This window comes from Chrysemys picta, chromosome 20, assembly GCF_011386835.1.
Source record: "Chrysemys picta bellii isolate R12L10 chromosome 20, ASM1138683v2, whole genome shotgun sequence".
NCBI lineage: Eukaryota > Metazoa > Chordata > Testudines > Emydidae > Chrysemys > Chrysemys picta.
The window spans coordinates 8363543-8507721 of record NC_088810.1 but is presented as its reverse complement, the minus strand read 5'-3'; the positions used below and the strand labels follow the sequence as shown (position 1 = coordinate 8507721).

At 49.6% G+C, this 144179-nt stretch overlaps 2 protein-coding genes and 1 pseudogene across 2 annotated transcripts in view; 2 read left to right on the top strand and 1 right to left on the bottom strand.

The window, feature by feature from the left end:
- The window catches only part of LOC101938932 (FXYD domain-containing ion transport regulator 5-like), a 226057-nt gene extending 211729 nt beyond the window's left edge, over positions 1 to 14328 (top strand). Inside the window, exon 7 of the mRNA XM_065574537.1 lies at positions 13934 to 14328. Within this exon, the coding sequence (XP_065430609.1) occupies positions 13934 to 14166 (233 nt within the window). The 3' untranslated portion in view covers positions 14167 to 14328. The remainder of the gene's footprint in view (positions 1 to 13933) is intronic.
- Positions 14329 to 23676: 9348 nt separating this feature from the next.
- Positions 23677 to 122085, top strand: LOC101941189 (IgGFc-binding protein-like). The gene is given in 34 exon segments (XM_065574663.1): positions 23677 to 23813; positions 25057 to 25110; positions 36860 to 38083; positions 38372 to 38712; positions 39519 to 40092; positions 42034 to 42632; positions 46700 to 47267; positions 48011 to 48600; positions 49114 to 49687; positions 49957 to 50156; positions 50562 to 50703; positions 51337 to 51668; positions 52685 to 53258; positions 54440 to 55038; positions 56530 to 57094; positions 57845 to 58440; positions 58615 to 59185; positions 60897 to 61096; positions 61909 to 62289; positions 63518 to 63804; positions 67019 to 67089; positions 90049 to 91317; positions 91758 to 91768; positions 92345 to 92560; positions 94400 to 94973; positions 97793 to 99061; positions 101178 to 101776; positions 105937 to 106501; positions 108464 to 109059; positions 109272 to 109842; positions 110355 to 110554; positions 113967 to 114347; positions 116960 to 117246; positions 121304 to 122085. Coding segments are annotated over 33 exon segments (15600 nt in total). The 5' UTR covers positions 23677 to 23813; positions 25057 to 25058; the 3' UTR covers positions 121326 to 122085.
- Positions 122086 to 131613: 9528 nt separating this feature from the next.
- Positions 131614 to 134312, bottom strand: LOC135976665 (membrane-spanning 4-domains subfamily A member 4A-like; annotated as a pseudogene).
- Positions 134313 to 144179: the final 9867 nt, after the last annotated feature.

Below are 144179 nucleotides of genomic sequence, written 5' to 3'. Positions count from 1 at the left end.
TATTCAAGGTGTGGGTGTAACATGGAATTACACAGTGGCATTATGATATTTACTGTCTAAGGCTAGGTCTACACTACGGGGGGGGGGGGGGGGGGGTTGACCTAAGATACGCAACTTCAGCTACGTGAATAGCGTAGCTGAAGTGGCGTATTTTAGTTCGACTTACCTAGCTGTGAGGACGGTGGCGAGTCGACCGCTGCCACGCTGCCATCGACTCTGCTTCCGCCTCTTGCCGCGGTGGATTTCCGGAGTCGACGGAAGAGCCATTGGGGATCGATTTTATCGCGTCTTCACTAGACGTGATAAGTCGATCCCCAATAGATCGATTGCTACTCGCCGATTCAGCGGGTAGTGAAGACATGCCCTTATTATCTATCCCTTTCCTAATGGTGTTAGGATATAGATATTCAGGCCTGTCTGTAAAGGCCTATACTTTAAGAATTTACGTGTATTCTTATTACTTAGCTAGTTATAGAGGTATAAAAGAAAGAATCAAAATCACTGTCTATGAAAGGGCCTTCTCGTACTGTGACAGTCTGAGGCTCTGTTCTTAGGCTAAGGCCTGGTCCCCACTTAGTCCGGACTTCGGACTAAGGTACGCAAATTCAGCTACGTTAATAACGTAGCTGAATTCGAAGTACCTTAGTCCGGACTTACCGCGGTCCAGACGCGGCAGGAAGTCTCCCCCCGTCGACGCCGCGTACTCCTCTCGGCGAGCTGGAGTACCGGCGCCGACTGTGAGCACTTCCGGGATCGATCCGGGATCGATTTATCGCGTCTTAACCAGACGCGATAAATCGATCACAGAACATCGATGGCGTGCCGCCGGACCAGCCGGAAAGTGAAGACTAGGCCTAAGTAAGGCCTTTGGCTAAGCAGCAAAGGCAGCCATAAATCCTCACATTCCAAACTAGTCTCATGGAAACAAGGTGCTATTGGGCTGTTAGGAATACAATCCTGTCCTGGTATTCCTGTCACCTCCAGAGAAAGGGAAGAGCATAGAAGATGTAAAAGGAAACTTAGTGTGATAGCATCCTGTCTGGCAAGAACTCACTTATCAATAGCTGGGATGTGAAATCCTTGCTTCTGTATTGTTTTGTATGTTTATTTGCATGGTCTCTGTCTGGTTCTGTGATTGTTTCTGTCTGCTGTATAATTAATTTTGTTGGGTGTAAACCAATTACGGTGGTGGGATATAATTGGTTAAATAACCGTGTTACAATGTGTCGGAATTGGTTAGTTAAATTTCAGTAAAATGTTTGGTTAAGGTATAGCTAAGCAGAACTCAAGTTTTACTATATAGTCTGCAGTCAATCAGGAAGGGAGGGGAAAATGGGAACAGGGAATGGGGGTGGGGAAATTGGAATCATGTTTTGCTAAGGGGGGAAGGGGAAGAGGGAATGGGAACAGGGATGGCTCTGTGGTGTCAGAGCTGGGAAGGGGGACACTGAGGAAGGAAACTGGAATCATGCTTGCTGGAAGTTCACCCCAATAAACATCGAATTGTTTGCGCCTTTGGACTTCGGGTATTGTTGCTCTCTGTTCATGCGAGAAGGACCAGGGAAGTGAGAGGGTGAAGGAATAAGCCCCCTAACAAATGGTTCCTAACATGCTGTTAGCTTTTTTGACTGCTGCTGCATGTGAGCAGATATTTTCAGAGAACAAACCACAATGACTCCAAGATCTTTTTCCTGAGTGGTATCAGCTAATTTAGAACCCATCATTTTGTACGTATAGTTGGGATTACATTGTCTAAAGTGCATTACTTAGCAGTCATCAACATTGAATTTCATCAGCCATTTTACTGCCCACTCACCCAGTTTTGTGAGATTCCTTTGTAACTCCTTGCAGTCAGCTTTGGACTTAACTGAATATGGGGATGTCTGGCTAGATAGAGACGGTGTATAGGAATGGCTGGATAGAGGGCTGTATAAGGATGGATGGGTGTACTGACCAGACACTAAGGCCTTGGCTACACTGGCAATTCACAGCGCTGCACTTGCTGCGCTCAGGGGTGTGAAAAAACACCCCCCCTGAGCGCAGCAAGTGCAGCGCTGTAAAGCGCCAGTGTAATCAGCGCCTGCAGCACTGCACGCTCTCTCGCAGTGCTGCAAGCTATTCCCCTCGGAGAGGTGGAGTACTTGCAGTGCTGCGAGAGAGCTCTCGCAGCGCTGGTGGCGCGACTACACTCGCGCTTCACAGCGCTGTGAATCCACGAGTGTAGCCAAGGCCTAAATGTCCTTGGGTGGGACAGGAGTGTAGGAGTGTAGCCAAGTCCTAAAAGTTACCGTGGGTGGGACAGGGATGTGGCGCAGAAAGTGCAGGCTGTCGCCCAGCCCTGAAGAGGTGGCTCCCGCAGCAGCATGCATGCACTGGCTTGGGCGGCCCTTTTGAGGAGCACGGTTTGCAAGGCTGTGACAGAGGACAGAGAGCGGGAGCCCATGCCGAGCAGGGTACGGGATTCCCAGTGAGTATGGAACATTCCCTGGGAGGGAAGGAACTCGGGCGCACCCCGCCAGCCAACGCTTCCCCCGGCCATGCTCTCAGGCAGCTCCAGGGGTGGGGAGGGCTCGAGCGGGCAGGGAAGGGGGTTGCTGGAAGGCAGTGCAGAGGGAGGCGGGAGGCTGCCATGCAGGAGGGCCACATCCTAGCTCCATAGGCGCAGTTTGACTTCTATATATGCGGGGGGGGAGGAAGAAAGCTCCAGTCAGGCCAACAGGGCTGCATATGGGGGGGGCTGCCTGGCTGCTCCTGTGCGTCCTCAGTGCTCTTTTAACCTGCATTATGAGGCAGCCTGCTGGAGCTGGGGCTTGCAAGTCCCTTGGGGCTGCTCATGCTGGAGTTGAGGGGAGAGAGCAGCAAGTGATGGGGGCGGGAGAGGAGCGAGCAGGGGTGGGGCCTCAAGGGAAGAGGTGGAGCAGGGGCAGAGCCTAGGGGAAGAGGCAGAGCACGGGCGGGGCCTGGGGAAAGACCTGGGCAAGAAGTGGGGCCTGAGGGGAAGATGTGGGGCAGGGGGGGTCCGGTTTTCAGAAATTAGAAAATTGACAACCCTATTACAGGATGGCAACACCCAGAACAGCAGCTGCCACCCACCCTTCCTTGTGCAGGGAATGCATTGCATAGCACCCCCTAAGTGAATCACCCACCCAGTTGCTGGAGCAGAGCGCCCCTGAGCGAGATGTTGCACAGCCAGGCAACATACCAGTGGAGTGATAAACATGCTTCTTATGGCACAAGATGCCATTTGGCTGGGCAAACATTTCCTGTGAACAGGGGAACACCCTGCTCAAACAGTAGCTGATCAGATAAGCAGGTCACGCTGTGTGATGGTCCAACTTCCTGGGAATTGACTTGGTGATCTCAGGAGGGAAAAGCATGACCTGCGCCAGCTTGAGTTCCAGAGTCAGAGTTCAGTAGTGGCTGGCTGTAACAGCCTCATAGCCTCTAGAGCGTGGCATAGAGTGAGGCCTGTAGCACATACTCATCAATGGGTTAGAGATGCACCATAGGGGGTGAGTGGGAGATCCAGCTGGGGTTACCTGTTAGGGGGCTTATTCCTTCACCCACTCACTTCCCTGGTCCTTCTCGCATGAACAGAGAGCAACAATACCCGAAGTCCGAAGGCGCAAACAATTCGATGTTTATTGGGGTGAACTTCCAGCAAGTATGATTCCAGTTTCCTTCCTCAGTGTCCCCCTTCCCAGCTCTGACACCACAGAGCCTTGCCTATGTCCCTGTACCTGTTCCCATTCCCCCCCTTAGCAAAACATGATCCCAATTCCCTCACCCCCAGTCCCTGTTCCCATTCCTCCCCCCACCCACTTCCGGATTGACTGCAGACTATATTAGGGTTACCATATTTCAGCAAGCAAAAAAGAGGATGGGAGGAGCCCTGCCCTAGACCCGCCCCCGTCCTGCCCTAGCCCCCGCCCCTGCCCCTCCCACTTTCCGCCCCTCTCAGAGCCCCCAACCCTCCTCCCGCTCCTTATCCCCTGACTGCCCCCTTCTGGGACCCCTGCCCCTAACTGCCCCCCAGGACTCCACCCCCTACCTAAGCCTCCCTGCCTCTTGTCCCCTGACTGCCCCCTCCTGAGACCCTCCCCCCATCCTAACTGGCCCCCTAGGACCCTACCCCCTACCTGTACCCTGACTGCCCCAACCCTTATCCACACCCCCACCCCCAGACAGACCCCTGAGACTCCCATGCCCCATCCAACGACTCCCCATCCCCTGACAGCCCCCCCCAGAACTCCCGACCCATCTAAACCCCTCTGCTCCCTGTCTCCTGACTGCTCCGATCCCTCTCCCCACCCCTGCCTCCTGACAGCCCCCCCCAGAACTCTCAACGCCCTCCCCCCCGCTCCTTGTCCCCTAACTGCCCCCTCCTGGGACCCCTGCTCCTAACTGCCCTCCAGAACCCCACCCCCTACCTAAGCCTCCCTGTTCCTTGTCCCCTAACTGCCCCCTCCTAAGACCCCCCCCCCACCCTAACTGCCCCCCAGGACCCTACCTCCTACCTGTACCCTGACTGCCCAAAACCTTATCCACACCCCCCCCCAGAAAGCCCCCCCCCAGAACTCCCGGACCCCCCCCATCTCTTGACTGCCCCTTCCAAAATCTCCCTGCCCCTTCTCCGACCCCCTGGCCCCCTTGTTGTTGGCCTTCGCCTAACGTCTCTTTGAGCCATTCGTCCCGGCAGGCTGGCTGGCAGGGGAGGAGGAGCGGGGGAAGGAGCTTCAGACTGCCGGTGCGAACTGCCGGAGGCGATCTGCGAATGCAGGGAGGGAGGGAGTGATTTCTGCTGCAGGGGAGAGGAGGAGGGGCTCTCTCTGGCTGTCAGAGCCCCATGTAAGTGACACCATCCAGCCGGCTGCCCTGTTAGCCACGCGTGCTCTTCCTGGGGCGGGGGGGAAGTCCGGACATTTACAAATTCCCCCCGGATGCTATTTTTAGCTCGAAAAGCCGGACATGTCCGGGGGAATCCGGACGAATGGTAACCCTAGACCATATAGTAAAACTTGAGTTCTGCTTAGCTATACCTTAACCAATCATTTTACTGAAATTTAACTAACCAATCCTAACATACTGTAACATGGTTATTTAACCAATTATATCCCACCACCTTAATTGGTTTACACCCAACAAAATTAATTATACAGCAGACAGAAACAATCACAGAACCAGACAGAGATTATATAGACAAACAATAGGGAAGTGCAACAGAGGGTCCTGTGGCACCTTTAAGACTAACAGAAGTATTGGGAGCATAAGCTTTCGTGGGTAAGAACCTCACTTCTTCAGATGCAAGAATAGGGAAGTGAAGACTACAGTGATAGAACAATACAGAAATGAGGATTTCACATCCCAGCTATTGATAAGTGAGTTTTTGCCAGACAGGATGTATCACATTAAGTTTCCTTTTACATCTTCTAGGCTGTTCCCTTTTTCTGGAGGTGACAGGAATATCAGGACAGGATTGTATTCCTAACAGCCCAATAGCACCTTGTTTCCATGAGACTAGTTTGGAAGGTGAGGATGTGACCGTTCACTTCTCAGCTTATGGCTGCCTTTGCTGCTTAGCCGAAGGCCTTACTTAGCCTAAGAACAGAGCCTCAGACTGTCACAGTACGAGAAGGCCCTTTCACAGACAGACAGTGATTTTGATTCTTTCTTTTATACCTCTATAACTAGCTAAGTGATAAGAATACACCTAAATTCTTAAAGTATAGGCCTTTGCAGACAGGCCTGAATATCTATATCCTAACACGCCACCCCCTTTTTTTTTTCAGGATCCTCCTGCCCTGGTATCCCTGGAAAAGCACAGGACATATGGCGACAGGGTTAAGATTTTAATGTGTCCAGTTGCTGGCAGTTGCAACAAGCTGCCCCTACAGGTTTTGCATGCTTTTGTGCACATCATAAATCCATTGAATGTCCACAGAGAAATGGGTTATTGTCCAAACCAATTTAAGCACTTGGTATGGAATCAGGCAGTATGCCCCGGTTTGAATATTCACAGCAATAAGATTTACAGATCCATTTGTGCACCAAAGTCCAGAGAGCAGCGTGTAGATGGGTGTAGTTTGGTTAGGGGCTGGTGTAATTGTGTCCCCAGTAATATGTACATTTCCAGCAAAACACCTTATACACAGTGCACCCAATTGTCCCCCCCTTGCCATAGGCCATTGATCCTGCTCCTCCATCGTCATAGGAGACGGGCACATCCAAACATCTTCTTTGAGTTATACCATTTTACACACCCCTCCATTGATTCCCAGTGAGCTCCTCCCCTTCTCATTATTTCGATAGGGCTTGTGGGGCCCACCTTAGTTGCCGTTCTATTTCCAGGTACCATGGTAGCTATTACACAGGTGCTGGCCTCCTAGTTGAGCATTTTGCATTTCCATACACATTTCCCACCCCGGTCAGCCTTTTGAAGCCATCCCCCACCCACGTCATGCTAGCAACAAGACAAACACCACAGACAAACAACGCAAAACATAGATCCATGGTATTCTGAGTTATTCTTCCGCTGGTGCCAGCATACTTGTAGAGTGTCTGAAAAACAAAAGAAACAATTTCCACCCCCTCTGGTGGGGACAGATTATTGCTTAATAATTATACCAATTCCTTTTACAAATGTCCTTGCTAATTGCAGAAAAAACAGAAGAATTACCTCCAGGCTGTCCTTATTTTGTTCTATAGTCAGGCTAGTGAATTACCCCACTCACTGGTCAGTTATGAAATTTATGAGGTGGTGTGCCTCGGTTTCCCCTCTTGTACAACAGACCAGGTTTTCAATAGTTTTTCTGCTGTACCAAGCTTTAAGTTTATTCTCAGGTAATAGTTGAGAGACAGCTTCAGATTTTTGCTTTGTACACCCCCCTCCCCCCTTAGGGTTAATCTGTCCCCTCATTTTCAGACTTGACTTGTTTTTTCACCTCCCTTTTCTGGAGGGCCATAATCTGAGTCTTCTAGTAGCTTGTTTGCTGATCAGATGTATTCATTATTTGCATGTTCTTTGTGCTGCTACTTATGGGTAGTTTCCTCCTTCCCCCATCAGCTAGGTAATTTGCATTCACCCAGAGGCTTTCTTGGCTTGCCTCTGGATCCAACACTTTCAGCAGCTCAGAGACTGTCTTAAAAGGAACACATTCCACTTCCACCAGAGATCTCATTAATTTTCACTTTCATCTCCTGCTCCAAAACACACAAATCTGAAAAGGAAAGCACAATCTACTATGGCTCCTTTTGGAGCCCTAATAGGATTTTAATTAAGTACCATGTTTTGTTTGCATTTCTTTTACCCCTTTTCCAATATACACTGCACACATCCTAGGAAATAGTTTAACCTCCATAACATTATATTAGCCATATTAATTCTACACAAGGTGTAACTGCTTCCCCGTGCCCACAGAGTTTTCATGCACCCCCACCAAAGCGACAGTCCCATCCCCCAGAGCCACCCCAAGGCTCAGTGTTCCCATCATTGCTCCCCTTTTCCTTTTCTTTTTCCTGTGCACACACACAACTATTTTTTGCCTAACATTTCTTGCACTGTGATTACTCTTTTTTACACAACTGTACCCCGATTACACTCCCATCTTGTACAACCAGAGACAGCCAGGGGCAGTCAAGTGAAGTTCCAATAGAAACCCCTGACATTTCTTTAGTGATTTTGATCACATTACCCAATAGTTAAATCATTTTGATCAGATTATTCCTCCGCCTGCTGCCTGCAGCAGTCCCCTATAGACCATTTCTGTGGGAAAAGGGCCCATTTTCCCTCAGAATAGCTGTAAAGGCTTCTGGGGACAGAAGCCTAGTGGTGGTAGTAGCCACTCTTCCTGACCCCCGGTATAATTTAATTACCAAGCTTCCATCCAATGTGACTGCACAGAGTTGCACATACAGTTACATTTATATAACTGGGTTTTATTATCAAACCAAAAACTTGCTTCTTGTAACACCACAACTGCCACCTTTAACATCTTCACAACTGTTACCTGTACCATTTTCACAACTCCCAAATGTTTACTTTCCTCCAAACCCTGTATTATTAATTTTTGCAAAAGGTATTTGTAACTTTTCACTTACTTCTTTAAATCACTTACTCCTACAGTTAGTTTTTTTAAGGTAGTGCACTTTGTCTCTAACAACTCAGCCACCAAGTACAATTATTGCCACAAAGCTGCCTTAACCTGTGCTGTTTTTACCTTGAGACTGTTTAAAAGGCAGTAAAACATTTGTCTCCATGGTTGCCCATGGATCTGTTACCCCAAAAATTCCAGTGGAATACAGCAGACCTCCGTCATACTTTGTTCCAAACAAAACAAAACAGAACATCAAAAACATTTCACATAAGTATCCAAAGTCCCCTCCATTAAAACTTCAGAAAAACAAAAGTGTGGAAAGGCCGGGGGAGAGGAGGGGGAAGAGGTGGAAAGAAACCAATTAACCCTGTCAGGTCAGTTTAAAGTACAGGCTACCAGCAGCAAATTAAGTAAACGGAGAGAAAGAAGAAGGAAAAGAAGAAAAGGATATAGTTCGCTCTGAACCAAGAGTAGGCTCTCTAGGTTGAAACAGTTGGGAACCCTTACCCCCAGGTTCTCATCCTGGCCCCAGGCCAAGTCCCAGCTCCTGTCTTTAAAGGTGGTCTGTTAACTCTGCTTCTGACTCTAAACCCTGTTGTGCCAAATTATCTTTAACCACCCCTAACTACTTTACAACCCTTCAGCAGCCCTTGCTGAAACAGCACCAAACTTGAAAGGTTACTGGCAGCTTCCCATAATGCTGCCCTTACTTCAAACCTCTCACAAGTGGACTGAAGTGCCTCCTTTCCCTGGAAGGCCCAATGAGCAGGGACCTTCTTCCACTACCCATAGACCAAAGGAGGGTGGGCTCCTCAGCCACCCCCCATCCCTCTGGGTCCCCGAACACTTCCTCCATTTCCTTTTTAATCTCATCCCAGGCTGACCCCTGCACCTTGTAAGAGCCGTGGTTCTTCCTTATCCCTTTATCCTAAAAATCCTTTACCCTGGCTTGCCAGAACCCGCAACTACCATCGCAAGAGTTCGCTATACCCCCTCCAAGCAGCTGCGTGGACTGTTGGGGAGGGGGACTTACAGGCTGCCACTCACCTATCCAATGTGATGCATCCAAGTCAACAGCACCAAGATGTTAGGGGACTTATTCCTTCCCATTCCCTGTTCCATTCCCTGGGTTACCCCTCCCCTTCTCCCTAGAACTGACCAACCACTCTGGAGCACCCAGGATCTGTGAGATTCCACCAGTTTGCTCTGGGACAGAAGAAACTGGGAGACAGCATGGATAGGGGAAGGATTGTCCAGTGGTTAAGGCAGTGGCTAAAGTTAGTGGAGACCCTGGTTCAGTTCCCTGCTTTGTCATAGACTTCCTGCATGATTTAGGCAAGTCACTTAGCCTTGTTGCACCTCAGTTTCCCCCTCGTCATCTCATCCAGTCCCCTGCACTGAGGCAGGATTAAGTACTACCCGGACCATCCCTGACAGATGTGTCTAACCTGCTCTTATGAACCTCCAATGATGGAGATTCCACAAACTCTAGGTCATTTGTTCTGGTGGGGATAATAGGGCACTGCCCTGTCTCACAGGTTGTTGTGAGGATAAACACATCAATGATTGTGAAGCGCTTTGAAATTTACTGACAAACCACATTATATGAGAAATAGGCATTACTATTGGAGTGTCTGTCCAAAAACTCCTCCAACAGCAGCAGAGACACCACTCCACAGGGAACTTTGTAATGTTTTTACTCTCTTTTTCTCTGGCCATTCCCCTCCCTGATTTACTGACTGCAAGAAAGACAAGGTGGGTGCGGTGATATCTTTTATTGGACCAACTTCTGTTGGTGGAAGGGACAAGCTTCTGAGTTTCACAGAGTTCTCCTTCAGTAAATACATTTATTGACTGTGGCAGAAGGCAATTTCCTGTAATATCCTGGGCAAACCTAACTGAAGTAATTTTATGTATAATTGTGAACATAAGAACATAAGAGTGGCCATACTGGGTCAAACCAAAGGTCCATCTAGCCCAGTATCCTGTCTTCCAACAGTGGCCAATGCCAGGTGTCCCAGAGGGAATGAACAGAACAGGTAATCATCAAGTGATCCATCCCCTGTCGCTTCTGGCAAACAGAGGCTAGGGACACCATCCTTGCCCATCCTGGCTAATAGTTTTGATGGACCTATCCTCCATGAATTTATCTAGTTCTTTTTTGAACCCTGTTATAGTCTTGGCCTTCACAACATCCTCTGTCAAAGAGTTCCACGGACTGACTGTGCATTGTTCTTGTGTTATGAGAAGGAGTAAACAACACTTCCTTATTTACTTTCTCCACACCTGTCTTGATTTTATAGATCTTATAGACCTCAGTCAGCTCCTTGAGTATTCTAGGATGCATTTCATCAGGCCCTGGTGACTTGAAGAAATCTAATTTGTCCAAGTAATTTTTAACTTGTTCTTTCCCTATTTTAGCTTCTTCTGATCCAACCTCATTTTCACTGGCATTCACTATGTTAAACATATCCAGCTCTCAGTCTGACAACAAAGGGTGGTAATGTATCTATTTCTCCCTGTATTCTGTGTAGTGCTGTACTAATCTCTGATTGATAATCTTGGATTAAATAATTTCAATTGAGCCTGTTATTTTGACAATCTTGAGTTATTAGTAAATGATTTAAAGAAGTAAGTGAAAAGTTACAAATACCTTTTGCAAAAATTAATAATACAGGGTTTGGAGGACAGTAAACATTTGGGAGTTGTGAAAATGGTACAGGTAACAGTGGTGAAGATGTTAAAGGTGGCAGTTGTGGTGTTACAAAAAGCAAGTTTTTGGTTTGATAATAAAACCCAGTTATATAAATGTAACTGTATGTGCAACTCTGTGTATAAGGAAAGCTTTCTAATCCTTCAGTCATCCTTGTGGCTCTTCTCTGAACCCTCCTCTCCAATTCCATCCTAGACCAGCTCCAATCTGGCATCCATCCTTTCCACTCCACTGAAACCCCTCCTGCCAAAGTCTCTCTCAACTTCCTTTTTTTTTTAAAAAAGGGAATTTCTAACCCTCCAGATTGCAGGAAAGCATGAAAACATGGAGGTGGCAAAACATGACTCAAGTGTAGCCTAAAAGTTCAAATACCAGGAGGTAATTGAAAAGGTCCTGAAATGTATTATTATTTTAAAAAAATCTTGATTGGGAAGACAAGGTTAGAATTTAAAATGCTCTTGACAAACTGGAGATATGGTCTGAAATAAATAGTCTGAAATTCAGTGAGCACAAATGCAAAGTACTACATTTAGGAAAGAATATTTAATTGCACGAATACAAAATGGAAAATTACTGCCTAGAAAGGAGTACTGCCAAAAGCAATCTGGGGGTTATAGTGGATCACAAATTAAATATGACTGAATAAAGTGACGCTGTTCCAAATAAAGTGAACATCATTCTGGGTTGTATTAGCAGGAGTATCAAACTAAATGATCTAAGGGTCCCTTCTAACTTTAGAATCTATGGATACATATTTGTTCTTGTGGGACAGCTGTAGCATAAGAACATAAGAACATAAGAAAGGCCGTACTGGGTCAGACCAAAGATCCATCTAGCCCAGTATCCTGTCTACCGACAGTGGCCAATGCCAGGTGCCCCAGAGGGAGTGAACCTAACAGGCAACGATCAAGTGATCTCTCTCCTGCCATCCATCTCCATCCTCTGACAGACAGAGGCTAGGGACACCATTCCTTACCCGTCCTGGCTAATAGCCATTAATGGACTTAACCACCATGAATTTATCCAGTTCTCTTTTAAACTCTGTTATAGTCCTAGCCTTCACAACCTTCTCAGGTAAGGAGTTCCACAAGTTGACTGTGCGCTGTGTGAAGAAGAACTTCCTTTTATTTGTTTTAAACCTGCTGCCTATTAATTTAATTTGATGACCCCTAGTTCTTGTATTATGGGAATAAGTAAATAATTTTTCCTTATCCACTTTCTCCACATCACTCATGATTTTATATACCTCTATCATATCCCCCCTTAGTCTCCTCTTTTCCAAGCTGAAGAGTCCTAGCCTCTTTAATCTCTCCTCATATGGGACCCGTTCCAAACCCTTAATCATTTTAGTTGCCCTTTTCTGAACCTTTTCTAATGCCAGTATATCTTTTTTGAGATGAGGAGACCACATCTGTACGCAGTATTCGAGATGAGGGCGTACCATCGATTTATATAAGGGCAATAATATATTCTCAGTCTTATTCTCTATCCCCTTTTTAATGATTCCTAACATCCTGTTTGCTTTTTTGACCGCCTCGGCACACTGCGTGGACATTTTCAGAGAACTATCCACGATGACTCCAAGATCTTTTTCCTGACTTGTTGTAGCTAAATTAGCCCCCATCATATTGTATGTATAGTTGGGGTTATTTTTTCCAATGTGCATTACTTTACATTTATCCACATTCAATTTCATTTGCCATTTTGTTGCCCAATCACTTAGTTTTGTGAGATCTTTTTGAAGTTCTTCACAGTCTGCTTTGGTCTTAACTATCTTTAGCAGTTTAGTATCATCTGCAAACTTTGCCACCTCACTGTTTACCCCTTTCTCCAGATCATTTATGAATAAGTTGAATAGGATCGGTCCGAGGACTGACCCTTGGGGAACACCACTAGTTACCCCTCTCCATTCTGAGAATTTACCATTTATTCCTACCCTTTGTTCCCTCTCTTTTAACCAGTTCTCAATCCATGAAAGGACCTTCCCTTTTATCCCATGGCAGCTTAATTTACGTAAGAGCCTTTGGTGAGGGACCTTGTCAAAGGCTTTCTGGAAATCTAAGTATTCTATGTCCACTGGATCCCCTTTGTCCACATGTTTGTTGACCCCTTCAAAGAATTCTAATAGATTAGTAAGGCACGATTTCCCTTTACAGAAACCATGTTGACTATTGCTCAACAGTTTATGTTTTTCTATGTGTCGGACAATTTTATTTTAACTATTGTTTCGACTGATTTGCCCGGTACAGACGTTAGACTTACCGGTCTGTAATTGCCGGGATCACCTCTAGAGCCCTTTTTAAATATTGGCGTTACATTAGCTAACTTCCAGTCATTGGGTACAGAAGCCAATTTAAAGACAGGTTACAAACCTTAGTTAACAGTTCCGCAACTTCACATTTGAGTTCTTTCAGAACTCTTGGGTGAATGCCATCTGGTTCCGGTGACTTGTTAATGTTAAGTTTATCAATTAATTCCAAAACCTCCTCTCGTGACACTTCAATCTGTGACAGTTCCTCAGATTTGTCACCTACAAAAGCCAGCTCAGGTTTGGGAATCTCCCTAACATCCTCAGCCGTGAAGACTGAAGCAAAGAATCCATTTAGTTTCTCCGCAATGACTTTATCATCTTTAAGCGCTCCTTTTGTATCTCGATCATCAAGGGGCCCCACTGGTTGTTTAGCAGGCTTCCTGCTTCTGATGTACTTAAAAAACATTTTGTTATTATCTTTGGAGTTTTTGGCTAGCCGTTCTTCAAACTCCTCTTTGGCTTTTCTTATTACATTCTTGCACTTAATTTGGCAGCGTTTATGCTCCTTTCTATTTGCCTCACTAGGATTTGACTTTCACTTTTTAAAGGAAGTCTTTTTATCTCTCACTGCTTCTTTTACATGGTTGTTAAGCCACGGTGGCTCTCTTTTAGTTCTTTTACTGTGTTTCTTAATTTGGGGTATACATTGAAGGTGGGCCTCTATTATGGTGTCTTTAAAAAGTGCCCATGCAGCTTGCAGGGATTTCACTTTAGTCACTGTGCCTTTTAACTTCTGTTTAACTAACCCCCTCATTTTTGCATAGTTCCCCCTTTTGAAATTAAATGCCACAGTGCTGGGCTGTTGAGTTGGTCTTCCCACCACAGGGATGTTGAACGCTATTGTATTATGGTCACTATTTCCAAGCGGTCCTGCTACAGTTACCTCTTGGATCAGCTCCTGCGCTCCACTCAGGACTAAATCTAGAGTTGCCTCTCCCCTTGTGGGTTCCCGTACCAGCTGCTCCATGAAGCAGTCATTTAAAGTATCGAGAAATTTTATCTCTGCATTTCATCCTGAAGTGAAATGTTCCCAGTCAATATGGGGATAATTGAAATCCCCCACTATTATTGAGTTCTTAATTTTGATAGCCTCTCTAATTTCCCTTAGCATTTCATCATCACTATCACCGTCCTGGTCAGGTGGTCGATAATAGATCCCTAATGTTATATTCTTATTAGAGCATGAAATTTCTATCCATAGAGATTCTATGGAACATGCGGATTTACTTAAGATTTTTACTTCATTTGATTGTACATTTTCTTTCACATATAGTGCCACTCCCCCCCCTCCCCCGCACAACCTGTTCTGTCCTTCCGATATATTTTGTACCCCGGAATGATTGTGTCCCATTGATTGCTCTCAGTCCACCAGGTTTCTGTGATGCCTATTATATCAATATCCTCCTTTATCAGAAGGCACTCTAGTTCACCCATCTTATTATTTAGACTTCTAGCATTTGTGTACAAGCACTTTAAAAACTTGTCACTGTTTATTTGTCTGCCCTTTTCTGATGTATCAGATTCTTTTTTATGTGAATGTTTATCATCTGATCTGGCCCCTACTTTATCCTCTTCCATCCTCTGCTCCTGACTATAACCTGTAGATTCTCTATCATTAGACTCTCCCCTAAGAGAAGTCTCTGTCCGAGCCACACGCTCCTCTGCAGCAGTCGGCTTTCCCCCATCTCCTAGTTTAAAAACTGCTCTACAACCTTTTTAATGTTTAGTGCCAGCAGTCTGGTTCCACTTTGGTTTAGCTTTGCCTGGTCATATTCCTCTCCAACAAGCACAAAAAAATGGATTATCTCGTCCATGGACCTAATGTAATACCACGCCGGAAACCTGCTGTCAGCGCTGGGGAAAAGGTAGCAGTTGACAGGAAGAAATGTGTCTGCAAAGACGGTGGTGGGCATTTAAATGGGCCAGAACCCCTCTTTGTGTGAATTGGCAGTCATTCCATCAGAGTTGATAGAGCCGGATTCCCAGGTGGTGTGAGTGGGCCATTGCTCAGCAGGAATCAATGGGTCCAGACCCCAGCTGGTGTCAATCGCCCATAGCTCCAGTGTTATCAATGGGCCCAGATCCCAGCTGGGGTCAATCGGCCGTAGCTCCAGTGTTATCAATGGGCCCAGATCCCAGCTGGGGTCAATCGGCCGTAGCTCCAGTGTTATCAATGGGTCCAGATCCCAGCTGGTGTCAATCGGCTGTAGCTCCAGTGTTATTAATGGGCCCAGATCCCAGCTGGTGTCAATCGCCCGTAGCTCCAGTGTTATCAATGGGCCCAGATCCCAGCTGGGGTCAATCGGCCGTAGCTCTCCTGGAGTCAATGGGCCCAGATCCGCAGCAGATTTCTTTGGGTCAGTGAAATTGTGCTACTTTACACCACCTAAGGGGCTGGCCTGGGAATGATACACATTCAGTTATCCAAACAGCCCATAGAACCTTCTTATCATGGAGAAAGTGGCCTGATAAGCATGATATTTATGGGACCCCACCCCACATCTAGATTTGCCCATGAAGAGCAAATAATTCCAGGAAGGGGAGGAGAACCTAGTCAAACAGAAAGCAGATACTCTTTTGGATAATACTCAGTTCACCCAGAGATCAAACATACCCAACAGAATGTGTGTATGGACTGCTGCCATCTACCAGGGTGGAGTGGAAATACATATTACTCCTGGCCACATGCCATCAAACACTATGGCCATTGCAGGGTATTGAACCTGGGTCCCTAAGTCCTGAAGGCACAGCTAGGGCCAGGAGGTGTAATAGGTTAGCTTGGTTACTCATTAGCAGTGTCTTGTAATTACTGGGAAAGGGGGAGAGGAATAGCTCAGTGGTTTGAGCATTGGCCTGCTAAACCCACGGTTGTGAGTTTATTCCTTGAGGGGCCCATTTAGGGATCTGGGGCAAAAATCTGTCTGGGAATTGGTCCTGCTTTGAGCAGGGGGTTGGACTAGATGACCACCTGAGGTCTCTTCCAACCCTAATCCTCTATGACTTGGGATGCTTACAATCTAGGCCATTTACCTTAGCATTCATAATAAATTCTTCACTCCCCTCCCATGGCTCAGTTCTAATATAATTCACAACAATTTTCTCCTGTTTTACTGCTGCCTCTGGAGTGATGGTAGTGGCATTCGCTCTGGCAGGTGCGTGTGTGGATAGTAGGGTTACCTTAAGTTTGGGACAATTTGGTTTTATATGGCTGGGAGCTCCCCCCCACCCCAGGAATGGCAAACTACCTTCTCTGTTGGTAGGGGGGTTTAAACCCTGTATTCCTTTGGTATTTTTTTAAATCAAAGTTGGGGTTAGGTTTATCTCTAATCCTCTCTTCCCTCAACCTGGGTGAAATGAGGATTTGTGCCCCCAGTTGGGCCCTTGAGTCAACAGATTCACCTACAGTTTCTGCAGCCTCTAAAACTGTGGATGTGTTTTGTTGCAGATGGCTGCCTTTACCTCATCAGTAACTGCCCATTATGATTTATCCTGGGCCATCAGATCCAAGAGTTTTCTATAATCACCCCCAGTCCCCCACTCCCATTATCCATTTTCTCCTAAAATTACACATTTTAAGCACATATTCAACATGAGTGACATTGTCAAATATTCTGAGGTTTCTACACTTCCATTGATAGGTCTCAGAGGTAATCTTAAACCTTTTCAGTACACCTGCTCTAAATTTCATATACACCTCAGCATCACCCGCCTTTATATCATTAAAAACTTGTCTGGCTTTTCCAGTTAATCTGGTTAAGAGGCAAGACATCAGTTTATCCGCTGGGATAGTGTCCACCTCACATACTCTTTCAGAGGTGGACAGGATCTCCTCTAAGTGGTTGGTCTCTTTATAAACTGGGCAGACTTTCTCCCACTTCCTTGGCTGGGGAAGCTCCATTTGCTGCTCCAGTATTCTGATCTGCAATGTTTCAGCTTCCATCTACCTCCTGTGTGCCCTCCACCCACCTCCTGTGTGCCCTCCACCCAGCTTCTTTGCTGGTCTTGACTGCAGACTGGGCTGCCTCAGTCTCCCTGATCCACAATTCAGCTATCAGTCTCCAGTGCTGGCGTTCTTCCTGGGCTCTCAGGTGCTGCAATTGGGCCAGTTCCACTCTGGTGTTCTCCCCTGCAGTGGCTAGGGCAACCGGTTCCTTGGATGCCTGGTCAAAACTGATGAGCCGAGCTCTCTGCTTCTGATCTGGGGTTTTCCTTTTAAAGGATATTCCCCTCTCCAAACATAAATCTTCAAGGTCTTTTCTCCCAAGATCATCATCTGACTGTGGTTCACTCACTGGGTCTATTCTTTAACCTTTAACCTCCACATCAAGTTTAAACTTTAACAGCCCTGGGGTTAGGATGTATAAACTCCACAGAGATGTGGTATGTGAATCCTATCAACTGTGTCAGTGTCAAGCTGCCTGCAGTGACTTAAGAGCATGAGCACCAACCTCAGGGCAGACTGCTGGGAAGCACGGCACAAACCCCAAATTGGCTGAGTTCCATTCTTAGATTTCACCAACCAATTATCTAGTGCAGAGGTTCCCAAACTTATTTGGCCTACCGCCCCCTTTTCAGAAAAAAAATTACTCAGCGCCCCCCTAGAAATCTACCTTCTTTAAGCGAACAAACAGAAAGAGGCAGTGACAAATTTGCATTCTTTTATGTATCTATATTTCTACCTACGTCTTACAATATAGTAAAGAAAGATGTGTTGTTAGAATATCGCCCACGACATCAGGTATACAGTGGTTTTTGCGTAAGACGGCAAAAGACAACCAAACTAAAATACTAATGAAACTAATAAACTGGGTTTTGTTCTTTGCTCAGCGTTAGATATATGTATTTGATATTAAATTGTCAAATATCAAACTAAATTTATCAAGAAATAATTAATTTAAAAAATAATCAATATGCAATTAAAAATCAGTTATAGTTTTAATTTAGTTTGCCCTTATTTAAATAATTGTTCCTTATTAACACACGCCTTATTTACCAATTAACACAGATGATTCAATAGATATAAATAAGACACAAGCCTGCTACGATTTTATTATTAGTAAGCACTAGAGACACAGAAACGTACGGTAGATATGTAAGAAAATGTATAAAAATACTCACGTGTAAATTGCTGTTTTATTGAAACAACAATAATACAATTTGCTTTGTATGTGATCCATAATCTGTAAAGATCAAAGGTATCGAATTATGAATAAAAAATTTTAAATACTTATTGCACTATTGTTAACTGCTTTTTACACAATTCAGAAACAATCTAAATTAGATTTCATACGTCGCCTATTTATAGTATCGTATTGTAAACAAGTCATTACATGCACATATTCCTGCCGATGCATGCTGGACTTCCCGACAATGCGCGACATGCTCGCCTGCCAACACGTGCTTGTTAATTATAACCTGATCGGTTATAATTTGTGAATTTATTTGGAAAATAAAGTAATCACTACAACTTTAACTCTATGTTACACAACAGATGAAACATGTACGAACGGTTTTTCAAAATTTTCTTATATTCTCTTCTTTCTTTATGCTTCCACCACCCCCTTATTTTTATTCAATGCCCCCCAATTGCACCTGAGGCTACTACTGCCCCCCTGGATCGTTCCAGCGCCCCCCAGGGAGCAGTATCGCCCACTTTGGGAACCTCTGATCTAGTGTAAACTCCTCAGGCACTATACCAGCCTAACCATAGTGTCACAGAGTCCCCCTATTTCGCCCCCCTTTGTGATAGACAGGGCCGGCTCCAGGCACCAGGCAACCAAGCGCGGGGGGGGGGCGCTCCGGCGGCGCGGGGCGCTCAGGGGGGGGGGCTTCCGGCAGCGCGGCGCTTGGCGGGGGGGGATCGGTGGGGCGGCGCATTTTTTTTGCTGCTTAAAAAGGTTAGAGCCGGCCCTGGTGATAGATGGTCTCTTCCACCAAGAATCACAGCAATATTCACGTTACTGCCACTCCCAAAGGACCAGTCTGTTAGGGGGCTTATTCCTTTACCCTCTCACTTCCCTGCTCCTTTTTTGCATGAACAGAGAGCAACGATACCCGAAGTCCAAAGGCACAAACAATTTGATGTTTATTGGGGTAAACTTTCAGCAAACATGATTCCAGTTTCCTTCCTCAGTGTCCCCCTTCCCAGCTCTAACACCACAGAGCCATCCCTTTTTCCATTCCCTGTTCCCATTCCCCCCTTAGCAAAACATGATTCCAATTCCCCCACCCCCATTCCCTGTTCCCATTCCCCCCCACCACTTCCTGATTGACTGCAGACTATATAGTAAAACTTGAGTTCTGCTTAGCTATACCTTAACCAATTATTTTACTGAAGTTTAACTAACCAATTCTAACATACCGTAACATGGTTATTTAACCAATTATATTCCACCACCTTAATTGGTTTACACCCAACAAAATTAACTATACAGCAGACAGAAACAATCACAGAACCAGACAGAGATTATACAGACAAACAATAGGGAAGTGAAGACTACAGTGATAAAACAATACAGAAATGAGGATTTCACATCCCAGCTATTGATAAGTGAGTTCTTGCCAGACAGGATATATCACACTAAGTTTCCTTTTACATCTTCTAGGCTCTTCCCTTTCTCTGGCGGTGACAGGAATACCAGGACAGGATTGTATTCCTAACAGCCCAATAGCACCTTGTTTCCATGAGACTAGTTTGGAAGGTGAGGATGTGACCGTTCACTTCTCAACTTATGGCTGCCTCTGCTGCTTAGCCGAAGGCCTTACTTAGCCTAAGAACCAGGCCTCAGACTGTCCCTTACACATACAAAGAGTAATTTTAATTCTCTCTTTTATACCTCTATAACTAGCTAAGTGATAAGAATACACGTAAATTCTTAAAGTATAGGCCTTTGCAAACAGGCCTAAATAGCTATATCCTAACACAGTCATTTACCCCAGGTTAATCACACCTCAGATCTCACACCAAAGATAATGCTTGTAGATAATCCTATAATAAACGACCTATAGGTTTATTAAAAAGGAAAAGGAAAGAAGAGAGTTATTTAAAGAATTAAAGCAGGTAAACATACCTATGCAAATGAGTTACAATCCTAAATTTCCAAAGGAAATAGAAGCTTCTATAATAAGCAAGCTCTGTATATCCTTTAGGGCTATCCCAGGCTAAGCACTGGGGATCGCTTGCTTATGTCTAGGAAAACTTGCTCTCCAGAATACAAGCAGGCAGCAATTTACAAGCATTCAAAAAGTCTAAACATTAAGCACATTTTTATAACTCCAATACCTCTTTTAACAATACCCACGCGCAGGTGAGCCAGACTGATTCCAGCCATGTATTTGGCAGTGTTCAAGTGAGGCATGGGGACCTTGGCATAAGCACCTGATCTGCCAGCGCCACAGTGGTTAGTGGATGGATCATAAACCTCCAAGAGCAATCAGCTGGGGTAAGACGTGCTGGAGTGGACACAAACTGTGATTGTCGTCTATCTGACTGATCACAGCCTGGCTTTAGGGTGCACTGAGCTGCAGGGATCATGGGAGGGATGCTCTCCCTACAGAGTAGGTGCTGACCCCAATGCCGCAGCATGGCGCCAGGGGTGCTGCGCTGCAGGAATTAGGTTGGTGGCTTAGTAGGGGGTGCATTCCCCTCGTAATCCGTGCTGACTCTATTTCTCCTTTGCTGAAGGAAGTGGGTTGGCGGATTAGTAGGGTGCACATTCCTTTCAAAATCGATGCTGATTTTAATGCCCCAGCTTGGGACTAGGACAGGGATCGGCAACCTTTGGCATGCTGCCCGCCAGGGAAAGCCACTGGTGGGCTAGGATGGTTTGTTTACCTGCAGTGTCCGCAGGTTCGGCCAATCGCAGCTCCCACTGGCCGCGGTTTGCCGTCCCAGGCCAATGGGGGGCTGCGGGAAGTGACTCGGGCCGAGGGATGTGCTGGCCGCCCCTTCCCGCAGCTCCCATTGGCCTGGGATGGCAAACCACGGCCAGTGGGAGCTGCGATCGGCCGAACCTGCGGACGCTGCAGGTAAATAAAACCATCCCGGCCTGCCAGCGGCTTTCCCTGATGGGCAGCGTGCCAAAGGTTGCCCATCCCTGGGTTATGGGGTGCTGTGCTGCAGGAAGCAAGGTGGGGAGACTCAGCAGGGGGCATGTTCCCCTCCTAGCCTGTGCTCATTCCCATGTCCGAGCAGTGTGTGTGTCATCACTAACACAAGCTCTCAGCTGACTCATGATTTCTGAGGAAATCACACATTCCTGTTATCTAGTAACCACAGCCCAGCCGACTGATTAATATTTCCCTCTTGTTTGCCCAGCTAGAAGGAAGTAACCTACACGAAGGGCTTTCCAAGTAGTATGCTCCATCCCTCAGACCCTTTGCATGTGCCAAGCTGGCCCACACCCTAATGTGTTTATGGCCCCAATTCCCCAGATAGCAACTGCTTCAGATTGCTTGGCCTACCTGGGCTTTTACTGCCTTAAGTGCTGGGCTGGCTCACAGGCTCTGTAAACACAGCATCAGTACACAGAGATACTCTTGTTCTTATCTGAAGAGAGATGCCATATAACCCTTATAAAAAGTAAAAAAATGGGCCTGGTTCTGATCAGGCCTAGGTGTACATCAGGAGTAACTTTGCTGGGGTCACTGGGGCCAATTCCCCCCTCGCTCACATCGGTGTAAATCATGAGTAACTCCACTGGGTCAATGGCACCATTCCCCCTCATTCCCCCTGGTGTAAATCAGGAGTAACTCCACTTGAATCAATGGGGCCGATTCCCCTCTTGCTCACCCTGGTGTAAATCAGTAGTAGCTCCATTGGAATCAATGGGGCCGATTCCCCTCTCACTCACTGTGGTGTAAATCAGGAGTAACTCCATTAATAGAAAAATTGAATAAATTTGCAGAATAAACACTTTGTCAGATCAGTATTGACATGGGCATAGATAGATAGATAGATAGATCTAGTTCTCACTCAGTCCCCCTTCCCCTTGAGGAAAATACCATATGGTTTAGGTCACAGGAAATAAGAATTACAAAAGAAATCACTTATTGTGATCCTGCGATGCAGAAACAGGGCGATCTCGAATAGGAGCAGAGAGGTTATTTTACCTCTGTATTTGGCACTGGTGCGACTGCTGTTGGGATAGTGTGTACAGTTCTGGTGCCCTCAATTCCAGAAGGATCTTGATAAATTGGAGAAGATTCTGAGAAGAGCCGCGAGAATGACTGAAGGATTAGAAAACCTGCCTTATAGTGATAGATCCAAGGAGCTCACTCTATTTAGCTTAACACAGAGAAGGTTATGGGGTGACTTGATTATAGTCTATAAGTACCTACAAGGGGAAAAATATTTAATAATGAGCTCTTTCATGTAGCAGAGAAAGGTCTAACATGATCCAATCGCTGGAAGTTGAAGCTCAACATCGCATGCATTCAAATGGGTTGAACAGCACATCCAAGGCTACAGGTGCCTCCTAGAGGTCTTCAGAAGGCTGCACTGTTTACTTCTTGTGATGAAGGGCCAGATACCTCAACTCATGCTGGAGGATCACCATTAGCTTTAGCAGTGTAGAGCTTGTGACACACAGCGGGGCAGCTGTGATTCTTTTCAGTACAGATAGATCGGAGTGTGTGGGGATAGACAGATAAATATAGATCAGCACTATAGGCTTGTATAATCATAGAAGTGTAGGACTGGAAGGGGCCTCAGTAGATCATCTAGTCCAGTCCTTTGCACTCAAGGCAGGACTACAATAATAGTAATAACTAGACCATTCCTGACAGATGTTTGTTTAACCTGCTCTTAAAAACCTACCATGATGGAGATTCCACAGCCTCCCTAGGCAATTTGTTCCAGTGCTTAACCACCATGACAGTTAGGAAGTTTTTCCTAATGTCCAACCTAAACCTCCCTTGCTGCAATTTGAGCCCATTGCTTCTTGTCCTATCCTCAGCGGTTAAGGAGAACAATTTTCTTCCCTTCTCCTTGTAACAACCTCTTATGTACTACATCATGTCCCCTCTTCTCCAGACTAAACAAACCCAATTTTTTCAATCTTTCCTCTTAAGTCATGTTTTCTAGACCTTTAAACATTTTGGTTGCTGTCCTCTGGACCTTCTCTAGTTTGTCCACATCTTTCCTGAAATGTACCCAGAACTGGACACAATACTCCAGCTGAGGCCTTATCAGTGCAAGAATTACTGCTTATGTCTTATAGAATCATAGAATATCAGGGTTGGAAGGGACCTCAGGAGGTCATCTAGTCCAACCCCCTACCCAATCCCCAGACAGATTTTTGTCCCAGATCCCTAAATGGCTCCCTCAAGGATTAAACTCACAACCCTGGGTTTAGCAGGCCAATGCTCAAACCACTGAGCTATCCCTCCCCTCTAGCTTACAATACTCCTGCTAATACATCCCCAAATGATGTTTGCTTTTTTTTTCTGCGCAACACTGTTACACTATTGACTCATATTTAATATATAATTAAATTAAATTGAATAAGGAATATATAATCATATATAATGTGTGAATAAATTTCTTTCATTCAGCAAGCTGTGATCTAATTTGGCACTTACTGCTTGCCCCCCCCGGATGGGTGTCACCGTAGAACACTGGCTGCTTCCCAAAGGTGTTCCCTGCTATATAACACCTGTGTGTACAGGCACTGGGCTAGCCAAGTGCATGGGGCAGGTGAGTACAATCTTCTCCTTTCCCTGTTGAGGCAAAACTGCTTAGATCACAGAGTGATAGGAGCACTACAAATACCATAGGTAGATAGCTCCGGTGGGGATGGATAGATAGGTAGATAGGGGTGTGTAGATGGGGATGGATAGTGTGTTTGGGGATAGCTAGCTAGAGGGTGTCAAGTATCAGGGGGTAGCCGTGTTAGTCTGTATCTACAAAAACAACAAGGAGTCTGTTGGCACCTTAAAGACTAACAGATTTATTTGGGCATAAGCTTTCGTGGGTAAAAACCTCACTTCTTCAGATGCATCTGTAGAAGTGAGGTTTTTACCCACAAAAGCTTATGCCCAAATAAATCTGTTAGTCTTTAAGGTGCCACCAGACTCCTTGTTGTTTTAGCTAGAGGGGTGTGAATAGGGATAGATAGATAGATAGATAGATTAGATTAGATAGAGGGGTGTGTATGGGGATAGATAGATGGATGTGTATGAAAATAGATAGATGGAGAGATGTGACTCGGGATAGATCGAGGGGTGTATTTGGGGATAGAAAGATACACATTATTTACAGGGTTGTTGTAGGCATGTTGCTCCCAGGATATTATGGAGACAAGGTGGGTGAGGAAATATCTTTTATTGGACCAACTTCTGTTGGTGGAAGGGACAAGCTTTGGAGCTGCGCAGAGCTCTTCTTCAGGTCTGTGCAGTTTGAAATCTTGACTCACCCACAGAAGTTGGTCAAGTAAAGGATATTACCTCACCCAGCATGTTTCTCTCAGACAGATAAATAGATACCTGCCATATGTGGTACTCTGCTTTATGTGATTTTGGACGCAATACATCTAATGCTGCTTTGTTTCAAATTCTTCTCTTGTATTTATTCAGGAAGGGTTTGGGGTTTAGAGCAGGAAGAGCTGGGAGTCAGGATGCCTGGGTTCTGTCCCTAGCTCTAGGAGGGGAGTGGGGACTAGTGGTGAGAGCAGGAGGGGGCAGGGAGTCAGGAGTCCTGGGTTCTATCCCCAGCTGTGTCACTAACTCTGCAACTTTGTTCATGTCACTTCAACTCTCTGTGCCTAACATTCCTCATGGAGAGAATCATATTTACCTACCTTCCAGGTCGGCCATTCTGTCCCCATTTCCCAGCTGAGGGAGGGGATACATTTGGCATCTGATCCCCCTTAGTGTCCTCAGACATTGATGGCCCTGCCTTCTTTCTGCATTAATCTGACACATTTCCCCTTGTTTTCCAGCAATGGCAATGAAGGGGACGCTGCTGCTCTGTGCCTGGCTGGTACTTCTGTGCGGTGAGTAAGGATCAAAATATCAGGGCAAAGTTTTCAACCCTGGGTGTCTGAAGTTATGCACGTAGGGGTGGGATACTTAAGCTGGTTAAGCTGGGGGGGGCTGGTGCTCCTTAATCACTTAGACACTGTTGAACATTCCGCCCTAAGTGCCTAAATATGGATCTAAGGCGAGAGCTACTTGGTAATTTCTCCAGTGAACGTTTTCTGTCGAAAATTGTGGCTTTGTGGAACATTCTGCGTAATTTCAATTTAATTGTTTCAGAAAAATAATTGAAGCAAAGCAGCGAGTTAATTAGTTTTCAGAGAGAGCAGGAGAAATGTCTGCGTGGGATTGTAGGATGGGTTGTAGGGCCTAGCAGCCTGGGGCTAACTTCCGGTTTCTGTCTTACGTTCCCAAGGCTCATGTTCAGGGTTTCAGCCAGCCGCCATCAGTGGTCAGGAAGGGAATCCCTCCACATCCCCACCTCCTGCTACTATGTATTCTGGGAGGGTTTTTTAATTTTGTTCCTCTGAAGCATCCGGGACGGCCACAACTGGAGATGGGACATTGGCCGGGGTGAGCCGGGGCTCTGAGGTGGCACCGAGTATTCTCTCTCTCAGGGGGTTGATGGCTGGTTCTTGCTCATATGGCTCAAGGTCGAACTGATCACCATCGATGGGGTAGGAAGGAATTTTCTCCCAGATCAGATTGGCAGGGACGTTGGAGGGTTTCTGCCTTCCTCTGCAGTGGGTGGTGCAGGTCACTTGCTGGGATTATCTGGGTATATTTAAATTAGGGCTAACAAATGATTAAAAAAATTAATTGCAATTAATCACGTTTAAATAAATTAAATGCGATTAATCGCAGTTTTAATCACACTGTTAAACAATAATAGAATACCAATTGAAATTTATTATAAATATTTTGGGATATTTTTCTACATTTTCAAATATATTGATTTCAATTACAGCACAGAATACAAGTGTACAATGCTCACTTTATATTATTATTTTTAATTACAAATATTTACAATGTAAAAAGATAAACAAAAGAAATAGTATTTTTCAATTCACCTCACACAACTACTGTAGTGCGATCGCTTTATTGTGAAAGTGCAATTTACAAATGTAGATTTTTGTTGTTGCATAACTGCACTCAAAAACAAAACAATGTAAAACTTTAAGGCCTACAGATCCACTCAGTCTTACGTCTTGCTCAGCCAATCGCTAAGACAAACAAGTGTGTTTACATTTACGGCAGATTCAACAGTATGATTAAAACTGTGATTAATTGTGATTAATTTTTTAAATTGTGATTAATTTTTTTGAGGTATTGCGTGAGTTAACTACGATTAACTGACAAACCTAATTTAATGTAATCATTTCCCTCAGGCACTGGAGGTCCTCAGTCCCTCCTCTCATCTGCCTTGGCACGTAATAGTTTATTTTCCTGTGGGTTGTAGTACTTTGGTCTCATTTCAGTTGATGAGTTTAGTGTGCAGGTTCTTGGTGGTTTTTGTGGCCTCTGATGTACAGGAGGCCAGCTAGGTAGTTTGGTGCTCCCTTCTGGCCCTAAATTCTATGACTCTATTTCATAGATTCTAGGATTCACAGATTCTAGGACTGGAAGGGACCTCGAGAGGTCATCGAGTCCAGTCCCCAGCATGATTTAAACGATGTCAGAATGGAACATTTGCATGTTTTCAGAATGAAATGTTTTTGATTTTTCATTTCAAAACAGCTTTTCACCTTGAAATGTATTTTCTTGTCTATTATACTTTTTCACAAAATAAAAGCATTCAAAATCAAAATAAAGCATTTCAATTTTATCAAAATGTTTCGATTGACTCAAGATAAAATATCATTTTTGGGGAAAAAAATCAATGTTTCTTTCTGATTTGGGACAAAAAGAAATCTTGAAATCTCAGAATTTCCCATGGAATGAAATTTCCAAGTTTGGACCAGTTCTATTGAAGGGTCTAACTTTAGGCATGCAGATTTTACATTTTTGTCTCAACTCCTGATAAATTATTGCTGCTATTCATTAGGTGTATTACAGTAGAACCTAGGAGCCCAATCATGGATCAGGACCCCTCTGTGCTAGGCACTGTACATTATTATTGCTATATACTAGGTCTATTATGGCAGCATCTCAACACCCCAGTCATAGACCAGGACCCCAATGTGCCAGGTGCTGTACATTATTTTTGCTGTTTATTAGGTGTACTACAGTTGCAGTTAAAGCTTTTAAAACACAAATTATCAACATCCCATGTCAAAATATACAAAATAAATAGCCTGAAATCTAACTCTAATAAGTTCTCAAGCAGCATTTTTCTTACGTTGTCTATCCGTGCATTTTAGTTACTATCATGGATTTTTTTTTCAGTGTTTGCATGTATGATGACATTTATCAATAAAAATATAATCCTCCCAAGCCTAACAATAGACTGGTTTTAACACACTGGTAGCCTAACTATTTCCATGTGTCTTGAACCCTGGGGCTTCTTATTTGAACATATTCTTGTTGAACTCAAGAGCTCACTGTTAGGAGCCTCTGGGTTTGGGATAGATAGTTAAAGTATGGGCATGTAGTACTCAATCATTCGGCACATGGACAGCATTGTGAGATAGACAGCCCTATAACTGCTATATAGAGGATTGAACCACTGGTCTTTAGAAGTGAGTGGAGATACAGCTATAGCTTGCACTGAAGCTCCTTAGCTCAGAGATCCCCCTAGACCACACTCACCAGTGGGTTACATAGGCCTAAGGCCTGTGCTGTGACTGACCCTGAGGTAACTGTGCCGTGTGTGTGTGTGTGGCCTTCCCACTATTTTGGTATCATGTGTAAACAATTTGTCTAGAATGATAGGGCCAGGTATCCTGCGTAAGGTTCTGCCCCTGGGAGAAAGTGCCAAACGGCAGAAGTGTGAGGAATCGTGGTTCTGTACCAGTGTGCAGAATTGGCTGGTACATGGTGGGGAAGGGGAAATTGATTATTTTCCCCTCTCCATGGGAAAAAATGACTCCCATTAGAGTGGCTAAACATCATGGCTAATTGAGGTCTCATGAGTAAGGCTAAGGTTTTGTCATGGATATTTTTAGTAAAACTCACGGCGAGCTCATGGGCAATAATGAAAAATTCATGGAAGCCCATGGCGACTGGGAGCTGAGGGGGTCCGCCTGCCTCCACAGATGGAAGGGCACCCTGCAACTCCCTGCTGGCACTGGCGGAAGTCACGGACGTCTTTGGAAGTCATGGATGCCGTGACTTCTGTGACCTCTGTGACTAAATCGCAACCTTACTCATGAAAGAGTGTAGACTCAGCAAGTTAACCTACAGTTATTTATATTAAAGAATAGAAGGGGAAACACAACTTCTGAGACCACTGCTTCTTCTTATCCTCTTAGCGCTGGGATGGTGGAGAGTGAAATGGGTTAAGGGGTGACTTGATCACAGTCTACAAGAGGAGTGGCCAAATCGCGGTGCACGAGTCATATGCAGCTCTTTTACAGTTAAAGTGATTCTCCATCACTGGCAATTTTTAAATCAAGATCAGATGTCTGCTCTAGGTCAAAGAGGAATTATTGTGGGGAAGTGCTATGGCCTCTCTTATGCAAGAGGCCAGATTAGATGATCTCAGTGGTCCCTTCTGGCCTTAGAAATAATGAATATGAAAGTCAAAACAAAATAAATCAAAAAGATAAAGTCAAAATGAAATATTTTTACCATATTGAAATGACATAGTTCCACATTATCAAATCAAAACATTTCAAAATAGTCCCAAACTGAATTGTTTTGGAATTTCCATTTCACTGGAAATTAATTGGAATTAATTCCCCTCACCTCCCCACTCCACCCAAAAGGTCAGAATTTCCTGCAGAACAGAAATCCTGTTTTCGGATCAGCTGTATTGTCTGCAGTCAGGAGGACCTGTGACATCTTCAGTAACTCCAATCCCCAAAGTTCAAAAATCACGAGTCAGACTCTGACCTCACAAATGATGATATTAGCCCCAAAATCTTAGTGGGCATAATTGGGAAGGTGAATGGAAGGTTAAGCTGTAAATAGGGGCTTCTCAAACAGTATGCTGGAGTCAGGATGTCTGTGTTAGCTAAAATAATCAGTGACACCCTGATGCTAGGAACTATGGACAAAGTAAATCTGGAATGTGAAGACCAGGATCCATGTGAACAGCACATGGACAGAGCACGCTGTCAGGGATTGGTTCCTGCAAAGTAACCGAGCCAGTCCAAACGTGTGTGGTGCAATGGATAGCAAATGCAATGTCATATGTACATGTATATAAAGGAAGAGGTTTGCTGTGTAACTTTGGTTCTTCTTCAGGTAGTGACCCCTATGAGTGCTCCACTGTAGGTGCAGTGGTGCCTCCTGTGCCTAGGATCGGAGAGTAGCAGTGTCCGTGGGGCCACACATGCACTCCGCGCTGTGAGCAGTGTCTATGTAGCGTTGTGCACTCCAACCACCCTCAGTTCCTTCTCAACCACCTTTGGTCTGGGACTGAGTCCTGGGCAGAAATAAAAGTAGAATCGCAATCTGTGTTCTATAAACTAGACAGGATTTAAATCAAGCAGTGTCTCACCCTGATGGTGTAGTTCCGTCATACACAAGCTGGGATTCTCCTTTCCAGTCTGGCACCACCTCCCCAGTTCAGTCTTTGTTCTCCAGATGTGTTTCCAGGGGTTGAGTTGTGATGGGAGTGAGGACAAATGATGATGTCACTTCCCCTCTTTTATAGGTTCTTCCAGCTTGCTGGAAAGATCTTTTGCTATGACATGAGTCAAGCAGTGTACTTTGTCTATGTGCTCCTTCTGAGAAGTCTTCATTGTATATAGATCCTGTGATAGTCCTTGTTAGTGTGGATTCCCCTTAATGGGCCATCAGTGCTGTCTGGCTTCTCCATTGTACCTGAAAGGCTGGCTGTGGGTGTTTCCAACTTCAGAACATATTTCAGTAACACACACACACAGCAAAACTTCGTAACTTCACATACCATGAGAGCATGTACAATCCAACAGGATATTAATGTTCAATAGATCAAGACTTTTAGAATGATGCCTCACAAGGCATACTTTGTACAAAACATATCATAATCATATCACTAGCGTAAATATGGGGGTACCAGGGTATTGCTTTGAGGTACAGAGTGTCACATTTTCCCAAACTAACCATGGAGCAGAGGCAGACACAAAGATGATCTCCATCTTCATCAGTCTCCAGACTGCCTGATATGGAACAAGAAATGCTAGTGGAACAGGAGGAAGAAACTGAGGAAGAGGTGACAGCACCAACCCACTTCTCCTCATCTTCCCCTGATGAGGCCATCATGCCACCAGCTCCAACATCTGCAGACATTTTCAAGAACTGTTCGATAGGATAGTGGAGGAAGTCAGAGAGCAACAACACAAGTTGCCTGATATCCTGCAAGCCTCTACATCTGCCAAAATAGCACTGTCGGTCAATGAGACCTTGTTTGAGCCCATCAAGGTAATCTGGCAGACCATAGGCTCAATATCATCCACCTGCAAGCAAGCGAACAAGAAATACTATGTCCCCACTAAAGACATGGCGCTTCTTTTCTCCCATCCTACTCCAGACTCCCTGGTGGTCAATGTGGTACAAGAGAAGAGGTGGCAACACCACTCTATAATATCCCCTTATGACAGGGACTGGAAAAGGCTCGACCTCTTAGGTTGGAAAGCCTACTCGCCAGCTATACTCCAGTTCCACATTGATAATTATGAGGCACTCCTGGCAAAATACAATCATATAAACTATTTGAAATGCCAAGACTTTTGTCAACACCCCCCAGAGGACAAAAGGGAACAGTTCCAGGCACTGATCACGGAGGGAGAACTCCTAGTCCGTACAGCACTGCAAGCCTCTTTGGACTCCACAGACACGGCTGTCCACTCAAGCATGGGGGGGAGGGGGGGCGGGGGTGTGGCTCCTCTCCCCTCTGTCAGAGGCCGTTCAACTGTGGGAGTTCTATATAGCCCATTCCATTCACCTGGTGGCATCCTTCCTCCCCGGGGTCCAGAACATGCTGGTGGACCGCCTCAGCAGGTTCTTCTGCTTGCATGAGTGGCCGCTCCGGACGGATGTCATCCACCTCATCTTCCAAAGGTGTGGGATTCCCCAGGTCAACCTCTTCACCTCCCGCAGCAACCGGAAATGCCCGGTGTTCTGCTCCTTCCAAGGTTGCTGCCGGGGCCCCCTCTCAGATGGGTTCCTGCTCCCATGGACGGTTCACCTGTTTTACGCCTTCCCTCCATTTCCCCTTGTGCACAAGGTCCTGCTCAAGATACGCAGGGACAGGGCGCGCGTGACTCTGGAGGCTCTGGCGTGGTCCAGGCAGCATTGGTACACCACGCTGTTGGAACTGTCCGTGGACGCTCCTGTCCTGTTGCCTCTTCTTCCTGACCTGCTCACTCAGGATCACAGTTGCCTCTGTCATCCCGACCTGCAGTCTCTCCACCTCATGGCATGGATGCTGCATGGCTGAACCCTTCAGAGCGTCTGTGTTTGGAATCCATACAACAAGTGCTGCTGGGCAGCAGGAAGCCCTCCACTCGAGCCACATATCTGGCGAAGTGGAAGTGGTTTTCGTGTTGGTGCGGCCAGTGCCGCACACCCTCTCTCCGGGCACTGGTGCCTCTCATTTTGGAGTACCCCCTGGACCTGAAGCTGTAAGGCCTGGCGGCGTCCTCTGTGAAGGTTCACCTCGCGGCCATCTCAGCCTTTCACCTGGGCATGTCTGGCCGCTCTGTCTTTGCCAATCTGATGGTTGGTCATTTCCTCAAGGGCTTAGACCAGCTCTACCCTCAGGGCTGGCAGCTGGTCCCCATGTGGGACCTTAACCTGGTCCTTTCAAGACTCATGGGGCCTGTGACGGGGCAGCCACCCCACACTAACCCCAGCAGTGCCAGACAAGTAGCTCTGTCGGCAGAAGTTTCACCCCGCTCGTACTGGGCATGCTCCAAATGCTCAGGGAGTATAAAAAGAGGGAACTCAGTTCAGTCTGGGCGGGCGGCCACAGGAGAAGCACCTATAGGGAGAGCTCTGGTAGAGGACCAGCCCGCACTCTTGAAGCTACCGGGAACGGAGGCCTCTCCAGGCCGGTGCGAAGCCCCACTGCAGGAGGAACCACAGGAGGCAACCCACCCCGAGACTGGTGGAGAACCAGGGGACCCGTGGGAGACCTCAACGGCTGAGCTGGTAGGAAGCGACCCGGGGGGGAGTGACAGACTGGTATCTCGGCCCCGGTAAGCCTCAGCGTGTTTCGGTAGGACCCCACTGCTGAGTCAGTAACAAGGTCCTACTGTCCTGTCACGAGGGCTAATTCCCTGGACTCTGGCCACTAGGCCGTGCTGCCCTGTGATGAGGGCTAATTCCCTGGACTCTGGCCACTAGGCCGTGCTGCCCTGTGACGAGGGCTAATTCCCTGGATTCTGACCCCTAGGCCGTGCTGCCCTGTGATGAGGGCTAACTCTGTGGGCTCTGGCCACTAGGCCGTGCTGCCCTGTGACTCGGGGGTTAAACCCGCACATGGCCCCCGTTCGAGCCACTGGCCACATGCTTCCTCCTATATCTCTCTTGGAAGACGGCTTTCCTTGTCGCTATCATGTCGGCGAGGCATGTCTCCGAGCTGAGGGCCCTTACCTCAGAACCGCCTGACACGGTCTTCCATAAGTATAAGGTGCAGCTTCGACCTCACCCGGCCTTTCTTCTCAAGGTGGTGTCGGCCTTCCACACCAGCCGGGACATTTTCCTGCCAGTTTTTTACCCTAAACTGCATGCCGGTCCCTGGGAACAGTGGCTGCACTCCCTCCATGTCCGCAGGTCCCTTGCCTTCTACATCGAGAGCACAAAGCCGTTCAGGAAGTAGACCCAGCCTTTCGTTGCGGTGGCAGACCAGACGAAAGGCCTCCTGGTCTCCTCTCAATGGATCTCTTCATGGATTACGTCCTGCATCCGCCCTTGCTATGAGCTGGCCGGTGTACTGACCCCAGCTCTCACCGCTCACTCCACTAGTGCTCAGGCCTCGTCAGCGGCATTTCTGGCCCAGGTGCCGATCCCGGAGATCTGCAGAGCAGCGACTTGATCCTCAGTGCATACTTTCGCCTCACACTATGCCATTGTCTGGCACGCAGCGTTTGGTAGAGCGGTACTGCAGTCCACGTTACCAGAGCTCTTTAAATCCCCGCCACGGAAGCCGGTGCGGTCCAGCAGGGCGTACTGACTCTTGCCGGTACGCCGTACCGGACCGCACCGGCTTACTTTCACCTCTGCATCCCCTACAACTTGAGTCTGATCAACTCAGCATAGTTTTGCCAAATAAAGGAACCTGAATAATGAAATCCAGAATCAAACTGAGTGATTTGGATCCCAGAGAACTGGATGAAGTGTTCTCCCAGAACTGGACAAGGTGTTCTGGATAAGCCAAGTAGAAAAGGTCTTGGAGGGAATCCCAAGAATGAGATTTTTTAAAATGAAGATGATAGAGTGTGTTTTGGACTGTCTTTTCATTTTTGAACCCCCACCCTCCCTGTGTGTGTGCGAGACACTGACAATGCTGCTGGCTCTCACAGATGTACAATGACATACGGGGTTTTGACCCTGCTGCAGAACCTCTTGCTAAAGGACCCGATAAAAAGCAAAGTGCTCAGATCTGTATAAAGTGCCACCAGACTGTGCTGAGCTCACAGATTCTCCCTGACCCCTCAAAATGCCAATTAACTAATGCTGTACTCCTCCTCTAGCCCCACATCTGCCACCCCACATCCTGTTTTGACAATTTCACAACAAAAACAATCTGTTTCTTTCATTTCAAATGTTTCAGAGTAGCAGCCGTGTTAGTCTGTATCCGCAAAAAGAAGAACAGGAGGACTTGTGGCACCTTAGAGACTAACAAATTTATTAGAGCATAAGCTTTCGTGGACTACAGCCCACTTCTTCGGATGCATATATATTCTATATGCATCCGAAGAAGTGGGCTGTAGTCCACGAAAGCTTATGCTCTAATAAATTTGTTAGTCTCTAAGGTGCCACAAGTCCTCCTGTTCTTCTTTTTTCATTTCAAAGTGACTTTTTGTTTTGACCTGTAAATTTACTTATTCTAAAACTATGTGAAAAAAAGATCAAAATTGGAATGAAAAGTTTTGAAATGATCAGTTCAAAATGTTTCAGTTGATTCAAACTGAGAAAAATTTCAGAGTTTTGGTTTGCAAAAATTTTCAGCATTCCACATTTCATTCCAATTTGGAATGGGAAAAAAATTAGAAATATTGAAAATTCTCAATGGGAATATCATTTCCTATCCAGTCCTTATCATCAAAGTGCTTTATAAAGCGGGTCATTATCATGATTCCCATTTTACACTTGTGGAAATTAAGGCACAGAAAGGGGAAGTGCTTTGCCTACAGTCACCCAGCAAGCCAAGGTCAGACCTGTGAACAGAAACCATGTCTTATGAATCCCAGTGCCCAATTTTAGCCACAATACTACACTGCCCCTAAGCACCATTCAAAGTTGCACAGGTGTCTTCAGACAGTTAAATAGTCAAGCTGGCTTACAGTTTTTTAAATTAAAAGGATTCTTATTTAAAATGGCCTTTTTAAAATAACTTTTGCAAAACTGATGGGTTTCCCCACCTTGAAATTTTTTGTTTTTTTGAAAAATGTAAATAGAAACCATAAATAAAAATGTGGCCTGTTGGTTTTTCTATTTTTTTTTCTTTTTTAATTTTTTTTCATCTTCCTTTTTAGCCTTCTTGTGCTCAGTCATGTCTATGCAGGGCCGGCTCCAGGGTTTTTGCCGCCCCAAGCGGCAAAAAAAAAAAAAAAGCCGCGATCCCGATCTGCAGCGGCAATTCGGCGGGAGGTCCTTCACTCCGAGCGGGAGTGAGGGACTGTCCGCCGAATTGCCGCCGAATAGCTGGACGTGCCGCCCCTCTCCAGAGTGGCCGCCCCAAGCACCTGCTTGGCACCTGGTGCCTGGAGCCGGCCCTGTGTCTATGTTTGGTCTTCTTCTTCCTCTTCTTATCTATGGTAATTCATTCCTTTTTTATTTGGTTTTCTTCTTTGATTGAAATTCTTAATACTTTTTGTTCTTCTTTCTCAATTTTCTTCAAGTTGGATTTTTTCCATGCTCATTCTTCTTCCATCTTCTTTATTCTCAATCTTTTTCTTCAAGTTTGGATTTCTTCATGTTTCTTCTTCATACTGGTCCATCTTCTTCATGCTCAATCTTCTTCTGCTGTGTTCTTTTGTTCAATATTATTATTCAAGTCTGGATTTCTTCATGCTCATTCTTCTGTCTTCATGCTCAGTTTTCTTCACTTTGGGATTTCTTTGTGTTCATGTAACCCACACACCTCCTGGGTGTGGTGTTCTGTCCCATCTAGTGGCACCGAGACCACTTAGAGAGAGAGAAAATTAGTCTGCTCTACAGCCTTAGCTAACAGCCAGTTGGCTTTTAGCTCATGCTGTAGAGCAGTGGTCCCCAGCACGGTGCCCGCGGGTGCCATGGCGCCTGCCAGGGCATTTATGTATGCCTGCCTAGTGCCCAGCAGGGGAGAGAAGCCGCAGCCCCACACCTGCCAGGGACAGAGAACTCCGGGGCTGCAGGCTGCGGGCGCCGGTGTTCTCTGTCCCCAGCAGGCACGGGGCCCGCCTAGTGCCCGGCAGGAGAGAGAAGCTGCGCCCCATGCCTGCTGGGGACAGAGTACTCTGGGGCTGCGGGCGCCGGTGTTCTCTGCCCTTGCGGCTTCTCTCTGGCTTCTCTCTTCTCTCTGGATTCAAATATTATGTAATATTAAATATGATGTTTTTTGTATAATTTAATGTACAAATACAAAATAAGCCTTGAAAAATTGTTGGCACCCGTCACACTCTTCTGAAAACATGAATGTGCTACTGGCCACAAAAAGGTTGGGGACCACTGCTGTAGAGGCTCATGCCCTAACCTCCAAAGGTCCCCAGTTCGACCCCCGCCCACCAATGTCTGTCAGCATTGCACTCACTTTTCATCTTGTTCTAGCTTCTTCTTGCTCAACCTTTTCTCTCATTAATGCTCAGTCATTCTTCTCCATCACTTTTGAGTTTCTTCATGTTTGGGTCTCATCTTCTTGGTTTTCTGGTCTTCCTCACATTTGGTCTTCCTTGTGTTTGTTGGCACTTCTTTGTAGTCTTCTTCTTTGTGTTCATATTCAGTGGTTCTGGTTTTTCAAATTCAGGCATCTCTGCAATGGTTGATTTGCTTTCTTCGTTTTTCACATTTAACCTTCTTCATATTTTTCTTCTACCTTTATTAGATCCTTGTATTTGCTCTTCTTCATGATAGATCTTCTTTTCCATGGTTTCAGAGTAGCAGCATCTGAAGAAGTGGGCTGTAGCCCCTGAAAGCTTATGCTCTAATACATTTGTTAGTCTCTAAGGTGCCACAAGTACTCCTGTTCTTTTTGCTTCTTTTCCATGTTCTCCCTTTTCCAGGAGGAGAGTGATAGTCTAATGGTTAAAGCAGAAGCGTCTGGGAATCAGGACTTCTCATTTCTACTTTTAAATCTGGAAGGAAAGTGGGATTTAGGGTTGAACTAAGAGGACTCCAGAGTTCTATTCCCACTGACTAGTATCTCTTGCTTAGAGCAGTGAATCTGGAAGTTGGGACACTTGGGTTCTTTTCCCAGCTGTGATTTGGTGTGGAGTTTCTGATCTTCTTTCTTAACCCACAATCTGTTACTTTCAGGTCTTTGCAGAGCAAGTTTCCATGGGAAAGAATTCCTTACGGTCTTCATGCAAAACTATGTCCAAAATGTCAGAGCAGATTGCAAGCTGTTCATCACTGGTTACCATGCCTCCACTATGGTTACTGTGACGGTGAACAAGAGTACGTTCCGGAGAGTGACACTTGTTGGAGAAGGACAGACGGTGACCGTGCAGATCCCAGCCTCGGTAGAGATGTTTGGGAGCCAAATATTTGATAGCAGCATCCTGATTCAGGCTGACAAAGACATCTCTGTCCTGTCAGTTAACTCAAAACCCAATTCCATCGATACCACTGTAGTGTATCCCATTGAGAAGTTGGGTACTGTATATTACGTTGTAACTCCCCCTGGCAAACATGCAGGCAGCTACAAAGAGTTTGCTATCGTAGCAGGGCAAGTTCCCACTACAGTTGATATTTACTTGAAAGGGGGTGTAATGTTCAACCGGTGGATGTATGCTGCTGGGAGCAAACTCACTGTTACCCTCGCTCCCTACCAAGCCTTGCAACTGCAAAGCTCTGCGAATTTATCTGGCACCAAAATCGAGTCTCGGGAACATGTGGCCGTCTTGACTGGGCACAGCTGTGCTGAACAAAACACCTTTTGTGATCACGCTTTCGAGCAGCTCCTGCCCGTCTCCAGCTGGGGCAGCACATACATCGTCCCTCCTCTGTCCTTCCAGAACAAGTATGACATTGCGTACATCGTCGCCTCTCAAAACACGCGCATTGACTATCAGTCAGGGCCCACACGAGCTTCCCGCAACATATTGGCCGGCCAGGTTGTTGAATTTGAAGTCCAAGTCTCTCACCCACTTTACATCTCTGCTAGTGCCGGCATCCAGGTTCTTCTCTACTTCACTGGTTCTAAAAATGGGAAATCCACATATGACCCGTTCCTCATCAACATCCCACCCGTCACAAACTACTGCCAGTCCTACCACATTGATGGGGTGAAGGATTTTGAGAACTATGTGCTGATCATAGTCAAGAGCTCAGAGTCCAGCAGGATCATCTCTGATCAGAGAGCCATAGGAAATGTCCAGTGGAGGCAGATCCCTGGCACGGAGTATTCTTGGGGAGAGTACAACTTCGGCACAAATATTAGTACACTTTCCATACAGCACCCCACCTCTCCCTTTGGTCTGCTGAGCTTTGGAGGGAACAATCACGTTGGATATGGCTCAGCTGGCCTTTGTGCACGCAGTAAGTAATTTTTGTGTTTCTATAATTCCCAGGCAATAAGTAATTTTTGTGCTTGTTTAATATCCAGGCAACACTCCACCCCCCAAGAACTGCATAGGATGGGAAATGACAACAAATATACACAAAGAGGCTGTACACTGCTTGAGATCCAGTTCCTTTGTTACAAGGCCCCCTCACCCTGCACAGAGATACTTAGTGGCTGAAAAATGGAGTGCAAACAAACAAATCATCCTGCCAGTCCATGGCATACGTGAGTTCTTGTATAACTGGCTGGTTGAATCTTTCTAGGTAACCCGACCCTGTCCTGCAGCTCTGTTCAGTGCAGGAAGAAAGAGACGTGTCAGATTGTAGATGGCCGCCCGGAGTGTGTGGCTGAGTCAGAATCCACCTGCTGGGCTCAGGGAGACCCACATTATCACACCTTCGATGGGCGGAATTTCGACTTCATGGGCACCTGCACCTACACCATCGCCAAGACCTGTGGCTCAGACTCAACTCTCCCGTCGTTCAGTGTCAAGGCCAAGAACGACAACAGGGGCAACACGCGTGTTTCCTATGTTGGTTATGTGACGGTTGAAGTCTATAATGTCACTGTCTCAGTGGTCAGAGATGAGACTGGATTTGTGAGGGTAAGAGAGCAATGTGAATAGATACTGATACTTTGTTTTCTGCTTATGTTTTAAGGGTAGATTTGGTAATGCTAACATAAAATCGCATTTGCTAGAGGCAGCTGCTGGAAAGTTTTACTACAGAGATTCACACTTCTACTTTAGATCTGAACAACAACTCACTGCTATTCCAGCCTCCCTTCCCCTTCATCTATACTTCTCCTTCCTCACTTCCCCTTCATCTCTGCCAGTGCCCCTCAGTCCTGACCTACAGCCCCCCGCTACTCCGGCTCTGGGCTCTCCTCACACAAAGTGGTGCCAGTGTCTCTCAATCTCAATTCACAGTTCCCCAGAAACTCCAGCCCTGGGCTCCCCAAATACACACAGATCTGCTGGTGGTCATCAATCCAGCCCCCCCAGTCTCCTCCCCCCACACTATCCCAGCCCTAGGCTACCCCCACAGCCCCACATACATACAGCTTTACTATCCCAGCTCTGGGATCCCCTCCCTCTCACAATTCTGCTCATGTAACTCTCTACCTCTGACTTCAGCAGAGCGTGACATGCTACATGGTGGCTTTATATAGAAAAATCTGTGTCTGAGATTTCCAAGGATGACTTGGGTATGTAACTACATTGCAATTAATGGGAGTTGTGTGGCTAAATCCCCTAGCTAACCTTGCAAATCTCAACCTATTATTATTTATTATTTGTACTGCAGTGCCACATAGCAGCCTCAGTGCAGGGTCAGTAAGTCCTTCACTGTGCCAGATTCCTTTGGGTAATGCACCCAAAACAATGTCTGTTTCTTGTGGTTCCTTTCCCAGGTGAATGACCAGCGCTCCCGCCTCCCCATCTCCCTGCTCGAGGGGAAGCTGAAGGTGTATCAGAGTGGAGGTTCTGTGGTCATTGAGACTGACTTTTCCCTGAGGGTCTCCTATGACTGGAAGAGCTACCTGGTGGTGAAGATCTCCAGCAGCTTCTCGGAGAGCGTGTGCGGCCTGTGTGGCAACTACAACGGGAAACCTGGGGATGACTTTGCCACCCCCACGGGGGCACTAGCTGCCAGCCCCGTTGAGTTCGGGAAGAGCTGGAAGGTGGAGGATGGGGACAGGTTCTGCTGGGACGACTGCCACGGGGAATGCAAGAGCTGCTCCCCAGAGCTGGTCAGCAGGTTCAAAGCTGAGCCCTTCTGTGGCTGGATCACCAAAGAGGGGAGTGGCCCCTTCAGCCGGTGCCACGCCGTGATCGACCCCAAAATCTACCTGGACAACTGCGTCTATGACTTGTGCATGAATGATGGCCGCAAGGAGATGCTGTGCTGGGCGCTGACAACCTACGCTGATGCCTGCCGGAGAGAGGGGGTGGCCATCTCCGAGTGGAGGATATCCACAGGGTGCTGTGAGTATACCCAGGGTGACAAAGAGATGCTGGCTCATGACCTTCAGGCAACAGGTTTTAGTAGCAGAGTTTGAAGCCAATGGCAAAATGGGAACAGGTCCCCCAAGAGGTCTAAAGTGATTTGTAAAACTGAGTGTAAATATCATGGAGACGCTGAGATATCATGGATGTGGTAGGACTGCACAGATAGATGTTTAAGGGGCTTTGGAACATCACAATGAGAATTGATCTCTCTGTATGAAACCTCAGTGGTCCCCAGTTGGCTTCTTTTGAATCTCTGTCTTCTTTTAATACTTGTGCTGTTTGTTAGGTACCTATAAACTATTTCCCTGGTGGAAATCGGCATCATTTCTTTGATTTCAGCAGAGGTTCTGGCCTCACTCTTGGCTGTTGGGGGAATTTGAAAAATGGCCAATGCAAATAATGTAAAGAAGCGGGGACTGAATAAGAAGGAAACAGTCAAAGGTGTGCCTGTGCGTAGCTTGGCTAACTGATGGCTCAGGCCAGGCCTATGCCTGAAACATTTGCCAGTATAATAATGGCAGTTACGACTGTGATTCTTTGTAACATTTTTATACTGGCAAAAAAACCTAGCGTAGACGCAATTACACTGGCAAACATAGGACTGGAAGGGACCTCTCGGATCATCGCGTTCAGTCCTTCCTATTGCAGCCATCCCATCATACAATCCCGTTCATAATTTTATCAAGCTCCATCTTCAAATTAGGTAGGTCCTTTACCCAACTGCTCCTATTGCAAATCTGTTCCAGAACTTCACTCTGCTCTGATGGTAAGAAACCTTCTCATTTCAAGTGTAAACTCTCATGGCCAGTTTAGCCTCCTTTGTTCTTGTGCCAATGTTGTCCTTTCGTTAAAATACCTTTTCTCCCTCGATGTATTTATGGAGAGCAATCACATCATAGGCACCGACTTCCTGAGTTCCCTGAGGGTTCTTGACCCCCCTCTCCACCCCAGGCCCTGCCCCCACTCCACCCCTTCCCCCAAACCTCCACCCTGCCCTGCCTCTTTCTGCCCCTGTTTCTCCCCCTCCTCCATAGCACCTCCTGCATGCCGCTGAAGAGCTGATCACCGGCGGGCGGGAGGGACTGGGTGGAGGGGGAGGAGCTGATCGATGGGGCTGCCAGTGGGTGCTGAGCACCCACTATTTTTTTCCCCTGGATGCTCCAGCCCTGGAGCACCCATGGAGTCAGCACCTACTCCTCTCCTTTGCTAGGTTAAATAAGCGAAGCTCTTTTAGTCTACTCTCTCAAAATAGGCCCTCCCTTCCCCATATCATCCGACTAGCCCTTCACTACACCTACCCTAGTCTGATTTGATTTTCTTCAACACGGGTGACCACAGCTGGACACAGGACCCAGCAAAGACCTTTTGCCATTATAGCTTAATTCATTTGGGGAAATGGTATGAGCTATAGCAGCATAAAAACTCTTTTGCTGGTATAAGCAGTATCCCGCCTAGGGGAGTTTGCTGGTCTAGGTACACTAGCATACCCTTTCTCATGTAGACTAGGCATAAGCACTGGATGAGACAACCCTCTCAGAGGATCTGAAGAGTGAGGAAGTGGGTAGGGGAAATGTTCAAGGTACTCCCAGTGGGTATATCTAACAGTAATGGGACAAGACGGAGCAAAGGGGAAATGATGAAGTCTATCAGCCTACAGAATTATCTTCTCCAGTGGATGGGTGGGAGCCCCATTACTTCAGTCTTTTAAAGGTAAACTGGACAAAGCCATGGACTGAAGGTGATGGGGGCTGTAACATCTCTAGGTCTATGGGTCAGAGCTCACTGTAGGTTCAGGAGTATCATTAGGGGCTGCTATGATGCAGAATTTCCAGCTGGGCTCCTCAGACCTGTGCCAAACTGTTTAATGCTACAGGGAGCAATATTCCCAGTGACCTCAGTGTCCTGTTCTTTTGACAGCTCTGCCCTGCCCAGAGAACAGCCAGTATAAGGCTTGCGGCTCTCCATGTCCTGCCACCTGCAATGACCAAGTGGCCCCTAACAACTGCTCTTCGCCCTGCGTGGAGACCTGCCAGTGCAATGAGGGCTTCGTGCTGGATGCTGGAAAATGCATCCCCAAGGCTGGATGTGGGTGCGAGTTCCAGGGGCGTCTGTATGCTCCCAGAGAGCAATTCTGGGGGGACAACACCTGCACCAGACGGTGCCTCTGTGACCCCCAAACCAGGCAAGTGAGCTGCCAGGCCACGGGGTGCAGGACTGGGGAGCAGTGCCGGGTGGAGAATGGCATCCAGAACTGCTACCCCATCAGCTACGGAACCTGCTCAGCTTCGGGGGATCCTCACTACATCAGCTTTGACGGGAAGAAGTTTGACTTCCAGGGCACCTGCCTGTATCAGTTCGCCGGGATGTGCATCAAAAGCCAGGACCTGGTGGATTTCCAGGTCCTAGTTCAGAACGACTATCGGGGCAGCCAAGTTGTGTCCTTCACCAAAGTTGTGCAGGTCAAAGTCTATGAGGTCGACATTGTGATCAGCAGGGAAAACCCTGGCAGAGTCATGGTGAGTTTATCAAACCTTTCTGCCCTTTCCTGGTCAGTCGTCAGACCTGTCTTCCTTTGCCATGTTTAGCCACCGAAACTTTTTCTTTCTTTCCTGTGGTCAGTCATCCTTCTTTTCTTCTTTCCTGAGTTCGCTCATTTTACCTTTTCTTTTACCCAGGACACTGTGATTAGATGTTTAATTCAACCACATTTTTAACACACACTGAAATTGCCAATGTATGTTTTGGACTTGAGGTGGCTAACGGTTTTCATATCAAAACGTTTTTGGTAAAAAGTGCAGGTTTGGCGAAACGAAAACACTTTGTGAGCTTGTGTCAGTTTCACCAAATTGTTTCAATTGGAAAGAACCCTAAAAAAAAAATCCAAACCAATCAAATGTTCCATTTTGACATTTTAAAACATAAATTCAGTTCAAAATGACTTTTAATTTCAAATTTTCCTTTATGATAGTTTTAGAAATAAAATTAAACACAAGACCTGTTTGAAATTCAACCAAAACATTTTGTTTTGGGTCAAATGGAAAGTTTAGTCCCATCCCATCACCCTCCCTCCCTCCCCCCATTTGCTTTTTCATTCACTGAACATTTTGGAACCTTTCATTTTGGTTCAATGTGATTTTTGTTTTGTTTTGTTTTTTTGGTTTTTGTTTTTGGAATTGCCAGCAAACTGAAAAACCCGTTATTCTCCCAGCTAGAATTTGGAGTTGTCTGAAGCTGCATCCAGCTAGGACATGCCCACATCTGCCTCTCTCTCAGTTCTAGGGTTGCCAACTTCCTTATTTCTGAAAACTGGACCCTTTTCCCCATCTCTTCCCCCGAGGCGCCATCCCCCATTTGCTCCTCTTTCCCGCCTCCCCCCGTCACTCACTGCTCTCCCCCCTCAACTCCAGGGTGAGCAGCTCCAAAGGACTTGCAAACCCCACCTCCAGCGGGCTGCCTGGTAGTGCAGGTCAGAAGAGCGCTGTAGCCACCCAGGAGCAGCTCCCCTGAACTAGGGGGCAGCCCTCCTGCACGGCAGCCTCCCACCTCTCTCTGCGCTGCCTGCCCAGCAGCCCCCTTCCTTGCCCGCTCGAGCCCTTCCAATTGGGTTACCAACTTTCTAATTGCACAAAACTGAACACCCTTGCCCTGCCCCCTGTCCTGCTCCTTCCCTGAGCCCTGCCTCGTCTCTTCTCTGAGGCCCTGCCCCCACTCACTCCAGCCCCCATCCCTCCGTCACTTGCTCTCCCCTACGCTCACTCACTTTCACTGGGCTGGGGCAGGGGGTAGGGGTGCGGGAGGGGGTGAGGGCAACAGCTAGGGGTGAGGGTTCTGGGATAGGGCCAGAAATGAGGGGTTCAGGGTGCAGGAGGGCGCTCTGGGCTGGGGCAGGGGGTAGGGGTGCGGGAGGGGCTGAGGGCTCCAGTTGGGGGTGTGGGCTGTGGGGTGGGGCTGGTGATGAGGGGTTTGGAATGTGGGAGGTAGCTCAGGGCTGGGGTAGGGCATTAGAGTGTGGGAGGGGGTGCGGGCTCTGGGAGGGTGTTTGGGTGTGGGAGAGGGTTCTGACCTGGGGCAGGGGTTCGGGATGTGCTCTCCAGCCAGGTGGCACTTACCTTGGGTGGCTCCCGGTTGGTGGCTCAGCAAGGCTAAGGCAGGCTCGCTGCCTGCCCTGGCTCCGCGCTGCTCCTGCAGGTGGCCGGCATGTCCACTTTTCGACTGGATTTTCTGGTTGAAAATGGGACATTTGGATAGGGTTACCATATTTCAACAATCAAAAAAGAGGACGGGAGGAGCCCCGCCCTAGCCCCGCCCCTGTCCTGTCCTAGCCCCGCCCCTGCCCCTTCCACTCCCTCCCACTTCCTGCCCCCTCAGAACCCCCAACCCTCCCCCCCACTCCTTGTCCCCTGACTGCCCCCCAGGACTCCACCCCCTCCCTAAGCCTCCCTGCCTCTTGTCCCCTGACTGCCCCCTCCTGAGACCTTCCCCACATCCTAACTGGCCCCCTAGGACCCTATCCCCTACCTGTCCCCTGACTGCCCCAACCCTTATCCACACCCCCACCCCCTGACAGCCCCCCCCCCAGAACTCCTGACCCACCTAAACCCCTCTGCTCCCTGTCCCCTGACTGCCCCCTCCTGGGACCCCTGCTCCTAACTGCCCTCCAGAACCCCACCCCCTACCTAAGCCTCCCTGTTCCTTATCCCCTAACTGCCCCTTCCTAAGACCCCTCTCCCTAACTGCCCCCCAGGACCCTACCTCCTACCTGTACCCTGACTGCCCAAAACCTTATCCACCCCCCCCAGAAAGCCCCCCCGAACTCCCGACCCCCCCCCCGCTCCTTGTCCCCTAACTGCCCCCTCCTGAGACCCCCCCACCTGTACCCTGACTGCCCAAAACCTTACACCCCCAACCCCCAGACAGCCCCCCCGAACTCCTGACCCATCCAACCCTCCCCCTGCTCCCTGTCTCTTGACTACCCCCCCCCGAGAAACTCCCTGCCCCAGAACCTCCCTGCTGCTTCTCTCCGCAGCAGGGGAGGAGAGCAGGGTCGGAGCTCCAGACTGCGGAGGCCCGATGCGAACGGCCGGCCGGCCATCTGCGAATGCAGGGAGGGAGGGGGAGGGAGAGAGAGGAGGGGAGTGGTGTCAAGTTTCAGGAGAGAGGAGGGGGAAGTGAAGGAAGGGCTCTGGCTGCCAGAGCCCCGAGCGAGTGGCACAATCCGGCCCGGCTGCCCTGTAAGCCGCGCACGCTCTGTATGGGGGGAAGTCCGGACATTGACAAATTCCCCCCGGACGCTATTTTTAACAAAAAAGCCGGACATGTCCGGGGGAATCCGGACGAATGGTAACCCTACATTTGGCAATCCTGTTCAGTTTGCCCAGCTCAGATGTAATTTCATGTAGATAATCAGCTGAACCTTACTTTTGGCATTGCTACTATACAAATAAAGCCTTCTCCGTGTATGTCTGCATGGCAAGTGGAGCTGAGTGAAATGTGGACTGTGAACCACAGAGGAAGTTTAGATCTTTCCAAATTGTGTTTTCATCCCAAAATGGGGTAAAAAGTTGAAATGTCGAAATATTACATTTTAATATGTTCAAGTGAATGAAATATTTCAAGCAACTCAAACAGAAATGTTCTGATCAAGCTTGTTGGGCCACATTTCAAGATTAAATTGTATTTTCCTATTGCCTGATAGGAGCTGTAGTTGTTGACACCATTTTCTACTTGGGGATGATATCTCCCATAATACAACCAGAGTCATGTGATACCCATGATGCTCCAAGGAGCGGAAATCTATTACAGGGAGTTGTAGTCCTCCAGGGAGTCCAGCCCATAGGAGAGAATGAGGACTAGAACTACAACTCCCATAAGGCAAGGTACAATAGGGAAAAGAAGCTAATTTCTTTTTAATTGACTCAAAATGAAACATTCCAGTTCAGGTCGAATTGACCCAAAATGAATATTTCATTTGGGTTTTCTTGTCAGGAAAATAGATTTTTTTTTCAGGAAATCAAAATTTTCTGACTGCATTTTCTGCTGCAAAAATCATTCTGATGGAGAATTCTGACCAGCTTTTGCAAGTTATTTCTCCTCAGATTCATTAGCTTCTTCCTTTTCTATGGTCATTTGTCAGCCTTTCTGTGTTTCTTCTCTTTTTGTGTTTAGTTGACATCACTTTCTTTCTTTGGCATTTTGTCATTGTACCCCTAAGCTCTTATTCTTCTATCGACCGTCATCGGTGATTGTGCATTGCGCTTCATTTGGGAGGACGTTTGTATTGGCAATTTTAATCAGTCACCCTGCTGACAAACGTTCCCAAATTTAAAATGTTTGGTTTTGGAATCAATAAAATTTCATTTTCAAAAACTACTTAATCTCCAAATGGAAACATAGTTAAAAAGAGTTTTTTAAAAAAGGAAAATAAAAAATAAAGAGAATGAAAATGAAATCAAAATTCACCATTTGGGTTTTGTTTTCAACCAGCTCTACCTGTAAAGTTCTTTAGAGGGGCAGGGTTCTGCAGGGTCAAAGTTGCTTGCTCAGTGTCAGACCATTCTCACTGATCCTTTGGCATTGATCCCAGGTGAACAACGTGCTGATCAACCTACCATATAGCACCAACGACAGCAAGATCTCCATATACCGGAGGGGGCAGGAAGCAGTGATCCAGACTGACTTCGGTCTCACCGTCGCCTTTGACTGGCAGGGCCGGATCACTGTCACTGCTCCAAGCACCTACGCTGGAGCCGTGTGCGGTCTCTGTGGGAACTTCAACGGGGACAAGGGAGATGAGTTGACCACAAGGGGCGGCACATTGGCCCCAAACCCAACGGCCTTTGGGCAGAGTTGGAAAGTGAAGGATATCCCCGGCTGTGTGGAGGTTGCCAAGGACGAGTGCTCAGATCTAGCAGCTGTTGAGAGACGCCAAAGAGGAATGAATGGGGAGTGTGGAATGCTCCTAGACAAGAGCGGCCCCTTCCGAGAGTGTCACAGCAAAGTCGACCCCGAGGGCTACTTCCAAGACTGCGTGTACGACTATTGCTCATTCAAAGGCCAACAAGCTGTGACATGCCAGCTTATCACCAGCTATACCTCAGCCTGCCATGCTGCTGGGGTGACTATATATGCCTGGAGGACCAACTCCTTCTGCAGTAAGTGGAAGCAGCTTGGGACCATCTTCTGGGATGAAAGTTATGTACGAGGGAAAGAAAACAGGGTCTTTGCTCAAGGGAAAGACAAGTTGGTTGGTGTTCAAGGAAGGGGATATGAGATGTTTCTGCCCTAGGGGGTGCGGACTCTGATCCAGCCCCAGGGTAGGGGGACTGGCCAGGTCAGGGTGGGCATGGGAGATGATATGGGGCTTTTCCCCTCTAGGGGGCACCAGCTCTGATCTGACCCCAAGACAGGGGACCTGACTGGCTCAGGGGCAGGGAATTGGAATTCAGGGCCTGTTGCCTAAGGGTGCGAATTCCAATCCAGGCCCTGCCTGGGGGCGAGAAGTTGACTCAGTGTGGGTTGTTCAGGGAATGGGATATGGGACCTGTATTTCATGAGCATGTGAATCTCATGCAGGTCCTTACTGTACAAATGAGCCTGTCACAGAGCTCACGGTAATAACTGGAACTAAATACCCCTGAGTTGCCAGTGTCAGAAGGGGTCAAGAGCTGAACGGACCATGGAGACCGGACTCTCCTCTGACAAGGGGTCCAACAACAACATACTGGCAAGGCACAGTATGAAGGAAGCTTGCCTGGCAGCTTCCCATACTGCACCCAACAGACTCCATTCTCCAGGGCTGTCATCAGGCTCCCTTCTCCAGCCCTTACATCGTTACATAGTTCAGACTCCATCTAGTTTCCTTTTATGGGATGCTAACGTCTTGTTTCAATGACAGGTCTCTCCTGTGCCCAAAACAGCCACTACGAGGTCTGTGCCCGGGGCTGCCAGTCGACCTGCAGCAGCCTCTACGCCCCAGTTCAGTGCTCGTCCCAGTGCTGGGAAGGCTGCGTGTGTGATGAGGGCTTTGTGCTCAGCGGTGATGAGTGCGTCCCTATATCCCAGTGTGGATGTGTCTACCTGGGATTGTATTATAAGGCTGGGGAGACCTTCCACCCAACGTGCCAGGAGCAGTGTGTGTGCCAGGCCAGCGGAGACGTGGTGTGTAAGGGGTTGACCTGCCGCCCTTATGAGGAGTGCAAGCTGGTGAATGGCATCCGGAAATGCCAGCCTGTCGGATCCGCAACATGCTCCGCAGCCGGGGACCCCCACTACCTCTCCTTCGATGGGGTCGCCTTCGATTTCCAAGGCACCTGCACCTACATCCTGGCCAAGACCTGCACCAACACCGGGAACCTGACGTCCTTCTCCGTGAAGGTGGAGAATGTGCCCTGGGGCAATGGGAAGGTGTCTGTCACCAAGCTGGTGTCCGTGGAGGTCTACGGGCTCACGCTCACCCTGCTGCAGAACAAGAAGGGGCTTGTCATGGTAAGTCCTGCTCAAGATGATCCTATGGATTTGAAACCGGCCAAGGGGCAGCCCCAGTGATGTGGCAATGCAAGAGGCACTTGTCTCACAGGTCAGTCATTAGAATTAACTCTCTGGGAGACCCCAACTGAGATCAAAGACTGAGTGTGTGATCCTGACCTCATTGACACCAGTGTAAATCCAGAGGCCTCACACTGAAAAAAGTGAACAATGGATTTTGAATGGTACAAGTGACACCAGAATCCAGTCCTCACCCCATTGCAGTGAGTGGATGATTGCAGATTAACCCCAGGGAACCTAGATCAGAATCCAGACCTGACCCTGTTACACTGAAAGAAGTGACTCTGGTTTTACCTTGGGATCAGTGAGATGAGAATCTGGCCCTAACTTAATTGAGTTCAGTGCAGTCACTATAGATTTGCCCAGGTGTCACTGAGACCCTGTCTTGTGCCCATAGCCAACCCCAATAGCATCCACTCCCCCGGCTCACAGGGAATGCTCCGTCTCTTCCAGGTGGACGGGGTGTCCCACAACCTCCCTGTGGTCGTGGCCAATGGGCAGCTCCAAGCATATCAGCATGGCGGGAACGTGCTGGTGCAAACGGACTTCGGCCTCACCGTGAGCTATGACCTGGTTTACCACGCCAGAGTCACCATCCCAGGGAACTACCAGAGCCAGATGTGCGGCCTGTGCGGGAACTACAACGGGCGTCGGGATGACGAGTTCCTGCTCCCCGATGGAAGGGCGGCCCCTAACGTGGCAGCGTTCGGTTCTGCCTGGAAAGTCCCGATCCCGGGGGCTGCCTGTGAGGATGGATGCGCCGGGAACAACTGCCCGGTCTGTGAGGAGAGGAAGAAGGATGTCTTCAAACAGCGCAACTACTGCGGGCTGCTCACGGCCCCCGATGGCCCCTTCGCCGCCTGCCACAGCACAGTCAGCCCCACTGTGTATTTCAACAACTGCCTGTATGATCTGTGCCTGGGCAACGGGGACTCCCAGGTCCTGTGCCAGAGCATCCACAGCTACGTGACGGCCTGCCAGGATGCCGGGGCCCCCATCCAGCCCTGGAGGAGCGCCTCCTTCTGTCGTAAGTGCCGTGATGCTGGTGTAGCACAAGGGCCTGTCCCACTCGCTCCCCTCCCTCTGGGGGGCGGGGACAGCGATTCTAGGTATCTCATTCCAGGCCTCTGGGCTTCTTCAGAGACTCCTTTGGGTGGGAACCAACAACTTCATGTTCCGTTATAAAGGTGACCTGGTCCTTTCGTCACTGTTAGATTCTCCTCTCCTTCATGTCTGTCCCTCTAAGCTGCAGGGTGAGATCTCTCCAGCCATCAATTACTTCTCTCTCTGCTTTAGCTCTGAGCTGTCCGGCCAACAGTCACTACGAGGTGTGCGCCGACCTCTGAACCACCACCTGTGCCAGGATCACTGACGCCAGGAAGTGCCCAGACACCTGCGCCGAAGGCTGCCAGTGCGATGATGGCTTCCTCTTCGATGGCCAGGGCTGCGTGGCTCTGCAGAGCTGTGGGTGCTTCAAGAAGGGGATATATTACAAGGTACTGCCCCCTGCTGGGGTATTAACTCCCATCTGTTCGCTTCCTCCACGCCCTCTTGTCATCAGCCATGTTGGATCAGACCGTTGTCACTTGCCAATGGCAATACATGAATCTCTGTAGAAAGGTGAAAGGCACTAATGGCGCAAGGCTGGTTCCATGAACCTTGTCTCTGGAAGGGCAGTGGAGTCTAGGGGTTAGAGCAGGGAGCTGGAAGTCAGGACTCCTCTGTTCTCTCCCTGCTCTGGGAAGGCAGTGGTGCCTAGTAGAGTAGAGCGGGTGCGGGCTGGGAGATGAGCCACTCCATTCTAGTCCCAGATATGGCCTCCACGTAACTGAACATCTCCGCATGGGAAAAACTACATTTGCCCTGGGCTACATTGTGTTATTTTCCCTTTTTTCAAATAGCCTAATGAGACAGTTCTGACCAACAAGTGCCAGCAAAACTGCACCTGCATTCCTGCCCAAGGGGTGAACTGTGAAGCCCACAGCTGCGCCAGCGATGAAACCTGTCAGATCAGAGATGGAGTCATGCAATGCATCAACAAAGGTGAAAGAGAGTGCAAGAGTTAAAGAAGAAGAGAGGTGATCGTAGAGACAGAGAGTCATTAGAGCAGACTCAATGGAGTCAGAACAGTTGAGGAGCGGGCGCAGAGTAGAGTTTCCATCCTTAGATCTAGGAAGAGAGCGGGGTCTGGTGGTTAGAGCAGGGGTCTGTGATCCAGGACTCCTGGGTTCTATTCACTGCTCTACTCCTGCAGTTCCCAGGTTATATAGTAGGTTCTCTGGGTTGGAGCTGTTGGGTTGGGAGTCAGGATATGTCAAATCAAGTCATTGATTCTCTCCTGGGCTTTGGACCAGGCACTTCACTGTCAAGAGGCAGAGAAAAGTATCCTCTGGGCCTGCTGCTTTGGTCAAATGTTGAGGTCTTACTCTACCTATTTACTTAATCCTACTCGGGCAGAGCTTCTACAGGAGCCGAAGAAATTTCTTCTTCATCATCCAGTGAGCAGGGATATGTGGATTTGGTCTCTGGCCTGTAGGACACCATCTCTGGTTGGCCCCTCTTCCGAATGGCTTTGATGGGCCAACGGGTTCTGGTGGGTAACTGGGCCTGTGCTGAACCGAGCTCCCCTGCCCCCTAGCCCTCATTCACGGACTGCTGGGATTTCTCTCCTTTCAGATCCCTGCAAAGTCCTGACATGTCGGGCCAAGGAGACGTGCAAGATCGAGAACGGCCATGCGAAGTGTGTTCCCGATTTCATTGGAACCTGCTGGGGCTGGGGGGACCCGCACTATCACAGCTTTGACGGGCTGAACTTCAATTTCCAGGGCACCTGCACCTACACCCTGGCCAAGTACTGCGGGACCGACCCCACCCTGGTGCCCTTCACCATCGATGAGAAGAACGACAACAGGGGGGGCAACCAGGCTGTCTCCTATGTGCGTCTGACCAACATCTACGTCTACGGGTACAACATCTCCATCCACAAGAAGGAAGTTGGGAAAATCAGAGTGAGTACGAAGTGCCAAAATGATCAGAAAGTTTACATTTAGAATAAAAATATCTCCCTATCTATCCATCCATCCGCATACACATCAATCCATTTCTCAATCCATCACTAGACACATCTGCTTTTTCTCCATCTATCCATCCACCCATCCTCATACACATCTCTCTCTCTCTCTTTCTCTCTCTGTCTCCTGGTAGAAGACTAATTTTTTTGGTGGGAAAATTTCAACATCTTTTTTCTTCCATTCATGCAAAATGGGCCAATATTCTTATTTATTTCTTTTTCAAGAATTTCTGCTGAATCAGGACCTTCATTTTGAAATAGATATATAAAAAAAATATTTAGAAATCTTTGAAGAGAAATTTTTCCGGATTATCATTAAAAAAATCCCCTTTTTGTGATCTCAAAGTGGCCATGAAAAGAAACAAGATCAAAAATGACAACATTCCAAAAGTGAACTGAACAAGCGGCCTCCCAATCACCCAAGTGCCCCCAGTCTCCCCATGTCGCGGGGTACCTACAGGCCACACAGGCTCACTGGTTCCTGTGCTCTTTCCACAACACTTCCTTTCTCTGGTTTTGTACTGCCGCCCATCACCATAAGATCCAATTACCCTCGACGTAACATATATTGACAAGAGTAAACTCCCTGCTCAAATCCAGGGAGCTTCTGGCTTTTCTCCTCTTTTTGTGGTAGAGAAATCTCTACTTGACATAGGATTTTGTGGTGAGTTGGGCGGGTTTCAAGCTGTGAGTATCATTGTTGTTATGGTGGAGAAGCTTTATTAAAGGGGAGGGTCTTCCAGCATTTCCTGAGGTTGGTCAGACTCTGGATTTATCTAATCTGCACTGGGAATTCATTCCACGGCCAGATCCCCGGCCAGAGAACATTTTATCCCTGAGGACTCAAGTGCTTAATTCTGGGCTTTCTAATCTGTATTGTCCCAGAGGAGCAGAACTCTTGTATTAGCTGAGATGAAAAGAGAAATAACCATTGGTTTTTCCTCCTATCTCTAGATCAATGACGTGACCACCAGCTTGCCGGTGACCCTTGAAGACGGTAAAATCAAGCTCTACCAGAGCGGTCTCAATGCTATCCTGCAGACAGACTTTGGTCTGCAGGTGTCGTATGACTGGAATTGGCACCTGATCATCACCCTCCCCAGCAGCTATTATGGGGCCATGGGCGGCCTTTGTGGGAACTTCAACCAAAACCATGGAGATGACATGACGTCACCCAACGGCACCAGAGTCTCCTCCATCGTGGAATGGGCCAGGAGCTGGAAAGTCAAAGACCGGGACCCCTTCTGCTGGGATGATTGCAAAGGGAAATGCCCAACGTGCGATGAGAACAAGCAGAAGATCTACGGGGGCGACGAATACTGTGGTTTGATCAGCAAAGCACCGGGAGGGCCCTTCAGAGAATGTCACCCCAAAGTGAGCCCAGAGGACATTTTCGACAGCTGCATCTACGACGTGTGTCTGAACGGGGGAGCCAAGAACATCCTGTGCCAGGCGCTGGAGGCCTACGCAGCCATCTGCAAGAAACAGGGCGTCACCGTCTATGACTGGAGGACACCGTCCGGCTGTGGTGAGCTCTGTGCTTTGCTTTCTTTATTGACAAAAGCAGCAGTTAGACTAGACTTACTCTGCTGCTTGAGGAGATGGCCAGTGGGCTGAGCGTCAGGGCAGACATCAGGCCTAGATACTGCACCTTGGCAACTAGACCCCATGGGGATATGGGCCTGAGAAATCCCTGTAATAGACTAGCTAGATGGAGACTGGATGGACACATGGCTTTCCTAGATTAGATTAGAGAAAGGGAGCGACTCAATATATTAAGAGAATGGATTAGATGGATAGGGAGATGAAATAGATTTAATAGTTGGGTAGATCAATTAAATGCATTGGAAGATTAAATATCTTCAACTGAGGATAAGTGAATAAAATGGATAGAGAGATTAAATGGATGTAATAGATGGATAGATAGGTTCGATGGATAGTGAGAGAAAGAGATTTAATGGATGGATAGATGGATTAGGTGCATGGGGAGATAAAGTCCATTAGAGGTGAAGATTGGTAGATTAGATGCTGAGACGGATGGATAATTAAATGGATTAGGTAATAGATTAGACAGATATAGATACTCCTGGATGTACATGTCAATTATATGGAGGCAATGAACATTTTATTACAATCTAAAGTAAAGAAAATCTCACTTCCTCACTTCAAATAAGGGGTGATCAACATTGTGTAAGAGGGATGTAACTGATGAACAGAAGAGAGGGATGGATTTGGTGGGTGGACTGGATGGAAGAGAGGGATGGATCAGAAAGCGATGGAAAGATGAGACCCATCTGAAATACTACCTGGACATACAGGTGCACACCCCAGTAGGATCTCCTTAGCCTTTCCACTTCCACGGTACCTGTGCTGCATCCTAGGCCATCTGGTGTGGTTGGGGCTTTCAGATGAGGCCTTGACAAGTGAGGTCTAGTCTGCTCTGGGTGCACTTTGCAGATCTTCTTGGATTTTCTATAAGAAGAGAGGATTTCCCTGCTCTCCCAGCTAGCAAACACCCTTGCCCAGTAGGGCTGTTCCCCGTGCTGTGCTCCAGAGGTGGCCTTAGTGTGGCTGCTTGTACATCGGCCTGTGATATAGAGGATGCTGATTGCACATTAGAATTTGTCTCTGGCTCTTGCTGCATCTAAGCAGGTGTTTTTAGTTCATTTCCTGTGTTGTTAAATCTCCCCCTCTCTAACCCCCTCCTAGTCCTGCCCTGCCCTGAGAACAGCCACTACGAGGCCTGTGGGAACGCCTGCCCAGCCAGCTGCTCCGACCGAACTGCCCCCTCCTCCTGCCGGGAGCCCTGCGTGGAGACCTGCCAGTGTGACAATGGTTATGTCCTGAGTGCTGGCCAGTGCGTCCCCGTGGGGAGCTGCGGATGTGACTACAATGGCCGCTACTACCAACCCAACGAGGAGTTCTGGGCCGATGAGAACTGCCGCTCTCGGTGCAGGTGTGACCCCAGCCTGGGCATGGTGCTTTGCCAGGAGACCAGCTGCAAGACCAGCGAGAGATGCGCCGTGATCAACGGGGTCCGTGGCTGCTACCCAATCAGCTACTCCACCTGCACGGCCTCCGGGGACCCTCACTACACCACCTTTGACGGGAAAAAGTACGATTTCATGGGCACCTGCATCTACCAGCTGGCTGGGGTCTGCTCCGAGGACCCCACGCTCGCCCCGTTCAGCGTCAAGGTGGAGAATAACAACCGCGGCAGCAAGGCCGTGTCCTACACCAAAACGGTGACCTTGGAGGTCTACGGCAGAAACATCACTGTCAGCCAGCAATATCCCCGCAAGATCAAGGTAGGGACGGAGAGCCACAGGGCTACTCGGGGAGCTGTGAGCAGGAACTCTTGCTGTTCATAAAGAACAGGAGTACTTGTGGCACCTTAGAGATTGACAAATTTATTTGAGCATAAGCTTTCGTGGGTTACAGCCCACTTCGTCCGATGCATAGAATGGAACATATATTGTGGAGATATATATACATACAGAGAACGTGAAAAGGTGGGAGTTGCCATACCAACTCTAAGAGGCTAATTAATTAAGAGATTAAACTTTTGTAGTGATAATCAAGATAGCCCATTACAGACAGTTTGACAAGAACGTATGAGGATACTTAACATGGGGAAATAGATTCAATGTGTTTAATGGCTCAGCCATTCCCAGTCTCTATTCAAGCCTAAATTGATGGTATCTAATTTGCATATTAATTGAAGTTCAGCAGTTTCTCATTGGAGTCTGTTTTTGAAGCTTTTCTGTTGCAGAATTGCCACCTTTCAGGTGCCACCAGACTCCTTGTTCTTTTTATAGATACAGACTAACACGGCTACCCCCTGATACTTGACACCTTTCAGTCTGTCACTGAGTGGTTAGAGAGGTTGAAGTGTTCTCCCACTGGTTTTTGAATGTTCTGATTCCTGATGTCAGATTTGTGTCCACTTATTCTTTTGCGTAGAGACTGTCCGGTTTGGCCAATGTTCTCCTGTTCTTTTGCGGATACAGACTAACACAGCTGCTGCTCTGAACTCTTGCTATTGCTACGTTGCCCCTGATTTCTCTCCCCCTTGTAGAAATGAGATCTGCGTCCATTGTACCCTGAGCTGGTGGTGGGTGTGTGGGAAGTAACTGAGTGCCTCTGTGTGAATATATACAGCAGGATTTTCTCCCCCCAAGAAGTGCCGTTATGCCAGTGTAACTCCTGTGCATTCAGCTGACTCACTCATTTAGCTGGGGAAGTGGCCTCGTTAACTTCAATGGAGTTATGTTTGATTGACACCAGCTGGCCCTGTTAAATAACATCCCTAAAACCTTCTTCCACTAAGATATTTGACCCTGAATTCTGTTGTGCTAATGCCCTTTACACTGCTCTGACCGTGTACAGTTGGGGTAAATTGCATTTACACTGTCAAGGGGTGTGAAAGAGTCTTAGTGTAACTGGGAATTCAGACTTTGACCAGTGCGGACACATCTGCTCCAGATGGATAGCAGCTTTGTGGACCTATCCTTCTACGCTGCTCTCAGCACCAGATTCCCCTCCCCTCCCAGAACTAGGAGTATGACCCAAGAGTCCTGACTCCCAGCCCCCTTGCTCTCACTTATTTCACTGCCCTTGAAGAACCACGAATAGAACATAGGAGTCCTGATTCCCAGCCCTCCCTCTTCTACCCCTGTAGACACCACTATTGTCTCAGAGCTGGGTATAGAATCCACAAGTCCTGCATCCCCATCCTCTGCCCCCTCCTGGCGGTGTTCATTCAAAATGAAGCACCGGCCCTGCCACATCTGTTCCAGGTGGATGGAGTCTTCATGGACCTGCCTTTCTACCATGAGGAGAAGCTACAGGCCTACGTCAGTGGATCCCACATCGCCATCAAGACCGCCTTCGACCTGAGGGTGACCTTCGACGGGAGCAGCGTGGTCCGGGTCACTGTTCCCAACACCTACACCAACACCCTCTGCGGCCTCTGTGGCAACAACAACCAAAGTGCCGGTGACGACCTGACCATGAGGGACGGGAGCCAGGCAGCCAACGCCATCCAGTTCGCAGAGAGCTGGAAGGTGGGGGAGGTCCCTGGATGCTTGCCCAGTTGTACCAAGGACTGCCCAGTCTGCAGTGAGGCTCAGAAAAAACCCTACAAGGGAGATCGGTACTGCGGGGTCATCACCAGAGGGGACGGGCCATTCAGAGAGTGCCACGGGGCCATCGACCCAGCCTCTTTCTTCGACGACTGCATCTTTGACGCATGCCAGTACAAGGGTCACCGTGACGCTCTCTGCAGTGCAATCAGTGCCTACGTGACGGCCTGCCAGGCCAAGGGCATTGAGATAGGGCAGTGGAGATCAGCCTCATTCTGCAGTGAGTGTTGCTAATTCACTTCGCTTTATGTGTGCATGTGCAGCGCCCTCTACAGGGTGGGCTCAGAATGGCTCAGCCATGTGTCACTGGCCCTATAGAGCTATCATCTTGCAGTAGTTTTCCTCCAATGTCACTGACAGTAAGGGTCACCTCCTCGGCTCTGCTTTAACTTTATTCTGTATTAACATAATCCTGTCCCCTCGCCAGCAGCTTTCTCCCAGGGGGTTGGAAACACTTTGCAAACACAGTTCATCCTTCCCATCAGGGTGCAGGAAAACGGAGGCAGAGAGAACTAAAGTGATTTGCTCAAAGTCGCATGAGAAGCCAGTAGCAGAACCTAGGCGTACTGACTCCCAGTCCTCCGTCACTAAACAATACACAGCAGCCCACTGCCAGAATTTGGAACGCAGCTTGGAACACGTCCCTTTGTCTGCAGCTCTAACCACTAGACCAAACGTCCCTCCAAGTGTCAGAAAGAAAACCCAGGAATTCTGGCTCTCAGTTGGCACTTCTTTAACCCTCTAGACCTGACCACCCTTCCACACCTGGGATACAACCCAGGAGTCCTGACTTCCAGCCCCCGGCCCTCCCCCCAGAACTAGGAATAGAACCCAGGAGTCCTGGCTCCGAACCCCCCAGAACAATCCTATTGTAAGTGATATAAATATAGAGAGATTTCTTTCCACTTACCTGCACATTTCTTCTTTTTCTCATCCCCATCTGCACATTCCCTCTGATCTTCTCCTGCAGGTCCCACCTGCCCCCGTAACTTCCACTACGAGCTCTGTGGGAGCGGTTGCCCTGCCACCTGCCACGGCCTCTCGGCGCCGGATGGCTGCGACGCCCCCTGTGCTGAAGGTTGTTTCTGCGACACCGGGTTCCTCCTGAGCGGAGACCAGTGCGTCCCCATCGCGCAGTGTGGCTGTGTGCACCGGGGCAGGTACTACAGGAAGGGAGAGGAGTTCTACGCCAGCACCTCCTGCCAGGAACGGTGCTGGTGCAAAGACAACGGGGTCGTTGAGTGCCAGGAGGCCTCCTGCGGAGCCAACGAGCAGTGCAGGGTGGAGAACGGAGTCTTGGGCTGCCACGCCACAGGCTTTGGCAAATGTGTAGCATCTGGTGACCCTCACTATCTGACCTTTGACGGACGGGCCTTTGATTTCCAAGGCACTTGCACTTACAGCTTAGCCAGAGTCTGCAGCAGTGACGGTGGGCTGGCAAACTTCTCCGTGGTGGTAGAAAATGAGAGCTACGGTAATGGCCGAGTGTCAGTGGCACGGATGGTGGTGGTCTCCGTTCATGGTTACACCATCACCATGGAGAGGGGAAGGAAGTGGAAAGTCATGGTAAGTCCCTGTCTGAGCTTATTCTCATTGTAGCCTAGAGTGACGTGTGTGTGTGTGTGTGTGTGTGTGTGTGTGTGTGTGTGTGTGTGTGTGTGTGTGTGTGTGTGTAAGTAACCAGGACACAGCTGCTGAGTCCCCACTAGTGACGGGTGAATTTCCCTCTCATTGGCACAGGTGGACGGGGAGCTCTACACTCTCCCGCTGGCTATGAACGACGGGAAACTTCATATCAACCAGGAAGGAAACAACATCATTGTCCAGTCTGCCTCTGGCCTCAGAGTCCTTTACGACACCTCCTATTATGTCCTAGTCTCCATCCCAAGCTCCTACAAGGGACACGTGTGCGGCTTGTGCGGCAACTTCAACGGCAACAAGAACGACGACTTCCTGCTGCCCAGTGGGAAGAGCGCCCAGAACGCGGATGAGTTCGGGGCCTCCTGGAAGGTGCCCGTTGATGGTGCCACGTGCACCGACGGCTGTGGGGAAAGATGCCCGGTCTGTGATGCAGCTAAAACAACACCGTATCAGGTCGATAGCTCCTGTGGGCTGATCAAAGCGACATCAGGTCCCTTTCAATACTGTCACTCGCTGGTCAGCCCTACCGAGTATTTCAACCATTGTCTCTATGACATGTGTGCTGCCAATGGAGCAAGAGAAATCCTCTGCCAGAGTGTCCAGGCCTACGCGGCCGCATGCCAGGCAGCTGGAGGCACAGTCGGTGCCTGGAGAACAGCCTCCTTCTGCCGTAAGTCTACAGAACAATCTACAGCCTGCTCTTATCTTCAGCTGTATTTGCAGCTAGTGAAGTGGTATCACAATCTCTCTGCTTGTCAGATCTCCAAGCTAAACCAGTTATGAGGGGTCGGTAGCCGGTTGGTTGCATGCTGCAGGGCGTGGGATGGAGTATAGCTGCAGCGCTGTAGCTATGCCGCTGTAGCTGCTCTAGTGCAGACATAGCCTCAGTACTAGACAGTCTCCTCTCGAGTCAGGGCTGACCCCAGTGCCCCAGAGCAGTGCTAGGAAGTGCTGCCGTGTGGATGATTTAACAGAAGGCACACCTCCATGTGAGTCAATGCTTGCCCCAGTACTCCATCGCTGGGCTAGAGGGGCGGTGCCGTTGGGGGTGGGAGGGGACAGTATACCAGTTAGTCTATAAACCCAGCCTCCAGTGCGCAGTCAGAAAAATGACTCTACTAGTGGTCAAATGAGATCTAAACCAGAAAATATAAACGATCACATCACAACGACATTTTTCACAGCAATCTTTTTTTCACCAAAAATGCCTATTTAGATCGACTGAAACATTTGGAGAATTTCTGTCAAATTTGCTGAATTCTTTTGGTTGAAAAAAAAAATCTGGAAAAACTGAAACAATCTGATTTTTTTTAAATTTGAAACGACTTTTTGAATTTACTCTGATTTTTGTAAAGGTTAAAAGTACCCTGAAAAAGAAAATGAAATAAAAATCCTTCTGTTTCGATTTCAGCTCAGCCAGAGAACAAACAATCACCACAGGGCAGTGTGACGGAGCAGGGAGCAGGGCAGATTTGACCTGGGAATGTTGCAGGGGGTTGCAGTGAGGAGGGGGGACTTCCCTTGAAGGAAGCTACCTGAGCTGTAACCTGAGCCAGGAACAGGGGTGGGGAGAATTAACACCTTCTGCCCGGGAGACTGAACAAAGGAGAGGAGCAGCGGGAGGAGTTGGGAGTTTAGTTTCGGTTTGGGCTGGGTGGTGCAACGCAGGGAACCCCAAGCTGGGGTCTAAGCTCCCTGAACCTCCCAGAGGGACCTAATTGAGGGGGTCTGGTCGTACCTACACGCTCTGCTTGAGACTGTGTTCCTGTCCTTAAATAAACCTTCTGCTTTACTGGCTGGTTGAGAGTCGCAGTGAATCTCGGGAAGAGGGGTGCAGGGCCCTGACTCCCCCACACTCCGCAACAGGCAGCAACTCACAGACTCTTTTGTTCAGAGGCTGACCTGGACAATCCCTCTCAAAAACCTGGGTTGGCTGGAACTGAAACCATTTTTTTCTAATGTTTTCTTTTAACTGGAAAACTTGAAGAAAAAGAATAATTTTGAATTGACCGAAACATTTTGGGTTGACGTGAAACAATTTTATTGTTTCAACGCCACCATTTTGTATGGCTTTCGTGTGTGTGTGTGTGTCTGTGTGTCTGTGTGATATTTTGTTTTTTATTGGCCAAATTTGGAGACAAAATTCTGTTTTTAAATGAAAAGTTGGAAAAAAACAAACCCCGTGTTAATTATTTATAAAAAAACCCCAACATGCTTTTTCCAGCTGAAAATATTCATTAAATTTGACCCAAATGAAAAATGCATTTTTCAGCAAAACTTCTGTCTCACCCAAACATTTTGCCTAGCTCTGTTATTTACTAATAATTATGTCCATTGTGGAATTTTTCATCCCTCATTATCATTTACTTCTGTCTCTCCAGCTTTCACCTGCCCGGCCAACAGCCACTACGAGCTCTGCACTAGATCCTGCGATTTCACATGTGCTGGCTTGTCCACCCCTGCCCAATGCACTGCGAAATGCTTTGAAGGCTGCCAGTGTGACGCCGGCTATGCATTCAATGGGGAAACGTGCACGTCCATGGAAGGATGCGGCTGCGTGCGTGACGGACGCTACATCAAGGTGGGTGCTGGGATATGAGTCGGCTGTCATCCTCGATGCTGTCATTTGGCATCGGATGCCCTTGTAGGTGTGGGATTGTCCCAGCTTCCCACGGGGAGTTACAGTGACTGTGTGTCTGTGCCCTTCAGTGCAGCGACACACAAAACCTACAGCTAGGTCCTGCCTTCAGTCACCCATGTGACTTCTACTGCAGTCAGTGGCACTTGGTTAGTTGAGCATCCAAACACCTGCCCTGTGTGATCCTTGCACGTGGAAATGAAACTATGCCATGCGCTAGGGATTCATCACAGGAAAACCATGGGATTGGATGGAAAATGGGATATGGAGCCTTTCCCCACTAGAGGGCGCCGGCTCTGATCTGGCCCAGAATGGGACACTGGCTGGCTTAGGGGGTTGGGAAAGGGACATATTGCCTTTCCCCTCTAGGAGGCTGCAGGTCTAATCCTGACCCAGTTAGAATAAGTGGCTGGCTTGGAGGATGGGGAATGGGACAGGTCCTTTCCTGTCTAGGAAGTTCATAAACTTATCATGCTCCATCTTCAACCCAGTCAGGTTGCCTGCTCCCATTCCTCCTGGTCTCATTCTTACCCCAGAGAAAGAAAGATCTCTCGAGATAACTCTGCAGTAGACTTACCTTTGGGGGCAGGGACTGTCTCTCACTATTTATATGTACAGCACCCAGCGCAATGGGACCCTGACCTCGGCAGGCTACAGTAATGTAAATAATCAAAGGGACCTTTGAGTTGATCCCATCCTGGGAATTTTCTCATGCTGCTTTTCTGTAACAAAGTTGTTTGGGAATTTCCCTGCAGGCCGGGGAGAGCATCATCTCCAGTGCTTGCTCTGAGAAGTGCACCTGCCATGCCTCAGGCGGACTTGTCTGCGAGCCACACAGCTGCCCTGACAAAGAGATCTGTGCGCTCCAGGACGGGGTGCGTGGCTGCGTGAAGCAGGAAGGCCGGTGCACACTGCTCCCCGGAGTCCAGCTCACCTCCTTCGACGGCGCCTCTGGAGGAGTTCTCTACAGTGGCGCTTACGAGCTGGCCTCTCTCTGCAACGACAGCGCCCCCTCCTGGTTCAGGGTGGTGGTGGACATCAGGGCATGCGGCGATGGGGCAGTGATGGCTGGGACGACCGTCTACATTTTCTTCCAAGATGCTTTCATTGCTGTGAAAAGGAACAAGGAGACGTGGGTAAGAGGGGGCCACGTTAGAACAGCCTGAGTTGAAGGGGCAGGAAGTTCATTCAGCTGCCACCGAAATGATGAAAAGACTAGAAATTACAGTGATGTTAATCCTATTAACTGGGGCTGATCTGGGCATCTCAAAGATCAATTCATTCAGCCTCATGAACCCCCTGTGTTGACAGGACGTGGTGTACTGGCTGTGGGGCATGATGTGAGTTATGGATGAACAATTATTCAGTAGCAAAGACTGAATTAGAACCCAGGAGTCCTGACTTCCCCCTGTTCTAACCCACTAAAGCCCACTTCCCTCCCAGAGCTGGGGATGCAATCCAGGAGTCCTGACTCCCAGCCCCCCTCGCCCGTGCTGTGTCCCACCTCTGATGTTGGAGGAGAGGCAGGGAACTGTTTTAGGAAGGGTCTCTGTAACCCAGTAGGGTCCCTGGGAGAGATCCCTCCTTTCACTGGGGGACCTGGCTATTGGGGGAGCGAGATTGCCCCCAGGGGATTGAGGGAGGAATCAGAGGCAGTATCATGGTGTCACATTTGGAACTCGGTAACCTGAACAGCTGTTTGCAGTGTTGTTGTAGGTGTGTCAGTCCCAGGATATTAGAGAGACAAGGTGGATGAGGTGATAATTTGTATTGGACCAACGTCTGTTGGTGGAAGGAACAAGCTTGCAAGCTACACCCTCGTGAAGAAGAACTCTGTGTAGTTCGAAAGCTTGTCCCTTCCACCAGGAGTAGTTGGTGCAATAAAAAATATCACCTCACCCACCTTGTCTTCCTCTTGATTGGCTGCGGTCATTTATTCAAATAAGAGAATTCACCAAATATTCAAATGAGGGAATTAAATCATTTGCATAAAGTCTCCAGAGTTCTTGACTTTTCCCACTAAGAGGCACGATTGCTCACAGGTTAATAACACTGAAGGCAGGAGGGACATTTGCCAATCAAGTTGCCTATGCAAATCAGTGCACCTTCATTGGGTATTGAGAGAATCGGAACAATTTGCTCTCCAGAGCACTGTTTATTGATTGGCTCCTCCGTCAGTCATAGTGTTTTCTGCACCTCTCAATCTTAGTCTATTGCCTTATAATGTGGCCCAATTGCCAGTTACTGTGGCCCCTAGACTCTAGATCTTGTTGCAATGTAATGGGGCCTATGGACTGTCGCTCAGTCCCTGCCATTCACCCCCCATTTCCCAGCTCTCCTCTGATCTAAGTCTGTGTGTTCCAGGTGAATGGGCGCTCAGTGCCGCTCCCGGCGAAGATCTCCGATGCTGTGTCTGCGCGCGAATCTCAGGGCGGTGTGGCTGTGGTCCAGGCCTTGGGGATGCAAGTTCTGTTCAGCCCCAGTGGGGAGGTGACGGTGAGGGTGGGCGAGAACCTGGCTAACAAGCTGTGTGCACCCTGCGGGAACTTCAACGGCGACGTCTCCGATGACCTGCGGCTGCCCAGCGGGGGGGTCACGGGGAACATCACTGAGGTCATCGATGCCTGGAAGGCCAGAGACTTCTCCGGGTGGTGAGTGGCTCTGCAGATGCTGCCCTTTCCATGATCTTTCTATGATGACCTATAGGTACCTCCATGGGGAGGAGATTTCTGATAGCAGAGGGCTTCTAAATCTAGCAGACAAAGGCAGAGCAGGTCCCAGTGTCTGGAAGATGAGAGAATGATTAACCATTGGTGCACCACCCCCCAGGGGTGAGGTAGATTCTCCATCACTTGCTAGTCTTTATATCTCGACAGAGTAGCCATCTAAAAGATACACTGCAGTCCAGCCACAAGCTACTGATTGTGAAAGCATCCCCTTACATTGCAGGCTACTGTCGTTCTTTCTACATTGCAGGAAAGAGTGGTTGAAATTCCCTGGCCTGTGCTGACTAGATGATCTGGTCCCTTCTGGCCTTAAAATCTATGAATCAATTGCAAAGGAATCTTACTGAGACATCTTCCCAGTCCAGAAGGAGGCTCATTAACTCTTCTCCTGTTTTTGCCTTTTAGTGACGTCTAAACAAAATCCTGGCTGCTGAAGCATCTTCCCTCCCTGGAGTGGACCCGCTGCCATCGTAGCTAGGAATTACTCATAGGGCCATAACTGTAGCCCTCGTGACTTTCTGTGTCCTCTAGGGTATTTAATGAGGAAAAAGACTTTATTCTGATTGTCAATAAAAACAAATAAACCTGCAGACATGATTGTGAAGCAATAAACTCATTTTTGCAAACTTCATCCAGTGATTTTATTATCACAGCCTGTTTCTTTCTATCTTAATATAATTTCCTGACTCAGTGGAAGAGAACAAGACAGACTTTTTGTTCCGTGTGTATACAGTGCCTAGCACAATGGAGTTGCAGTCCATGACAGGGGCTCCCACATGCAACCACAACACAAAGAGGTAATAATAATAATAATGCATTTTGCTAGTAAAACTCATGAGTCCTGATGAAGTTCAGCCCAAGAGGTAGAAAAGTCTGTTTCTCAAATGGAATGTCTTCATTTGTATTCCCCATGGTAGCTGCTATGTCTGTGTAAATCAATAAACTTGGGTGCTACATTGGGCTTGGGAGGGAAAAAGATAACAGGTGTGCAGGAGTTAACAAGCTGGCTACATCATTGGGGGCAGAGTTGGAGAGGCTTCAGCAAAGAGCTACAAGGATGCCTGAAGAACAGGGCCAATAGAGCAAGACTTAAGGAGCTCAATCTTGATCAAAGAGAAGGTTAAGAGATTATTTTACCTCTTTATTTGGCACTGATGGAACCACAGCTGGAATACTGTCTCCAGTTCTGGTGTCTACAGTTCAGGAAAGATGTCGATAAATTCTAGAGATGTTCAGAAGAGAGGTACAAGAATGAAAGGAATAGAAAACACGCTTTTATAATGAGAGACTCCAGTAGCTATCTATTTAGTAGAACAGAGAGAAGATTAAAGGGTGATTTGATCCCAGTCTATAAGTACCTACATGGGGAACAAATGTTAAATAATGGGCTCTTCGATCTAGCAGAGAAAGGTCCAACACAATCCAATACCAGGAAGTTGAAGCTAGACAATTTTATACTGGAAATAAGGTGTAAAGTTTTAACAGTGAGAGTAATTAGCCATTGGAACAATTTATCAAGGGTTAGAGTGAATTTTTCATCACTGGCAATTTTAAAATCAAGATTGGATGTTTTTCTAACAGATCAGCTCCAGGAATTATTTTGGGGAAGATCTCTGGGCTGTGTTATAGACGAGGTCAGACTATATGATCACAATGATGTCTTCTATCCTTGAAAGCTATGAATTTAAAAGGTGTCTGGACTAGTGCCTGTAAACTAGAGCAGTGTGAATAATGAATGTTTCAGTTTGCTGGCAATTTGGAGAAATAAAAAAAATCATTTTGATTTTGAGCATTTCTTTCCATTTCTGATTTTTTTAAAATATCTGTGTTTGAAGAATGTTTTGAAACAAAAAGTCATTTTAACCTCAAAAATCAAAAATGTTTCATTTAGAAATTGTCATGGACTCCCAGGTCATGCTCACTCTTGGCCCCATGCGGTCCTTGTGGGACCCTTCAGTGTGACAGCCCTTCTCGGGGGTCCACTCTCTCTCGGGGTTTAAGCCCCTCCGCCTCTTGGAGCCGCACCTTTCTGAGCCATAGCACGCCTGTCTCTCGCTGTGGGCCCCCTCAGGGAGTCCACTCGCTCTGGACCCCCGGGGCCTCCACTCTCAGAGGGAATATTGCCGCCCTGCTCTCTAGACCGGAGCGACTCTCAGCCAGCGTAAAACAGGAGGGTTTATTGAGCGTCTGAACACAGCACAGGAAACTCTCAGGGCCTCAGGCCTGGCCTCCCTCAGCACAGCACATCCAAGTCTCCCCTGCATCCAGGGGAGATTTGGATGTGCTGCTCTCTCTCCCCAATCCCAAGCCCCTCTGCAGGCAAACCATTGGAAAAACCAAGGAAAAACCAAGGAAACCCCCCATTTCATCACATCTCTCCCCCCTTCAAGTCTGAACGGAGCAGGGTCACTTAGCCAGTGACCTCGGGAAGTTCAGGGTCCCCGCCCTGTGATAAAGCATCGGCTATAACATTGGCACTCCCCCTCACATGGACCACCTCCATGTCATACCCCTGAAGGAGCAAGGCCCACCTCAGCAGCTTGGCCTTAGCCCCTTTCATTTGATGCAGCCACGTCAGGGGTGAATGATCAGTGTACAGAGTAAAGCGCTGCCCAAATAGATACAACTGCAGTTTTTTAAGGCCCACACCATGGCCAGGCATTCCTTCTCTATGGCTGCATAGTGCTGCTCACAGGGCAGCAGCTTCCTGATTAGGTACACAATGGGGTGTCTCTCCCCCTTAGTATCAGTTTGCATCAGCACCGCACCCAGCCCCATGTCTGAGGTGCCAGTGAACACCAGGAAGGGTTTGTTAAACTCTGGGTTTACCAGCTCCGGACTTTGGATAAGTGCCCCCTTCAGCGCACAGAGAGCTCTCTGGCACTGCTCGGTCCAGACCACCTTGTCCTGCTTTCCCTTCCTACAAAGTTCTGTGAGGGGAGCTGCCAGGGAGCTAACATGGGGCACAAACCTCCGGTAATATCCTGCCATCCGAATGAAAGCCTGGACCTGCTTCTTAGTCTGGGGAGCGGGCTGTCCTTGATTGGCTCCACTTTGGCTGGCTCCAGCTTCAGGTGGCTGCTCCCCACCTTGTGGCCCAGATACGACACCTCTGCCATCCCCATCTTGCACTTTCCAGCTTTTATGGTCAGTCCTGCATCCTGGAGGCGGCCCAGCACCCTCTTTACCTGGAACACGTGTTCTTCCCAGGTCTGGCTAAAGACACAGATATCGTCAATATACGCTAGAGCAAAGTCCTCCATCCCCCTTAGCAACTGATCCACCAGGCGCTGGAAGGTGGCAGATGCCCCCTTGAGGCTGAAAGGCAGGGTCAGGAACTCAAAGAGCCCTATTGGGGGGGTGAAGGCAGACATTGCCCTGGCCTCTGGGTCCAAATGCACCTGCCAGTAGCCGTTGGTAAGATCCATGGTAGTGAGGTACTGGGTGCCCCCCAACTTGTCTAGGATCTCATTGGTCCTAGGCATGGGGTAGGCATCGGATATGGTGATGGCCTTGAGCTTCTGATAGTCCACACAGAACTGGATCGACCCGTCCTTCTTGGGGATCAGCACCACGGGCAAGGCCCAGGGGCTGGAGGACGGCTGGATCACCCCTAAGGCCAGCATGTCTCCAACCTCTCTATCCAGATCCTGGGCTGTTTTCCCAGTGACCCTGAATGGGGAACACCTGATGGGAGGGTTGACTCCCATCTCCACCAGGTGGACAGCCAGGTTAGTGAGCCCAGGCCGGTTGGAGAACAGCTGCTGGTATGAATGCACCACAGCTCTGATCTCTGCCTGCTGGGCCAGGTTAGCTGGTCTGAGAGGGGAATTGATTCCAGCGAGGGGTCAGCCCCAGCCTGAGGGAGGAGTCCCACCAGGGGATCATCGCCCTGTTCCTCCCACTGCCCACACACAGCCAGCACCAACTTCTCCCTGTCCCAGTACGGCTTCATCATGTTGACGTGATACACCCGGTGGCTGTGTGCCTCGTTGGACAGTTCCACTACATAGTTCACCTCGGTTACCCGTCTGATGACCTTGAAGGGGCCGTCCCAGGCAGCTTGTAACTTGTTCTTCCTCAAGGTGATGAGAAGCATCACCTGGTCCCCGGTAGCATAGGAGTGGGCACGTGCTGAGCGGTCGTACCAGACCTTCTGCTTCCTCTGTGCCCTGGCTAGGTTCCCCCTAGCCAAGCCCATGAGCTCCATGAGCTTTTCCCGGAAAGTCAGTACATACTCCATCACTGATTCTCTGTCGGGAGAGGCCTTCCCCTCCCACTCGTCCCTCATCAAGTCGAGGGGTCCCCTCACTCTCCTCCCATACAGCCACTTGAATGGGGAAAACCCTATGGATTCCTGGGGCACTTCCCTGTATGCGAACAGCAGGTGGGGTAAATACTTGTCCCAGTCCCGTGCATGATGGTCCATAAAGCATCATCGTTAGGGTCCTGTTGAACCTTTCCACCAGCCCGTTGGACTGAGGGTGATACACCGAGGCCCAGGTGTGTCAGACCCCACACTTCTCCCACAAGCACCGGAGCAGGGTTGTCATGAAGTTAGACCCCTGGTCTGTAAGGACCTCCTTGGGGAACCCCACTCTGCTGAAAATGGTCAGCAGCGCGTCTGCCACAGAGTCTGCCTTGATAGAAGACAAGGCCGCCGCCTCAGGGTAGCACGTAGCGAAATCTACCACCACCAGGATGTATTTCTTCCCCGACCAGGTTGCCCTGCTGAGGGGCCCCACTATGTCCATAGCCAACTCCTGGAAAGGCTCCTCTATGATGGGCAAAGGTCTCAGAGGTGCTTTACATGTATCCCGGGCCTTCCGCACCCTCTGCAGGAGTCACAGGACTTGCAATACTGTTGGACAGCGTCAAAGACCCCCGGGCCAGTAAAAGTTCTGCAGCAGCCTCTGCCTGGTGCGACAGATGCTCTGATGCCCCGAAAGGGGGATATCGTGGGCCAAGTACAACAGTCTGTGGCGGTACCTCTGGGGGACCACCAACTGCCTCCTGACTTTGCAAGGTTCAGTTTGCCCCAAACCAGCCCATTCCCGGTACAGGAATCCCTTCTCCCACAGGAATCGCTCCTGGTGGTCCTCCCCCTGGGATCCTGCACCACTATGGCCAGCCAGGGCTCTCAGATTCCCTAAGGAGGGATCCTCCTGCAGCTCTGTCTGGAATTCAGCTGCTGGGTTTGAGGATGTGTGGCATAACTGTAAAGGGAAGGGTAACAGCTCTCCTGTGTACAATACTATAAAATCCCTCCTGGCCAGAGACTCCAAAATCCTTTTCCCTGTAAAGGGTTAAGAAGCTCAGGTAACCTGGCTGGCATCTGACCCCAAGGACCAATAAGGGGACAAGATACTTTCAAATCTTGGTGGGGGGGAAGGCTTTTGTTTGTGCTCTTTGTTTGGGAAGTTGTTTGCTCTTGGGACTGAGAGGGACCAGACATCAATCCAGGTTCTCCAAATCTTTCTGAACCAGTCTTTCATATTTTAAACTTGTAAGTAAACAGCCAGGCAAGGCTTGTTAGTTTATCTTTGTTTTCTCAACTTGTAAATGTACCTTTTACTAGAGTGTTTATCTCTGTTTGCTGTACTTTGAACCTAAGGCTAGAGGGGAGTCCTCTGAGCTCTTTAAGTTTGATTACCCTGTAAAGTTATTTTCCATCCTGATTTTACAGAGATGATTTTTACCTTTTTCTTTAATTAAAAGCCTTCTTTTTAAGAACCTGATTGATTTTTCCTTGTTTTTAGATCCAAGGGGGTTGGATCTTGATCCACCAGGAATTGGTGGGAGGAAGGAGGGGGGATGGTTAATTTCTCAGGGAATTGGTGAAGAGTTTCTCAAGGCTTCCCAGGGAAGGGAATTAGCTTTGGGAGTGGTGGCAGCGGACCAGATCTAAGCTGGTAGTTAAGCTTAGAAGTTTTCATGCAGGCCCCCACATTTGTACCCTAAAGTTCAGAGTGGGGAAGCAGCCTTGACAATGTGTGTCAGCCCAATGCGGCTCTGCCTCCTTCCAAGAAGCAGTCAGACCGGCTGACACACTGTGCTTCCCCTATCCCCCCGGGATAGGAGCAGAGCGGGCAGACGGCACAAATCAGTAGCTAGTAGAGGTTATGGGGAGGTGTGTGGTCCAGTGCCTGGGTTGCTGGTCTTGCAATCTGAAGAGCTGAGTTCTACCCATGACTGAGCTGTCTAGCAAATTGCTTCATCTATGTTTATGTCTGGAAGTCTATGAAAAAAGGGAGGCCACAGAGTGTGCTGCTCTCTGATAGACAATGAGGGGAATGTGACATATTATACCTTGGGGGAGCATACTGTAACCCCCATATTGCTCATTTACATATAATCATGATCTTACATATAAAGCATGCCTTGTAAGGTATCAGGGGAAAGGTTATTATCTGCTGAAAGTCATTTCGCTATCCATATATGTATATCATTAATGCACATAAGTTATGAGAATTGTGTAGTATGGTGTAGAATTTGTGTAGAATTGTGTAGTAGGCAAGTCTCCCAGCTGCATAGGTAATCCATCTCCCCCAGAGGTGGTAGTGCGGTCGACGGAAGAATTCTTTTGTTGACCTACCCAGGTGCACCGGAACCTTTGTAAAAGTGTGGGAGGGAAGCCAAAGTGGCGGAGGAATTAAAATACTACTTAAATATCCGGCAGAGAACAACGGTAACATAAATAACCAGAATATAAAATGTAGCCACATTATATTTCAGGTATAATTATAGTACGAACAAATGAAAAAAATAAGACAACTTTAGTTCTAAACATCGAGACTACATTTTATTTTTGAACTTCATGTAATGTTCTTCACTTTCATTTATCGTTTTCTGCATATACTCAGGATACAGATGCTAAAATTAAAACTCCCAGGCTCAGAGTGAAGTAAGATCAAAGCAGATGTCTACTAGCATCAAGAGCGACACTCCTCCCCTAAGTGGCCAAGATTCATGCTCTCAGTACATTTGGATGCACCCAACAGGGCTATAATGACAGGATTCACATTAGAGAGATGAGGTGGGTGATTTTGACGGGGTCCCCGGGGTGCAACCTGGACTGTGGGACTGCTGAGCCCTCCAAACCCACCAGCCTGGGCTGCCTCTCACACTGTGATGCTGTGACAAGCTACAGGCCTCTGGCAGGCACTGCACTTACAGCCATCCCCAGGCAGGACACACCCAGCTGGGTTACATGAATGATCTCCCAGCCACTCCTGAATCATCAATAGGGAGGCTCCAGCCAATTCTCCCCAGCTCCCCAGTCTTGCATCCCAGGACTGTACTGTCTTGCACTGGTCAAAAGCCTGGCCAGTGTAAGCTCATTACCCAGTTTGCCACTTCTTCATAGGAAAGTGGACATGCACCAGCCTTTGTAATCTGAGCTGAGATCCTCCAAGCACTTCCAACTAAAACACACTGTTTTCAGTAAAATATAAATAGATTTTAAGTGATTATAAGTAGCAGGTGTAGAGATCGGAGTTTCCTACTTAAGGTACCGGTTAAAAGATAGGAAACAAAGGGTAGGAATAAATGGTCAGTTTTCAGAATGGAGAGAGGTAAATAGTGGCGTTCCCTAGGGGGTCTGTAATGGGATCAATACTATTCAACATGTTCATAAATTATCTGAAAAAGGGGTTAAACAGTGAGGTGGCAAAGCTTGCAGATGATACAAAACTACTCGGAATAGTTAAGTCCAAAGCAGACTGCGAAGAGTTACAAAGGAATCTCTCAAAACTGGGTGACTGGGCAACAAACTGGTAGGTGAAATTCAATGTTGATAAGAGCAAAGTAATGCACATTGGAAAACATAATTCCAACTGCATATATAAACTAATAGGGTCTAAATTAACTGTTATTACTCAAGAAAGATGATCTTGGAGTCACTGCAGATAGTTCTCTGAAAACATCCACTCAATGTGCAGCGGCAGTCAAAAAAGCTAAAAGAATGTTGGGAATCATTAGGAAAGGGATAGATAATAAGACAGAAAATATCATATTGCCTCTATATAAATCCATGGTACACCCACATCTTGAATACTGCGTGCATTCTGGTCACCCCATCTCAAAAAAGATATATTGGAAAGGGCGAAAAAAAAAAGTGACTGGGGTATGGAACAGCTTCCATATGAAGAGAGATTAATAAGACTGGGACTGTTCAGCTTGGAAAAGAGATGAATTGGCGGGGTATGATCGAGGTGTAGAAAATCATGACTGGTGTGGAGAAAGTAAATAAAAATGTGTTATTGACTCCTTCTCATAACACAAGAACTAGGGGTACCTGATTAAATTAATAGGCAGCAGGTTTAAAACAAACAAGAGGAAATATTTCTTCACACAATGCACAGTCAGCCTGTGGAAGTCGTTGCCAGGGGATGCTGTGAGGGCCAAAACTATAACTAGGTTAAAAAAAGAATTAGATAAAAACATAAGAACGGCCAGACTGGGTCAGACCAGAGGTCCATCCAGCCCAGTATCCTGTCTACCGACAGTGACCAATGCCAGGTGTCTCGGAGGGAATGAACCTAACAGCTAATGGACAAGTGATCTCTCTCCTGCCATCCATCTCCACCTTCTGACAAACAGAGGCTAGGGACACCATTCCTTACCCATCCTGGCTAATAGCCATTAATGGATTTAACCTTCATGAATGTATCTAGTTCTCTTTTAAACCCTGTTATAGTCCTAGCCTTCACAACCTCCTCAGGCAAGGAGTTCCACAGGTTGACTGTGCGCTGTGTGAAGAAGAACTTCCTTTTATTTGTTTTAAACCTGCTGCCCATTAATTTTATTTGGTGGCCCCTAGTTCTTATATTATGGGAACAAGTAAATAACTTTTCCTTATTCACTTTCTCCACACCACTCATGATTTTATATACCTCTATCATATCCCCCCTTAGTCTCCTCTTTTCCAAGCTGAAGAGTCCTAGCCTCTTTAATCTCTCCTCATATGGGACCCGTTCCAACCCCCTAATCATTTTGCCCTTTTCTGAACCTTTTCTAGTGCCAGTATATCTTTTTTGAGATGAGGAGACCACATCTGTACGCAGTGTTCAAGATGTGGGCGTACCATGGATTTATATAAAGGCAATAAGATATTCTCTGTCTTATTCTCTATCCCCTTTTTAATGATTCCTAACATCCTATTTGCTTTTTTGACCGCCGCTGCGTGCTGTGTGGACGTCTTCAGAGAACTATCCACGATGACTCCAAGATCTCTTTCCTGATTAGTTGTAGCTAAATTAGCCCCCATCATATTGTATGTATAGTTGGGGTTATTTTTTCCACTGTGCATTACTTTACATTTATCCACATTAAATTTCATCTGCCATTTTGTTGCCCAATCACTTAGTTTTGTGAGATCTTTTTGAAGTTCTTCACAGTCTGCTTTGGTCTTAACTATCTTGAGCAGTTTAGTATCGTCTGCAAACTTTGCCACATCACTGTTTACCCCTTTCTCCAGATCATTTATAAATAAGTTGAATAGGATTGGTCCTAGGACTTACACTTAATTTGGCAGTGTTTATGCTCCTTTCTATTTACCTCACTAGGATTTGACTTCCACTTTTAAAAAGATGCCTTTTTATCTCTCACTGCTTCTTTTACATTTGTTGTTAAGCCATGGTGGCTCTTTTTTAGTTCTTTTACTGTGTTTTTTAATTTGGGGCATACATTGAAGTTGGGCCTCTATTATGGTATTTTTGAAAAGTGTCCATGGAGCTTGCAGGGATTTCTCTCTAGTCACTGTATTTTTTAATTTCTGTTTAACTAACCCTCTCATTTTTGCATAGTTCCCCTTTCTGAAATTAAATGCCACAGTGTTGGGCTGTTGAGATGTTCTTCCCACCACAGGAATGTTAAATGTTATTATATTATGGTCACTATTTCCAAGCGGTCCTGTTATAGTTACCTCTTGGACCAGATCCTGCGCTCCACTCAGGACTAAATCGAGAATTGCCTCTTCCCTTGTGGGTCCCTGTACCAGCTGCTCCAAGAAGCAGTCATTTAAAGTATCGAGAAATTTTGTCTCTGCATTTCGTCCTGAGGTGACATGTACCCAGTCAATATGGGGATAATTGAAATCCCCCACTATTACTGAGTTCTTTATTTTGATAGCCTCTCTAATCTCCCTTAGCATTTCATCATCACTATCACTGTCCTGGTCAGGTGGTTGATAATAGATCCCTAATGTTATATTCTTATTAGAGCATGAAATTTCTATCCATAGAGATTCTATGGAACATGTGGATTCATTTAAGATTTTTACTTTATTTGAGTCTACATTTTCTTTCACAAATAGTGCCACTCCCCCTCTCCTACCCCACATTATCTGTTCTGTCCTTCCGATATATTTTGTACCCCAGAATGATTGTGTCCCATTGATTGTCCCCACTCCACCAGGTTTCTGTGATGCCTATTTCAGTAGCACATGTAGCAATACCCCATAACGCCACATACAATGACAGCACATTTAATCCGACAGGATATTAATGTTCAACAGGTCAAGACTTTTAAATTGATACCTCATAAGGCAGACTTTGTACTTTGTATAAGAAAGTGGCGAATATGAATGTTCCAGGGTGCTGCTTTGAGGTACAGAGTGTCAAAGTGAGATAATATATTTTATTGTACCAGCTTCTGTAGGTGAGAGAGACAAGCCTTCCAACTAACACAGAGCTCTTCCTCAGAATCCTCTCACTTCACGGAGGCTTTGACTGACTCATGTTTGGCCATCAGGAGGCAGCTGTAATTAACCAGAGGGAGAGAAGTGGGTTTGTTGACTTTCTTCTGAAATTCCAAAGAACCGGCCACTCCCACCACACAATCATGCCAGTGATTTGATTGTTAATAGGCCCCTTGCAGCAGAGGATGAGTTATTTATTGGATTCACAGTGTTCTTGTAGCCGTGTTGGTCCCAGGATATTACAGAGACAAGGTAGATGAGAGACTATCTATTATTGCACTACTGTCTGTTGGCGAAAGAGACACGCTTTTGAGCTTGCACAGAGCTTTTCTTCAGGTCTGAGAAGGCTTGTCTCTTTCACCAGCAGAAGTTGGTCCAATAAAAGATATTACCTCACCCACCTCTCCTCTCTCATTTATTGGGTGCCAGAACACAGACAGAATTAACTAGCCCAGTGCTGGCTGAGTTTGTGAATTTCAGATGCACTAACAGAGCTGGCTGGTTTCTTAGATATAAAACAAGTTAGGAGTTTAGGGGCCAGGGAATCGAGCGGTGAGTTTGCTAAGGAGCCAGCCAGACATTCAGGAATCTGCGCAGGAAGAAGAGCTCTGTGTAAGCAAAGCTTGTCTCTCTCTCATCAACAGAAGTTGCTCCAATAAAAGATATTAGCTCACCCACCTGGTCTCTCTCATATCCTGGGACCAGCATGGCTACCACACCACTGCCTACAAAAGTGGAGGATTCACACTGACAGCCCAGAGTTACCATCGCACCAGGGCACTATTTTCAGGATTCAGGTTCCTAGCATAACGCTGTCATCACACCACGGCGCTGACAGTACCAGCGCAATGAGATACATATGTTGTACTTAAAGTACTGCACAGGATCTTTTCAGGGGGAATAAGACAAAATGCCACATTTATTAGTAATACATGTATTCATTAACACTGTATTATATGCATATAATATATTACACTTACACTCACACACACACACACACACAAACACACTCTGTCTTGTTGTTACCAATTAGTTGCTCCCCTTAACTTCACTGGCCAGGTGAGTTAGATGGGGGAGGGGGTGGAGCCGGGCTTCTGCCGATCCGGATCGATGCTCCCATGTTGACAAGACGAGACCCGGGGTCCTCTGCAAGACACCTCACTTTTATAGCAGCTTTCCTCTTATGCAAATCTATACCAGATTCAAACTCTGTGTCTGTGTCCATTGGTCCTTTGTGCTGCTTTCTTTTGAGTGTTGTCCCAATGCTGCAAAGAGGATGTTTCCAAAAGAAGGTGCTTGCTTCTAACCCCCGAGGCCGTCAGTATGTCTGCTTGTCTTTAATGAGCCCACTTGACACGTTTTATTGTCCTTGGGTCTGGCTCCCAGCCCCGCTCCAACAGTTGAGGCTGTCTGGAGGTGCTGCCTTTCATGACTTGCTCATCCACACCTCATTCATTCAACAGGGCAATTGATTAAGAGGGGGGGGGGGGAGCTCTTGTTCTACTGCTAGCAAAAAGAAATTTTTCTTCTATCTAATTCTATCCTTAGGGGCTATAATATTATACCAAGGGCAATGCAAAGTTTCTAAATGAGGCTTTGATACAAAGTCCCATGAAAACAGAGGTCACACGAGGGTAGACCCACCACAAGGTTATATGAAGAGGCACAATGTAAAGTCATATGAAAATTATCAGAGATTGATCTACACATATAGCATGGTCCGAGTGCCAGGAATTCACAGTACAAGCACCCTGGGACGCATACAGCCGGGTCAGAATGCATGCTCCAGAAGAGAAGAATGAGGGGGGATTTGATAGCAGCCTTCAACTACCTGAAGGGGGGTTCCAAAGAGGATGGAGCTCGGCTGTTCTCAGTGGTGGCAGACGACAGAACAAGGAGCAATGGTCTCAAGTTGCGGTGGGGGAGGTCCAGGTTGGATATCAGGAAAAACTATTTCACTAGGAGGGTGGTGAAACACTGGAATGCGTTACCTAGGGAGGTGGTGGAGTCTCCTTTCTTGGAGGTTTTTAAGGCCCGGCTTGACAAAGCCCTGGCTGGGATGATTTAGCTGGGAATTGGTCCTGCTTTGAGCAGGGGGTTGGACTAGATGACCTCTTGAGGTCCCTTCCAACTCTGATATTCTATGATTCTATGATTCTATGCTCACAATATAGTGGGGATACAGTCAGGGACTGGGTGCAAGGGTTCAGCTGAACACAAGGGCACCTGCAAACAGCTGTGCAGGATCTACACTATTGGCCTAGGAGGAGTTGCACGTCAGGGCACTAAATCACAATCCCAGTGCAGTGGGATCCAAGCACCAGGTCTTTATTACCAGAATGGGCACTCCCAGAATAGTGGGGTGGAATTATAGCAGTTAGAGGAGGAAAGGCCCTCTGTGATCACCCTGTCTCGGTCTATCTCCCTCACAGCATGTTTGGTCCAGTCTCCTTTTAAAAGTTCCAAGCGTTGGGGTTTCCAGCCCTTCCCTCGGGAGACTGTTGCACATGTAAGCGGGGGAATGGTCCCGTTATTGTGGGGAACTTTCCTGGCTTATACACTACCCTGGTGAAATGGGCTAGTGAAAGGATCTGAGTCCTCGCTCCCACTCCCTTTACCCAGAGGCCTGCCTGACCTCAGGGGCTCCCCTTCCATCTCCTGTGTGGCAGAGTCCTCGTAACCCCAACAAGGCTGGGCCCAGGATTCCTGGGGGTCTTGAACCCCAACCTTGTCGTGGTCACATAGGGCAGGGGCTAGGGTGTGCCCACCCTGGGGTGCTCTCTCCGCACTGGATGCTTCCCTGACCCGCTGATCATTACATACAGTTCAAAGCAAATGCAATTTATTAAACACATCCAATTTAAAAAAATAAGGAAAAAACAGGAAAGGTTAAAGGAAAACCCGTCAGCCCGCTCTGTGGCACGGGGACATCACAACCAGCGTCTCTGGGATGTCAGGGAAATTCAATCATCTGTTCCTCACACGTCCCAGGCCCCTGCCCAGGCCCTGGCTGTGCTGCAGAGACGCTGCGGGTCAGACACTTGCTCTGGCGGTGGCCACACGCCCTCAGGCTTTAGGTGGCAGGACCCTTCTTCCCAGCGTCACCCCCGCACCGTCGGGCTTATGATCCCCCTCCAAGTCTGGCCTGCAAGGCCTCTTGGCTGGGGGCATCTCCCTGCACTGGGTCCGCTGCCCAGGGTCCCCCTCACTCTCCCCAGCTGCTCACCGCACCCGGCTCCGGACTGCTCCAGCCCCAGCTCCAGCTCCGGCTCCACTCGGCCTCAGCACGGCTGCTGCTGCTGCTCTGCCTTCAGCTCCCTGGGCTGCTTCTCTGGCCCCTCTTGCCGGCGTAGGGCGACCAGACAGCAAATGTGAAAAATCGGAACAGGAGGTGGGGGGGTAACAGGAGCCTAGATGTAAGCAGAGTCTGGATGAGCTCTACCCTGACATCTGGTGGGGAATTATGGTGAGGGTGGAAAAGAACTCCAGGGGCTGATCTTGTTTGCATAGGCACACCCACCCGCCTGGCATGAAACAACAGCAACTCAAAGTGATTACTTTGGCTGGTGTGGGATCCCCAGTTTCTCTGTTATTGGGGCAGGAAGAATAAAGTTTTGTTACCCTGATTCTGTGAATCAAGGCCAGTGGAACTGTTGTATGACAGAAGGACTGAGTGAGTCCTTCCCCATTACCTAAGTAGCACTTGCTTGACAAGGGGCATGGGTTACAAAACCCAGTGAATTGAGAAATGATGGGGATGGGGGTGATCTATCCCCATCACCCAACCTGCTTACACAGACTTCTGACTGTCTACTTCCTGTATGGGTGATAGACCCTCACTGCTTATTGACTGTTTCCTGATCCTGCCTACTGGATACCCACCCCTCATTGGGGACATTGCAGGCTGTAGCAGCTGTGTTAGTCTGTATCTGCAAAAAGAACAGGAGTACTTGTGGCACCTTAGAGACTAACAAATTTATTAGAGCATAAGCTTTTGTGGACTACAGCCCACTTCTTTAGATGTATCGGAAGAAGTGGGTTGTAGTCCACGAAAGCTTATACTCTAACAAATTTGTTAGTCTCTAAGGTGCCACAAGTACTCCTGTTCTTTTTGTATATACTATGTGTGCTGACCAACCCCAAAACACCAACATACCCCTATAGTCTGTATGTTACCCCCAATGACCAATAACTGATGCTTCAAATTTTCTGTATCATTTATTTTTTAAATGGATGGGCCTCTCTGAGGGCTTGAAATGCCAATTGCACCACTGTTGTCCTCTTCTTCTCCTCCTCCTCCTCTTCTTTACTGTTAAATGTTAGAGCTAACTTTAAGTCTAGTTACAAGCTGTTGAGGTGAATTCACTTTGCCCCAATGGTGCACCAGCACTGGGGCTCCCCTACTCTGAGCTGATATCACAAAAGAGTTAAAGTTATTAAGTGCTGTGTTAACTAGTGGGGGAACCTGAAGCTATATTGCTAAGCAGCTGGTGGAGCAATTTTTGGGGATGACTGGAGGAGCAGCAAGTGGTATGGAGCCTTGCAGGGATGGTTGGAGTGGCCCAAGGAACAGCGAGCAGAGCTGTTTGCGGGGATGGCTGGTGCGGCTTACAGGCTGGGGAGCAGAGCGGTTTGTGGGATGGCAGGAAATGGACTGGCTTGTGGTGAAGGCTGTGGCAGAACCCCACAGAGAGATGGCTGGCCTGCCTTGGATCATGTAAGGTGCCCCTTAACATCCTGCGTGCCCCCCTTTTACTCTGGGGCTGCACTGACCAGGGACAGAGACTTTGGGGGTGTTGGACTTTGGGGACTCTGGGTGATTTTGGGGTTGCTGGATTCAAGAACCAAAGGGAAAAAACACAGCCCAGTTTGCTGGGGTGGGTTTTTTGCTCATGGTTTGTGTTATGAATCCTGTTTGTGGTGTTTTTCCAATTTAATGCTGATGTCGTTTACCTCATGTTATTAAACATTTTCTGCTACACTCAGACTCCGTGCTTGCGAGAGGGGAAGTATTGCCTCTTAGAGGCACCCAGGGGGTGGTATGTAATTGTCCCAGGTCACTGGGTGGGGGCTCGAGCCGGTTTTGCATTGCGGTATTGAAACGGAACCCCTAGATACAGAACCGGCCCTTGTTGCTGCCAACTTAGATGGGCAGAAGGGTTACATATATAAGAGAAAGACTGAAAAATCGGGACTGTCCCTATAAAATCGGGACATCTGGTCACCCTAGTCCGGCGCAGTCCTGCTCTCCAGCTCAGCTTGGGCCCCTGCTCTCTCCTTAGCTCGGCCCCACTAGGTCTGACCAGGCAATTCCAGGTCACTAGGAGGAGGGACCCCTCTGGCCTCCTGACTCCCTCATTAGCCTGCCCGCCCTGTCAATCAGGCTGACCTGGAGCATTGGCCTCTCCCCATTGTTCCTGGGGATCGTCAGTCTCAGGGTCCTGATTTCCCATCGACCCATCCCCTTCCTTTTCCTACTGGGAGCAGCCAACCAAACCCACCCCACTGAGTTTTAGTAAGGGGACAACAGTCCCCTTACACATAGCCTAAGACATAGATCGTACTGCCAGAAAGGTCCCCCGATAGCTTTGAGTTTCCCCCTCTTAATTTCACAGAATCACAGAATCTCAGGGTTGGAAGGGACCTCGGGAGGTCATCTAGTCCAACCCCCTGCCCCAGCCCTGAACCCCCGCAAACCCAGAGCCCCCTCCTGCACTCCAAACCCCTCATTCCCAGCCCCACCCCAGAGCCCTCACCCGTTCCCACACCCCAACCCCCTGCCCCAGCCCAGTGAAAGTAAGTGAGGGTGGGGGAGAGCGAGCCACTGAGGAAGGGGGAATGTAGTGAGTGGGGACGGGGACTCGGGGAATGGGCAGAGCTAGGGTGTTCGGTTTTGTGCAATTAGAAAGTTGGCAACCCTCTGGCTGGCGCGGCTTCACTCCCCAGCTCAGCTCTGGCTCCAGCTCTCTCCTTACCTTGGCCTGCTCTGGCCCCTGGCAGCTCCAGCTCACAGGGAGGACAGGACCCTGCACTTCTGACTTCCTCACTGGCCGGCCTGCCCTGTCATCAGGCTGACATGGAGCATTGGCCTCTCCCACCTTGGCCCTGGAGACTGTTGTCTCAGGGTCCTGATTTCTCACTGACCCTTCGCCTTTCTTTTGGTCCTGGGAGAGGGCCAGCCACAAACCCTCTAAGGGTCAGTGAGGGGCCAGCAGTCCCCTGACACTAGCAACCAAGGCCCCACTGGCAGGGAAGCTGAGCGCTGCGGCAGACCCCAGCGGGAGACCAAGGGGTTGGGAGGTGTGGGGAGAGAGGGTTGGGGAAGCAACTGGGGGCTCTCTCACGTGGAGGCTGACCCAGGAGGTCAGCTGGAGACAGAACCAGAACGGTCCGTGCTTTAACCTTGATTCCCCGGTGCTGACCTAAGGCCATTCAGCTTCTGTAGCCAGGCAGCTAATCCAGGGTGAGCTTGTTTTGCAAAGGCTGCTAGTGCCACTGTAAATGCTCCCTGAGAGCCGTGCTCCATGAAGGGCCCATACATGGTTGCCGCGGGTGTCTGGCGTGACTGGGTTCGCTGCAGGGGCCGTGGAGAGAGACATGGGTCGCTGGTGCCAAAGGTCCAGACTCAGAGCCAGGGAGGCCATGGGCCTGTCCTTATGGAGCTGTCGGGTCCTTGGGGTGCGGCCTACTCAAGGGGTCACTCCAGGGAGATTGATTCCAGTGTGGGGCACAGACCAGACCCTGTGAGTCCATGACACAGGTGCTGCCTTTTGTGTGAATTGTCTGTCTAGTCTAGTTAAATGTAACCTTTATAGGGCAGTGACCATCTCCAACTGTGTCTGGGCAGCACCTGGTGCAACAGGGCCCTGATCTCAGCTGGGGCAGGGATTGTCTCTCGTTGTGGGTCCATGCGGCGCCCAGTGCAACGGGGCCCTGATCTCAGCTGGGGCAGGGACTGACTGTCTCTTGCTGTGTGTCTGGGCAGTGCCTGGTACTGTTAGGCGCTGCCCAATCTCAGCTAGGGTTGCCAACTTTCTAATTTCTGAAAACTGGACCCCCCCCCACCCCACATCTTTCCCCTCCAGCCCCCCTCTGCCCCGCCTCTTCCCCTGAGCCCCTGCCACCCTCTTCCCTCAAAGCCCTGCCTCTTACCCGCTCCTCTCCCCCCATCGCTTGCTGCTCTCCCTGCTCCCTGTTACGCTGCTGCTTTAATGTGTATCCCTCCGCACTTGAACTGACATAAGAGTCACAGAGAAATGAATTCAGGCCTGGTGTAAGCAAGGGACCCGTCCCTAGGAGTTAACAGCCTCGGGCCCTCTTCTTATCATGGGTCTGAATTTGGCCTCTTTGCTTTAAGAAGAGGCCTAACAAGCAGCTTCCCGTCCCAGTGGCACCTCTCTAAACCTGGGGCAACTCCAACGTGAGCAGCCCCAAGGGACTTGCAAACCCCAGATCCAGCAGGCTGCCTGGCAGAGCAGGTCAGAAGAGCATCGCGGGAGCAGCCAGGCAGCCCCGCTGACGAGCTAAGACATGGCCCCCCTGCAGGGCAGCCTCCCGCCTCCCTCTGCGCTGCCTGCGCAGCAGCCTCCTTCCCTCCCCGCCCCGGAGCTGCCTGAGAGCATGGCCGGGGGAAGCGCTGGCTGGCGGGGCAGCTCGCGTTCCTTCCCTCCCAGGGAATGTCCCATACCCTGCTCGGCATAGGCCCCCGCACTCTGTCCTCTGTCACAGCCCTGCAAACCGTGCGCCCCAAAGGGGCCGCCTGAGCTGGTGCATGTCTGCTGCCGCAGGAGCCGCCTCTTCAGGGCTGGGCGACAGGCTGCCGCTCCCCCAGCCCCTGCACTTGGTAACTGGACTTTTAGTGGCTTGTCAGTACATCTGACCGGACACTGCCAGGACCCCTTTTCGACCAGCCTTTTTGGCTGAAAACTGGACACCTGGCAATCCTAGCTGGGTCAGGGACTCTGTCTCGCTGTGTGTCTGGTCAGTGCCCGGCCATCATCTCAGTGGGGCCTGTAGGTGCTGCCATAACAGTACAGGCTGTTTAAACCAGTACACCTCGCCTTACAGCAGAGATTAACTTCCATGGGATGGTTCAGAAAAGGGGCCATACATCCTTGTTTGTATTACAGGGGAACATTAGATCCTGCGATTACAGGGCCATTCTGCTAAGCGTTGTGCATCGCGAGAGACAGGACATGAGGATCTTAACAATCTAAACAGACTAAAGGTATGTCTACACTACGAAATTAAGTTGATTTTATAGAAGTCGATTTTTTAGAAATCGATTTTATACAGTCGATTGTGTGTGTCCCCACGAAGCGCATTTAGTCGGCGGAGTGCATCCACAGTACCGAGGCTAGCATTGACTTTCGGAGTGTTGCATTGTGGGTAGCTATCCCATAGTCCCCGCAGTCTCTGCCACCCATTGGAATTCTGGGTTGAGCTCCCAATGCCTGATGGAGCAAAAACATCGTCGCAGGCGGTTTTGGGTACATGTCGTCAGGCCCCCCCTTCCTCCCTCTGTGAAAGCAACGGCAAACAATCATTTCTCGCCTTTTTTCCTGGGTTACCCGTGCAGACGACATACCACGGCAAGCATGGAACCCGCTCAGCTCACCGTACATCTCCTGGGTGCTGCTGGCAGATGCAGGACTGCATTGCTGCTACACAGCAGCAACTCCTTGCCTTTGCGGCGGCAGACAGTGCAGTATGACAGCTAGCTGTCGTCGTCATCTCCTGGGTGCTCCTGGCTGACCTTGGTGAGGTCGGTCAGGGGCACCTGGACATAAATGGAAGTGACTCCAGGTCATTCTCTTATTTAAGTTTCATCTAATGGAGATTCAGTCCTGCCTGGAATAGCATGCGAGCTGTAGGCTTCTGCCTCAGGCTGCTCTCCCAGCCGGCAGCACCGTGCGGTCACACCTACCCCTTGCTCCCGTGGCTCATGAAGCCTGGACAGTAGTAAGGAACAGGTCAACCTTAGGGTGAGCAAGTGCAGAATGGTGGTAGAATGTGGCTTTGGACATTTAAAAGCTCGCTGGCGCTGTTTGCTGACTAGGCTGTTTGCAATTAGAAGAGCACAGCATCTGTGCATCACAGAGGCTTTGAAAACCAGTTTCATGACTGGCCAGGCTTTGGTGTGACAGATGTGTGTGTTTCTCCTTGATGCAAACCCGCCCCCTTTGTTGATTTTAATTCCCTGTAAGCCAACCCTGTAAGCCATGTGGTCTGTTGCCCCTCCCTTCGTGAGAGCAACGGCAGACAATCGTTTCGTGCCTTTTTTCCACACAGACGCCATGCCACGGCAGTTATGAGCACTGTAAACACCACGCGCATTATCCTGCAGTATATGCGGCACCAAAAACTTCAAAAGCAGGCGAGGAGGCGACGGCAGTGCGGTGACGAGAGTGATGAGGACATGGACACAGACTTCTCTTAAAGCACGGGCCCTGGCAATTTGGACATCATGGTGGTAATGGGGCAGGTTCATGCCATGGAACGCCAATTCTGGCCCCGGGAAACAAGCACAGATTGGTGGGACCGCATAGTGTTGCAGGTCTGGGATGATTCCCAGTGGCTGCGAAACTTTTGCATGCGTAAGGGCACTTCCATGGAATTTTGTGACTTGCTTTCCCCTGCCCTGAAACGCCAGAATACCAAGATGAGAGCAGCCCTCACAGTTCACAAGCAAGTGGCAATAGCCCTCTGGAAGCTTGCAAGGTCAGTTGGGAATCAGTTTGGACTGGGCAAATCTACTGGGGGGGCTGCTGTGATCCAAGTAGCCAACGCGATATCTGAGCTGCTGCTACCAAAGGTAGTGACTCTGGGAAATGTGCAGGTCATAGTGGATGGCTTTGCTGCAATGGGATTCCCTAACTGTGGCGGGGTGATAGACGGAATGCATATCCCTATCTTGGGACCGGATCATCAAGGCAGCCAGTACATAAACCGAAAGGGGCACTTTTCATTGGTGCTGCAAGCACTGGTGGATCACAAGGGACGTTTCTCCAACATCAACTTGGTACATGATGCTTGCATCTTTAGGAACTCTGGTCTGTGTGAACGGCTGCAGCAAGGGACTTACTTTCCAGACCAGAAAATAACCGTTGGGGATGTTGAAATGCCTATAGTTATCCTTGGGAACCCAGCCTACCCCTTAATGCCATGGCTCATGAAGCCGTACACAGGCACCCTGGACAGTAGTGAGGAGCTGTTCAAATATAGGCTGAGCAAGTGCAGAATGGTGGTAGAATGTGCATTTGGACGTTTAAAAATGCGCTGGTGCAGTTTACTGACTCGGTTAGACCTCAGCAAAACCAATATTCCCATTGTTATTACTGTTTGCTGTGTACTCCACAATATCTGTGAGAGTAAGGGGGAGACGTTTATGGCGGGGTGGGAGGTTGAGGTAAATCGCGTGGTCACTGATTACGCGCAGCCAGACACCTGGGAGGCTAGAAGAGCACAGCAGGGTGCACAAAGCCACGATTCTTCTTGACAGTCCCACAGGGCTGCAAGAAGGGGGACATTATCTGTTATCTTTCTTGTATCATATAATTATTTCACTTTTTGCTACTTCTGTATTTTTTCTTTTCCCTTCGCTATTTTTTCTTTCTTTTCACTTTTTCCACTTTGTTGTCATTTGTTTTTCTGGTGTTTTAAAATCAATTACTATTTGTAAGCAGAGTCAGAATGTCTACCCTGACATCTGGTGGTGAACTGTGGAAAAAGACTTCAGGTGCTGATCTTGGTTGCATGGATACACCCACCTTGTCTAGCATGAAGGGACTGCTTGCCAAATGGTCACTTTGGCTGCTGTGGGATCCCCAGTCTCTTTGTTATTGGGGCAGGAGCAATGACGTGTTGTTATCCTGGTTATGTGAATCAAGGACAGTAGAACTGTACTTGGCATTTTATGATGGAGGGACTCACTCTCAACTTAGTAGCACTTGCTAGGCAAGGGACATGAGTTCCAATACATTGAGGGAGAGGGTTAGTAAAATATTATGTGCATGTTTTCAATGTGCAATAATAGAGCTAATTTTGATTGCATTAGGAGTGTTGTTACATGCTACAGAGCTGAAATTATTGGTACTTGGGTTTAAACATTAAAGCGGTTAGCAAAAAATACTATGTGTATGTTTTCAATAGGCTAGGGGTGCATCAGTACTGAAGCTCTCCTACTATTAGCTGAAGTCACTGAGAGCTGTGTTAAGGGGGTGGGGGGTGCCTGAAGACAAGTTAGTGAGTGGCTGGTGGGGCAGCTGGTGGTGGAGACTACAGCAGAACCCCATGGAGAGGTTGGCAATCGGCTGTCAAACCAGAGCAGTGACGCATGTAAGATGCACCCCCCATACCTCCTCCCACTTCCACCTGGGCTGGAGGTAAACTCTCCAGAGGAAATTCTGAACTCTGGGGGTTGCACTGACCAAGGATAGAAATTGTGGGAGGGGTGACGGTTGGGTTGCTGGACTCAAGAAACACTCTGGGGCTGCACTGACCAAGGTCAGAAACTGTGGGTGGGGTGACTATTGGGTTGCTGGACTTAAGCCCCTGAGGGGAAAAGGACACTGCCAAACTTACTTGGGGGTGGGTCTTTTGCTCATGGGTTGTGTTGTGAATCCGGTTTGTTGTGTTTCCCCAACATAATGCCACATTCCTTTATTAAAAGACTTTTGCTACACTCAGACTCTGTGCTTACGAGCAGGGAAGTATTGCCTCCTAGAGGTGCCCAGAGGGTGGTGGTATGTAATCGTCCCAGGTCACTGGGTGGGGGCTTGAGCTGGTTTTGCATTGCGGTATTGAAACGGAACCCCTAGATACAGAACCTGGCCCTTGTTAATGCCAGCTCTGACGGGCAGAAGGGTTACATATTGTTTCTATAACTCGGCTTTTCCCTGGGGGCAGCATCTGTTTCCACTCCCTCCTGGTAAACAACCACCACATAGTCTTGGCTCTGGGCCACGCTGATGATAAACCGCACCCAGCTTTCCCTGCAGCTGCAAGGGGAATCCCGGCTTGTCGCCTGTGCAGATTCCTGAATGTATGGCTGGCTCCTTAGCAAACTTGTCACTCAGTTCCCTGGCCACTAAACTCCTAATTTGTTTTGGATCTAAAGAAACTGGGCAGCTCCGTAGGTGCATCCGAAATTCACAAGTTCAGCCAGCGCTGGGCTAGTTAATTCTGTCTGTGTCCTGGTACCCAATAAATGAGAGCGACAAGGTGGGTGAAGTAATATCTTTAATTGGACCAACTTCTGCTGGTGAAAGAGACAAGCTTCCCCAAACCTGAAGAAGAGCTCTGTGTAAGCACAAAAGCGTCTCTTTCACTAACAGACTAATATTCCCTTGCCCACCTTGTCTCTCTAATATCCTGGGGACCACACGGCTACAAGAACACTGCGAACCCAATCAAAAACTCATCCTCAGCTCACTATTAACGATCAAATCACTGGCCTGGCTTATGTGGTGGGAGTGGTTCTTTGGAATTTCAGAAGAAAGTCAATAAATCCACTTCTCTCCCTCTGGTTAATTACAGCTGCCTCCTAATGGCCAGACATGAGTCAGTCAAAGCCTTCATGAAGCAAGAGGCCAGGCTGCTACTCGCTTCCCATTTGGGTCCAGCGAAACTCCAGTCCCAATGGAGCCGAGGGAACCTTTCCCAGTTAGCTCATCATCATGAGGATTTGGCAGTTGGTCCCTATATAAAGGGAAGAACAGAGCTACAGACAGAGGGAGAGGGACAAAGTGGACAACTGCCTCTTCTGCTCCACCTTCGCTGCGATAAGTCAAAGGGGCTGGAGGTAAGTGCGCCGGCGGGGTTTTGTTCTGGCTCAGCCGCTGCTGCTGTTTGTTGAGAGGCTGATTGTAACTAATCCATCCAGACCAGGATCCCGCTGCTGATCTTGAGCCAGGCAGCTCCAGGAGATGGGACCTGAACCTCCCCAAACAGACCTGCCTAGACAGGACGTTTCCCCCTAGTGCCGGCTCTTGAGCGGTTGGCTTGTGTCCTAGATTGTGAGGCCCCCAATCCTACCTGGCATGACCATGGAGGGGTTTATTATCAACAGACACGTCTAAGCCATGGCACGTCCTGCTGAGTGCTTTGCCTTGATTAGATCATGGTGCAGTGTGTTCCACAGGCTGATTGTGCTTTAAGGAAAAACTGTTTTTTTTCCCCCTTGAATTGCTCTTCAGTTTGTCCGCTGGCTCGGAGAAAGGCGGTGGGCTCGACTCCTGGCCTGGGACGCTGGGCACCGGGGTTCTCATCCTGGCTGCACTGCTAGTTGACTTTAGGGAAAGTCACTTCCTCTGTCTGTGACTCAATTTCCCTGTGTAGAAAATAGAGATAATGCTCACAGCTGCCTTTGTAAAGTGCTTTGAGTGCCACTAGGTATGATGCTTCCTAAAGGGGTGCTAGTGGTTAGGGCACTAACCTATCTCTTAGGTGCAATGGCATCAAGTCCTTACTAAGCTACAGACCTCCTGGGTGTCCTTGAGCAAGTCACGTAGCCTCCCTGTGTACTGGGGATACCAGCACTTCCCTGTACCCCCAGAGTAAGCACCATCATGACGGTGAGGTGCTTTGCTAATGAAAGGCCACATAAGTATCTAAGCTACATAATAACATCTAGTGCTGTTCACCAGTAGATCTCAAACCGCTTTACAAAACAGGGCAGTATCATTATCCCCCTTGTACAGATGGGCAACTGAGGCACGGGGAGGGGCATGACTCACCCCAAATCACCTGATCAGTAGCAGGAATAGAACCTAGGACTCACACCCTCTATCCCGGCATGCTACTCATGAGCCAACATTGCCTCTGTCAGAGCAGCTAAGACTGCGATAAAAACCAGACCATGGGTGGACATTTCTTCCCAGCCTCAGGGGCTGCAGCAGGGAATCTCGGCCCTGGGTTGTTTCTGTGCAGCGCCCTGTGCGCTCTCCATTAATTCGAGATGTATCTTCCAGCTGCTGAACAACGCGTTCGGACATGGGGCTCGGAAAGGCCAAGCTGCTCCTGTGGGCCAGGATGGTCGTGCTCTGGGGTGAGTGATCCAGGGCTCACAAAGGCGCCTCTGTCTCTTTCTTCGCAGCATGACAAGCTCATCACCTAACTGTGGGTGACGCCCAGGAGTTTGGGGCCATTTTAGATTTAACTAGGCCCCCACTCTCCCCCCAGATCCAGGTTAGACCCCAGGAGTCCTGACAGGGCTCGCCATGCTGCAGGGAACAGGATGGGAGGCTCAGTAGGGGGCGCTGTGCTGCAGGGAGTGGGGCATGGAGCTCAACAGAGGGCACTGTGCTCCAGGGAGTGCGGAGGGGCCTCAGCAGGGGGCGCTGTGCTGCAGGAGGCAGGGTGGGAGCTCCGTAGGGGGCGCTATGCTGCAGGGAGCAGGGTGGGGGCTCAGCAGGGGGCGTTGGGCTGCTGGAAACAGGGTGGGAGCTCCGTAGGGGGCGCTGGGCTGCAGGGAGCGGGGGGGGGGCTCTGTAGGGGGCGCTGTGCTGCAGGCAGCAGGGTGGGGGCTCTGTAGGGGGCCCTGGGCTGCAGGGAGCGGGGGGGGGGCTCTGTAGGGGACGCTGTGCTGCAGGCAGCAGGGTGGGGGCTCTGTAGGGGGCGCTGGGCTGCAGGGAGCAGGGTGGGGGCTCTGTAGGGGGCGCTGGGCTGCAGGGAGCAGGGTGGGGGCTCTGTAGGGGGCGCCGTGCTGCAGGGATTGCGAAGGGGGCACTGTGCTGCGGGGAGTGAGGGGTGCTCTGTAGAGGGCATTGTGCTGCGGGGAGCAGGGTGGGGGGACTTATTTGAGGTTGCGCTTCCCTTGCAGTCAGTGCTGATCCAAGCAGAGCTGGGGACTAAACCCAGGTTGCCTGAGCCCCATCTAGGGCCTTGACCCAAGACCCTTGTTCCTCGTTTTTCCAGCTTTCCAAACACGTGGCAATAACAGACAGCACAAGGCAGCAGGTCCTTGTGGATTGGTCTTAGTGCTTCAATTCATGGCAACAGCCATGACTCACTTTATAAACCATTCTGCCACCCCCAGGTCTATTCACTGCACGCTGAGTTGTAAAGGAACTGGCACCGAATGACAATAACCCCTTTCATCACAGTGTGTGATGGGCTCCTATACCAATTTACAAACAAGCCCCTTTGTGCTTTCTCCCACGCTGCCCTGTAAGGTTGGCAGGAGCGCCTCAGAAACCTTCACAAAGCCAGCACATTCTCCACCTTCAAATCCTGCCACGAGGACTACAAAAATCTCGACAATGATTACGCCGCTGGTCATCTGACAACCCACCATGCTGAGCGATGCTGTCTCATTGGCTGTTCCCTGGTGCTCCCCCGTCTGTCTGAATCCATCTGCGGTTGCTTGTCTTATGCTTAGTTCACATACTCATCTTTTTGTTCTGTGGGCCATGATCAGTAATGCAACCCCTATAACAACAGCTGTCTTCTCCTTCCACTTGTCTCTCCAGGCATGCCTAACCTTCCTCTCAGTGTGGAATCTGGGGAAATTCCGGGGTCTTCCCCTCCGGGCCTTCTCGGAAGAGAATTCATCACGGCCTTCATGCAGAACGGCTTACAACAAACATTCAACAGCGACTTCCGGCTACTCATCACCGCCTATGCCCCGGCCACATCGATCACCATCTCCATGAAGAAGCCGGCGCTCAGGGTGCCGGTCCAGGTGAATGCCGGTCAGACCGCAACGGTGATAATCCCACCCAACGCTGAGATGGTAGGGGCCAAAATCTTTGACAACACAGTCGTTGTCCGGGCTGACAATGATGTCTCTGTCCTCTCTCTCAACTCCAAACCCAACTCAGCCGACACCACCCCTGTCTACCCGGTGCAGAGATTGGGAACGGAGTATTATGTTGTCACGCCGACCATGGGTACGGATCGCTATGGAGAGGTTGCCATTGTGGCCTGGGAGGGCCCCACTACAGTTGATGTGCACCTGAAAGGGGCTGTCATTTTCCAAGGAAAGACGCACCTCGGAGGGAGCAGGCTTACCATCAAGCTGGAGGCAAACCAGGCTGTCCAGCTGCAGAGCCCAATGGACATATCTGGCACCAAAATCATTTCCCAGAAGCCTGTGGCTGTCTATGTTGGACACACTTGCGTGACAAGATTCAACCAGTGTGACCACGTGTCCGAGCAGCTCCTGCCTGTCTCCAGCTGGGGGACCACCTTCATCGTGCCCCCGTTGCCCTTTGAGATGCAGGGTGATATCGTCTACGTCTCCACCTCCCAAGCAACTGAGGTGGAAGTTCAAGTTGGGATGAGCAAGAGGAGCACGGGGCTGCTAGCTGGAAATGCTGTGCAGTACAGAATCCCTAGCTCCAATGCCTTGTTCTTCTCCGCTAGCGCTGGGATCCAAGTCATCTTCTTCTGCGATGGTGGGACCAAAGGAAACATCAGATACGACCCATTCTTCATGGCCATCCCAGCCGTCTCGAGCTACTGCCAGTCCTATAACATCTACGGGCACGACGAGTTTGAGAACTACGCACTGATCATTGCCAAGACATCGGAGTCCGCGGGGGTCACCGCTGATAGGAGACCACTGCACAATGTCCTGTGGAGGCCAGTTCCAGGCACAGAATACTCTTGGGCTGAATACAGCCTTGGCAAAGGGTTCCAGGTCCATAACGTGGAGCACGCCAGCTCCCCCTTCGGCCTGCTGAGCGTTGGGATCGGAAACCAGAAGGCGTACGGCTCCCCAGCCATTTGTGCCAGCGGTGAGTATGGTGTCATGGATTCTCTCCACCTCTCCCTAGAACCCTCCTTCTCTCCCTTGATTCAGCTGGATTGTTCTTTATAAATATGTCAGAGAGATAAACACCAGGGTGGGGGAGGAGTCATTTAAGGGTCAGAGCTGGTACAAGAAAAAATGACTATAAACTGGCCATGAATAAGTTTAGGCTTGAAATTAAATGAAGGTTTCTAACCACCAGAGGAGTGAAGTTCTGGAACAGCCTCCCAAGGGGAGCAGTGGGGACAAAAAAACCTAACTTGTTTTGAGACTGAACTTGATAAGTTTATGAAGGGGATGGTATGATGAGAGTGCCCATAGTGGTGGGCTGCTAATAGTGACTGCTAATAGCAAATATCTCCAACGGCGGGTGATGGGACACTAGATGGAGAGGGCTCTATGTTATGACAGAGAATTCTTTTCCAGGTGTCTGGCTGGTGGGTCTTGGCCACACACACAGGGTCTAACTGATCCCCAGATTTGGGGTTGTGAAGGAATTTTCCCCTAGGTCAGATTGGCAGAGACTCTGGGGGTTTTTCACCTTCCCCTGCAGCATGGGGCACGGGTCACTTGCTGTTTTGAAATAGAATAAATGGCAGATTCTCTGTCCCTTGAAGTCTTTAAATCATAATTTGAGGATGTCAGTAACTCAGACAGAGGTTAGGAGTCGGTTACACGAGTCGGTGGGTGACGTTCTGTGGCCTGTGATGTGCAGGAGGTCAGATTAGATGATCACGATGGTCCCTTATGGCCTTGAAGTCTATGAGTTAGTGGGAGCTGCAGCCCCTGAGTTCTGTTGGCCATCCCATGCCTGGAACCCCAGCTGGTTCTGTTGAACGCTGGGGCCATGTCAGGCCTCACTCCCCAGCAAAATCCATTGGATATTATGATTTTTTTCAGATCCATGCAGAACACTGAATTGCCGGGAGAAGGAAAGATGCAGGATTAAGAATGGCCAGGCAATATGCTTCCATGAATATATGGGAACCTGCAATGTATCCCTTACCTCCCAGTACTACACCTTTGATGGTCTGACCATGGACGTCCAAGACACCTGCACCTATACCATCGCCAAGTACTGTGGTCATGACCCCACCCTGGAGCACTTCACCATTGAGGAGAAGAATAGCAACATGGGGAAACAGGACAGCTCCAACCTTGGGTTGACCACCATCCACGTCTATGGCTACAACATATCCATCTACAAGGGACAGGGTGGAGAAGTCAGGGTGAGTTGTCTGGCTTGGTTCACGTTTTCACTTAGAATTAGAACTGGGCATATTTTTTCAGATAAATGCTTTATTGAACAAAAGAGGCAGTTTCGGTCAATCCAAAACTAGTCATGAATTTGACACAGGCAGTTTTAGCCAGTCACAAAATGGCTGAAGGAGTTGCTGCATGGCCAGTTTTTAGCCCACTCTTTAGGGTTTTCAGCTGGGAAACAAAAGACCAGGGTTCAAATCCTACCTCTACAACAGGCCCCAAATGCATCTTAGCAATTCCCCAAAAATTCAGACTCAGTTCAATCCAAACCACTTTTTCTTTTTTGCAGCCGGCACCAAACTGAAAAATCAGCTACTCATCCTATTCTACATATAATACAGTGTTGTTCTGTAAGTAGCCCTCCACCCAAACTGCAGGGGAGTGAAAAACTGCAGAAGTGGAGACAGCTGAGCAAAAATCAGCAGTTCAGTCCCTCGTGGAAAGGCTGGATGTTTTAATGTTTGCTGTCATTGCAAATCGAGATGAAGTTGAAATAGGAAAATTTTCATGCAACGAAAGTTCCCAAACATTTTGATTCGGAAATGTCACATTTCTAATGTTTCAAAGTTCTCTAGAATCCACATGCATGCTCAGATTGTCTTGAAAATTAGTGTGTTTTTTCGAGGCTGGGGGTAGGGACAGTGGTGTGAATTTGGAGTAGTTTGTCCATAAGAGCAGCCATACTGTGGCAGACTAATGGTCCACCTATATTGGTATCCTGTCTCTGACAGTGACCAGTGCCAGATGCTTCTGGCAGTTTGAGGTTTAGGGACACAGGAGGATAGGGCTGCATCCCTGACCCTCATGGCTACCAGCCACTGATGGCCCTATCCTTCATGAACTTAGCAGATTCTTTTTTGAACCCAGTTATATTTTTGGACTTCATAACATCCCCTGGCAACAAGTTCCACACATTAACTGTGTTGTGTGAAGAGGTACTTTCTCTTATTTGCATTAAACCTGCTGCCTATTAATTTAATCAGGTGACCCTCAGTTTTTGTGTTATCTGAAGGGGTAAATAACACTTTACTCACTTTCTCCACACCAGTCAGGATTTTATACACTTCTACCATATCCCTCCTTAGTCTTCTCTTTTCCAAGCTGAACAGTCCCAGTCTTTTAATCTCTCCTCCAGTAGAAGCTGTTCCACATCCCTAATCATTTTTGTTTCCCTTCTCTGCACCTTTCCCAATTCCAATATACCTTTATTGAGATGAGGCGACCAGATCTGTGCAGAGGGATTCCAGAACCAAAGGGCGGGTCTCTTTGACCAGAACCAAAGGGCGGGTTGAATCTGACCTCAGGTGGGGTCCAGCTCCCAGTTCCAGGCTGGGCAGAGCAGTGTGGCCTAGTGGCTAAAGCATTCAAAACACCTGAGTGTTATTGCCGGCATTACGGGCTGGCCTGCTGAGTGATGGTGAGTGAGTCACTTCTCTGCTATGTGATCCAATTTTCCCTTTTGTAAAATGGGGATTATGATACAGACCCCCTTAGAAATGCACTTGAAGATCTACTAATGAAAAAGCATGATGTAAGAACTAGTGACCATTACTTGAACTTTTTATGTCCTGGTTTTGAGACGTTTAAATTTAGCCACAGTCTAGATTTTGGAAGGCAGTGCTGGGTAATCTTAACCCTGCATTCACAAAGTTTTTGGCAGTGAATTTCCCTTGTCTTTTGTCTTGGTTGTTTTTTGGATATTTGTGGCAGTGAATCGTTACCCAGAGAGCTCACAGTGGCAGTAAGAACAGGTGTCGTGGAAAGAGCAATAATGCCTCCGTTTCTTCCCCCTTCTCTTTCGTTAGTTAAACGACAAGAGCGTCCGCCTGCCGGTCACCCTGGAGGCTGGGAAAATCAAGCTCTCCCAGAGCGAGAGACGTCCCATCCTGCAGACGGATTTTGGACTCCAGGTGCGATATGATAGCAACTGGGCTGTGATCGTGTCTCTCGCCAGCAGCTATTTTGGGAGCACTTGCGGGCTGTGTGGGAACTTCAATGGTGACACTGACGATGAAGAGATGCTCTCCAATGGCACCAAAGCCTCTTCCGTCCTGGCCTGGCTTGATAGCTGGAGAGTGGAGGACTCAGACTCCTCCTGCAGGGATTCCTGCCAGGGGAAATGTCCGGTGTGTGAGGAGAGCAAGAGGCAACTCTACGGGGGGGACAGTCACTGCGGGGGGATCAGCAAAGCGCCAGGGGGGCCCTTCAGAGAGTGTCACCCCAGAGTGAGCCCCGACGAGTTCTTCCACAGCTGTGTCCACAACGTGTGTCTGAATGAGGGTGACAAGAGCACCCTGTGCCAGGCGCTGGAGGCCTACGCGGACGCCTGCCGCGAGCACGCGGTCACTGTCTACGACTGGAGGACACCCTCCGGCTGTGGTGAGCGCAGCATCTTGTTTTCCTTATTGATATGGGAGGAAAGGGCTAGTCTGTCGTTTCCCCCTGTTGATGGGGGGGATGGGGAGGGATGTGAGTGTGGGGAGGGAATGTGCAGGATCCTGGGGCATTGGGGTAACAAGTGACACTGAGGGGAGAGCACCTTCTTCTGAGCTTCCACCCTGCTCCCTGCAGCACGGTGCCCACTACTGAACCCGCTTCCTCACCTCCTGCAGCACGGCGCCCCCCTACTGAACCCCCTGCCCCACTCCCTGCTGCAAAGTGCCCCTACTGAACCCCCCTGCCCCACTCCCTGCTGCACAGTGCCCCTACTGAACCTCCTGCCCCACTCCCTGCTGCACAGTACCCCTACTGAACTGCCTGCCCTGCCCCCTGCAGCTAGGGTGACCAGACAGCAAGTGTGAAAAATCGGGACAGGTGGTGTGTGTGTGTGGGGGGGGGGTAATAGAAACCTATATAAGAAAAAGACCCAAAAATCGGGACTGTCCCTATAAAATCGGGACATCTGGTCACCCTACCTGCAGCATGGCACCCCCTACTGAACCCCCTGCCCCACTCCCTGCTGCACAGTGCCCCTACTGAACTGCCTGCCCTGCCCCCTGCAGCATGGCACCCCCTACTGAACCCCCTGCATCAACCCCTGCAGCACGGCTCTCCCGCTCCCTGCAGCACAGTGCCCCCTACTGAACCCCCTGCCCCACCCCCTGCACCACAGTGCCCGCTACTGAACTCCCTGCCCCACCCCCTGCTGCACGGCACCCACGACTAAACCCCCTGGCCTGCCCCCTTCAGCACAGCGCCTGCTACTGAACTCCTTGCCCCACCCCCTGCTGCACAGCACCCACGACTGAACACATGTCCCGCCCCCTGCAGCATGGCACCCCCTACTGAACCCCCTGCCCCACTCCCTGCTGCACGGTGCCCACTACTGAACTGCCTGTCTCGCCCCTGCTGCACGGTGCCCCCCTACTGAACCCCCTGGCCCAACCCCTGCTGCACGGTGCCCCCTACTGAACCCCCTGGCCCAACCCCTGCAGCACGGTGCCTCCTACTGAACCCCCTGTCCCAGTCCCTGTGCTCCTGTGGGCCAGGATGGTCGTGCTCTGGGGTGAGTGATCCAGGACTCACAAAGGCGCCTCTGTCTCTTTCTTCGCAGCATGACAAGCTCACACTTAACTGTGGGTAACGCCCAGGAGTTTGGGGCCATGTAGATTTATCTAGGCCCCCCCACTCTCCTCCTAGATCTGGGATAGAACCCAGGAGTCCTGACAAGGCTCGCCATGCTGCAGGGAGCAGGATGGGAGGCTCAATAGGGGTCGCTGGGGTGCAGGGAGTGGAGCACGGAGCTCAGCAGGGGGTGCCGTGCTCCAGGGAGTGCAGAGGGGGCTCAGCAGGGAGTGCTGTGCTGTGTGGAGTGGGCGGGGGCTCCGTAGGGGGCGCTGGGCTGCAGGGAGCAGGGTGGGAGCTCCGTAGGGGGCGCTGGGCTGCAGGGAGCAGGGTGGGAGCTCCGTAGGGGGCGCTGTGCTGCTGGAAACAGGGTGGGGGCTCAGCAGGGGGCACTGTGCTGCAGGGAGCAGGGTGGGGGCTCTGTAGAGGGCGCTGGGCTGCAGGGAGCAGGGTTGGGGCTCCATAGGGGGCGCTGGGCTGCAGGGAGCAGGGGGGGGACTCTGTAGGGAGCGCTGGGCTGCAGGGAGCAGGGTGGGAGCTCCGTAGGGGGCGCTGTGCTGCTGGAAACAGGGTGGGGGCTCAGCAGGGGGCACGGTGCTGCAGGGAGCAGGGTGGGAACTCCGTAGGGGGCGCTATGCTGCAGGGAGCAGAGTGGGAGCTCCGTAGGGGGCGCTGCGCTGCAGGGAGCGGCGGGGGGCTCTGTAGGGAGCGCTGGGCTGCAGGGAGCAGGGTGGGAGCTCCGTAGGGGGCGCCGTGCTGCAGGGAGCAGGGTGGGGGCTCTGTAGGGGGCGAAGGGCTGCAGGGAGCAGGGTGGGGGCTCTGTAGGGGGCGCCCTGCTGCAGGGAGTTGGGGGGGAGGCTAAGCAGTGGTTTCTGTGCTCCAGAGATTGCGAAGGGGGCACTGTGCTGCGGGGAGTGAGGGGTGCTCTGTAGAGGGCATTGTGCTGCGGGGAGCAGGGTGGAGGGACTTATTTGGGGTTGCGCTTCCCTTGCTGATCCAAGCAGAGCTGGGGACTAAACCCAGGTTGCCTGAGCCCCATCTAGGGCCTTGACCCAAGACCCTTGTTCCTCGTTTTTCCAGCTCTCCGAACACTTGGCAATAACAGACAGCACAAGGCAGCAGGTCCTTGTGGATTGGTTTTAGTGCTTCAATTCACGGCAAGGGCCATGACTCACTTTATAAACCATTCAGCCACCCCCAGGTCTATTCACTGCACGCTGAGTTGTAATGGAACTGGCACCGAATGACAATAACCCCTTTCATCACAGTGTGTGATGGGCTCCTGTACCAATTTACAAACAAGCCCCTTTGTGCTTTCTCCCACGCTGCCCTGTAAGGTTGGCAGGAGCGCCTCAGAAACCTTCACAAAGCCAGCACATTCTCCACCTTCAAATCCTGCCACGAGGACTACAAAAATCTCGACAATGGTTATGCCGCTGGTCATCTGACAACCCACCATGCTGAGCGATGCTGTCTCATTGGCTGTTCCCTGGTGCTCCCCCGTCTGTCTGTATCCATCTGCGGTTGCTTGTCTTATGCTTAGTTCACACACTCATCTTTTTGTTCTGTGGGCCATGATCAGTAATGCAACCCCTATAACAACAGCTGTCTTCTCCTTCCACTTGTCTCTCCAGGCATGCCTAACCTTCCTCTCAGTGTGGTACCTGGGGAAATTCGGCGGTCTTCCCCTCTGAGCCTTCTCGGAAGAGAATTCATCACGGTCTTCATGCAGAACGGCTTACAACAAACACTCAACAGCGACTTCCGGCTACTTATCACCGCCTATGCCCCAGCCACATCGATCACCATCGCCATGAAGAAGCCGGCGCTCAGGGTGCCGGTCCAGGTGAATGCCGGCCAGACCGCAACGGTGATAATCCCACCCCACGCTGAGATGGTAGGGGCCAAAATCTTCGACAATACAGTCGTTGTCCGGGCTGACAATGATATCTCTGTCCTCTCTCTCAACTCCAAACCCAACTCGGTCGACACCACCCCCGTCTACCCGGTGCAGAGCTTGGGAACGGAGTATTACATTGTAACACCGACCATGGGCACGGATCGCTATGGAGAGGTTGCCATTGTGGCCTGGGAGGGTCCAACCACAGTTGATGTGCACCTGAAAGGGGCTGTCATTTTCCAAGGAAAGACGCACCTCGGAGGGAGCAGGCTCACCATCAAGTTGGAGGCAAACCAGGCTGTCCAGCTGCAGAGCCCAGGGGACATATCTGGCACCAAAATCATTTCCCAGAGGCCTGTGGCTGTCTATGTTGGACACACTTGTGTGACAAGATTCAACCAGTGTGACCACGTGTCCGAGCAGCTCCTGCCTGTCTCCAGCTGGGGGACCACCTTCATCGTGCCCCCGTTGCCCTTTGAGATGCAGGGTGATATCGTCTACGTCTCCACCTCCCAAGCAACTGAGGTGGAAGTTCAAGTTGGGATGAGCAAGATGAACACGGGGCTGCTAGCTGGAAATGCTGTGCAGTACAAGATCCCTAGCTCCAATGCCTTGTTCTTCTCCGCTAGCGCTGGGATCCAAGTCATCTTCTTCTGCGATGGTGGGACCAAAGGAAACATCAGATACGACCCATTCTTCATGGCCATCCCAGCCGTCTCAAGCTACTGCCAGTCCTATCACATCTACGGGCACAATGAGTTTGAGAACTACGCACTGATCATTGCCAAGACATCGGAGTCCGCGGGGGTCACCGTTGATAAGAGACCACTGCACAATGTCCTGTGGAGGCCAGTTCCAGGCACAGAATACTCTTGGGCTGAATACAGCCTTGGCAAAGAGTTCCAGGTCCATTACGTGGAGCACGCTAGCTCCCCCTTCGGCCTGCTGAGCGTTGGGATCGGAAACCAGAAGGCGTACGGCTCCCCAGCCATTTGTGCCAGCGGTGAGTATGGTGTCGTGGATTCTCTCCACCTCTCCCTTGATTCAGCCTCAGGATTGTTCTCTATAAATATGTCAGAGAGATAAACACCAGGGTTGGGGAGGAGTCATTTAAGGGTCAATGCTGGTACAAGAACAAATGACTGTAAACTGGCCATGAATAAGTTTAGGCTTGAAATTAAATGAAGGTTTCTAACCACCAGAGGAGTGAAGTTCTGGAACAGCCTCCCAAGGGGAGCAGTGGGGACAAAAAACCTCACTTGTTTTGAGACTGAACTTGATACATTTATGGAGGGGATGGTATGATGAGAGTGCCCACAGTGGTGGGCTGCTAATAGTGACTGCTAATAGCAAGTATCAAAGGGGTAGCTGTGTTAGTCTGGATCTGTAAAAGCAGCAAAGAGTCCTGTGGCACCTTATAGACTAACAGACGTATAGGAGCATGAGCTTTCGTGGGTGAATACCCACTTTTTCAGATGCACGTAGTGGAAATGTCCAGAGGCAGGTATAAATATGCAAGCAAGAGTGAGTCAGGCTAGAGATAACGAGGATAGTTCAATCAGGGAGGATGAGGCCCTCTTCTAGCAGTTGAGGTGTGAACGCCAAGGGAGGAGAAACTGCTTTTGTAGTTGGCTAGCCATTCACAGTCTTTGTTTAATCCTGATAGCAAATATCTCCAACGGACGGTGATGGGACACTAGATGGACACTGAATCCGCTGCTGTGGCCTCTGCAGCATGGCGCCCCCTACTGAACTCCCTCCCCCAACCCCTGCAGAAGGGTGCCCACGACTGAACCGCCTGCCCCACCCGCTGCAGCACAGCGCCCCCTACTGAGCCGCCTTCCCCAAGCCTTGCAGCATGGCACCCCCTACTGAACCCCATGCCCTGCCCCCTGCTGCATGGTGCCCCCTACTGAGCCCTCTGCCCCGCCCCCTGTTGCTCGGTGCCCCCACTGAACCCCCTACCCCGCCCCCTGCTGCTCGGTGCCCCCACTGAACCCCCTACCCCACCCCCTGCTGCTCGGTGCCCCCACTGAACCCCCTACCCCACCCCCTGCTGCACGATGCCCCCTACTGAACCCCCTGCCCCATCCCCTGCTGCTCGGTGCCCCCTACTGAATCTCCTGCCCCAACCCCTGCAGCACAGCGCCCCCTACTGAATCTCCTGCCCCAACCCCTGCTGCTCGGTGCCCCCTACTGAATCTCCTGCCCCAACCCCTGCAGCACAGCGCCCCCTACTGAACCTCCTGCCCCAACCCCTGCTGCTCGGTGCCCCCTACTGAACCTCCTGCCCCATCCCCTGTTGCTCGGTGCCCCCTACTGAATCTCCTGCCCCAACCCCTGCAGCACAGCGCCCCCTACTGAATCTCCTGCCCCAACCCCTGCTGCTCGGTGCCCCCTACTGAATCTCCTGCCCCAACCCCTGCAGCACAGCGCCCCCTACTGAACCTCCTGCCTTAACTCCTGCAACACGGCGCCCCCTACTAAGCCCCTGCCCATCCCCTGCTGCACGGTGCCCCTTACTGAACCTGCTGCCCCACCCCCTGCAGCACTGTACCCTACTGAACCCCCTGCCCATCCCCTGCTGCACAGCACCCACGACTGAGCCCTCTGCCCTGCCCCCTTCAGCATGACTCCCCCTACTGAACCCTCTGCCTCACCATCTGTAGCACGACACCCACTACTGAGCCCCCTGAAGCACAGCGCCCCCTACTTTACTCCCACCCCGCCCTCTGTAGCACGGCGCCTGCTAGTGAGCCTATCACCACTATCTCCTGTGGCACCATGTCCCTCTACTGAGCCCCCTGCCCTGCTTCCTACAACACTGTTGTTTTTACACCCACTCTCTGCTTCGCCTTGGCTGCTGAGATCTGCCTGGCTCCTAGTGCCAGAAGCGTTGGCTGCAGACACGCAGAGAACAGTGAATATTGTGCATGACCTTTCCTTGTCTGCATATGGGAATTAATTCCCTGGCCCATCTCTGTTGGCTCGTACAGCATCCTGCAAGGTGGATAATGCACTGGGTGCTGCTCACATGAACAAATCTGTCTGTAGCTCTCACTGTCTCTAGGCAGGTTATTTAGTTCACTGCAATCTCCCCCTCTCTGACCCCCTGACAGTCCTGCCTTGCCCTGAGAACAGCCACTACGAGGCCTGTGGGAACGCCTGCCCAGCCAGCTGCTCCAACCGAACTGCTCCCTCCTCCTGCCGGGAGCCCTGCGTGGAGACCTGCCAGTGTGACGATGGTTACGTCCTGAGTGCCGGCCAGTGCGTCCCCGTGGGGAGCTGCGGATGTGACTACAATGGCCGCTACTACAAACCCAACGAGGAGTTCTGGGCCGATGAGAACTGCCGCTCTCGATGCAGGTGTGACCCCAGCCTAGGCACGGTGGTTTGCCAGGAAGCCAGCTGCAAGAGCAATGAGCGATGTGTCATTGTGAACGGTACCCGCCGCTGTAAGGCGACTACCTACTCCACCTGCATAGGTACTGGAGACCCTCACTACACCACCTTCGATGGGAAGAAGTATGATTTCATGGGCACCTGCATCTACCAGTTCGCGGCTCTCTGCTCCAAGGACCCCACGCTCACCCCGTTCAATGTCAAAGTGGAGAACAACCACCGCGGCAGTAAGGCCGTGTCCTACACCAAAACGGTGACCTTAGAGGTCTACAACGTGACCATCAGCATGAGCCAGGATCATCCACGCAAGATGCAGGTAGGGATGCAGAGGCACTATTGGAATCGCTTGCAGGGCTGAAAACTTGCTGTCTAGTCTATATCCAGGAAACACAACCCAGGTGGTTTCCATCTTCCCATACCAGAGTTTGAACTAGTTGAATATTTTCACATACAAATATTTGGTTGAAAAATAACCTATTTTCGGTGGGAAGAAATTCATGAAAATGATTAAATTTGGGGTGAAATTATTTCGTTTTTGGAAAATGTTTGACGGGCACTAGAAATGCAAACTGGATCCACTTTGTTTTTCATCTTCCTTTCTTTTTTATTGTCACGTTTGGTCCCCTTTGTTTCAGGTTGCTCAGCCCCACTGCCACTGTCTGCCACTGTCATAGAGTCATTGAAATGTGGGGCTGAGTGGCACCTCCAGAGGTCCACCTGAGTCAACCTTTTGTTTCAAAGTGTCATTTTGAAATGATGTTCCAAATGTTTTGTTCAACCTGATCAAACGTGCTGGGGGTTCGTTTCGGTAAGAAAACCTGGCAGTTCAGTTGCGGTTTAAAACCAATCTAATTTGGGGGGTATTTTTTCAATTCAGCCTCCGAACACTAATGTTAACACTCAGAGGAGAATCTACCCGAGTGTTTGATCCAGGGGCGGCTCTAGGCACCAGCAAAGCAAGCACGTGCTTGGGGCAGCCCATTTGCAGGGGCGGCAGGGATCCAGCCTGGGAGCTGAGAACCAACAGGGGGCCCTGGGCGCTGTAGTTCCTTGGTTAGCTCCCTGCCTATAGAGCCAGCCCTGGAGCAGGGAAAGAACTACATTTCCCTTGGCCACTACCAACAGGAAAGAGGGGGAGGGAGTGAGGAAGCTGAGACCTCATCCTGCAGCCTGCTGTGAATGGAGAGCTGCACTGTGAGTAGGGGGTACCATATTTTAACATTCAAAAAATAGGACACTTCACGGGGAGGGAGGGTAGCCCCACCCTGCCACCATCCACTCCCTCCGACTGCCCCCCACAGAAACCCCAACCCATCCAACACCCCATCCCCTGATCACCTCCTCCCAGGACCCCTGCCCCAACTGTCCCCCAGTACCCCACCCCCTATCTAAGCCCCACTGATCCTTGTCTCCTGATTGCCCCCTCCTGGGCCCCCACCCCCTATCTAAGCCTCCCTTCTCCTTGTCCCCAACTGCCCCCTCCTCAGACCCCCCCCAACTTCTCCCCTAGGACCTCGCCCCCTACCTGTCCCCTGACAAACCCCCGGGACTCCCATGCCTATCCAACTGCTGCCTGTCCTCTGACTGCCGCCCTGAACCCCTGACCCATCTAACCCCCCCCTTCTCCCTGCCCCTGACTGCCCCCCCGAACCTCCACCCCATCCAACCCCCCCCTGCTCCCTGTCCCTTGATTGTCCCCCTGGAACCTCCTACCCCTTCTCCAACCCCCCCAGCCCCCTTACCGTGCCACTCATACCAGTCTGTCTGGCTTCGCGCAGCGCCAGACACGCTGGTGCATACATGCTGTCATGCTCCCCTGCGGAGCCACAGCCGCCCCCCCAGCACCTGCCTTCCAGATTTGAACACCTCAAAATTCAGGGGTGCTCAAGCTCAGTTTGGGCAGCTGTTACTTCATTTCTCCTAAATCAAATATACTGATCCACTGTAATTTGCTGTAGAAAAAGTAGGATAAAATTGAGCACGAAATGCTTCCCAGTGGTTCTTAGGACTGGAATTGCTATTTTCAACAGCCTTTGCCTTTTGTTTGTTTGTTTGTTTGTTTAAAAGGAAGACAGTGATATCGCATTGGCAAATTCCCCATAGAAAGAAAGAGTGGAACAAAAGAATAATAAAGGCACCTCAACTTTTCCTCATTTATGTAGGACAGTCTTATAATATGCATCCAGATATCCTCCAATCACACAAGCTGAAAATTGTTCCACTTTACTGCAGTTCTGTAACCATATGGGAACCAATCCTGTCTGTGTTCTGTGCACATCTAAAATTCCTGCTGAATGACCCGCCCTGGGAGCAAGTTACTAGTGACCCAGGGCTGCGGTGGAAGGAGGGTGCAGGGGAGGGGAGCCCAGGGCTGGGGCAGCAGGAGGTGTGTGTGGGGGGGCAATGGTGAGGGGGTAGGGGGGAGCCCAGAGCTGGGGTGACGGGGGGGGGGGGAGAGCCCAGGGCTGGGGTGGCAGGGGGGTGCAGGTGGGGGGGAGCCCAGGGCTGGGGCAGCAGGGGGGTGCGGCGAGGAGCCCAGGGCTGGGACGGGGGGCAGCCAAAATTTGTTTTGCTTGGGGCGGCAAAAAACCTAGAGCCGGCTCTGGTTTGATCCAAATGTCCAAGCTCCTGAGTTCTGCAGCCCTTGTGCCATCAGCAAAATTCTTTGTCTTCGCCCTGACACCCTGGAGTAGAGGAGAGGCTAGCCACGTCGTTTCAGCAAACTCTGAGGTCCCAAATGGTGCCCTCAGTTGTTATACCCTGTTTGAGGGTTCACGAGAGGAAGACAGCCCTATTATTTCTATTAGACTTCCTAAATGAGCTCCTAGGTTTCAGCTCTCTCCATTTCTCTGTTGTTTCTATCAATATCCAGTAGCTGGTGCCAAGCTGTCCTGCAGTGGCTCCAGAACATGAGTACCAACCTCAGGCAGACTGCTAAGAACCAGGCACAGACCACAAACTGGTTGTGAGTTCTGTACTTAGATTTCACCCATCAAGTGTAAACTCCTCACACCCTACAACAGCCTAACCATGGAGTCACAGCCAGTCCCCGTGGTACTCCAGTCTGTCTGCTACCTTGTGATAGATGGTCCCTTACACCAAAAATCACAACCACATTCAGGCTACTGCCACTCCCAAAGAACCTGTCACTTATCCCAGGTAGCCAATCCTATAATAAACTATCTAAAGACTTATTATAAAGGACACCAAGGAGTTATTGATAAGGTTAAAGCAGGTAAACATAGATACAACGAGTTACAATCTTAAATTTCAAAAGGTAATAGAAGCTGTTGTAATAAGCAAGCTCTATGTCCTCTAGGCTAAGCGAACCCAGGCTAAGCACTGGGGATCTCTTGCTTATACCTAGTAAACCTTGCCCCTCAGAGTCCAAGCAGCATAAAGATACAGGTCCTTCTTTTTAGGGGGTTTTATCCCCAACCTCCTTTACAGATTCAGCTGATGGGAAGAATCCATTTGCATGACTCACCTTCGGGGGAAGTGGGGGGGCAGGGCGGGTGCCAAAGAGCAGAGCAACAAAGTCTTTTGTTCTCTTAATCATTACACAATAGTCCGTGTGGTATCCATGGGCCTTCCCTGTTGGCCAGCACCTTTTGTTGGAGACCAGCACTTCACACTAGTTAATGTCTCTCTCATGTCTGGTGATTTACACAGTAACAGAGGCTCACACTGCAAATGCTCAAATATTGCCTTACAATATGGGATATAGATGCTATAGGTGAGATTAACGCAGGCAGCAACTCACAAGAATTCAATAGAGTCTAAATACTCAACACATTCTTATAATTCTATCACCTCTTTTACCAACACCAACACTCTGGTGAACCAGACTGATTCCAGCTACATATGTGTCAGTATTCAACTGAGGCTTGGGGACTTTGGCATGATCTGCCAGCGTCGCACCTCCAGTGCCTCCCTTGGAATCCTATTGTAGAGCTTAACACCCCGTATTTTTCCTAATATCTAACCTCAATCTCCCTGCTCCAGATTAAGCCCATTGCGTTTTATCCTACCTTCCGTGGACATGTAGAACAATCCATCCCCGTCCTCTTTATAACAGTTCTTACCATATTTGAAGACTATCAGGTTCCCCCTCAGTCTTCTTTTCTCAAGACTCAACATGTCCAGTTTTTCACACAGGAGGATGGGAGCATGAAGCAGCCAAACTACAACTCCCAAGAGTCACCACCATCGCACTTTGGCATAGAAGTACTTCACATTTCGATTTTTCACAGAAAACTTGAAATTTTCCCTGTGGAGTTAAAAAAAGAAAATGTGATTGATTCTATGCTGGCTCCTAGATAAACTTCTTGGAGCTCCCTGTGCAAAGAGTTTTATGAAACATTCAGTTCTGGAAGTAGGTGGTCCAGGCTGCTCCATCTAAGGGTATGTGGAAGTATTGCAAGCTCCATGCATGCAGGAATAGACCATTGACTGTCCACGCCATGTCTTTTCCAGGTGGATGGTGTTTTCGTGGACCTGCCCTTCTCCCACCAGCACAAGTTCAAGGCCTACATCAGTGGCGTTCATGGTTTCATCAAGACCGACTTCGACCTGAGAGTGAGCTTCGACTGGTACAGCTACGCCAGGGTCATCATACCCAATACGTACGCCAACGCTGTCTGCGGCCTCTGTGGCAATGCCAATCAGGACCCCAGCGACGATCTGACCATGAAGGATGGAACTCAGACATCTGATGAGATTCAGTTTGCCGACAGCTGGAAGGTTGGTGACGTCCCGGGTTGCTCGGACAGCTGCACCGGGGACTGCTCAGTCTGTAGTGAGTCTCAGAAACAAACCTACAAGGGAGACCAGTACTGTGGGGTCCTCATCCGACAGAACGGGCCATTCAGACAATGCCACGGGGCCATCGACCCAGCCCCCTTCTTTGATGATTGTGTCTTTGACACCTGCCAGTACAAGGGTCATCGTGATACTTTGTGCAGCGCAATCAGTGCCTATGTGACAGCCTGCCAGGCCAGGGGCATCCGGATAGGGCAGTGGAGATCGGCCTCATTCTGCAGTAAGTGTCACTTCCTGAACACGTTGCTATAAGTTTAATATAATCACAAACTGGCCAGCGAGCACATGCACCAGCACCCTCTGCTGGGTAGAATCAGAACTGCTCACCCATGTGTCATAGGCAAAGCCTTTCAAAAAACAGGGGGAGTGGGGACATTTAATAAAAAAACCCTAAATATTCAAGTTTGTTTGCGTTTTGCAGGGCTCATAATGTAACAATTTTCCATTTTTTCCAATTTTCTTTCTGATTTTTATTAGAATTTTGGACATTTCAAAATTTCATTTTTCCTTCTGTCTTGATCTCCTTTTGTTCTCTGTTTTTAGTCACAGTGCAATAAAATGAATTATAGCCAGGTTGTTTTTCTCCACTTTTCTTGTTTTCTTTTTTCCCCCTTTTATTACTCTGAAAATTTCAAAACTGCTCACGAGTCAGAGTTTCATTTTTACTCTTTTTTCAAAGTGGAGGAAGTTTTGAAAAGTGGAATAAGGAAAAATGAGAAAAATGGCAGGGGGGGGTGAGGGGGGGGGAAAGACACCAAGTTAGACATTATTCCTTGTACTGTATTCACTGGCAAAACAGGAAAGTCAAAGATCTGACTATTTGAATTGTCAACGTTTTCAATTTTAATGAAAAATTGGAGAATTTTCAAAAACTGAAAGCTTTTTCTGAAAGCTTTTGGTTTCAAGAAAAACAACAACAACACTGTTTCATCCAAATCAAGTTTTGAATGAACAATTTTAACCTATTCTAAGGAAGTCTCTTAATTCTTAGATGTGTCCAATGCTTTGATCTCTCTTGCTAATATGGCAGTTTGACCTCCTGGATAAATCAAAACCTCCAGCAGTTTTGAGCTAACACAAGTCCAAAAAAACCCAAAATCTCATGCCTGACAGTCCGTCACTCCACGACATCAACAGAAGGGGAAAAAATAAAAGTAGTCAGGAATTTTCCCCCCAAAATGTTTGTTTGTTGGAAAATGTTAGTTTGTCAAAATCAAAACTATCTGAGAAAAAGAAAAGAAGCAGAGTGTTGAAATTGTCCAAACATCTTGTTTTAACATTTTTGAAATCAAAACTTTTATTTTCTTGAGTCAAAATGACTTTTTGTTCTGAAATCTTATACTAAAAAACCTAAAAATGTTTATTTTTTTAAAAAGGTCAAAATCTAAATGAAACATTTTGAAATGGTCAAAGCAGCGTCTTTCGAGTGACCGGATCAGAACTGGTTTCAGATTATTGCACTGTGACAATGCTAAACATTTCAGCTTTTTGCACCATTTCAAAAAGGGCCAAAATTCAGAATCTCAAACTCTTGTGGGAGGGAAAAAATTGTTTTCTGCCCAGCGTTAGAGAAAACATTGACTGTGACTTCAAAAATCAGATAAATCTAGTAGAGGACCACAGCCACATGACAATAACTGGCTAGGCATATGGTGATTTCATGGTGTCATGAAGAGGGAGAGTTAAAGCACTTTGGTTGTCCTAACTGTTCATTTCCATGCCTCCGCACCTTTGGGTTGCTTTTCAGTTTAACTTTAACTCTCAATTTCCTGGGTTTACAATGCCTGGTGGTAGGATAATTGCAACACCCCTGTAATGCATTTTACCTTAAATTACTGATATGTATTCTCAGCCTTAGCACCATTTAACAAGTTTTGGCTAGAAACTGATATTATTGTCGCTGTTGTTGTTGACTGCACCCTGCTCTAACCATTAGACTCTGCTCCACTCCCAAAGCTGGGGAGAGACCTTAGGTGTCCTGGCTCCCAGCCCCCATGCTCTAACCCACCAGACCCCACTTCCCTTCCAGAGCTGGGGAGAGAACTCAGGAGTCCTGGCTCCCAGCCCCACTGCTCTAACCCACCAGACCCCACTGCCCTCCCAGAGCAGTAGGCACCATGTCTTTTCCCAGACTTCTTCGTGTTAACAGAGATCTGCATGCTCAATCCAGTGTTTCCTGCAGGTCTCACCTGTCCCCGGAACTCTCACTACGAGTTCTGTGGGAGCAGCTGTCCTGCCACCTGCCACAGGCCCTCGGCTCCAGACAGATGCGAGGAGCCCTGTGTGGAAGGGTGTTTCTGCGATGCCGGATTCATCCTCAGCGGAGACCGGTGCGTCCCCATCACGCAGTGTGGCTGTGTGCACGAGGGCAGGTACTACCAGAAGGGAGAGGAGTTCTACACCAGCGCCTCCTGCCAGGAGCGGTGCCGGTGCCAAGGCAACGGGGTCGTCGAGTGCCAGGCAGCCTCCTGCGGAGCCAATGAGGAGTGCAGGGTGGAGAACGGAGTCCTGGGCTGCCACTCCATGGAGTATGGAACCTGCGTAGTCTCCGGTGACCCTCACTGCTTCTCATTTGATGGACGGGCCTTCGACATCCAGGGCTCCTGCGCTTACACCTTAGCCAAGGTCTGCAGCAGTGACCCCCGGCTGGTGGAATTCTCCATGGTGGTTGAGAACGAGAGCACTGGCGGTGGCCGTGTGGCTCAGACGCGGGCGGTGGTGGTCTCCGTGCATGGTTACACCATCTCTCTGGAGAGGGGAAGGAAGTGGAAGGTGGCGGTAAGTCCCTGCTTGAGATTAGTCTCCTTGAAGGCAAGTGAGTGACTCACACCATTTGTGATCCTGACGTGTGTGTGTGTGTGTGTGTGTGTGTGTGTGTGTGTGTGTGTGTGTGTGTGTGTGTGTGTGTGTGTGTGTGTGTGTGTGTGTAACCAGGACACCGCTGCTGAGTCCTCACTAGTGACAGGTGAATTTCCCTCTCATTGGCACAGGTGGGTGGAGAGCTCTACACCCTCCCACTGACAATGGACAACGGGAAACTTCGGATCAACCAGGAAGGGAACAACATCATTGTCCAGTCTGCCTCTGGCCTCCAAGTCTTTTATGACACTGCCTCCTACCTCGTAGTGTCCATCCCCAGCACCTACAAGGGACACATGTGCGGCTTGTGCGGCAATTTCAATGGTGACACAAACGATGACTCCCTGCTGCCCAATGGAAAGAGCACCCAAAGTTTGAGCGAGTTTGTCATTTCCTGGAAGGTGCCTGTTGATGGTGCCATGTGCTCCGATGGCTGCGGTGAGAGATGTCCCATCTGTGATGGGGATCAGACAGCACCGTACCAGTCCGAGAGCTCCTGTGGGCTGATCAGAGCCACCTCAGGTCCCTTCAGAGATTGTCACTCACTGGTTAGCCCTGCCACGTACTTCAACCACTGTCTCCACGACATGTGTGCTACCAACGGGACGGGAGAGACCCTCTGCCAGAGCCTCCAGGCCTATGCGGCCGCATGCCAGACCACTGGGGCCAAGATCAGAGCCTGGAGAACAGCCTCCTTCTGCCGTGAGTTTATAGAGCAACCTACAGCCCTGGTCTTTCCATTGGCTTCATTTCAAGCCCATTAGCCCCTAGAAGATTTTTTTTCCTGATGGCAACTTAGAGCTCAGGTTTATTATATCTTGGAGTGTTTGTGGCCCCTCTGTAGCCACGTCATCTGCAGCATGCCTGATTGCAATTTACGCACCTGTGTTTTTGATTGGTTTTGTCCAGCCCCAGACCACCCTTGGGTCAGATCTCCATGGGTCTTTGGGTCAGGACTGGAAGAACATCAGTGACCCAATGGGGGAAATACTGTCCTCTGGCTCTGACTCCAATGTCTGGTGATCTGGGACACTGCCCTCAGTAAATGCTACGGTTAAGCCATATCTGAGGTGATCCCACCACTGAGTCAACCCCCCGCAGCACCCAGCACTGAGCTAGGTGGCACTGTGCTAGACAATGTAACTATGTCTCCAGTGGAAATTATTTTTAAACCTTCACTCCATCCTCTTTCTCTCTTGCTTCTCTCTCTCCAGCCCTTGCCTGCCCTCTCAACAGTCACTATGAGCTGTGCACCAAGTCCTGCGATTTCACCTGTGCTGGCTTGTCTGCCCCTGCTCAGTGCACCCAGAAATGCTTTGAAGGCTGCCAGTGCAATAGTGGCTATATGTTTGATGGGGAGGAGTGCGTGTCCATGGACAGGTGCGGCTGCATGAACAATGGACGCTACATCAAGGTGAGTCCTGGCTGTTCTGTGCAGTTGGTGCCCTCAGAGCCTTAGAATAACAGGGTAGAACTGGTAAAAAGTGTATGAGTTTTCTAAGAGTTTCCAGTGGACTCCACCAATAGAGAACAGATTTCATTAGTATGCTTCAGTCTTCACGGCTGAGGATGTTAGGGAGATTCCCAAACCTGAGCCGTCCTTTCTAGGTAACAAATCTGAGGAATTGTCACGGATTGAAGTGTCCCTAGAGGAGGTTTTGGAATGAATTGATAAACTTAACAGTAACAAGACACCGGGACCAGATGGCATTCACCCAAGAGTTCTGAAGGAACTCAAATGTGAAATTGCGGAACTATTAACTATGGTTTATAACCTGTCCTTTAAATCAGGTTCTGTACCCAATGACTGGAAGATAGCTAATGTAACGCCAATATTTAAAAAGGGCTCTAGAGGGGATCCCAGCATTTACAGACCGGTAAAAGGAAATTGTCTTACTAATCTATTAGAGTTCTTTGAAGGGGTCAACAAACACGTGGACAAGGGGATCCAGTGGACATAGTGTACTTAGATTTCCAGGAAGCCTTTGACAAAGTCCCTCACCAACGGTTCTTGCATAAATTAAGTTGTCATGAGATAAGAGGGAAAATCCTTTCATGGATTGAGAACTGGTTAAAAGACAGGGAACAAAGGGTAGGAATAAATGGTAAATTCTCAGAATGGAGAGGGGTAACTAGTGGTGTTCCCCAAGGATCAGTCCTAGGACCAATCCTATTCAACTTATTCATAAATGATCTGGAGAAAGGGGTAAATAATGAGGTGGCAAAGTTTGCAGATGATACTAAACTGCTCAAGTTAGTTAAGACCAAAGCAGACTGTGAAGAACTTCAAAAAGATCTCACAAAAGTGATTGGGCAACAAAATGGCAAATGAAATTTAATGTGGATAAATGTAAAGTAATGCACATTGGAAAAAATAACCCCAACTATACATACAATATGATGGGAGCTAATTTAGCTACAACTAATCAGGAAAGAGATCTTGGAGTCATTGTGGATAGTTCTCTGAAGACGTCCATGCAGTGTGCAGCGGCAGTCAAGAAAGCAACAGGATGTTAGGAATCATTCAAAGAGGGCTAGAGAATAAGACGGAGAATATCTTATTGCCCTTATATAAATCCATGGTACGCCCACATCTTGAATACTGCATACAGATGTGGTCTCCTCATCTCAAAAAAGATATACTGGCATTAGAAAAGGTTCAGAGAAGGGCAACTAAAATGATTAGGGGTTTGGAACGGGTCCCATAAGGAGAGATTAAGGAGGCTAGGACTTTTCAGACTCCTCCTTGGAAAAGAGGAGATTAAGGGGGGATATGATAGAGGTATATAAAATCATGAGTGGTGTGGAGAAAGTGAATAAGAAAAGTTTCAGAGTAGCAGCCGTGTTAGTCTGTATCCGCAAAAAGAAGAACAGGAGGACTTGTGGCACCTTAGAGACTAACAAATTTATTAGAGCATAAGCTTTCGTGGACTACAGCCCACTTCTTCGGATGATGTCTGTCTGTATCTGTACGAGTTTTTTCATGAGGTTGATGGATTTCCACTCCATACGGCTAAATGCAGTGCCTTGCATCCGAAGAAGTGGGCTGTAGTCCACGAAAGCTTATGCTCTAATAAATTTGTTAGTCTCTAAGGTGCCACAAGTCCTCCTGTTCTTCTTTTTGCGGATACAGACTAACACGGCTGCTACTCTGAAACTTTTCATTATGCAAGGCACTGCATTTAGCCGTATGGAGTGGAAATCCATCAACCTCATGAAAAAACTCGTACAGATACAGACAGACATCATCCGAAGAAGTGGGCTGTAGTCCACGAAAGCTTATGCTCTAATAAATTTGTTAGTCTCTAAGGTGCCACAAGTCCTCCTGTTCTTCTTTTTGCGGATACAGACTAACACGGCTGCTACTCTGAAACTTTTCATTATGCAAGGCACTGCATTTAGCCGTATGGAGTGGAAATCCATCAACCTCATGAAAAAACTCGTACAGATACAGACAGACATCATCTGAAGAAGTGGGCTGTAGTCCACGAAAGCTTATGCTCTAATAAATTTGTTAGTCTCTAAGGTGCCACAAGTCCTCCTGTTCTTCTTTTTGTGAATAAGAAAAAGTTATTTACTCATTCCTATAATATAAGAACTAGGGGCCACCAACTGAAATTAATGGGCAGCAGGTTTAAAACAAATAAAAGGAAGTTCTTCTTCACACAGCACACAGTCAACCTGTGGAACTCCTTGCCTGAGGAGGTTGTGAAGGCTAGGACTATAACAGGGTTTAAAAGAGAACTAGATACATTCATGGAGGTTAAGTATATTAATGGCTATTAGCCAGGGTGGGTAAGGAATGGTGTCCCTAGCCTCTGTTTTTCAGAGAGTGGAGATGGATGGCAGGAGAGAGATCACTTGTCCATTACCTATTAGGTTCACTTCCTCTGGGACACCTGGCATTGGTCACTGTCGGTAGACAGGATACTGGGCTGGATGGACCTTTGGTCTGACCCAGTATGGCCATTCTTATGTTCTTATGACAGACTAGGTTTCATTTTTCCATCTTCATTTCTTGGTCTTTAATTTTGGTTTATGGTTCTCATTCTGTTCAGATGTCATTTCCGTGGCCTGTCATCATGATCTGTCATTGTTGCCCTCCTTCTTGACTGTGGTTGTTCAACACCTTCTTCTGTTATCTTTTCCTTCTTTCTTTGGTCATCATGCTTATCCTTTATATGTTTCCCTCTACTTTGCCTGCCTTGTCTATTTAAATGTTAAACTCTTTGGGGCGTGGGCTCTCTCACTGTATGTTTGTACAGTGTCTGGCACAATGAGGCCTCATTCTTGACTGGCCCCTAGGCACTACCATAATAAATACAAAATAATTGTCCTTGTTTCTTGAGTCATGTCCATTGTCTTTTGTCTTTTCCTTCTTTCTTGGGTCATTGACATTATTCCTTGTCTTTTCCTTCTTTCTTCAGTCAGCACTGACATCCTGTGTCTTTTCCTTATTTCTGTAAAAGTCACTATCATCCTTTAATTGCTTGTTTCCTTGATCTTCACAGTCATCCTTTGTACTTTCCTTCTTCCTTTGATTGATATCCTTTTTGATTGACACCATCATTCTTTGAAGTTTCCGTGTTTCTTTGATCCTCACCATTCTCCTTTATCTTCTCCTTGTTTCTTGGGTCATTGCCTTTGTCTTTCTGTTCTTTATTTGGTCATTCTCTTCATCCTTTGTCTTTCCCCATCTGGTCTTTCGTCTCCTCTTGGTGAGAGTTTCCCTAGGTATTCTGACACTGTTGCTGTTGATCTTGGGAGGCTAATATCTGACCTAACAGAAAGTTTTAGAAAGTTGTTTATTTTGGAATTTCCCTCAGTCCAGGGAGAATGTCATCTCCAGTGACTGCTCAGAGAAATGCACTTGCCACCCATCAGGTGGGCTCATCTGTGAGAAAAACAGCTGCACCACTGGCAAGATCTGCTTGCTCAGGGATGGGATGCATGGATGCGTGGAGCAGGAAGGCCGGTGCATGGTCTCTCCGGGCGCTTACCTCACCACCTTTGATGGTGCCAAGGGGAAACTCCTCTACAGTGGGACGTACAAAGTGGCCTCGCTCTGTGACGAGAGCTCTCCTGCCTGGTTCAAGGTGGTGGTAGACATCAGCAGTTGCACCAATGACGGAATACCAGCTTGTGCGGCCATCTTTGTTTTTTTCCGAGAAGCTCTTATCACTGTGAACAATAACATGGAGACCTGGGTAAGAGGGGGCCGGTTGGAACATGCTGAGCCAAGGGGGCAAAAGCTTCCTACATCAGTTGGAGCCCAAGTGAACAATCCTTCACTCTGATCTAGTGTCTCCAAGGCCTTGATAACTATTAGTGAATTAATCCCCATAACCCCTACCTGGGACTAAAGTAAGGGGCAGGAGGGGGAAAATACCAGAGCTTGTTGGGAATCTTCAGACAAAATGTTTTTTTTCATCAGGAAATATCAATTTGTCAAAACCGAATCTGTTTGGGAGGGTCAATTTCAATAAATCTCCCAATTCAAAAAACTGTTGAAAAATCTGTAAAGAAATTGTTGAAACGTCCCATTTTGACCTTTTCTAAATGACAAGTTTCGGTTTTCAGTTCAAAACAACTTCTCATTTAGAAATGTTAGTTAATTTATAAAAACAAAAAAAGTTTAAACATTTTTAAAAATCAAAATCAAAACGAATCATTTCAAAGTTATGGAAATGAAACATTTTACTTGATCTGATCCAAAACAATTTTCAGATTATCGGGTTTTTTTCAACATTTTGACTTTTCTTCCCATTTGAGGATGGCAAAAAATGTCAAAATCTCAATTATTTTCATGGGATGGGAAAACAATTTCCCTCTCAGCTCTAGAAAATAGAGATCCCTATGTCTGCTGAAAGAAAAGGACATGGCCCTATCTCTCTCTAGCTCTTTGAGCAGTGGTTGGGCTAGATGACCTGCTGAGGTCCCTTCCAATCCTGATAGTCTATGATTCTATGAAAGTACCCTTCCCTATTGCTCTCGGAGAATGCAAGGAGATCTCCCACTATGGTTTCAATCTGCTTTGACCATTGAATGGGACAGGCCTTAGTATCCCCAGAAACACAGGCATAAACTGATCAAATGTCTTGCCAAGGTCAAATAGGGAGTCAGCTGAGCAGTTGGGAATAGAACCCAGGAGTCCTGACTACAGGCTCTCCTTGCTCTAACCACCAGACCCCTCCCAGAACCCAGAACAGAGCCCAGGAGTCCCCCTGCAGCTGCATCCACTAGATCTTATTCTAGACCCCATTGACTTGTAACATAGTCCATGGACTCAAAATCCCATTGACTTGTAATAGGGCCCATGGACTCTAGCTCAGTCCCTGCTGCTCCATCTCACTCACCCCCACATCCCCCAGTTCTCCCCCAGGGGGCGGCGAGATGTATGGACCCGTGGTGCCCGGGCTCCAGCAATATTCAGGGCCTGGGGCCCAGCTCCAACAATGTTTGGGGCCGGGTCTCTCCCCCAGCCCCACTTGCTGCCCCCCTACACCCCTCCCCCCCCCCCCCCCCCGCCGGGCCCCAGAGCACCCCTGCCTCTCCCCTGCAGCTCTGCCGGCTCCCAGAATCAACTGCTGCTGCAGGGTCCTAGTGCCCCCGTCCACTAGTGGCAGGGCAGGCTGCCCTTCCCCTGCCCTTCTGCCTTGGACCCTTCCCTTTTCCGGCAGGACCCTCCACCAACACAGGGGGTCTCCCCACCCGTGCTCCTGCCCCACGCTGGGCAAGGGGCAGCCCCATCCCCCACCCCCAATGAGGCTACAGTGAGGGGCAGCAGCAGGGGAGGAGGTGCACATGTGATGGACACCCCCCCGGCACCCACCACAGGGGAGTCAAGAGAGCTTCTTCGACCTGAGAGGGGTCCTAGGAGCACGTGCAGTGACAGTGGTGTGGGGTGAGTGTGCTGCCAGGGGGAGAGGGGGGCCCCTCCCCCAGAGCTCACTGCTGCCGGTGCGGAGAGGGCTGGGGGAAGTTCTCCTCTGTCTGCACCTCAAACTTATCCCTAGCCCTGCCCCACCCCAGAGCCTGCATCCCCAGCCAGATTCCTCACCCCCCGCACCCCACCCTCTGCCCTAGCCCTGAGCCCCTTCTTGCATCATGAACCCCTCATCCCCAGCCCCACCCACAGTCCTCACCCCACACCCCAACCCTCTGCTCTAGCCATGAGCCCCCTCCCACACCTCAAACCCCTCATCCCCAGCCCAACTCCACAGCCCTCACCCCTGCACCCCCTTCCATCCCCAAACTCCCTCCCAGAGCCTGCACCCCCTCCCCCTTCCCACACACCTCCTCCTGCCCCCAAACTCCCTCCCAGAGCCTGAACCCCTCACCCCCAGCCCAGAGCCTGCACCCAAACTCCATCCCAGAGCCTGCACCCCTCACCCCCTCCTGCACTCCCACCCCTTGCCCTAGCCCAGAGCCTATACCCAAACTCCATCCCAGAGCCTGCACCCCCACCCCCTGCCCGAGCCCAGAGCCTGCACCCAGCACCCAAACTCCATCCCAAAGCCTGCACCCCAGATCCCCTCCCCCACCCAAACTCCCTCCCAGAGCCCAACCTCTCACCCCTTCTGCACCCAAACTCCCTCCCAGAGCCTGCACCCCTCCTGTACCCTAATCCCCAGCCCCAGCCCAGGGCCTGCACCCCAGACCTCCTCCCCCCACCCAAGCTCCCTCACAGAGCCTTAGGCAGGTGGGGGGTGGAGATTGCAGGGGCAGAGTTTTGGAGGGGTGGGTTCTGGGCACCACCAAAATTTCTACAAACCTGCCACCCTTGCTCTCCCCTGACCTCTCCATCTGTGCTTTCCAGGTGAATGGGCGCTCAGTGCAGCTCCCGGCAAAAGTCTCCGATGCTGTGTCTGTGATCAAGTCTCAGGGCGGCGTGGCCGTGGTCCAGGCCTCGGGGATGCAAGTTCTGTTCAGCCCCAGTGGGGAGGTGACGCTGAGGGTGGACAAGATCCTGGCTAACAAGCTGTGCGCACCCTGTGGGAACTTCAACGGCGACGTCTCCGATGACCTGCGGCTGCCCAGCGGGAAAATCGTGGGGAGTATCGCCGAGGTCATCGACGCCTGGAAGGCCAGGGACTTTTTAGAATGGTGAGTGGCTCTGCAGATGCGGCTTGTTCAGTCAGTGCCTAGCAGTGACTGCTTGTAGCTGGGATACAGAGTTGGGCTGTTGTATAAACCCTGGGTACTAGCAGAGTGTAGGGACAATCCTGTCCTGGGACTAGCAGGCTGTAGTAGAAGGGGGTTCAATGGGGCTTCTCCATCTTTTTTGATTCTGTCCACAGTGACTGACGCGCAAAGGCAAGATGCTTCTCTAGATGGTAAGTGACCTGCTCTTTCTAATACATCACGGCGTCAGCTCTGCATACATCTGATGGTTTAACTGGGCTGGTTTCATCAACTCTAATTGCTTTACAATAAAGTTTTCTGTGATTTAATTTCCTAGGTTTTTATTAATGGGTTGGAGGCTGGGCAAAAGGTTGGAATTGATCTATGAAGGGAATAAAAGGGAGAATAGAGTCAACCCATTTAATTGTAAATGTCTTTTTGACCAAACTAGAAATTTCCATGGACAATTTTTGCTTTGGTCAAAATTGTTTGGGTAATTTAGGAAGTTTCGAACATTTTTCCTAAATTACCCAAACAATTTTGACCAATGTTCGAAACTAACCTAACTGAAACATGATTAAAAAGGTTATTTTGTTTGGAGGCCATTTTTTCCCGTTTGGTTATTTCATCCCTTTCTGTTCCGCTTCTACTGGAAAAATGGGAAAAAAGGGAGGAGTAAAAAAACAAAAAGAAACAAAATGTTTGCATTTGAAATGGAATTTAAAAATTTGAATTTTTTCTTTGAAAAAATTCCCAGACATTTTTTGAAACAAAATGGGTTTCTTTTGTGATTTTTTCATTTAAATTAAAATGTAATTTTAGTAGGAGCGCCCCTGATGACAGATTATTTTATTCATCAGCAATAGGACATCAACAAACCTCTTTCCCATTGTAGGGTAAAATCAGATGGAATAGCATAGAGCCTGACAGAGAAATCTTATATGTTCACCTAGTCCCTCAAGCTTATTTGCACATAGTCTATCATATCTAGGGGGCGTAGGACTGGACAGGACCTCCTGGGTCATTGAGTCCAGTCCCTGCTATCACAGGCCAACATGTCCTATAATTCATAAATGTATTAAGCTCCATCTTACACTAGTTAGGTTGTTTGCCCTCATTCCTTCCAAAACGTCACTCCCCTAGAAATCTCCTACTAATTTCGAGCCTAAATTTGTTCATGTCCATTTTATCCCCATTTGTTCCAGTGCCAACATTGTCCTTTAGTTTCAATAGCTCCTCCCGCTCCCTGATGTTTAGTCCTTGATGCATCTACAGAGGGCAATCATATCCCCTCTCATCCTGTGTTTGAAGCTAAAGAAACCAAGCTCTTTCAGTCTCTGCTCATAAGATAGGCTCCATTCCCCCTGATCATCCTCACACCCATCTTCTGCACCTGTTCCAGTTTGAACTGATCTTTCTTGAGCAGGGGTAACCAGAATTGGACACAGTATTCCAGATGAAGTCTTCCCAATGCCTTATACAATGGCGCTAATACTTCCCAGGTTTATGTGCATGACCCATCAGCATCAGTATTAGTAATGGAATGTCAAGTCGAAGATGGTATTATCTCAATGTATGGCATTTATGAGCTCATTCCTGGTATTGGGTCCAGTTCAGAGGTCCACACTTGAAAAAGAGATGCTGACAACTTGAAAAGGTTCAGAAAAGAGCTACAAGAGAAGAGGTGGACGGGAAATATTTCCTGTCCTGCAAAACTTCTCAAGATTTAAAAAAATTTCCCATTCCGCATTGAGACAAAACCAAGACCTTTCAAAGTGTTTCATGGAGAGAAAACTTCTCCCTAGAATACCCAGTAGCCTGGTGGTTAAGACACTTGCCTGCAAAATAGATGACCCCTGTTCAAGTCTCCGCTCTGTCGTTCTCCAGCATCCCAGGTGACTGCCCTCCCCACCAGGCTCTTGGCTATTCTGGGGCGGATCTTTTTCTGGTTTTGGCCAGAAATTCCATCCTGGACCTGAGAAAACGATCTCAACAAAAAATGTGTTGTTACTGGTTCATTCCCGTGAAAAGTTTTGGTTTTGGCCGGTCGGCATTTTCTGAAGAAAACCTGTTTTGTCATAAAGTTCCTGACCAGTTCTGCACGAGAATGATCCACAGTCAGGAAATCCCGCCCTAGAGCGAGAGACTAAAGGAGCTGCATCTATCTCACTTATCCAACAAAGGCTAAGAGGTGACTTAATCATGGTTTGTAAGGACCTCCTCTAGAAGGAGGAGATTTCTGACCAGAGAGGGCTCTTTGATCCAGTAGAAAAAGGCAGAATGAGATCCAGGGGTTGAAACCTGAAGCAAGACAAGTTTAGGCTAGAAATAAGGCACAGATTTTAATAGTGAGCAGAACTAACTGTTGGAACAGCTGACCGAGGGACAGGACAGACTGTCCTTTACTTGCAGTCTTTGGGTCAAGACTGGAAGTCTTTTTAAAAGCTATACTATCGCTCTAACAAGAAGTTATGGGATTGATGGAAAAATTACTGGGTAAGATTCTCTGGCCAGTTCTAGCCAGATCAGACTAGATAATGGCCCTAGAATCTATGAATCATGCTTATTTGTACACATGCTTATGCACACAGAGTGTATCTATTTTACAAGCATACACCCATTGTGCTTTTACACACATGGCCCATCAAGCTTATGTGTACGGCACATAACTTTTAGATGCATGAGCATACGATGTATCTGTGCAGCACTTAACGTTTATCCACTGGTTCATAAAAGTTCAGTTACGATGAAAAATGGCAAAAAATTATCAGAAATCCACCCCCAAATTTATTTGTTACCACAAATCTATTCAAGATAAACCTCACTAGTAAATCTTGCATGGATAGACAACTTGTTTAAAAGATATGTCAACAAAGAAAGATTCCAAGGGCAGCTTTTAGCAAGAGTACAATCTCAAAGGCTTTTGATTAGAAATACACTGTACGTAGAGAAACCAAACAAAAGCGTTACAGAAAATTCAAACTACACTAAAAGAACTTTATGTTTCCACAATCAAACCCTCAAAAAGATAGGAAATGCCAGCATTAAGGTTGCCTGTGTAATCTTAATTCAGTCCCCTTTTGCATATGCATTAGGATCTTTAATTCCATAATCACAGACAATTTGTACCCGGTCTTTCAATGCCCAGATTGGACCTTCTCAGGGATGAATCAGGGTTGTGTAGTGATAGAGGCTGTTGTCTGTAGGACCTCTGGCCTCATTGATGGTAGAAGTTGGAAGGTGTGCACTATTTGAAGGGTGTGTTTAGGCCTACCCAAAACTAAAGGCCCTCCCCCTCGACCACTATGTCCAGGCTCCAGTTAATTACGGGGGATTGGAAGGTTTGTAGAGCATAAGGCAGGGGCCTGAAGGAAAAGAACAGAGCGTCTTGTGGTGTGAATGCTGCCCCAGAGAACTGGATTCTATCCCTGCCTCTGCCTATGTGATGTAAGCCACTTAACCCATCGTTCTCCTAGTGGGTCACTAACTCCGGGTTTCTCATTTTCTGGGTGTCTGATTTGAGACTTTGGGTCTGATTTGCAGAGATGCTGCACACTCCCAACCGTGATTGAGGTCAAGGGTAGCTGGGCTTTGACCGTAGACAGAGCTATGGAAAGGCTAAGCACTCTGGAAAACCATCTCAAATTGGGCATCCAGAATTAGTAGACACTTTAGTAGACCCTGGGGGCGAGGGAGGAGGGGTGGCTGGGGAGCAAGATGGCACCAGTGCTAAGAGGGTATCTGGTCACAAGGGTTGGATGTGGTGTTACACCACCTATTCAGGGAACTGGGATCGTCTGCCTCCCAAACTGGATCTAACTGGTGCAGAGTCCTGGGGGTGGGAGGGGAAGCAATGCCAGAATCTTTGCCTCCCCTTCCTGGGGCGAGCTGGGTAGACAGAGCCAGCTCAGGGGCGTGGGGAGAAGCAGAGCGGTCTAAGCGGCCAAGAGAGTCCCAGAAGGACGTACAGAGGGACTGTTACAAGGAGGCAGCCAGGGCATCCGTCCCAGCTCATGCCCGGACGTGTTTTCTCTTCTAGCCACGCTTCTAACATCGTGTGAGCTGACCTGGAAACTCCGTTGGTCCCTGCACATTAGACGGCGCCAGCGTGGGTTTGGCCCAGGAATTCCCACTACACAGAGTGCTGGAGGCAGGTGGGACTCACCGGGCCATGTGTGTGGCTGAAACCCTGGGCTGATGTTTACAGAGCTGTGTGAGGGAATTGGGTGCAGCACGTTCCCAGTGATGTAGTGGCTGTTATATATGTGTGCATCCCTGCCTGCCCTGCCCATTTGTTTATGACTATGTGCCCTCTCTAGAGACTAGCCCAAAAAGATAAATACAAACTCCAAGTTTAGGGAGAACTGGTGGTAATTCTCTTTGTGCTCAAGTGACAGAGGCCTATTTTTGGAGCTGAAGATCCCGAGTTCTGCTTCCCATGCTTGGCTAACAGCCGGCATCTCTGGTGTCTGTCTGCAGTCAGCCCTGGTTCAGTAAAAGTAGTCCAACACAGACGGTGTAGTTCATCACATGACAGGTAGCTAGAGAGAGGAGGATAGAACAGGCGACTCAGGAGATCTGGGTTCTTTTTATGGTTCTGCTTCGACTGACTGCGACTTGTAGAAATTGCTTAACATCTGTGCCCCAGGGACTGACTACAGATAATATTTCAGTGATCTACTTTGTCTTTTGAAGTAAAGTACCTGCTGAAGAAAAGCATTATATATCTTTTTCATCAAGCCATACATTGTACAAATACGTTTATAGTTATAAATTGACAACAGCTCTAAATATCAGATATTAAAGCAATACCCTAATTAACTCTTTCTGATCCTTTCATCATCAAATATTGAAGTGCCAAACATTAATTAAACAACAGAACACCCTTGTGAAGTAATTAATTATTATTCATCTCATTTTGGTGGAGTGAGTGTAAGTGGTGTCAGGGAAGTCAGTGACAGAGGTGGGAACTGAATTCAAGTTTTGACTTTCACACCTCTGCTCTAACTACTAAAAAACACTGATAGGGTCTTAAGACATTTTGTGTTACTGGCTACAGGTTAACGGATCTTACTTTTAAAAAGAAAACTGCTCCATGGATGTGATATCTCAAACTTTACTTAGCACATACTACGTAGATATGTAATACTACTAGGTACAAAAGGGCTTAGTTACCTTAAGTTCCTTTGTCATTCACTCTAATTCCCTTAGTGTGGTATGCTACATGAAATGCTGTAGCAAGAGTGTCTCTCTTTTGGCTTTTTAAAACATACAATTAAGCATCGGTCTCTGCTGCTCTGGGTCTTAATTTTTATCTGATGTGATTTCTACATTCTTGCCAGAAAGCACCACATATGAGATTGCCAAACATGATGGGTGTGATCGAAGACGTGAGCCCAGCTAAACATTAGTGCCCTGCCTTAGCTGTTCTGAAAGCCAGAGGTGCATGGTTCTGCAGTGATTACAAGGAAACTGTTGAAGTAGAAATTATTGCCATGGAGCTGCTGTCACAGAGGTTTCAGGAGTGTTCCAGAACTTGGATGGGGAAGGAGATGGATTGTCGTGGCTGGATTCTTAGGAGGGGTTTTTCCTCAGAGGGTTCAGCAGTCTGGTGTGTTGGGAGCTGTTATCTCCACAAGTGCTTGGCCTAATTTGTGCCCACAGCTTCTGCAAGCAGTGGCTGGTAAAGAGCCTTATCTGCCAGACCCGAGGTCATGTAATAGATGATTCTGCTTCTTTCTGTGCAGGAAAGTAAGTACAGATGCTCATTTAGTCTAGTCACAAAAACCAGTGTGGAGCAGACAGGTATTCTCTCCATTTGAAAGATGGATAAACTGCGGCACAGTGAGAATTAATACTGATAAATAACCTATTAAATATCAAACATTAAATGTATCACCTTTTTATTTATATGCGACACTTTTTATTTATCTCCTGTAATAGAACTGTCATATTCACATGGACATTAATCAATGATATAATGCTTCCCTCTCTGAGGCCTGGTCTACACTAGCAGGTTATGTCGAATTTAGCAGCACTAAATCGAATTAACTCTGCACCCGTCCACACAACAAAGCTATTTAGTTCGACATAGAGGTCTCCTAAATTCGACTTCTGTACTCCTCCCCAACGAGGGGAGTAGTGCTAAATTCGACATGGCCATGTCGAATTAGGGTAGGTGTGGACGGAAATCGACGCTAATAGCTCCTGGAGCTATCCCACAGTGCACCACTCTGTTGACGCTCTGGACAGCAGTCCGAGCTCGGATGCTCTGACCAGACACACAGGAAAAGCCCCGGGAAAATTTGAATTCCTTTTCCTGTCTGGACAGTTTGAATCTCATTTCCTGTTTGGACATCGTGGCGAGCTCAGCAGCACTGGCAACGATGCAGAGCTCTCCAGCAGAGATGGCCATGCAATCTCAGAATAGAAAGAGGGGGGAGGGATAGCTCAGTGGTTTGAGCATTGGCCTGCTAAACCCAGGGTTGTGAGTTCAATCCTTGAGGGGGCCACTTGGGAATCTGGGGCAAAATCAGTACTTGGTCCTGCTAGTGAAGGCAGGGGGCTGGACTCCATGACCTTTCAAGGTCCCTTCCAGTTCTAGGAGATGGGATATCTCCATTATAAAAATAAAAAAAATAAAAAAAGAGGGCCCCGGCATGGACTGATCGGGAAGTCTTGGATCTGATCGCTGTGTGGGGCGATGAGTCCGTGCTTTTGGAGCTGCGATCGAAAAGACGGAATGCAAAGATCTACGAGAAGATCTCCAAAGCCATGACAGAGAGAGGATACAGCCAGGATGCAATGCAGTGCCGCGTGAAAATCAAGGAGCTGAGACAAGGCTACCAGAAGACCAAAGAGGCAAACGGGCGCTCCGGATCCCAGCCGCAGACATGCCGTTTATACGAGGCACTGCATTCCATCCTAGGTGCGGCCGCCACCACTACCCCACCACTGACCGTGGACTCTGAGCATGGGATATTGTCCACGCCCGCTTCCTCTGAGATGGTAGTGGATGGGGAAGATGAGGAAGGAGATGAGGAGGACGAGGCAGTCGACAGCGCTTACAACGCTGATTTCCCAGACAGCCAGGATCTCTTCATCACCCTCACAGAGATCCCGTACCAACCATCCCCAGGCGTTAACCCGGACCCAGAATCAGGGGAAGGATCAGCCGGTAAGTGGTTTAAACATGTAAACATTTATTTTGAAAAGAATATTAATATTAACTGTGGCGTTTTCATGATTAGATTGTCCTAGGCACTTAAAGATTTAGTCTGTGGCAGTGCAACTGCTGCAAAAAAATCTAACAATGTCCGGTATATCTTGATTGGTTTGCCCTAGGCGCTGTACTGTTTAGCCCTTGCCAGTGCAGCTACAGTAAAATTCGGTCAATATGTCCGGGGATAGAGCAGAAATCCTCATGGGACATCTCCAGGAAGCTCTCCTGGAGGTAATTGGAAAGCCTTTGCATGAGGTTCCTTGGGAGAGCGGCCTTGTTGTGTCCTCCGTAGTATGAAACGTTTCCGCGCCAGGCTACCATCAAGTACTCCGGTATCATTGCCTTGCACAGCATGGCGGCATACGGCCCTGGTCTTTGCAGGCTTTCCCGAAGCATGCGTTCTTTGTCGCTGTCTGAAATCCGCATCAGAGTGATGTCGCTCATGGTGACCTGCTTTGAATTAGGGGAATGTTAGTACTGGGACTGCTTGCCTGTTCCTTTACAGAACTGTGACCGCCGGTTTACAGCCATGCGGTGGAGGCGGGAGAGGGGCAGCATAGAGGGATCTTTCCTGGGGACAGCCGCGAGGGGGTGGGACAGGGGCAGAGTTCATGCTTGCCGGATTGCTGGCAGCAGGAACTGGCCAACGCTAGGAGCATTGCTTTGAACGTGAAAGTAGGGCAGTGCTATTATTAAAGTTTTCAACTGCCACAAGTCTACGGCTTACCATGTCAGCCCGCTACCCAAATTCCGCTGTGCTGTTCCGATTCTGTGATCTGCACTGCAAGATCCCAAGGACTGAATGCGAAGGCCGAAAATTCGACCTTGTCCTGAGTGCGCATGTGATAGGTACTGTGAATGGTCTTTTTCACAGAGAAAGACTATTTTCTTTGTTCATCCAAAAATTTATCTTTCTGAGGAATTCACTCCCTTTTTCCCATCCCACAGCTGTGGCTGTCTCCCGACCTACCCTGTCATCAGACTCCCAGAGGCTGTCGCAGATTAGGCGTAGAAAGAAAAGGACACGGGACGACATGTTCTCAGAACTTATGGGCTGCTCCCGAGCTGAGGCAACCCTGCAGAGTCAGTGGAGGGAGAACATGTCCCAATACTAGCGAGCACACAGCGAACGGGAGGAGAGGTGGTGGCAGGAAGACCAGCAGGCGACTCAAACACTGCTTGGACTAATGAGGGAGCAAACGGACACGCTCCGGCGCCTTGTGGATGTTCTGCAGGACCAGAGGCAGGAGGACAGAGCCCCGCTGCAGTCTATCTGTAACCACCGTCCCCCGCCACAAAGTCCCATACCCCCCTCACCGAAAGTACCAAGAAGGAGGGGCTGCAGAGCCCATGAAAACTGTCACTCAACCCTTGCAGACTGCTCAAGTGGCAGAAGGCTGTCATTCCCCAAAATTTGATAAGTCCTTTCTTTCCCGCCTCACCCAAGCCCCCATCCCAGTTTCATCCCCTAACTGTCCATTTGCTAATAAAAAATACGTTTCTGTTAATTGCTGTTTCCATCATGTTTTTTTAGAGGACAGTCTGTTTTAAGGGGGGGAAAGGTGGTTGGTACAGACACGGGGGCAGGTTCAGCAGCAGGTCACACACACCGTGCAGTCACTAGGCACCCTGGTCAGTCTGGGAGGTGGTTTTCATTGTCTGGGGGGGGGGGGGTGCCTATGTGACTTTGTGGCGGGGGAGGGTGGTTACAGATCTTATGCAGCGGTCCTTATCCTGGATCACAGAGCCACGCAGCAGGGAATCTGTAACCGTCTTCCCCCTGCCACAAAGTCACATAGCCCCCACACACAGAGTCCCGAACAGGAGGGGTGGCAGGCTCCGTTCAAACAATCAGTCCGCCAGTGCGGACCACTGTAGAAGCAGGAGCCTGGCATTCCTCGAGTTTAGAAGCGTCCTTTGCATCAGTACACTACACCCGCTCCCCACCACAGTCTGCGTCCCAGTTTCAACACTTTACCGCGAAAACAGTAATAAAGAAAACGTTGTTCATTAACAAATTTTCAGTGATTTTATTTTTAAACGTGGGTTGGAAGGGGGTGAACAGGGTGAACGGGGTATGAAACTGGAGAGGTTAGTGAACAGTCACTGGGTAAAGAAACGGGGGCAGGTTCAGCTTCTCTGTAAACCAACAAAATTGTCACAGGTTACCCTGCTCACTCAGGAACCTGGCTTTCAAAGCCTCCCGGATGCACAGCGCGTCCCGCTGGGCTCTTCTAATCGCACGGCTGTCTGGCTGGGCGTAATCAGCAGCCAGGCAATTTGCCTCAACCTCCCACCCCGCCATAAAGGTCTCCCCCTTGCTCTCACACAGATTGTGGAGCACACAGCAAGCTGCAATAACAATGGGGATATTGGTTTCGCTGAGATCACAGCGAGTCAATAAGCTTCTCCATCTCCCCTTGAGACGTCCAAAAGCACACTCCACCACCATTCTGCACGTGCTCAGACGGTAGTTGAAGAGTTCCTTTTCACTATCCAGGGTGCCTGTATAGGGCTTCATGAGCCATGGCATTAGCGGGTAGGCTGGGTCCCCGAGGATCACTACAGGCATCTCCACATCCCCAACAGTTATTTTGTGGTCCGGGAAGTAAGTACCTTCCTGCAGCCGTCTAAACAGACCAGAGTTCCTGAAAACACGAGCGTCATGAACCTTGCCCGGCCATCCGACGTAGATGTTGGTAAAACGTCCCCTGTGGTCCACCAGTGCTTGCAGCACCATGGAAAAGTAGCCCTTTCAATTAATGTACTGGCTGGCCTGGTGGTCCGGTCCCAGGATAGGGATGTGAGTTCCATCTATAGCCCCACTGCAGTTTGGGAATCCCATCGCGGCGAAGCCATCTATGATCACCTCCACGTTTCCCAGGGTCACTACCTTTGACAGCAGTACATCAACGATTGCCTTGGCTACTTGCATCACAACAACCCCCACGGTAGATTTGCCCACGCCAAAGTGGTTCGCAACTGACCGGTAGCTGTCTGGCGTGGCAAGTTTCCAGAGGGCTATGGCCACTCGCTTCTGGACAGTCAGGGCTGCTCGCATCCGGGTGTCCTTGCGCTTCAGGACAGGGGACAGCAACTCACAAAGTTCAAGGAAAGTTCCCTTCCGTCTGCGAAAGTTTCTCAGCCACTGGGATTCATCCCAGACCTGCAGCACTATGCGGTCCCACCAGTCAGTGCTTGTTTCCCGTGCCCAGAATCACCGTTCCACGGCATCAACATGACCCAGTGCCACCATGATGTCCACGGCGTGGGGTCCCATGCTTTGTGACAGGTCTGTGCCACTCTCAGACTTCATGTCCTCATTACGCTACCGTAGCCTCCTCGCCCGATTTCTCACCATCTGCCTCTGGAAAAGGTGGCTGATAAGGTGCGAGGTGTTGACAACGGCCATAACTGCAGCGATGGTCGCAACGGGCTCCATGCTCGCAGTGCTGTGGCGTCCGCACTGTCACTCAGCAGAAAAGTGCGCGAACTGATTGCCCGCCTGCGCTTTCAGAGAGGGAGGGCGGGAGTGACGATTGGATGACGACAGTTAACCAAAACCACCCTCGACACATTTTTTCCCCCAGCAGGCATTAGGGGCTCGACCCAGAATTCCAATGGGCAGCGGGGACTGCGGGAGCTGTGGGATAGCTGCCCACAGTGCACCGCTTCCGATGTCGACGCTTGCCCCGTTAGTGTGGACTCACACAGTCGAATTACTGTCCTTAGTGTGGAAACACACGTTCGACTTTGTAATATCGATTCCACATATTCGATTTAAGTGACGTCGAAGTACTCTCGTAGTGTAGACATACCCTAAGGACAGTAATTCGACTGTCACTGTTTTCAGGCTGAGCTCTTATGTAGGGAGCTTTTCCCAGCCAAGTCACACCTAACTGGGGTGTTGCCACTGGAGGGACTGGGGGGCACATTGGAGGGCAGAGCAGTTACCTGCTGTATGATTGTGGGCGTGGACAAAGCCCTGGCAGGGATGATTTAGTTGGTTTTGGTCCTGCTTTGAGCAGGGGGTTGGACTAGATGACCTCCTGAGGTCCCTTCCAACCCTGATATTCCTTGATTCTATGACTCTATGACTGGGGCTACGTGGAGGGGATCTGGTTTGGCCTGGAGTGGGAAGTTCCCACCCTTGGTCACCCCCATCTTCCACGTGATGCCCACTCCCTGCACTAGATGTGTTTTCCCCCTCTGCATCTTGGTCTCCATCTGGCCGTGTCATGCAAAGAAAGAACTGAGATTAGAAACAACGGATCAGCCACCTCTGGGATGGGAGTTGGGGAACAGCTGCACATACCACACAGGGATGGCTTGCCTGGCACTGAGATACAGCCACCTCTGGGGCAGGGCAGCCAGGGATCAGCTGCACATAATGCCAAACAGGGACGGCATGCCTGGTTTTGAGATGCAGCCACCTCTGGGGGGGCCATAACGCCACACAGGGATGGCTGCCAGGCACTGATATTCACCTCTCAAATCCAAGTGGGGCGGGGGACGCCGTGCTGCGGGGAGTGGGGCGGGGGGCGCTGTGATGTGGGGAGTGGGGCGGGGGGCGCTGTGATGTGGGGAGTGGGGCGGGGGACATCGTGCTGCGGGGAGTGGGGCGGGGGGCGCCGTGATGTGGGGAGTGGGGCGGGGGGCGTCGGGCTGCGAGGGGCTCAGCACAGCTCCAGGGTCACAGTTACTGGCAGAGGGAGTCATTGCTAAACCATTGCTCAATATTAACCCTTCAGGGCCCGGATCCCGGTCTGCCCCACCCGAGGGCTAGTTCCTCGGCTCCCCCCATTCCCCACTCTCCTTAGTTCCTCTTCCTCCCCAGGCCAGGCACTTCCCGCCCCAGGGAGAGAACAGCTTGTTCTCAACAGTCCCCTCCAGGGGCAGCCGGACTGGGCGGGAGGGGAAGATTTTCCCTGCAATTAACTTCTATCTCCTTCCCTCCTGCTCTAACCATTCAACCCCACTCCACTCCCAGAGCTGGAAGAGAACCCAGGAGTCCTGGCTCCCTTGCTCTAACCACAAACACCCCCCGCCACTCACACACTTTTTCAGAACCAGCACAGAGGAGTGTCACCATAATCCCCACCCCATCCTCGGATCCCCCTAACTCCTGTCCCCTACCACCCAGCCCCCTCCCCATAACCACCTCCACTCTAATCTCCGCTCCCCCGCTTCCACCCCCTAATGTTCACTCCCTTCTCCGCCGGCCTTTGCACGTCTGAGTTCCTTTGAGCCCTTCCCGAGTTGCCGCTGTGCCCAAATCCCCCCTGCCCGCCTTTAACACAGGTACAGTTTAGCAACAGGTTTACTCCCCCACCCCCCGATTTCAGTCCATGCCTGTATTTGAACTGCCAGCGCCTGGGGCTGGCTCAGGTTTCATGCCCATAACATGCTCCTTTAACCTCCCCCAGCTCGGGGAGCTCGGCCCGGCTGGCAGCCCAGCTGGGCGTGCTGGCTCCGCCGGCTCCGCATCATTCCCTTGGCACGTGCCTGGTAACCACACCCCCGTCTCCAGGGGCAGGCTCTCAGGTGAACCCCGGGCTCAGCGTTGCTCCCTGGAGGGGCAGATTGGTGCCACGTACTAGCCGGGATAAATGGCGAGTGACTGAGTCTGCTCAGGGCAGGAACCAACCCCTGGCTTGACCCCTGTCTGTGTGCAAAGAGAATCTGTTAACCTTAAGCAAAGCTGTTTTCTTGGGGGAGGGGTGCCTCTCGGGAACCCCTCGCTCAAATTGCCCAAGATTTACAGCTCTAAACCTACCCTGTAGCCCCAAGAGGAACACCAGCTCTCAAGGCAATCCAAGTTCCCACGTGGATTTTAGAGCACGTAGCGCGCTGCCTTTGTCTCAGCACTGCGGGTGTGTGCCGTGCACCGAGCTCACCTGTTCTCAGCTCGCTGCCTTTCTCTCTGCGCCGCGGGCCTGTGCCACGCACCGAGCTCACCTGTTCTCAGATCGCTGCCTTTCTCTCAGCACCGCGGGCCTGTGCCATGCACCGAGCTCACCTGTTCTCAGCTCGCTGCCTTTCTCTCAGCACCACGGGCCTGTGCCACTCACCGAGCTCACCTGTTCTCAGGTGCCCACCCCAGGTCCAGCATTTTGGCTGTGCCTTGGCTGCCCCTGTCCCTACACCAAGTCTAGGGACCCTGATGAATAAGAGAGGCAGAAACTGGGGCTGGTCGTTCATATGAAACACGTTTATTGGGTGTGGGGAGATCAGGGGTGAATGTGCAGCAGAGAGGAATCAGATCCTGTCGGCAGCGGAGAAGAAAGAAAGAAAGAAAGAAAGAAAGAAAGAAAGAAAGAAAGAAGCTGTAATTTTCCACACTGTAGTCTCGAACTGTCTCTTTAAATCCGCAGCAGGAAGCTGTGACACCATTACTGTAGATGGCACCATCAGGAGTGAGTCCCGGTTGTCAGCAGCCACGATGCTGACCCAGATGCTGTGCTGCCCCCTGGGGGCCACTGTAGGGCCAGCAGCAGCTCGCAATGGTTGGGGTCGGCCGGCAGCTGGCGTGGGGCACGGCTCAGGGGGTCTGGGTGTCCTGGTAAGGGGGTGGGGCTTTGGGGGGGTCATTGGCGAAGAGAGCTGGGGCCCCATGTTCTGATAAATCACCACAGACTGGAGGGAGAGACAGGAGGAGAGCATGAGGGACAGCCCTTGGGACAACCACTCCCCTGCCCCCCCCACATTCCCCTGTAGCCCCTACTCCTCCCTCCATCTCCCCACATTCCCATGCAGCCCTATAGGGCAGTGCACAGACACAAATTGTTCATGGAATAACTCCCCTAGGGAAGTACGGGGGCAGGGGTGAGGGCAGTTCCTACATCTGTCAACTGACCTAAAAAGAAGATGGGTTGACAGAACAAGGAGCAATGGTCTCAAGTTGCAGTGGGGGAGGTTTAGGTTGGATATTAGGAAAAACTTTTTCACTAGAGGCAGGTGAAGCACTGGCATGGGTTCCCTAGGGAGGTGGTGGAATCTCCTTCCTTAGAGATTTTTAAGGTCAGGCTTGACAAGGCCCTGGCTGGGATGATTTAGTTGGGGTTGAGCAGGGGGTTAGACTAGATGACCTCCTGAGGTCCCTTCCAACCCTGAGATTCTATGACAAATTTTTCACATACTCAGGGATAGAACCCAGGAGTCCTCACCCCTGGCTTTAACCTCTAGACTCCACTCCCTTCTCTGAGCCTGGGATAGAACCCAGGAGTCCTGGCTCCCAGCCCCCCAGCTCCTCGCACAGAGGCTCTCACCATGTCGCTGTAGCTGTCCCGGCAGAGTGTTTTGCACCCGAAGGCAGCACTGGAGATGGAGATGCAGAACTCCAGGATGGTGAAGACCAGGAGAATCGTGGCCACCCCAGACATGGTATCTTGGCCAGGGGAGATCCACAAGGGACTGACTGACAATACACACAGTGCCCCCAGCTGATCCTCCCGCTCCCCACGGCATGGCGCCCCCTGCTGATCCTCCCACTCCCCATGGCACAGCGCCCCCTGCTGATCCTCCCGCTCCCCGCAGCATGGCACCCCCTGCTGAGCCTCCCACTCCCCACAGCACGGCGCCCCCTGCTGATCCTCCCGCTCCCCGCGGCACAGCGCCCCCCAATGATCCTCCCGCTCCCCACAGCACAGCACCCTCTACTGAGCCTCCCGCTCCCCGCGGCACAGCGCCCCCTGCTGAGCCTCCCGCCCTGCTCCCTTAAGCATGGCGCCCGCTAGGGACCTCCCATCCTGCTCCCTGCAGCGCTGCGCCCTTCATTGAGCCCCTGCCCCCTCTATGCAGCATGGCCTCAGGGCATCAGTCCCAACTCCTGGGCCACGGCCTGATGAGCAGGGTCACAGATAGCACCAGTGCCCCCAGCTTCGCGGGGCAGAGCTGGGCAGGCCCGGGGGGCGGCCGGACTCACCGCAGGCACTCGGGAGATCGGCGCGCAGGACTTGGACTCCTCGATCCACTGGTAGGTTCCGTGCGGGTAGTAGAAGATAAACGAGAGCGAATAGAGGATGATGCCCACTCTGGCCACTATGGCACTGAGGGTATTCATAGCCAGCATGGCCTTCACTTGGGAGAGAAGGCGTCAGAGACGTGGGGCCAGGAGGCCCAGCTATGTCATCCACACACCCCACACCTCCCACCCCTGCATCCCCCCAGCCACCCTCCTGCCCTTGAATCCTGCACCCCTCCAGACGCCCTCGGCCTGTGCCCAGTCTCCACGGTACAGCAGGTCGGTGGAGATTTTAGTGTCTAGCGAAACAAGGCGGGTAAGATCTCTGCTGGAGAAAGAGGCAAGCCAGCCTGATCTCCAGAGCTCTTCTTCTGTTCCTCGTTACAATCTTCAGCCCGAAACGGGTGGCTTTCAGCCATTCGCTGCAGTTTTCAGTAGCAACGTTTTGGGCTTTGGGGCAATTTTGAGTAGACATTTTTCATTTTCCCTGCACTTTTTAGCACCTTCCAGCTACAAATTTGCTCTTTCTTGGACAAATTTTGGCCGTCAATTGGCCGTTTTTAGCTGTTTGGGGTGGGCTGCTGTTTCCGTCTGAAAAAACCTGGGAGGGGGGGAGAATTTTTGGTGGCTGTTTTGGGCTGAAATTTTTCAATTTTGGGCAATTTCCCCCTGGAAATTCTTCCTTTCGTGACGGTTTTTGGGTAAAATGTTTCAATTTTCAGCCATTTGGGCAGTTTTTGAATGAGAATTTTCAATGTTGGGAAAAAAGTCAAAATTTTCCTTTGGAATTTGCAGTGAATTCCCCCCCAAATTTTTCATGTTTCATTTAACTTTCCTTGGGGGGGAAACCCCAATATATTCCAACTGGCTCAAAAAACAGGGGACAAAAGCCTCATTCCTTACCAGTGAGATCTTGGGGTTCTTGGCAGCCGCCACACAAATGAACCCCGAAAGGATGTACTGGGGGAAAAGCAGAGATGGGTGAAAGCTGCCGCCCACTCTTCACCCAACAGGTGAGACCATCCCAGTGCCCCCCACTCGCTTGGTACCTCAGTTTCCCCTCCATGCATTAGGTATAATGGCACTCCCTCCCTCACAGGCAGGGTGAGGATCAATACACCGGGGAGGGGGTAGAGGGGGGAGGTCACACATTACTCAAGCTCATTACACATCCCAGAGGCTCCCTCCCCACCATGCCAAGGGCCTTATGTGTCCCCCACTTCCCCTCCCTTCCATGCCAGGGGGTTTCTGGGTTCTACATTCTTCCTTTTCCCATGCCAGAGGCTCTGTATGTCCCATGGGGACTCAGTTGAAGATGGGGGAGGGGTCCAGGTGCTGCGGGATGGGGGCCAAAGAAGCCCCTGTGATAGGTCGGAGCTCTGCACAGACACACAGCCAGTGGCCACCCGGAGGACTCACAGAAGGGACATGCGAGCTCACCCAGCAGGTCAGCGGCAGGTCAGAGGGCTCTCCAAGCCCCACGTCCAGTGCCCCAGTCACCACTCTGCCACCCCTGGCTGTGCCAGTTGGGCTTCCAAAGACCTCTGGCCATGCTCCGGGAAGCCGGGGGTTCAGATCACGGTGCTGGCTGGCTAAACCACGCTACAGCGAGGATTTGGAGACGACGGCCTCCTTCTTTTCACACACACACCCCGAAGCCCCCACCACTAGGACTTACCAGGATCCCTGTCCAAAAGGGGGTCCCCACATGTATCGCTATTAGCTGGTGCTCATTTCGCCAGGGTGAAGATGATGCCGAAAGCTACCTGCACAATGCCCATGAGTATCTGTGTGATCTGCCGAGACACCATGGGGCATAACATGTTACTGGCCAGGAGCTGCATTCTGGGGAACTTACTACACAGTTACTCAATCCCTACTACACAGTTACTCCATCCCTACCACAAGGTGACACAGTCTCTACTACACAGAGTCTCTGTATTTTGGCTTGTCATTCACGAGAGGATAAAGCCTCTAAACAGAGCCTCAGGAGACTTGTGTTTTATTCCCACCTCTGCCTCTGGGTGACCATGGGCAAGTCCCTTACCCTCCCCGTGACTCAGTTTCCCCACCATACCTCATTTGTAAAGTACTTTGAGACTGACTGATGACAAAGGCTACTAAGAGCTAGGGATGATAATTATATGACTACACATCTACTTAGGCCAAGATTTCCAAAGGTATTTAGACACCTGAATGCAGGTAGGTGCCTCTTGGGCTTGACAAAAGTGCCAGAGCTAGGTGCCTAACTCCCATTGACCTGCCATGAGCTGCAGGCACCTAATCTGTGTAAGACTTGGTAAGTCCTGCTTGGGCCTCTCTGCAACATTGGCCACCTAAATACCTTTGTAAAGCTGAACCTTAGTCCCTACTATGTGGCTGTTCAGTCCTTACTACTTGGTTACTCAGTCCTTACTACATGGTTAATCATTCTTTACTAGATGCCTTCTCAGTCCTTCCTACTCAGTTCTTACTACATCCTTACTCAGTCCTTATTGCATAGATTCATAGATTCTAGGACTGGAAGGGACCTCGAGAGGTCATTGAGTCCAGTCCCCTGCCCTCATGGCAGAACCAAATACTGTCTAGAGTAGACCATCCCTGATAGACATTTATCTAAGGCCTTGTCTACACTACGAGAGTAGTTCGAATTTACTTGCATCGAATTTTTGGAATCGATATTGCAAAGTCGAACGTCTGTGTCCACACTAAGGACAGTAATTCGACTTTGTGAGTCCACACTAACGGTGAAAGCGTCGACATTCGAAGCGGTGCACTGTGGTCAGCTATCCCACAGTTCCCGCAGTCCCCTCTGCCCATTGGAATTCTGGGTGTAGCCGGCAATGCCTTCTGGGTAAGAAAATGTGTCGAGGGTGCTTTTGGGTAACTGTCGTCATCCGTCCATCACTCCCGCCCTCCGTCCCTGAAAGCGCCGGCGGGAAATCAGTTCGCGCACTTTTCCAGTCATTGACAGCGCGGATGCCACAGCACTGCGAGCATGGAGCACGCTGCGACCATCGCTGCAGTTGTGGCCGCTCTCAACGCCTCGCAGCTTATCATACAGGTTTCCCTGAGGCAGATGCAGAAAAGTCAGGTGAGGAGGCTACGTTACCGCGGTGATGGCCTGAAGTCTGAGAGTAGCACAGACCTCTCAGAAAGCAGGGGACCCAGCGCCGAGGACATCACGATGGCAATGGGTCATGTTGATGCCGTGGAACGGCGATTCTGGGCACGGGAAACAAGCACTGAGTGGTGGGACCGCATAGTGCTGCAGGTCTGGGATGAATCCCAGTGGCTGCGAAACTTTCGCATGCGGAAGGGAACTTTCCTGGAACTTTGTGAGTTGCTGTCCCCTGCCCTGAAGCGCAATGACACCCGGTTGCGAGCTGCACTGAGTGTACAGAAGCGAGTGGCCATAGCCCTCTGGAAGCTTGCAACGCCAGACAGCTACCGGTCAGTCGCGAACCAGTTTGGGGTGGGCAAATCTACCGTGGGGGTTGTTGTGATGCAAGTAGCCAAGGCAATCGTTGATGTACTGCTGTCAAAGGTAGTGACCCTGGGAAACGTGGAGGTGATCATAGATGGCTTCGCAGCGATGGGATTCCCAAACTGCGGTGGGGCCATAGATGGAACTCACATCCCTATCCTGGCACCGGACCACCAGGCCACCCAGTACATTAACCGAAAGGGCTATTTTTCCATGGTGCTGCAAGCACTGGTGGACCACAGGGGACGTTTTACCAACATCTACGTCGGATGGCCGGGCAAGGTTCATGACGCTCGTGTTTTTAGGAACTCTGGTCTGTTTAGACGGCTGCAACAAGGTATTTACTTCCCGGACCACAAAATAACTGTTGGGGATGTGGAGATGCCTATAGTGATCCTCGGGGACCCAGCCTACCCGCTAATGCCCTGGCTCATGAAGCCCTATACTGGCGCCCTGGACACTGAAAAAGAACTCTTCAACTACCGGCTGAGCAAGTGCAGAATGGTGGTGGAGTGTGGTTTTGGCCGTCTCAAGGGGAGATGGAGAAGCTTACTGACTCGCTGTGATCTCAGCGAAACCAATATCCCCATTGTTATAGCAGCTTGCTGTGTGCTCCACAATCTCTGTGAGAGCAAGGGGGAGCCCTTTATGGCGGGGTGGGAGGTTGAGGAAAATAGCCTGGCTGCTGATTACGCACAGCCAGACAGCCGGGCGATTAGAAGAGAACAGCGGGAAGCGCTGTGCATCCGGGAGGCTTTGAAAGCTAGGTTCCTGAGTGAGCAGGGTAACCTGTGACTTTTAAGTTTGTGTACAGAGAAGCTGAACCTGCCCCCGTTTCTTTACCCAGTTAATGTTGACTAACCTCTCCAGTTACATACCCCCTTCACCCCCTTCCAACACACGTTTCGAAATAAAAATAGTTCTACTTTGTTAATGCACACCGTTTTCTTTAATACTGTTTTCGCGGGAATTTTTTAAAACTGGGACGCAGACTGTGGTGCGGAGCGGGTGTAGTGTAGTGACGCGAATGAAGCTTCTAAACTCAAGGATTGACAGGCTCTGCTGCGGTGGGATGGTTGTTTCAACGGAGCCTGTCACCCCTCCTGATCGGGACTGTGTGTATGGGGGGGCTATGTGACTTTGTGGCAGGGGGAGGACGGTTACAGATCCCCTGCTGCGTGGCTCTGTGATCCTGCATAAGGACCGCCGCTTAAGATCTGTAACTGCCCTCCCCCGCCACAAAGTCACAGAGCAACACACCCCCCACCACATAACATGAAAACAACCTCCCAGACTAACCAGGGTAACTAGTCACTGCATCACTGCACTGTGTATGTGCCCTGCTGCTGTGCCTGCCCCCGCCTATGTACCCTGCCAAAGGTGACTGTCCTGTCCAATTACCAACCCCCTTTCCCCTCCTCCTCCAAAAGAACATGATTGAAACAGTAGTTAACAGAAACGTATTTTTTATTATCAACTACACATGGAAGTGGGAGGTGAAACTTGGACGGGGGCTTGTGTCAGGCGGGAAGGAAAGAACTTTTCAAGTTTTGGGGAATGAGAGCCTTCTGCTACTAGAGCTCTCTGCAGGGGTGGAGTGAGAGTTAGCAGGGACTCTGCCGCCTCTCCTTCTTTGCACTTTGGGTGAGATGGGTATGGGACTTGGTGGCGGGGGAGGGCGGTTAGAGATGGACTGCAGCGGCGCTCTGTCCTCCTGCCTCCGTTCCTGCAGAACATCCACAAGGCGCCGGAGCGTGTCTGTTTGCTCCCTCAGTAGTCCAAGCAGCGTTTGAGTCGCCTGCTGGTCTTCCTGCTGCCACCTCTCCTCCCGATCCATGTTTGCTTGCTGCATTTGGGTCAATTTCTCCCGCCACTGGGTCTGCTGTGCTGCCTGGGCTTGGGAACAGGCCATAAGTTCAGAGAACATGTCCTCCCGTGTCCTCTTCTTCCTATGCCTAATCTTCGCTAGCCTCTGGGAGTGTGATGCCAGGCTACGTTGTGAGACAGTCGCAGATGTGGCTGTGGGAATGGGAAAAAGGGAGTGAATTCCTCAGAAAGATAAATGTAGTTGTGAACAAAGAACAGTCTTTCTCTGTGAACAAGACCATGCACAGCACCTATCACATGCGCACTCAGCACAAGGTCGAATTCTCGGCCTTCGCATTCAGTGCCTGGGGTCTTCCACAGCACATTTGAGAAGCGGGGCAGCACAACGGAATTTCTGTTGCAGGTAGACATGGTAAGCCGTAGACTTGTGGCAGTTTAAAACTTTTATATTACCACTGGCCTCATTTCACATTTAAAGCAATGTCAGTCCCTGCTGCCAGCAATCCGGCAAGCGGGAACTCTGCCCCTGTCCCACCCCCTCGCGGCTGTCCCCAGGAACGATCCCTTTCGGCTGCCCCTCTCCCGCCTCCACCGCGTGGCTGCAAACCAGCGGTTACAGTTCTGTAAAGGAACGAGCAAGCAGTCCCAACACTAACATTCCCCTACCTAATTCAAAGCAGGTCACCATGGGCGACATCACCCTGATGAGGATCTCTGACAGCGAGAGAGAGAGAATGCTCCGGGAAAGCCTCCAAAGACCAGGGCCGTATGCCGCCCTGCTGTGCAGAGCAATGATTCCCGAGTACTTGATAGTCTCGTGGCGCGGCAACGTCTCGTACTTCGGAGGACCCAATAAGGCCGCTCTCCCCAGGAACCTCATGCAACGGCTTTCCAATTACCTCCAGGAGAGCTTCATCGAGATGTCCCGGGAGGATTACTGCTCTATCCCTGCACATATAGACCGCATTTTACTCTAGCTGCAGTAGCAGGGACTAAACAGTAGAGCGGCTTGGGCAGGACAATCACGGAAAACCGGACATTGCTAGATTTTTTTTCAAAACTTGCACTGCCCATGACTGAACCGTTAAGTGCCTAGGGCAAAGTAATCATGAACAACCCATTCTTTTAATTGTTAATATTCCTGTTCTGTTAAAAATAAATGTTTAGATGTTTACAACACTTACTGGCTGATCCTTCCCCAGATTCTGTGTCCGGGGTAACGGCTGGGGACGCTTCGTAGGGGATCTCTGTAAGGGTGATGAAGAGATCCTGGCTGTCGGGGAAATCAGCGTTGTGAGCGCTGCCGACTGCCTCGCCCTCCTCATCTCCTTCCTCATCTTCCCCGTCCGCTAACATGTCCGAGGAACCGGCCGTGGACAATATCCCATCCTCAGAGTCCACGGTCAGTGGTGGGGTAGTGGTGGCGGCCGCACCGAGGATGGAATGCAGTGCCTCGTAGAAACGGGATGTCTGGGGATGGGATCCGGAGCGTCCGTTTGCCTCTTTGGTCTTCTGGTAGCCTTGTCTCAGCTCCTTGATTTTCACGCGGCACTGCGTTGCATCCCGGCTGTATCCTCTCTCTGACATGTCTTTTGAGATCTTCTCATAGATCTTTGCATTCCGTTTCTTGGAGCGCATCTCAGAAAGCACGGACTCATCGCCCCACACAGCGATGAGATCCAAGACTTCCCGATCAGTCCATGCTGGGGCCCTCTTTCTATTCACAGACTGCACGGCCATCACTGCTGGAGAGCTCTGCATCGTTGCCAGTGCTGCTGTGATCGCCACGGTGTCCAGACAGGAAATGAGATTCAAACTGGCCAGACAGGAAAAGGAATTCAAATTCAAATTTTCCCGGGGCTTTTCCTGTGTGGCTGGTCAGAGCATCCGAGCTCGTACTGCTGTCCAGAGCGTCAACAGAGTGGTGCACTGTGGGATAGCTCCCGGAGCTATTAGCGTCGATTTCCATCCACACCTAGCCTAATTCGACATGGCCATGTCGAATTTAGCGCTACTCCCCTCGTCGGGGAGGAGTACAGAAGTCGAATTAAAGAGACCTCTATGTCGAACTAAATAGCATCGCAGTGTGGACGGGTGCAGGGTTAATTCGATGTAATGGCGCTAACTTCGACATAAACGCCTAGTGTAGACCAGGCCTAACTTACCCTTAAATATCTCCAGAGATGGAGATTCCACAACCTCCCTAGGCAATTTATTCCAGTGTTTAACCACCCTGACAGTTAGGAACTTTTTTCTAATGTCCAACCTAAACCTCCCTTGCTGCAGTTTAAGCCCATTGCTTCTTATTCTATCCTTAGAGACTAAGGTGAACAAGTTTTCTCCTTCCTCCTTATGACATCCTTTTAGATACCTGAAAACTGCTATCATGTCCCCTCTCAGTCTTCTCTTTTCCAAACTAAACAAACCCAATTCCTTCAGCCTTCCTTCATAGGTCATGTTCTCAAGACCTTTAGTCATTCTTGTTGCTCTTCTCTGGACCCTCTCCAATTTCTCCACATCTTTCTTGAAATGCGGTGCCCAGAACTGGACACAATACTCCAGTTGAGGCCTAACCAGTGCAGAGTAGAGCGGAAGAATGACTTCTCGTGTCTTGCTCACAACACACCTGTTAATGCATCCCAGAATCATGTTTGCTTTTTTTTGCAACAGCATCACACTGTTGACTCATATTTAGCTTGTGGTCCACTATAACCCCTAGATTTCTTTCTGCCGTACTCCTTCCTAGACAGTCTCTTCCCGTTCTGTATGTGTGAAACTGATTTTTCCTTCCTAAGTGGAGCACTTTGCATTTGTTTTTGTTAAACTTCATCCTGTTTACCTCAGACAGTTTCTCCAATTTGTCCAGATCATTTTGAATTATGACCCTGTCCTCCAAAGCAGTTGCAATCCCTCCCAGTTTGGTATCATCCGCAAACTTAATAAGCGTACTTTCTATGCCAATATCTAAGTTGTTAATGAATATATTGAACAGAGCAGGTCTTCCTTTAGCAGTCCTAAGCAGTCTTCCCATTCACTGCCTTGTACTCAGGGGCGGCTGTAACTTTTTTGCCGCCCCAAGCACAGCAGGCAGGCTGCTTTCGGAGGCATGCCTGCGGGAGATCCGCCAGTCCCACAGCTTCGGCGTACCCGCCGCCCAATTGCCGCCAAATCCGCAGGACCGGCGGACCTCCCGCAGGCATGCCGCCGAAGGCAGCCTGACTGCTGCTCCCACGGCGACCGGCAGGCACGCGTTTGGAGTGCTGGTGCCCGGAGCCGCCGCTGCTTGGAGTGCCACTCCGTCAATGGCTGGCAAGGAAACACGGGCCAGCCCGCTACACTGGTTCTGGCTCAGGGACCCTCTAGCCAGCAATCAAAGCCTGTTCCCTTCTCGGCCTTACTGCCTTTCCCTGAGCCCTGTCCTGGCTTCTCCTCTCACTGGGTTTGCCAGCCCAAACACACCTCCCTTCTCCCAGGGAGTGACTACAGACTGTCCCCTCCTTTGCTGCCAATTTCCAGCCTTTATAATCCCCTCCTCAGCTGGCTTCCTCATTCAATCAGTGGATTGCTTAGTCACCTGATTCCTCTCCGCTGTGGCCTATTGGGTTAATTAGCCCTCTTCTCAGTCTGCATTAACCCTTTCAAGGAAAGTGTGGGGTGAACACCCCATCACACTTGCATTTATTTGTCTGCTTTCTTTATTGCCCTTCTTGTCCGGATTGTTCACAATCCTCCATTTTCTTGCTGCCTTGCTAGGAATTGTCAAATAGAAACAATAAAAAATTCTATTTTTCTACCTATCCAAGAAGGTACTAAAAGTTAACAGATGCCAAGAAATAATCTCAGATGCCATGATGCAATAACTGTTAACAAATGCTTACATATGAATGGCCATCACTTTCTAGGCGCAAAGTGTACAGGAACTCCTCGCTTAACATTGTCGATATGTTCCTGAAAAATGCGACTTTAAGCTAAACGATGTTAAGCGAATCCAATTGCCCCATAAGAATTAATGTAAATAGGGGGGGTTAGGTTCCAGGGAAATTTTTTTCACCAGACAAAAACAATATATTATATAGATATACACACAGTACACGTTTTAAACAAACAATTTAATACTGTTCACAGCTATGATGATTGTGAAGCTTGGTTGAGGTGGTGAAGTTAGAGGGGGGAAGAGGGAGGGATATTTCCCAGGGAATGCCTTGCTGCTAAATGATGAACTAGCATAGGATTACCATATTTCAACAATCAAAAAAGAGGACACGGGGTGCCGCCTAGCCCCGCCCCCTCCCACTTCCCGCCCCCCTCGGAATTCCCCTACCCCCTACCTGTCCCCTGACTGCACTCTCCTGAGACACCCCCCCACCCTAACTTCCCCCAGGACCCCACCCCCTATCTAAGTCTCCCTGCTCCCTGTCCCCTGACTGCCCAAACCGCTCTCTACACCTTCTCCCGACAGCCCCCCCAGAACCCCCGACCAATCTACTCCCCCCGTTCTCTGTCCCTTGCCTGCCCCAACCTCTCTCTACACCCCCTTCTCCCGACAGCCCCCCCAGAACCTCCGACCAATCTAACCGCCCTGTTCCCTGTCCCTTGCCTGCCCCAACCACTCTCTACACCCCCTTCTCCTGACAGCCCCCCCGAACCCCCGACCAATCTAACCCCCCCGTTCCCTGTCCCTTGCCTGCCCCAACCGCTCTCTACACCCCCTTCTCCTGACAGCCCCCCCAAACCCCCGACCAATCTAACCCCCCCATTCCCTGGCCCTTGCCTGCCCCAACCACTCTCTACACCCCCTTCTCCTGACAGCCCCCCCGAACCACCGACCAATCTAACCCCCCGTTCCCTGTCCCTTGCCTGCCCCAACCACTCTCTACACCCCCTTCTCCTGACAGCCCCCCCGAACCCCCGACCAATCTAACCCCCCCATTCCCTGTCCCTTGTCTGCCCCCCCCCCCCAGGACGAGGGAGAGCTGCGAGCTGCACGTGCAGCCAAACACTGGGGCGCTGCTCTGCGGGGGAGGAGGGAGCAGGCGCGGGGGAGGGACTCTGGCTGCTAGAGGCCCCAGTGGCTGCGAGCAGCTTTCAATCAGGCCCAGCCGTCCAATCAGCCACGCCGCACTCTGCATGAGGGGAAGGGGGAAATCCCGGACATTTCTACTTTATTAGAAATCCCCCCCCCCCCCCCCCGGACGGCCATTTACAGCTGAAAAAGTCAGATATGTCCGAGAAAACCCGGACGGATGGTAACCCTAAACTAGCACTCGGCTGAGCCCTCAAGGGTTAACACATTGTTGTTAATGTAGCCTCTCACACAAGGCAGCACGAACAGGAGGGAGGGGAGACAGCACATCAGACAGAGACAGACACACACCTTGTTTGTGGGAGAGAGAGAGAGATGCACACTGCCCCGTTCAGGAAGCTGATCCACTCTTAAGTGCATTGTCTTTTGAAGTGGATCAGGAAGTTGAGACAGCAGCTGCTGCCCCAAGCACTCTCTGTCTCTCTCCGCCAGTGTCCCCTCCCTGCTCTATATGGAGAAGGGGTAAGCGGGGTGCAGCAGCAGGGGGGAGGGGGACACCCTGACATTAGCCCCCCCTTACTCCCCTCCCCGCACAGCAAACAGGAGTCTCTGGGAGCAGCTCCAAGGCATAGGGCAGGAGCAGCACATGGCAGTGGGGGAAGGGACAGCCCCGTTCGTTCCCCTGCGGGACACCAGCGGGCGGGGGGGGTTGGGGCCTGCTGCCCCCACTCCGGGGCCGCCGCGGGATAGTAGCCTGGGCCTCCCTCCAGCGCTTGTGGAGGAAGGGTTGTTTTTTTGTTTTTGTTTTTGCCACGCCCCCCGCCACGCCCCCGCCTGCATCACCCTCCCCCCTCCCCCGCGTCCTGATATTTGACTTGGGTGATCTGGTCACCCTAGATATAATCAATGGTTTCTACAGACAGTAGCTTACAAGTTTTAACAGAAGACCCAAGACATTTTTGTACTGGGTGAAACTGTTGGATTTCAAAGTGTGCGGGACAAATTATGAGGGGGTCACTGTCACTTGGGAGAATCACTGTTAGTACCATCTTTAATATCCCTACAAAATATTCTCTGGAGTCAGTCCCTGGGGCACAGATGTTAAGCAATTTCTACAAGTCACAGTCAGTCAAAGCAGAACCATAAAAAGAACCCAGATCTCCTGATTCGCCTGTTCTATCCTCCTCTCTCTAGCTACCTGTCATGTGATGAACTACACCTTCTGTGATGGACTACTTTTACTGAACCGGGGCTGACTGCAGACAGACACCAGAGATGCCGGCTGTTAGCCAAGCATGGGAAGCAGAACTCAGGATCTTCAGCTCCAAAAATAGGCCTCTGTCACTTGAGCACAAAGAGAATTACCACCAGTTCTCCCTAAACTTGAAGCTTT